This window comes from Pseudophryne corroboree, chromosome 2, assembly GCF_028390025.1.
Source record: "Pseudophryne corroboree isolate aPseCor3 chromosome 2, aPseCor3.hap2, whole genome shotgun sequence".
Lineage (NCBI taxonomy): Eukaryota > Metazoa > Chordata > Amphibia > Anura > Myobatrachidae > Pseudophryne > Pseudophryne corroboree.
In genome coordinates, this window is record NC_086445.1 from 637392762 (window position 1) to 637536940 (window position 144179).

The following is a 144179-nucleotide window of genomic DNA, read 5'->3' on the forward strand; positions in this document are numbered from 1 at the left end:
CCCTCAGTCCCTTGAAGCCCATATTACGGTTATACCTAAGGAGGGCAAAGACCCCAGTCTCTGCTCTAGCTATAGACCAATCTCACTATTAAACATAGACATAAAACGTTTTGCCAAACTGATCGCGAATCGCCTTAAACTATTATTGTCCAGTTTGATTCATGGAGACCAGGCCGGCTTTGTCTTAGGCCGAGAGGCCAGGGATAACACCACTAAAGTGCTTAATATGATTCATTATGCTGGCCAGGTTACGTCCCCCTCAATCATGTTGTCGACCGATGCTGAAAAAGCGTTCGACAGGGTGGACTGGGACTTCTTATCTGGCATCCTGAAACATCTAGGGCTTGGTAATGCCTGTCTCCATAGAATCTTATCTATTTATACTTCTCCATCCGCCAAAATTAGAATTAATGGCTCCCTTTCTGATTCCTTTTTGATATCCAACGGCACAAGACAGGGATGCCCACTATCCCCACTTCTCTTTGTTTTATGTATGGAAGCTTTGGCCCGAGGTATCAGGGTTAATCCTAATATTTCGGGTTTGGTGTTGAAGGGGACCGAATACAAATTGGCTCTCTATGCCGATGACTTACTCGCTTTAATCTCAAACCGGGTCACTTCGCTACCAAATCTGATGGCAGAATTCGATAGGTTCGGAGCCCTCTCTAATTTTAAGATAAATTATTCTAAATCTATTGCAATGAACCTGACTACTTCTCCTGCTGTGGTAGAAGGTTTGAAAAGCTCCTTCCCCTTTGCTTGGCACGACCACAAATTAAAATATTTGGGGATACTACTCTCCAATGATTTATACAAACTATTCTCCTTAAACTTTACCCCCTTATTGACGAGACTCCGCATGGACTTCCAGAGGTGGAAGAAACTACGATTATCGTGGTTTGGCAGAATCAATGTAGTCAAAATGAATGCCCTCCCTAGGATATTATTCTTCCTCCAAACCCTCCCTATACACATCCCTCTACTTTGGTTCCGAGATGTCCAGAATCTTATCCGTGCGTTTGTTTGGGGTTGCAACACGCCTAGATTTAAACATGACATTCTATTTAGGAGAAAACATCAAGGTGGACAACAGCTCCCACATATTTCTAGCTATTACCATGCAGTACATTTGAATAGGATTTTGGAATGGTCACGAGCCAAAGATTGCAAACAGTGGGTTTTGCTGGAGGAGGGTTGTCTCCCACATTATATCGAAATTGTGCCATGGCTACCTATCCTTCCAAGAGTTACTCACCCCATGGTCTCCCCCACGCTTAAATTGTGGTCCAAGCTGAGGGCTAAGAGCCATATATCCTCTAAATGGTCCCCCTTAACTTCCTTTCTTTACAATCCTGAATTTGCTCCAGGTCTTCATGCGACAGCCTTTGCTCAGTGGGCGGAGGCTGGGTTTTTCAGGGTCGGTCAGCTGGTGAGTTCGGGCAGGGTGCGATCATTTTCAGATATTCAGTCTCTCTGGAATATATCCAGCTCAGACTTTTGGAAGTTCCTTCAAGCTCATCATTTCATAATTTCTTCTAGGAACTTCTCTGACATAACTAGAGATCTCACCACTTTCGAAAAACTGTGTCTCTCTCCTAGATCTCCTACACATACGATCTCTCAAATGTATGCGCTTATTATTGAAGACCTGTTTCCGCAACCCCCTGCCTTTATGTCTTCCTGGGAGAGGGATTTGCCAGGGCTAGTAATGCAGGCCAATTGGGAATCCATATTTCGTAACACCCAAGCGAGCTCCTTAGGTCTATCGACAATGGAGACTTTTTACAAACTCATTTATAGGTGGTATAGGACTCCCCTTGTCCTTAATAAGATGTTTCCCTCTCTCTCAAACCTTTGTTGGAGATGTAAAGGAGCCCCAGGGAGCTTTAGGCACATATGGTGGGAATGCCCTCTCATAACCCCATTTTGGATAGAAGTATTCAAATGCTCTGAGTTGATAATGGGGGACGTAGTCCCTAAAGGCCCAGAATTTTGGCTTCTCAACTACACCCCTGCAGGTGCTCATTCCTACAAATGCTCCCTATTACGACATCTTAGCAACGCTGCTAAGGAGGTTATCCCGAGTCTTTGGAGATCCACATCACCGCCCTCGATTAAGCTATGGTTTAAAAAGATCGATTACTTTTTGGATATGGAAGACCTTATCTCCTTCTCAACGGGAAAGACCATTAACTTTACGACCACCTGGTTCCCCTGGTTTGAGTTCAAGGAGTCACCTGTATACCGGTCCTTTATAGCTACTTAGTTTGTCTCCCGTTGTCTATTCTGATATCTCCTTAATATGTTTTGGTCTCTAATTGAAAAAGCCCTCCCCTTTCTCTCCCACAAGACTCATTCTTTCTATGCAGATACTCTCACCTTCCCCTACATCTCACAGCTTCTCCTTCCCTTTTCTTTTCTTCTTTTCCGTTCCTCTTTTTCTCTTCTTTTCTATATTTTCCTCAGCTGTATGTTTATGAGGTTTTCTTTTTATATGTTTTGATGTTGGAAAAATTGGCAGACTACTTTTTACTCACCCCTTAGGTGCTTACAGCGTATTGTACAGTGTATTGTACTGACCTACATGTTATGCGATGATTTTGTCTCCTATTCTTGGGATTATACTGTTCTAATGATTTGTCTGCTGCCCTAATAATAACAGTTTATATAAAAAAAGAAATTGATGGGATGTCTGAACATCCCTGAGCAGTCGATCTTGAGATGGTGCTTTGATCAGTAAATCGTCCAGATAAGGTATAATTGTGACCCCCAACAGTCTCAGTCCTGCAACCATGATTGCCATGATCTTTGTGAAGATTCTTGGGGCTGATGATAGACCGAACGGCAATGCCCGGAATTGGTAGTGATCCGCCAGCAGTGTGAACCTTAAGTAAGCCTGATGAGGAGTCCAGATTGGAATATGCAGATATGCATCCTTTATGTCCATGGATACCATGAACTCGCCCTGTTCTAGGCCTGCAATGACCGATTGGATTGATTCCATCTTGAATTTGTAGACCCTTAAGAACTGGTTGAAAACTTTTAAATTGAGTATTGGTCTGACCGTCCCGTCTGGCTTTGGCACGACAAAAAGATTGGAATAGAACCCCGTTCCTCTCTGAGAAGCGGGAACCGGAATAATGACCTCTGCCTGTAGCAACTTTTGAATTGCTGCCCGTAGTGCCCTTGCTTTGTGAGGGCACTGAGGCAGTCCTGTCGTAAAAAACTGACTGTGAGGCCTCTGTTTAAAATCCAGTTTGTATCCCTGAGAGATTAAGCTGTTCACCCAAAGTTCTGGTGAGGTCTTGGCCCAGATGTCCTGAAAACCTTCCAGTCGGCCGCCCACCAAGGGGGAGGCCGTCATGCCACGGTCTTGTCAGCAGGTTTATCCTGCTTTCTGATTGCTGCCTGTGAGCGGCCTCTACCTCTGCCTCCACGTGCGTGTGTACCGAAACCCCTTCCTCGGGCTCGAAAGGACTGTGATCGAAATGAAGTAAACGCAGGTCCCGAATAGCCTCTCTTAGTCTGTGGAGTGGTTCTCGTATAAGGAGTAGGCAGAAAAGTGGACTTCCCCGCTGTAGCCTGCGAAATCCACTTGTCTAATTCTGGTCCGAACAGCATTTCCCCCCCAAAGGGGATGGATTCTACTGCCTTTTTGGTCTCAGAGTCTCCCTGCCATTCTCTGAGCCATAAAATCCGTCTAGCAGATATGCGCGATGCTATTCTGCTAATATCCTTACAAGCTTGGCATAAGTACGATGCAGATTCCCGAATATGTTCCGCCAGTTGGGTAATCTCTTCTAAGCTATTTTCCTCCTCAATAGCTTGTACAATACGGCTGGACCATGCACCCATGGCCTTGTTGACCCAAGCACAGACGATCGCAGGTCTCTGCGCTGCACCAGCTGCCACAAAAATTGACTTTAACGCAGTGTCAACCTTACGGTCTGACGCATCCTTTAGAGTAGTTACGTTAGGAATTGGTAAAATTGTCTTTTTTGACAACCTTCCCAGTGAAGCATCCACTACCGGCGGAGTCTCCCACTTGTCCATTACACCCTTAGGTAGGGGATAAGTTACCTGAAACCGTTTCGGAAATTGAAACCGTTTGTCAGGCTGTTTCCAAGCTTCCTCTGAGATTGGAGGGATTTGGGAATGGGAAACACTGCTGAATGCGGCTTCTGGGATTCGAACAAATCGAAATCCTCCGGCTCCCGTATTTCCTCGTCTTTAAAGCTTAGGATCTCTTTTACCGCGTCAATTAAGGAGTCTAGACCTGAGATTGCCGAGTCCTCTTCTGGAAAGTCGCCGTCTAGGTTAGGTTCAATTAACTCACCTTCCTCCGTATCAAGAAGAAAACCCTCTTCCTCTTCTGATTCTGGTATCATAGGGAGAGTTCTTTTAACAGCCTTGCGCACACTTGTTTCTGCGTGTGCGGGCGGCGTTAACCTGATGAGGAATTCCTCCATCGTCTTGGAGAATACCGCAGCCCATTCTGATTGTTGCTTGCGCGATTCTGCCATCTCCATGGAGATTCTATTAGCAAGGTTGTCTTCCCATGCCTTAGCCAGAGCACTGCTCCCAGGTGGGGCGTCCTTGTCTAAGCAGGAGTCGCACACCCTGGAGCTGCCAACCCGCGTACTCTTCTTGTTACATTTCGTACAAACATAACAGGTCTTGGAGGTCTTGGTTGCCTTAGACATGTTGTTTTGAAAACCCTGTACCAGGGTAACCCGCCACGCTTTCACCCTTTAAACTAGGAAGAGAAAGGCTGGGAGATGATGGAAGCGAAGGTATTGGATCCGGCTGGAATTACCTGTCCTTTTCGTATATAAAAAGGAGCAGGCCAATATCTTTACTTAATTAAACAAAAACAAAAAAAATTAAATAAAAAAATAAAACACCAGCCGACTCGCAATCCTCACACCCCAACTGTAAAGCTGCGATGTTAGAGTTGGTATTCGCTTGCTTCCGTGAATTTTCTGCAGGATCTTTGAAACAGAAGTCCCTTGAAAATATAAATTGTAAAGTTTGATTACTTTTCAGGAGATCCTCATATACTGTAAATATATTTTACAGCAGCAGAGGGAGCTGTTACCTCACGATCCTACTGCTCCATTATACTATGCACTATGCAGGTAGTGCAGCAGAGGGAGCTAATGCTTTAATAAGTAACCTTCTGCTATTTACTTTACTGGGGGGAGGGGGAGGACCCATCCCATATCACATTCTGGCGCCATACTTATTATATATGGCCCTCACTAAATGTGTAATATTCTATGGTCTGTCCCATATATATTTCTATTACATCTAGTTTGTTTTTAATTTTTCACTTGCTGCTTGTTTGTTTGGTCCCCTCCTGCTGCCCGCTGGCTGGCGCGCACTGAGTTGCTATCGGCGCTTGTGCTTTCCCCTCTATATGGCGCGCTCCGGACCCGCTGGCCGGCGCGCGCCTGGACAGTCCCGTAGCGGCGTCTGTGCTCCGCTTCGGCTGGCGCGCGTCTGTTGTGTAGCGCGCCTCTCTGCCGTCGCTCCCTGCTCACAGGGAGGAAGGGCTGAGTCCCGCGCCGCACTCTGTCCCGCGCCCGCCGCTGTATTCTGCAAGAAGGGAGTTTCATAAGGAGGCAGCAGTGATATGAAATAAGGAATCCAAGAAAAGAAGAAAAAAAAAAAATAAGAATTTACTCACCGGTAATTCTATTTCTCATAGTCCGTAGTGGATGCTGGGGACTCCGTAAGGACCATGGGGATTAGCGGCTCCGCAAGAGACTGGGCACAATTACAAAGAAAGCTTTTAGACTACTGGTGTGCACTGGCTCCTCCCACTAAGACCCTCCTCCAGACCTCAGTTAGGATACTGTGCCCGGAAGAGCTGACACAATTAGGAAGGATTTTGAATCCCGGGTAAGACTCATACCAGCCACACCAATCACACCGTATAACTCGTGATACAATACCCAGTTAACAGCATGATAACAACTGAGCCTCTCAACAGATGGCTCACAACAATAACCCTTTAGTTAAGCAATAACTATATACAAGTATTGCAGACAATTCGCACTTGGGATGGGCGCCCAGCATCCACTACGGACTATGAGAAATAGAATTACCGGTGAGTAAATTCTTATTTTCTCTAACGTCCTAAGTGGATGCTGGGGACTCCGTAAGGACCATGGGGATTATACCAAAGCTCCCAAACGGGCGGGAGAGTGCGGATGACTCTGCAGCACCAAATGAGAGAACTCAAGGTCCTCCTCAGCCAGGGTATCAAATTTGTAGAATTTAGCAAACGTGTTTGCCCCTGACCAAGTAGCAGCTCGGCAAAGTTGAAGAGCCGAGACCCCTCGGGCAGCCGCCCAAGAAGAGCCCACTTTCCTTGTGGAATGGGCTTTTACTGATTTAGGATGCGGCAGTCCAGCCGCAGAATGTGCAAGCTGAATCGTACTACAGATCCAGCGAGCAATAGTCTGCTTAGAAGCAGGTGCACCCAACTTGTTGGGCGCATACAGGATAAAAAGAGAGTCAGTTTTCCTGACTCCAGCTGTCCTGGAAACATAAATTTTTAGGGCCCTGACTACATCCAACAACTTGGAAGCCTCCAAGTCATTCGTAGCCGCAGGCACCACGATAGGTTGGTTCAGATGAAAAGCTGATACCACTATGGGGAGAAACTGGGGACGAGTCCTCAATTCTGCCCTATCCATATGGAAAATCAGATAAGGGCTTTTACATGACAAAGCCGCCAATTCTGAAACCCGCCTGGCCGAAGCCAAGGCCAACAACATGACCACTTTCCACGTAAGATATTTTAAATCCACGGTTTTTCAGTGGCTCAAACCAATGTGACTTTAGGAAATCCAACACCACGTTGAGATCCCAAGGTGCCACTGGAGGCACAAAAGGGGGCTGAATATGCAGCACTCCCTTAACAAAAGTCTGAACTTCAGGTAGTGAAGCCAATTCTCTCTGGAAGAAAATCGATAGAGCCGAAATCTGGACCTTAATGGAACCCAATTTAAGGCCCATAGTCACCCCTGACTGTAGGAAGTGCAGGAACCGGCCCAGCTGAAATTCTTCCGTCGGGGCCTTCCTGGCCTCACACCACGCAACATATTTTCGCCATATGCGGTGATAATGGTTCGCGGTTACTTCTTTCCTAGCTTTTATCAGCGTAGGAATGACTTCCTCCGGAATGCCCTTTTCCTTCAGGATCCGGTGTTCAACCGCCATGCCGTCAAACGCAGCCGCGGTAAGTCTTGGAACAGACAGGGCCCCTGCTGCAGCAGGTCCTGCCTGAGCGGTAGAGGCCATGGGTCCTCTGACATAATTTCTTGAAGTTCCGGATACCACGCCCTTCTTGGCCAATCCGGAACAATGAGTATAGTTCTTACTCCTCTTCTCCTTATTATCCTCAGTACCTTTGGTATGAGAGGAAGAGGAGGGAACACAGAAAACGATCGGTACACCCACGGTGTTACCAGAGCGTCCACAGCTATTGCCTGCGGGTCTCTTGACCTGGCGCAATATTTTTCTAGCTTTTTGTTTAGGCGGGACGCCATCATGTCCACCTGTGGTTTTTCCCACTGGTTTACAATAATTTGAAAGACTTCTGGATAAGTCCCCACTCTCCCGGGTGGAGGTCGTGCCTGCTGAGGAAGTCTGCTTCCCAGTTGTCCACTCCCGGAATGAACACTGCTGACAGTGCTAACACGTGATTTTCCGCCCATCGGAGAATCCTTGTGGCTTCTGCCATTGCCGTCCTGCTTCTCGTGCCGCCCTGTCGATTTACATGGGCGACCGCCGTGATGTTGTCTGACTGGATCAGTACCGGCTGGTTTTGAAGCAGGGGTTTTGCCTGACTTAAGGCATTGTAAATGGCCCTTAGTTCCAGAATATTTATGTGCAGGGAAGTCTCCTGACTTGACCATAGTCCTTGGAAGTTTCTTCCCTGCGTGACTGCTCCCCAGCCTCGAAGGCTGGCATCCGTGGTCACCAGGACCCAGTCCTGTATGCCGAATCTGCGGCCCTCTTGAAGATGAGCACTCTGCAGCCACCACAGCAGCGACACCCTTGTCCTTGGAGACAGGGTTATCAGACGATGCATCTGAAGATGCGATCCGGACCACTTGTCCAACAGGTCCCACTGAAAGGTTCTTGCATGAAACCTGCCGAATGGAATCGCTTCGTAGGAAGCTACCATTTTTCCCAGGATCCGCGTGCAGTGATGCACCGACACCTGTTTTGGTTTTAGGAGGCCTCTGACTAGAGATGACAGCTCCTTGGCCTTCTCCTCCGGGAGAAACACTTTTCTCTGTTCTGTGTCCAGAACCATCCCTAGGAACAGCAGGCGTGTCGTAGGGACCAGCTGTTACTTTGGAATGTTTAGAATCCAGCCGTGCTGTTGTAGCACTTCCCGAGATAGTGCTACCCCTACCAACAACTGCTCTCTGGACCTCGCCTTTATCAGGAGATCGTCCAAGTACGGGATAATTAAAACTCCCTTCCTTCGAAGGAGTATCATCATTTCCGCCATTACCTCGGTAAAGACCCTCGGAGCCGTGGAGAGACCGAACGGCAACGTCTGGAATTGGTAATGACAATCTTGTACCACAAACCTGAGGTACTCCTGGTGAGGATGGTAAATGGGGACATGTAGGTAGGCATCCTTGATGTCCAGCGATACCATGTAATCTCCCTCGTCCAGGCTCGCAATAACCGCCCTGAGCGATTCCATCTTGTACTTGATTTTTTTGATATATGTGTTCAAGGATTTCAAATTTAAAATGGGTCTCACCGAACCGTCCGGTTTCGGTACCACAAACATTGTGGAATAGTAACCCCTTCCTTGTTGAAGTAGGGGCACCTTTACTATCACTTGTTGTGAATACAGCTTTTGAATTGCCTGTAACACTGCCTCCCTGCCTGAGGCAGTGGTTGGCAAGGCAGATTTGAGGAAACGGCGGGGGGGAGACGTCTCGAATTCCAGCTTGTACCCCTGAGATACTATTTGAAGGATCCAGGGATCCACCCGTGAGCGAGCCCACTGCTTGCTGAAATGCTTGAGACGGGCCCCCACCGTACCTGGCTCCGCCTGTGGAGCCCCAGCGTCATGCTGTGGACTTAGAGGAAGCGGGGGAGGACTTTTGCTCCTGGGAACTGGCTGTATGCTGCAGCTTTTTCCCTCTACCTCTGCCTCTGGGCAGAAAGGACGCGCCTTTAACCCGCTTGCCCCTATTGGGCCGAAAGGACTGTACCTGATAATACGGTGCTTTCTTTGGTTGTGAGGGAACATGGGGCAAAAATGTAGACTTCCCAGCTGTTGCTGTGGAAACGAGGTCCGAGAGACCGTCCCCGAACAATTCCTCACCCTTATAAGGCAGAACTTCCATGTGTCGTTTGGAATCTGCATCACCTGTCCACTGCCGAGTCCATAACCCTCTCCTGGCAGAAATGGACATTGCACTAATTTTGGATGCCAGCCGGCAAATATCCCTCTGTGCATCCCTCATGTATAAAAGTGCGTCTTTTATATGCTCTACGTTCAGCAAAATAGTGTCCCTATCTAGGTATCTATATTTTCTGACAGGGAATCTGACCACGCAGCAGCAGCGCTGCACATCCAGGCTGAAGCTATAGCCGGCCTCAGTATCACACCTGTGTGTGTATATATAGATTTCAGGATAGCCTCCTGCTTTCTATCAGCAGATTCCTTCAGGGCGGCCGTATCCGGAGACGGTAGTGCCACCTTCTTCGACAAGCGTGTGAGCGCTTTATCCACCCTAGGGGATGTTTCCCAGCGTGACCTATCCTCTGGCGGGAAAGGGTACGCCATTAGTAACCTCTTAGAAATTACCATCTTTTTATCAGGGGAAGCCCACGCTTCTTCACACACTTCATTTAACTCTTCAGATGGAGGAAAAGCTACTGGTAGTTTTTTCTCTCCAAACATTATACCCTTTTTTGTGGTACCGGGGGTAACATCAGAAATGTGCAACACATTTTTCATTGCCTCAATCATGTAACGTGTGGCCCTACTGGAAGTTACATTAGTCTCTTCGTCGTCGACACTGGAGTCAGTATCCGTGTCGACATCTGTGTCAACCATCTGAGGTAGCGGGCGTTTTAGAGCCCCTGATGGTTTTTGAGACGCCTGGGCAGGCACAGGCTGAGAAGCGGGCTGTCCCACATTAGGTATGTCGTCAAACCTTTTATGTAAGGAGTCGACACTATCACGTAATTCCTTCCACAGCACCATCCACTCAGGTGTCGACCCCGCAGGGGGTGACATCACATTTACAGGCATCTGCTCCGCCTCCACATAAGCCTCCTCATCAAACATGTCGACACAGCCGTACCGACACACCGCAAACACACAGGGAATGCTCTGACAGAGGACAGGACCCCACAAAGCCCTTTGGGGAGACAGAGAGAGAGTATGCCAGCACACACCAGAGCGCTATATAACACTGGGATCCCACTATCAATGAGTGTTTTCACTATAGCTGCTTTTTTTTATATATATTACATAAATATATATCTATACTGCGCCTAAATTTAGTGCCCCCCCTCTCTTTTTTACCCTTCTGTAGTTTCTCAGACTGCAGGGGAGAGCCAGGGAGCTTCCTTCCAGCGGAACTGTGAGGGAAAAATGGCGCCAGTGTGCTGAGGGAGAAGCCCCGCCACCCTTTTCGGCGGACTTTCTCCCGCTTTTTCTGTGATACTGGCAGGGGTAATTTTACATCTATATAGCCTCTGGGACTATATATGATGTATATTGTGCCAGCCAAGGTGTTATCTATTGCCCTCAGGGCGCCCCCCCCCCAGCGCCCTGCACCCATCAGTGACCGAAGTGTAAGGTGTACATGAGGAGCAATGGCGCACAGCTGCAGTGCTGTGCGCTACCTTGGTGAAGACTGAAGTCTTCTGCCGCCGATTTTCCGGACCTTCTTCGTGCTTCTGGCTCTGTAAGGGGGACGGCGGCGCGGCTCCGGGAACGAACACCAAGGTCGGGTCCTGCGGTCGATCCCTCTGGAGCTAATGGTGTCCAGTAGCCTAAGAAGCCCAAACTACCACCTGTTAGGTAGGTTCGCTTCTTCTCCCCTTAGTCCCTCGCTGCAGTGAGTCTGTTGCCAGCAGATCTCACTGAAAATAAAAAACCTAAATATACTTTCTTTCTAGGTGCTCAGGAGAGCCCCTAGTGTGCATCCAGCTCGGCCGGGCACAAGAATCTAACTGAGGTCTGGAGGAGGGTTTTAGTGGGAGGAGCCAGTGCACACCAGTAGTCTAAAAGCTTTCTTTGTAGTTGTGCCCAGTCTCCTGCGGAGCCGCTAATCCCCATGGTCCTTACGGAGTCCCCAGCATCCACTTAGGACGTTAGAGAAACAACATTTACATGAAGTAACCTAGTCTAAGCTATTTCTTCCTTCACCAGTACTCACTGTTAGAAGGACTCTGGAGGATCTCCTGTGGAGAGAGGCAGGTCCCTTCAATAGGGATCTTTGTCTCTCCAATAGATATGTGGCTTTGTCTCCCTTTTATTAGGTGGACGCAGCACACTTCTGTTAGATTTTAGTCAGGAGCTCAGAGCTCCAAGTGCTGTGCCTCCAGCACAATTTTTCAAACGGAGGGACGAGGGATGTGAAGGGGGAGGAGCCGACTGTGCAGACAATGCTAATTTAAGATTGTGCCACACCTCCGGTTCAAGGCTTCACACCCCTACTGTATAGGACTCCAGTGTCCCCTAGTGGATGAAAGAGAAAAGAAGGTAGACTCCATTACTAGAATTGAGACGTTGAAACCAAAAGCCTCTTCACAAGAAAAGGACGTCGTACATTGGGTCCAAAAATTCAACACTGGACAAAGAACTATACAGAATACAACCAAGTCACTTTGTCCAATTATACAAGGAGATAAGGACCTCAAAAGTCTGAGAAAGACCAGAATAATGCTCTTCTACAAGAGAGGTAAAAATATTAGGGACTGAACGGTCCATTCTGACATTACCCAACAGATGAGAGTTTTCAATGGCATTCAAAGCAAGAAGAATGGTTGTTGTCAATGGTGGTCATTCCGAGTTGTTTGCTCGCTAGCTGCTTTTAGCAGCATTGCACACGCTAGGCCGCCACCCTCTGGGAGCATATCTTAGCTTAGCAGTATTGCGAACGAAAGAGTAGCAAAATTGCTACTAAAAAAATTCATGCAGTTTCTGAGTAGCTCCAGACCTACTCCTTGATTGCGATCACCTCAGTCCGTTTAGTTCATGGTTTCACGTCACAAACACGCCCTGCGTTCGGCCAGCCATTCCTGCATTTTTGCCTGGCACGCCTGCGTTTTTTAGCACACTCCCTGAAACGCCAAGTTGCCGCCCAGAAACATCCACTTCCTGTCAATCAAACTACGAACACTTGAGCGACTGAAAAACATCGCTGGAGCTTGGGTAAAACGACAAAGTTTTGTGTGAAAGTACGTTGCGTACCATGCGCATGATTGCTGATTTTTCACTTGATCGCTGCGCTGCGAAAAACGTCAACGAGCGAACAACAGGACTCCCGGGACACAAAGTCCTAACATCATAAAAGATTCATCAGGAGAGCTGTCCTTTGCTGAAATCTTCATATATATGGCTTTAATAAACACCAATATGGCTATGATGAGTAGCGGGATGTATCTCATACAAAATGTTTCCTGGCTATTGACTTTAAATTCAGCTACTCCTTTACTAAGGAATCCTGAATGTTTTTGAATCCAAAAATACCTGGTGTCATAATTCTTATTATTAAATATCGAGTATTATGGGATTCAAAACACACTATGGATTGGGCCAGGGGCAGTTGGAAAATACTTAACTCCTTGGTGTTGACTGCATTATCCAATCCTATCAAGCTGCCCATAGAATGGATGTAGTACCATGATGCAGTTGCTTTCAGTTACAGGCTTGGCGTGCACTGCTCGGAAACATCACTGTGCAGCACGCTCCCAGCCAATCAGTGTCTAAGAGCAGCCGCATTACAGGACTCCAGGTCTTTCGCTGCAGCTGAGCCTTTGAGAGGATCGGACAATGTGCCCGTCAACAAGAGAAGCCCCTTCTGACCACTGCTGTGTGCCTATGGTAAGTGGAGGAGGGAGAGGGATGCCAGAGAGTAAGGAGGGAGAAGAAAAGCAGGGGAAGGGGGAAGAAGGATTTCTTTGTACAATAGAATCCCGAGATTTAGTTATTTTCAATCCTGAATCCCCAGTAACACAAAAATGGGTTGGGATTGGCTTCCCTAGTATATAAACAACTTACTTAATGCAATACCATATACACATTCAAATCACAGTATTATTATGACCACTTCCTACATGTGACATCAGCAGCACATAGCCGATGAAGTACGCCATGTCTGTGTAGTGCTCTGGATTAATGTGTGTGTGTGTATGTGTGTATGTATGTGTGTATGTATGTGTGTATATATATATATATATATATATATATATATATATCTATCAGACGGACCAGGGCACTCAGTGGTTATGTATCAAAAGAAATACTCTGCATACAAAAGAATTTGCAACGTGTACGCCCTATAACACGAACAATAGCAAATCAATGGACAAAGAAGAGGTATGAAGGAGTCAATTCAATTTCTTATACCCATAATAACCAGAATGGGGACTTTGTATTTCTGTGACCTAAGCACACAGAAAGAAAACATGTTCACAAAGAGCAGATCTGTCCTTTACCTTATTCATATTGTTAAATCTAAAAATTATAATTAAATAGTGAATACCCAAACACAAAAAAAGATAAATTCTGCATAAATGTAACCACAAAACATCAAATGACTACAGTGTTACATCGGTTTTCTAATACCCACCAAAAGTTTGTATATACATTTACAGTGGCAACATACGATCAATGGTGATTTTGTTTGTAAAGTTTTTGGTCACCTTATCTGTCAGAGCATTTATCAATTACATATTTGGTAGCCCTATTTTTAGGAAACTAATGATGATCTTTGCTTATACTGCCATGCAAGTAACCATAGATAAGGAAACCTTGGTTATACATGTGATGCAAACTGGACCACATCTCACCTGAAAGCCATACTAGAAGTTGTCTAGTGCAGACAATAAAAATGTATTTAGTACATATACTAACAAAAATCCTATCTGTATTAAAAAAAAATATTCAAACATACTACAGGATAGACCAAAGGTAAGCATTTTATGCAATTAATTACAAATATGTAAACAGGCACTATTCGTTACGGTACAAATCACTAGGAAAAGGAAATGGTGTTAATGTAAAAAAGTTCTATGCCTCCTGCTGCTCAGGTTCTTTTGCCATTTTCCACTAAAAGCAAGGCTCAAATATATTATGTAGCATCATAACATGTCCACTTTCTTTGCAACACGCAAAACATCAGCAGCTCCTACTGTCATCAGGGTAACAAACAATAAACACATACTACAGACATTAAAGCATTCTCAAAAGTATGATTGGATTTACTTTATACATATATATATATTAAACAAAATGTCAAAATACATCAGAAAATTGTATGTGGAGTATCTTTATGAGCTGATAGTACCAGCTAAAAGCTACTGTGACTGTATTATTGTTCTTCTCTAATGGTTGATGTCAAGATCCTCCAGTCCTTGGGGGGTTGCTCCGGAAATCGTGCCACAATTTCACTAAAGGTTCCCTCTTTTTCCATATAAGTTCGTGACCATACAAGGCATACCAACTGCAACACATTCAGTAGAAAACATGCATGTTATAATAGGTGCTGTACTTGTATTTTTAAGCAAAATGAAAATGTTAATAATTATTACTCAGGCTTAAAATCTACCAGGAATAATTATTTATATTTCAACTTAAATGTACAGTTTGTAGAACAAAAGTCACAAGTGCAAAACTACAACCTATTGCTATAGTCCAGTAGTATCATTTTCAGATGGGATATTTGCCTTAGTCAATTTCAAAGTCTAAGAAGTTTCGGAAGTCACGTTTTGGTTATATGAGGTTTCGAGCTTATTAAACAATTAAGCAAATGGTGAAAAGTTTACTTTAAAATGTATGACTGATTCAATGTTAGCTTGCACTCAAGTGCCAAAAGTCATGGGATAGCAGTATGTAAAGGTTATGGTAGGTGGTGCAGCCATACGGTGACATCTTAGAAATGTCCAGACCTGGTCAGTTGTAATCTGATAGCTCATGAGTCAGTTTGAACGTACATTACATAAGTTCGAATAGGGCATGACAGTGGGTGGCCGTCGGATGTGACATTCCATTTTCAAAGTTGTGCGGCCATTCAACACTCCTCGATCTATGGTGTCACTTGTGTTCCCAGAATACCTCATGGAAGGCATTACGACCCACGTGGGCAGCGCAGTGGCTGAATGCAGGTGCTTAATGATCGTGACCAATGGCTCCTGGACAGCAGAATTGCCCGTGGTAATAGACAAGCGACACTGGCCTAAAATCACATCCACAATGAATGCAGGAGGTACTAGACAGATATCCAGGAGGTCAGTGCAACATTCTTTAGCTCCCATGGGATATGGGAGCAGAAGACCCACCCGAGTGTCCCTGTTAACACTAAAACACCGGACACAGCGCCTCACCTGGGCTTGTTAGAATGACAATTGGACCCCGGAGGACTGGCAATATGTGGCATAGTCTGATGAGCCATTGTTCCAGTTGTTTCGGACTGAGGCAGACCCCATTGGGCCATGGACCCCAATTGTCAACAAGCCGCCGTGCAGACTTGTATGGGGTGTGTTCACGTGGCATGGGTTAGTCCAACTGAACACGTCACTGACTGGATATCGCTACGTCCCACTGCTTGACCCCCCCCATTTGCAGTCCTTCATGAACTTCATGTACCCCCACAATGATGGAATATACTTAATACTCAAATTGTCCAGGATTGGTTACGAGAAGCATTCTGGAGAATTCAGATGAATGGTGTGGCCACCACTTTTGCCCGACATGAACCTAATCGACCATTTATGGTATGTGATGGAGACGGGTTGGGTACAGGATCCCGGCGGTCAGAATCCCGACGCTGGAATCCCTATAGTCGGAATGCCGGTAGGGGAGCGAGCAGAACAAAGCCCGTAGCAGGCTCGCTATGCTACGGGCTCGGTGGCTCACACCAAATTCTATTCCCACTCCATGGGTGTTGTGAACACCCAGGAGTGGGAATAGCTGTGGCGGCGCGGTCGGTATTCCGGTGTCTGTATTTTCACAGTCGGAATTCCAACCACCGGGATTCGAACTGCATCCCGATGGAGAAGTCTATTCACACACAAGATTCTGCATCTACAAATATCAGTGAGCTGTGGAAGCTATCCAGATGGCATGGGTAAACATCTCTCCGGAGTTCCTCTGTTAACTTGTGAAATCAATGCCATGTCGAGTTGCAGAAATTCACGGGGGCCCCACTAGGTACATATCCCATGACTTTTGGTACTTCAGTTTATATTGCTTCATTAGTTTTAGCCCTGGAAGCACAACACCGATTTAAATCGATTGTCATAGATTTGAAATTGATGAAAATCGATCTTTTGTAAATATTCCCTATGTTCTATCAACTTCAGTTACAAATTTAAGTTATAAATTAAACTATAGTTTAGCAATTTAAAGTGAACAATATATATATTTTTAAATGTTCACAATGAAAAAAAATCATCAGGCAATCTTCATAATCAAGCTAACACAACACAGAACATTTTAGGTACTTAATCTGTCCATCTGCAGCAAGATGTATAGAAGCTTTCACCTGGACCAAATACATTTCTTGTGTACACTGTATTATTTGTTTGTTCATCTAGCCCTGGTAGGCTATAAAGGTTCCCGACAACCTGAAGGCTGTTTGGTAGCCAAGAGGTAAGGTGTATACTATAATCAAAACTATATTGTAGGAAAATTTTGTCCAGAATTAGATTGAATTTCTAACTTGGTGTCATTACATAGTATTTGGGACATGTGCGCCACTGAGTATGATGCATTATCTTAAAGGTACTACCACAGAATATCAAATGGATTGAGGTCTGCAATTTGACTTGGTTATTACAAAACCCTTTTAACGCATTCAGTTGTATATTTGCAGGTGTGGTTTAAGGATCATTGTCCTGTTGCATAATACAGTGCTTCCCAAACTTAGTCCTCAAGGCACGCTAACAGTCCAAGTTTTAAGAATATCCATGGCTGAGCACAGATGGTTAAATCAAATTGACTGAGGTACTGATGAAGTCAGGGTGCCTTGAGGATCGCGTTTGGGAACCTCTGGTATTATCCAATTTTAGACATGCTCCAGTTGCGGTCAAATCACCACAAATTTCCAACTACAATATATACTGGAACAAATATACGTAATTTTTCATATCTTTATGTCTGATTTTATTATTTTCAAATCAATAGTCAATAATTTCTGTTATGGGTTTTGGTTAAATGAAACTAGATTTATCAACATTTAGGATTTAGATCATAATTAAGAAACCCAATAAAGCTAATTTAGCATTGAGAAAATTGTACAATTCAGGGGGGAAAAAAGAAGATTTCTTACATTCCAAAGAGAGCCCCTCCTAGATGAGCTGCATGGTCAAACAATTTCCATCCCAGGAGCAGACCAGCAGAATCCAAAGCAATAATAACTTTCAGAGCCTATAGGAGACAAAGCAAGATCATTTCAGGCATATGGTAATTTACCTATATCCTGTAAATACCGACAATCCCTTTAGGTGCACTGTTTGAAGTGGTTCTGGTATAATGGGTCAAACGGTCAACACTAAATGGTCAACATGCACAAGGTCGACAGGTTCAAAAGGTCGAAACAAACGGTCAACACATTTAAAGGCCGACCTAAGATTTTTCATGTTTTTTTTGTGTCAAATTTTACATGTGGACCTCAATTAGCAAACTGCGTGCCCTGGCATGACTCGCCATACTTTAGGAAAGGTTACTATTCCAAACTGCGTGGATGGTAAAATAAGAAAAAGTAAAACAATTTTTTAAAAAAACCTAATGTCGACATATGCTGTGTCGAACATTGTCATGTGGACCATTTCAACTTGTCAACCATTTGGTCTCGACACATTGACTGTAGACCTTTTAACTATCAACCTATCATCCAAATACCATTTGAAGTCAACCATAGCTAACAACCTGCTTTACCTTTTGCTAAACAAAGAATACCTAACTGCTGTTTACATAGTAACTAAGGTTGAAAAAAGACAATTGTCCATCTAGTTCAACCTATTTGTGGTCTCCTATGCAGTCTTAATATAGGACTAGTTATTTTTATGTTAGGACTAGTTATATTGACTATAATGCGTGCCTACGCACCATAACCCTGAATATCTATATCCAATAGGAATTTATCTAACCCATTCTTAAAGGTGTTGACGGAGTCCGCTGTTACTACTGTCTCAGGCAGGGAATTCAAAACACGTATTGTCCTTACTGTGAAAAAACCTTTTCGCCTCAATGTGCGGAAACTCCTCTCCTCTAACCTAAGCGAGTGACCATGTGTCCTCTGTGCTGATCTTATAGAAAACAGGTCCCTCCCGAGCTCTCTTTATTGACCCCTTATATATTTGTCCCCTCTTAGTCTCCCTCTTTTCCAATGTAAACATGCCTAGCCTTGCAAGCCTTTCCTCGTATTCCAGCGTCTCCATGCCCTTGATTAGTTTGGTCGCCCGCCTCTGAACCTTTTTTAGCTTCAGGATATCTTTTTTGTAATATGGTGCCCAAAATTGCACACAGTATTCAAGATGTGGCCTCACTATTGATTGGTATCGTCTGCGAAAATTGACACCATGCTCTCTAGACCTACTGTTAGGTCGTTGATGAAAATGTTGAACAAAAGTGGTCCAAGTACAGACCCTTGTGGCACACCACTTAGTACTTTAGTCCAATTTGAAAATGATCCATTGACCACAATGCGCTGCTCCCTATTATGTAACCAATTACTGACCCAGGAGCATATTGTGCTCTCTAGCCCTATTTCTTGTAGCTTGTAAATAAGACGCATGTGTGGTACAGTGTCGAAAGCTTTGGCAAAGTCTAAAAAGATTACATCCACCTCCTTACCCTGATCAAGGTTCGCACTTACCGTTTCATAAAAGCCAAGTAAGTTGGTTTGACATGATCTGTCCTTCACAAATCCATGTTGGTTCCTTTTAATGACCTTATTGCACAGTTTCTCAAACTCGGTCCTCAGGACCCCACACAGTGCATGTTTTGCAGGTCTCCTCACAGAATCGCAAGTGAAATAATTAGCTCCACCTGTGGACCTTTTAAAATGTGTCAGTGAGTAATTAATACACCTGTGCACCTGCTGGGTTACCTGCAAAACATGCACTGTGTGGGGTCCTGAGGACCGAGTTTGAGAACCACTGCCTTATTGGCTTCAAGGAACTCTTGAATACTGTCCCTTAGAATACCTTCCAATACTTTCCCCACTATAGATGTAAGACTAACTGGTCTATAGTTACCCGGTTCAGCTTTACTTCCCTTTTTGAATATCGGCACTACCTCTGCTATACACCAGTCTTTGGGAACCATACCCGATTTAACCGAATCCATGAAGATCAAAAATAGAGGTCTTGCTAGTTCAGCGTGCAACTCGATAAGAACTCTCGGGTGAATTCCATCTGGACCAGGTGACTTATTAATCTTTAACTTTTTTAATCAGTCACAGACTACCTCCTCACATAAATAAGCATTTAGCAGTGGGCCATTATTTTTGAGATTTTGTGTTAGACCCAGCATTTGATCCTCTCTGGTAAATACCGTTGAAAAAAAACTTGTTTAGTTTGTTTGCTATGTCATTATCAATTTTGATTAAGACTCCCCTCTTGTCCTTTAAAGGGCATATACTCTCCTTGTTTATGTGAAGTTAAAATTTTCATCTAGATGCAATGTTCGTAAATGAGTGCTATACATAGGTAACATACATACAGAGTAGAAATATGCGAAAAGCACATACATTTAATCATACTTTAAAAGATTCCCTGGCCACACTACAGCAGTGTGTGCTTGACTGAGGAGATGAGCGGCAAGTGCTGCTGCCAGGCAAGGGTATACTTCCCAACCAGACCCATTTCAGGGAGGGACAAAATGTTCTATTCCTGGACTTCCATCTTACTTTATGATTGCCATCACCTGATCACCTGTGTTGAACTAGTTAATTGATGAGAAAGGTGTTTCAACTCAGGTGATGGCAATCATAAATTAAGAGGGAAGTGCAGGAATAGAGTATTTTGACCCTCCTGGAATGGGCTATATTGGGAGATATATAAGGGGAGGGGGCTTGGGCCCCTCCCAACAGGCCTGGGCCCGGGTAAATAGTCAACTTCCCCCTTCCCTGCTGTAGATGCACAGGGCCTAATTCAGACCTGATGGCTAGGGTGCGTTTTTTGCATCCCTGCGATCAGGTAGTCGCCGCCTACAGGGGAGGGGGAAATCGCTGTGCAGGGGTGCGATCGCATGTGCAGGAGAGCTGCACAAACAGAAGTTTGTGCAGTCTCTGCACAGCCCAGGACTTACTCTTCCAGTACGATAATCTGGACCTGAGCGGACGTCAGAAACCCTCCTTTTAAACGCTTGGACATGCCTGCATTTTTCCGGACAGTCCCTGAAAACGGTCAGTTGCCACCCACAAACGCCCTCTTCCGGTCAATCACCGTGCGATCGCTTTTCTCGTAATCCCATCGCTGCCCGCTGATCCCAGTCGCTGAGAACCGACGCGCCTGCGCATTGCGGTGCATACGCAGTTCAGACCTGATCGCAGGCTGTACGAAAATGCAGCCTAGCGATCAGGTCTGAATTTGCCCCACAGTGTCTATGGATGAGACATATCAAACCTTAAGCTGGGCATGCACTACACAATTATCTGGCAGATCCTCTGCCAGATCTGACTGGTTCACATGAAAATTTGGTAATGGATGGGAGCAAATGACAATCTACTATTTGCTCCCACACACTGGAAAATGGACAAAACCGGTCACTCAGACAACTGGTTAAATCACGGATTTAACTAATTTGTATGAACGACTGTTTGAACACGTGTGTATGCTTCGCTGACTGGACCATTCATCAAATCCCTGTCACCCGTTGGGTCTCCTAATTTTAAATATGCTTAATAACCAGGAGACCCAACCGCCGACCAACCACTACAGGCATGCAGTGTGTTGGTGCTGAATAAGGAGGGATCCCAACACTTTCCACCAATGCTGTGGGACCCAGCAGAGTCAGTCCTGGATCCTGGGGGATCCCGCCCCCGTCAGCCATTACTGAAGAGTTTGGCAGCGGGCATAAGGGCACAATGGTGCCGTTTCCCTGTTCAAAAATGGTGCCCTGGGCCAACAGCTCTGTCTCCTTGTACTGGCTAATATTGGCCAGCAGCTGTCAGTCCAATGGCGGAGGAGCAAGCAAGAGCTCTTAAAGACGTCAGAAGCACAGGGGAGGCCATGCAAAGCTTAAAGGCTGCTGTCCCCCTGGTGAAGATGACAACGCAACCATGCAAAAGAGCTTACAGGCCGCCACTCCCTAGGTAAAGGTGCTGTCTAATAAATGAACTAAATCATTAAGTGTCTCGTCTTTATTTTAATCATTTCTTAACAGATGGACTACAGGTGCCAGAAGGCCCTTTTCCGTGCATGCTGGCACTTGTGTGTCGGCATGCTGAGGCAGGCTTGCTGGGAGCCGAAGGTTGCCTGTAAAGAACAATACTAACCTACCACGAACCTCCCACCCACTTCCACCAGGGGTGTTCCGGGGAAGGGGGGGGGGGGGTTATTGTGATGGGAGGGGGACCCCACACTGAGTATTCTCCTGCTATGGCATTTTCTGCTGGCTTAGCCTGGTGCTGGGTGTTGGTAAATAGGGAAAACCCTGTGGTAGGTTTTTCCCCCTAATATCCATTAACAGATCAGGCTCAGAGGTTGTTTTTTTTGGGTGGCATCCACTTTAATTAGATTATTTATAATATGGGAAACATTAATGCCCCTTTCCCCATACCCCATGATGTTAATACTCAACCCCACCTTCACCATTGTAATTAATTAATTCGACCCTTTCTCCACCACATTATCATTAATAAAACTCCCCCAGCATAATTTATTTTTTCAGCAAATTGATTCGGCAAACGCAGATTGGAGGGCTGCTGAACAATTGGACAAGTGTGTAGTGAGGATTGGATGTAGAATCTGCAACCAGGTCTGCAGTAGGATTGTCTAAACAGACTGATCTGGAGTCTGATCTATCGAGGATTGGACAAGTGGACAAGAGCCTACGAATGATAGATCGGCTATACCAGCAGCCAGTGTGTACTATACACCAGATGGAATCAGTATATGATCCCGGCTGTCAGGATCCCAGCAGTCAGGAGACCGACGCCGGGAACCCACCAGTCAGAATCCAGGCAGTGAGGGCTCATCACGCTTCGGGCCCAGTGGCGAGACAGGGGTTTATTCCCCCTCCAGGGGTGACGTGAACCACCACCCGAGGGGAAATAGGGGGGTTGTGCCGGGATTGTGTGCGCCAGCATTTCACCGGCATATCGAGATTCTGGGATAGTGATTGCATCCCTCCAGATTTATCCGTGAACCCCGTCATTCACACATATCACGTCGGCCATGCAGCATAGTAGATGAAGGTATATCATTACATCTGCGGGTGTTACAGGTGTCCGACTGATCAATTGATATATCTGCCTCAGAATCCATTATATAGGATAAGTGGGTGTGTATATTCAAAATAGGTCTGCTGGCCAGACATATCAGGCGGACGATCGGTAAGTGTGTATGCACAAGACTGTTTGTGCATGAACCTGACGAAACAGTAGGCGGGTCGGTCATCAAGCATAACATTGGGCCTAATTCATATCCGATCACTGCAACGGCAATGATCGCAGTATGAAGCCCTTTGGGGAGTGCACTGCGCGTGCGCACCACGTGAAGCCCAGTGAGATGTGAAAGCATCTCAGGGCTGCGATCGCCTCTGCTTGATTTACAATTGCGGGGCGGGAGGGTGCGTGCCAACAATGTTAGACCGTAGCGGGGCGGGCCACGGCGGCTGTGTGACATCCCCCCACATATCAGAGAAACTGTTCGTAGATGTGCTAAATTAACACATCTACGATCAGGTCTGAATCACCCACATTAGAAGCAGCAAAATAGCTGAACAAATGTTGTAATTGCTAATATACACTGTCCAGCTGGTGCACATCTATATACATCACGTTATTTAACCCCTGCATAGTGCAGTAGTTTTTAATGTTTTAAAATGCATCTTGTACAAAAATTTCTATATACACATTTATCTACTAGGTAAAACAACACAGTAAGAAGAGTATTTAGAATGATACTTACATTTCCTGCAGTAAATGTGAGCATGGGGAGGAAAATAATGGCTAATTTAGCTTCAGGCATCTTGGTACACACCATCGCCAAGATCGTCATGATTGCTCCAGACTGGGAGAAAGAGTTGTGATAAGAATAAGTAGCGATTAATATCCTCCCCATTTATAGTACTTTTATTTATTTTTGGTCTAACCAGTAGCATATAATACACCCTTTGCACAGTGTTAAAACTTCTGTCAACCATTTATACTGGTTATTTTAAGTGTATTGAGCAATAGAAATATACAGGTAAAACTCTGAAAAATAAGAATTTACTCACCGGTAATTCTGTTTCTCGTAGTCCGTAGTGGATGCTGGGAACTCCGTAAGGACCATGGGGAATAGCGGGCTCCGAAGGAGGCTGGGCACTCTAGAAAGATCTTAGACTACCTGGTGTGCACTGGCTCCTCCCACTATGACCCTCCTCCAAGCCTCAGTTAGGTACTGTGCCCGGACGAGCGTACACAATAAGGAAGGATTTTGAATCCCGGGTAAGACTCATACCAGCCACACCAATCACACCGAACAACTCGTGATATGAAACACAGTTAACAGTATGAAACGATAGAGCCTCTCAACAGATGGCTCAACAATAACCCGATTTAGTTAACAATAACTATGTACAAGTATTGCAGATAGACCGCACTTGGGATGGGCGCCCAGCATCCACTACGGACTACGAGAAACAGAATTACCGGTGAGTAAATTCTTATTTTCTCTAACGTCCTAGTGGATGCTGGGAACTCCGTAAGGACCATGGGGATTATACCAAAGCTCCCAAACGGGCGGGAGAGTGCGGATGACTCTGCAGCACCGAATGAGAGAACTCCAGGTCCTCCTCAGCCAGGGTATCAAATTTATAGAATTTTGCAAACGTGTTTGCCCCTGACCAAGTAGCTGCTCGGCAAAGTTGTAAAGCCGAGACCCCTCGGGCAGCCGCCCAAAATGAGCCCACCTTCCTTGTGGAATGGGCATTGACAGATTTAGGCTGTGGCAGGCCTGCCACAGTATGTGCAAGCTGAATTGTACTACAAATCCAACGAGCAATAGTCTGCTTAGAAGCAGGAGCACCCAGCTTGTTGGGTGCATATAGGATAAACAGCGAGTCAGATTTTCTGACTCCAGCCGTCCTGGAAACATATATTTTCAGGGCCCTGACAACGTCTAGCAACTTGGAGTCCTCCAAATCCTTAGTAGCCGCAGGCACCACAATAGGCTGGTTCAGGTGAAACGCTGACACCACCTTAGGGAGAAACTGGGGACGAGTCCTCAATTCTGCCCTATCCATATGAAAAATCAGATAAGGGCTTTTACATGATAAAGCCGCCAATTCTGACACTCGCCTGGCTGATGCCAGGGCCAATAACATGACCACTTTCCACGTGAGATATTTCAGATCCACGGTTTTTAGTGGCTCAAACCAATGTGATTTCAAGAAATTCAACATCACGTTGAGATCCCAAGGTGCCACAGGAGGCACAAATGGGGGCTGAATATGCAGCACTCCTTTCACAAATGTCTGAACTTCAGGTACTGAAGCAAGTTCCTTTTGAAAGAAAATCGACAGAGCCGAGATCTGTACTTTAATGGAGCCTAGTTTTAGGCCCATATTCACTCCTGCTTGCAGGAAATGCAGAAATCGACCCAGTTGAAATTCCTCTGTTGGGGCCTTTTTGGCCTCGCACCATGCAACATATTTCCGCCATATGCGGTGATAATGTTTTGCCGTAACATCTTTCCTGGCTTTAATAAGCGTAGGAATGACTTCCTCCGGAATGCCCTTTTCCTTCAGGATCCGGCGTTCAACCGCCATGCCGTCAAACGCAGCCGCGGTAAGTCTTGGAACAGACAGGGGCCCTGCTGTAGCAGGTCCTGTCTGAGCGGCAGGGACCAAGGGTCCTCTGAGATCATCTCTTGAAGTTCCGGGTACCACGCTCTTCTTGGCCAATCCGGAACCACGAGAATTGTGTTTACTCCTCGCTTATTATTCTCAGTACCTTTGGTATGAGAGGTAGAGGAGGGAACACATACACTGACCGGTACACCCACGGTGTCACTAGGGCGTCCACCGCTATCGCCTGAGGGTCTCTTGACCTGGCGCAATACTTCTCTAGTTTTTTGTTTATGCGGGACGCCATCATGTCCACCTGTGGACGACCCCATTGATTTACAATCATTTGGAAGACTTCTGGATGAAGTCCCCACTCTCCCGGGTGGAGGTCGTGCCTGCTGAGAAAGTCTGCTTCCCAGTTGTCCACTCCCGGGATGAACACTGCTGACAGTGCTAGTACATGATTCTCCGCCCATCGGAGAATTTTTGTGGCTTCTGCCATCGCCGTCCTGCTTCTTGTGCCGCCCTGTCGATTCACATGGGCGACTGCCGTGATGTTGTCTGACTGGATCAGCACCGGCTGGTGTAGGAGCAGGGATTTTGCTTGACTTAGGGCATTGTAAATGGCCCTTAGTTCCAGAATATTTATGTGAAGGGCAGTCTCCTGACTTGACCATAGTCCTTGGAAATTTCTTCCCTTTGTGACTGCCCCCCAGCCTCGTAGGCTGGCATCCGTGGTCACCAGGACCCAGTCCTGTATGCCGAATCTGCGGCCCTCCAGAAGATGAGCACTGTGCAGCCACCACAGAAGAGACACCCTGGTTCGTGGAGACAGGGTTATTAAACGATGCATCTGAAGATGCGATCCGGACCACTTGTCCAACAGGTCCCACTGAAAGATTCTGGCATGGAACCTGCCGAATGGAATTGCTTCGTAAGAAGCTACCATCTTTCCCAGGACCCGCGTGCAGTGATGCACCGATACCTGTTTTGGTTTTAGGAGGTCTCTGACTAGAGAAGACAACTCCCTGGCTTTCTCCTCCGGGAGAAACACTTTTTTCTGGGCCGTGTCCAGAATCATTCCCAGGAACATTAGACGTGTCGTGGGGACCAGCTGTGACTTTGGGATATTCAGAATCCAACCGTGCTGGCTCAGCACTTCCTGAGATAGTGCTACTCCCACTAACAACTGTTCCTTGGATCGTGCCTTTATTAGGAGATCGTCCAAGTATGGGATAATTAAAACTCCCTTTTTTCGAAGGAGTATCATCATTTCCGCCATAACCTTGGTAAATACCCTCGGTGCCGTGGAGAGTCCAAACGGCAGCGTCTGGAATTGGTAATGGCAAACCTGTACCACAAATCTGAGGTACTCCTGGTGAGAATTGTAAATGGGGACATGCAGGTAAGCATCCTTGATGTCCAGGGATACCATGTAATCCCCCTCGTCCAGGCTTGCAATAACCGCCCTGAGCGATTCCATCTTGAACTTGAATTTTTTTATGTATGTGTTCAAGGACTTCAAATTTAAAATGGGTCTCACCGAACCGTCCGGTTTCGGTACCACAAATAGTGTGGAATAGTAACCCCGGCCTTGTTGAAGTAGGGGTACCTTGATTATCACCTGCTGGGAATACAGCTTGTGAATTGCCGCTAGCACTGCCTCCCTGTCTGAGGGAGCAATCGGCAAGGCGGATTTTAGGAAACGGCGGGGTGGAATCGCCTCGAATTCCAGCCTGTATCCCTGAGATACTATTTGAAGGATCCAGGGATCCACCTGTGAGCGAACCCACTGATCGCTGAAATTCCTGAGGCGGGCCCCCACCGTACCTGGCTCCGCTTGTGAAGCCCCACCGTCATGCGGCGGACTTGGAAGAGGAAGCGGGGGAGGACTTTTGTTCCTGGGAACCTGCTGTTTGCTGCAGCCTTTTTCCCCTGCCTCTGCCTCTTGACAGAAAAGACCCTCCTTTTCCCCCGCTTGTTTTTCTGGGATCGAAAGGACTGAACCTGATAAAATGGCGCCTTCTTAGGCTGTGAGGGGACATGGGGTAAAAATGCTGACTTCCCAGACGTTGCTGTGGAAACTAGGTCGGAGAGACCATCCCCAAATAATTCCTCCCCTTTATAAGGCAAAACTTCCATGTGCCTTTTGGAATCTGCATCTCCAGTCCACTGGCGAGTCCATAAGCATCTCCTAGCAGAGATAGATAGTGCACTTACTTTAGATGCCAGCCGGCAGATTTCCCTCTGTGCATCTCTCATGTATAAGACTGAGTCTTTGATATGGTCAATTGTTAACAGGATCGTGTCTCTGTCTAGTGTGTCAATATTTTCTGACAGGTTATCTGACCATGCAGCGGCAGCACTGCACATCCAAGCTGACGCAATTGCTGGTCTGAGTATAATGCCTGAGTGTGTATATACAGACTTCAGGATCGCCTCCTGCCTTCTATCAGCAGGTTCCTTAAGGGCGGCCGTATCCTGGGACGGTAGTGCCACCTTTTTTGACAAACGTGTGAGCGCTTTATCCACCCTCGGGGGTGTTTCCCAACGTAACCTATCCTCTGGCGGGAAAGGGAACGCCATTAATAATTTCTTAGGAATCACCAATTTCTTATCAGGGGAAGCCCACGCTTCTTCACACACTTCATTTAATTCATCTGACGGGGGAAAAACTACAGGTAGTTTTTTCTCCCCAAACATAATACCCTTTTTTGTGGTACCTGGATGTAAATCAGAAATATTTAACACCTCTTTCATTGCCTCAATCATGCAGCGAATGGCCTTAACGGACATTAAATTTGACTCATCGTCGTCGACACTGGCGTCAGTATCCGTGTCGACATCTACTTGTGCCACCTGAGATAATGGGCGTTTTAGAGCCCCTGATGACTTTTGAGACCCTTGGACAGGCACGAGCTGAAGACTCGGCTGTCCCACAGTCGGCATGTCGTCAAATTTTTTATGTAAGGAGTCTATACGTGCACTCATTTCTTGCCATAATACCATCCACTCAGGTGTCTGCCCCGCAGGGGGTGACATCTCTGCTAAAGGCATCTGCTCCCCCTCCACATCATTATCCTCCTCAAACATGTCGACACAGCCGTACCGACACACTCCACACACACAGGGAATGCTCAAATAGAGGACAGGACCCACAAAAGCCCTTTGGGGGGACAGAGTAAGAGTATGCCAGCACACACCAGAGCGCTATATATATACAGGGACTAACTGAGTTATGTCCCTAATAGCTGCTTATACTGTATACAGTGCCAATTTAGTGCCCCCCCTCTCTTTTCCCTCTTACTGTACTGTAGAAATGCAGGGAAGAGCCAGGGAGCTTCCTTCCAGCCGAGCTGTGAGGGAAAAATGGCGCCAGTGTGCTGAGGAGATAGGCTCCGCCCCTTTTTCGCGGCCTATTCTCCCGCTTTTTTGGGGATTCTGGCAGGGGTATTTACCTCATATATAGCCCCAGGGGCTATATATTGAGGTATTTTAGCCAGCCAAGGTGTTTTTATTGCTGCCTCAGGGCGCCCCCCCCCAGCGCCCTGCACCCTCAGTGACCGGAGTGTGAAGTGTGTATGAGGAGCAATGGCGCACAGCTGCAGTGCTCTGCGCTACCTTGGTGAAGACAGGATGTCTTCATGCCGCCGATTTTCCGGACCATCTTCCTGCTTCTGGCTCTGTAAGGGGGACGGCGGCGCGGCTCCGGGACCGAACATCAAGGCTGGGCCTGCGGTCGATCCCTCTGGAGCTAATGGTGTCCAGTAGCCTAAGAAGCCCAATCCGGCTGCAAGCAGGCGAGTTCGCTTCTTCTCCCCTTAGTCCCTCGCTGCAGTGAGCCTGTTGCCAGCAGGTCTCACTGAAAAAAACAAATTCTAAGACTATAACTTTCTAAGAGCTCAGGAGAGCCCCTAGTGTGCATCCAACCTCGGCCGGGCACGAAATCTAACTGAGGCTTGGAGGAGGGTCATAGTGGGAGGAGCCAGTGCACACCAGGTAGTCTAAGATCTTTCTAGAGTGCCCAGCCTCCTTCGGAGCCCGCTATTCCCCATGGTCCTTACGGAGTTCCCAGCATCCACTAGGACGTTAGAGAAATTAGAATATCGAGCAAAAGTTTATTTCTGTAATTATACTTAACTTATAATTTTGATGATTGTGGTTTACAGCTTAAGAAAACCCCAAATCCAAAACCTCAGAAAATTAGAATATTACATAAAATGAATAAAAAAAAGGATTTTAAATACGGAAATGTCGGCCCTCTGAAACGTATAATCATGCATATGTACTCAGTACTTAGTTTGGGCCCCTTTTGCATGAATTACTGCCTCAATGCGGCGTGGCATGGATTCTATCAGCCTGTGGCACTGCTGAGGTGTTATGGAAGACCAGGATGCTTCAATAGCGGCCTTCAGCTCTTCTGCATTGTTCGGTCTCATGTCTCTCATCTTTCTCTTTGCAATGCCTCATAGATTCTCTATGGTTTTCAGTTCAGACAAGGAGAGGATTGTCAGGAAAAAGCCATTCAAAAGTGCGGGGGAGCTTCACAAGGAGTAAACCGAGGCTGAAGTTAGTGCATCAAGAGTCACCACACAAAGATGGATCCTAGAAATGGGCTTCAAATGTTGTATTCCTCTTGTCAAGCCGCTCCTGAACAACAAACATCAGAAGCCTTGTACCTGGGCTAAAAAAAAAAAAAAAGACCTGATCCAAAGTCCTCTTTTCTGATGAGAGCAAATTTTGTATCTCATTTGGAAACCAAGGTCCCAGAGTATAGAGGAAGAATGGAGAGGCACACAATCCAAGATGCTTGAAGTCCAGTGTGAAGTTTCCACAGTCTGTGTTGATTTGGGGAGCTATGTCATCTACTGGTGTTGGTCCACTGCTTAATTAAGTCCAGAGTCAATGCAGCCGTCTACCAGGACATTTTAGAGCACTTCATGCTTCCTTCAGCAGACAAGCTTTATGCGGACTTCATTTTCCAACAGGACTTGGCACCTGCCCACATTGCCAAAAGTATCAAAACCTGGTTCAATGACCGTGGGATTACTGTGCTGGATTGGCCAGCAAACGCGCCTGACCTGAATTCCATAGAGAATCTATGGGGAATTGCCAAGAGAAAGATGAGACAATGAGACCGCACAATGCAGAAGAGCTGAAGGCCACTATTGAGGCATCCTGGTCTTCCATAACACCTCAGAAGTGATATTGAGTGCCTCCCGTATTATACAACAAGTGCGCATTTAATATCTGTTCTACATAAATTACAAAGGAAGTTTCCCATTTTAATGGCATTTATTGAGTATTGAAAGGGAAAACCTTAACATTTTAGGACAAATTCCTACCACCACATTATTATGAAATCAAAGCACAGGAATAACTAAAAATACATACAGCTCCAAGGGATGGGCCAAAGCGTCCTGTGGCTATTTTGCAGACATAGCTTACAAATGTGGACACCACTCCTATAAAAACAAAATGAACAGATAAAAAACAGAATACACATTAAACAATATATATATCTAGTGGTGGGTCCGGCACTCCAATAACTGTAGACCATATGTCCCTGGTGCCTTCACTATCCACAAGGGTAAATACAGTAAAGCGCTGTGCGGCACTCAGCGCTTTACTATATATATATATATATATATATATATATATTTTGAATACAGTGAAAACAAAGCACATCTTTAAATATTTTGTGTGAAATAAAATAAATCATACAGGATTGTGACTTTTCATTTTGCAATTTTTCAAATATTCTAGGAAATTGAAAAACAATGTTTTTATAAACAATATACAGCAAATCAAAACAATTACATATGTAGTTTCCTGCTTGCCATGAAAATTGTACATAACTACAGTATGAAAATGTGATTTTTGTACTTGCATTACATCTTTTTCATGTAGTCCACTGGGCCAACCCTGGAATCACCATGTGGTAAGAAGTGCAGTGACAAGACCCTTGGCACTTTAAGTTCACCAGCAAAAAGCACATCTGAGTAAAACTGAGAGGCTGGGACCTAAAAATTTAGAGTTTAGGTGTAAACTCCCTTTAATACCATCCCGAAGAATAGCAACCAGCCCAAACTAAAAGAAGGGGTAAAAAACCTCTTCACTCAACACCAGCCAATGTAAATCTTCCAAAGTTAGCGGTAATTATTAGTCAATATAGGTTGTTCAGTTACGATAATGATCTAAGCCACATGGTCATAAGAATCATGGCATGCCATTAAAGCCAGCTAAGTAATGCTCTGGTGATAAAAATGGCAATACTGCTGGGAATTCTGCATCTCAAAATTCAACAATGGGGATCAAAACAAAATGTCTGTTTCATCCAATGCATGATCTTGCTGGTTGTTCTAAGTCAGGGAACATTTGATACAAAACTAGGAAATTAATGGATGTCACCGAATCTTATGACCACATCATGAAACACTTTTGGCACATTTATCAATTTAGAATCCTTGGGAGCCCAAAGACCCTATAAAAAGGGATGGTAGTGCGATGGTCCTTCCAGCCTCAAAGGCTTGGTTACGATCATACAGTGCCATGTTTTTCTTTTTTTTAAATGAGCTTGATTTGCAACACCTTTGAATGGGATTAAATATAATCGATTCGAAAAGTGGAAAATTATGTTTTCTAGGGCCAAACAGTAAATTTGAACAGACAATTGTCTATGTGCTCATATGACCACTAAGGGTCCTGTATACAGACTTTTGCTCTATATTAAAAACACTATCTCGGGTGTGCAACAACACCAAAAATATTCCAAGAATGTCATCCAATGAGTCGGATGACTGATTATACAAAAATAACCATTATGGTAGATTTACCATTGAGAACTCAATTTCTCCTAGGTCCACAGGATAACATTGAAATATGAGGTAGCGACAGCAGATTGGCACCAAACGATCAAAGCTTTCGGCCTCCCAGAATGTAACGGGCCCGTCCCTATATCCCCGCCTCCAGGCTCAGGCAAATCAGTTGTTTTCCAAAGCTCAAGGCAGGAGCATCATAGAGAGCCCTAATCAGGTGAGAACACACATGCACACCTTTGTGTACAAGTAGGAAGCCACCTGTAGATCTTTGTTCACTCCTGCCTGAAGGAATGCTAAGACTCTGAAAGACCTAGGGCCAAATGTAATATAGTTAGAGTTTCAAAAAGTGAGAGATTTGGTAAGGTTTGCAGGTTGTTGTTTTTTTTTTTTTTTTAAAGTGGCAATCCTTTACACAGCAAGATCAACCTGGCTTTGCAGTGTAAATGATTGGCACTTTAAAAAAAACGACTGAAAAACCTTACCAAATTTCTCACTTTCTGAAACTCTCACTCTATTACATTTGGCCCCTAGGATCAAATTTCTGGTCAATGCACCATTGAATATAGGCTTGCCATATTCGGTGATAAATATGAGCTGAGGAAGGATTCCTTGCTCTGAGCATTGTTTGAATTGTGAGAATCCTCTTGCTTTCAGGATGGCAGTCCCAAGAGCCACGCCGTCAGTCGATCCAGGTGCTTGTGATAGCAAGGACCCTGAGACCGTAGATCTGGACGTTGAGGGAGTAAGAATGGAGCATCCATCGACAGCTTCTGCAGATCTGTGTACCAATGTCTTCTGGGCCAAGCCGGAGCTATTGGTATCACGGCACTCCTTCCTTGTTACCTTTCGCATCACCCTGGGTAACAGGGCGATTGGTGGAAACACATAGGCCAGACGAAAGTCCCATCTCACTGACAGGGCATCCACAAAGGTCGCTCTGGGATCCTTTGTTCTTGACCCGTATGTGGGAACTTTGTTTTTCTGACGGGATGCCATGAGATCCATCTCCGGTAACCCCCACTTGTCTTCCAGAGTTTGGAAGACCTTGGGGTGTAAAGCCCATTCGTTTGCATGAATAGCGAATTGACTTAGGAAATCCGCTTCCGAGTTTAGGACTCCCGGAATGAACACTGTGGACAAGGCTGGATGATGAAGTTCTGCCCACTTTAATGTGTGACTTACCTCCTTCATTGCGTTTTGGCTGAGAGTTCCACCCTGATGGTTGAGGTACGCTACTGCCATTGCCTTGTCCAAGCGGTTTTAGACTGGCTTCCCCTGAAAGATGTCCTTTGCCTAGATAAGTTCCATATATATGGCACGAAGTTTCAATATATTTATTGGCAGGCAACTTTCTTCGTTGGTCCACTGCCCCTGGAAGCAACTCCTTCCTGACACCGCTCCCCAGCCCTGTAGGCTGGCATCCATTGTCAGAATTTCCCAATCGGATATCCAAAAGGGTCTCCCTTTGTCCAGATGGGATGTTTGTAACCACCAGGCTAACGATCTCCTTACTTCCAGAGTAAGGACCATAGTATGCGTTTTTATTGTCTGATGAAAACCATTCCATTTGGAAAGGATCAAACATTGCTGAGACCTCAAGTGGAACTGAGCATACTCCACCATATCGAATGTTGACACCATCAATCCCATCACACGCATTGCTGCGTGAATGGATACCCCTTGATTATGTAGCATCTTCTGAATCCTTGATTGAATTTTGGATATTTTGTTCAGGAGGTAAAATTACTCTCTGAAGACCCGAATCCAAAACAGCCCCCAAGTGAGTCATCCTTTGTGACGGAACCAGGGACGACTTTGCCCAATTTATAAGCCAACCGTGTCTCTGCAAACAAGCTATTGTCTGTTGCAGATAACACTGAAGCAATTCCTGAGATTGTGCCAGGATTAATAAATTGTCGAGGTATGGAAAAATCCTTATCCCCTGCTGACAGAGATAAGATGCCATTACCACCATAAATTTGGTGAATACTCTGGGAGCTGTGGCCAGTCCAAATGGTGGGGCCTGAAACTAAAAATGTTGCTGGAGGATAGCAAACCTGAGATAGTGCTGATGGGACAGTGCTATAGGAACATTTAGGTAAGCATCCTGGATATCCAGGGATACCATAAAATCCTCCGGCTCCATGGCCAAAATAATGTAATGTAACGTCCCCATATAAAACCGAGGCACCCAAATGTACTTGTTCAGCACTTTGAGATCGAATATTGGCCAGAACGACCCATATGGCTTCTGGACTATAAACAGGTTGGAATAAAAATCTTGTCCTCGTTGTGCAGGAGGAACTGGAATTATCACTCCTGACTGTTTCTTGAAAGCAAACGCATAACAGTGAGATACCGCTTCTTGCACTGAGGCATCTGTGGAAGACTGCTGCCAGATCTGTGCAAACTGAAGAAGTCAGCCTCTACAAGAAAGCCTGCACTGGCGGGATTGCCCATCATGCAAACTGGTTGTATAACGGGTTGAAATCTGAACAAACATCTGCACAAGAGGATTTCTGTATAGCGCTACCAGGAGCAGAATTAGCTTATGGGTGACGTCCTAGTCTAACTGTGGAATAAAAGGGTTAAATCTAAACAACTCCTTGGGGCTGGGAGCGTGTATGGGTACAAAGGAAGAGGATAAAGGGACTAATATTACTAAATGGAACAGTTAACTGCGCTTATTCAGACAATCAGCAGCCGTTCAGCTGATATAAAGAAAACACTTGTCTTTTTTCACTAAAATGTCTTAAAACAACCAGCGCTTAAGTTTAGACCAATTGATTCAAAACATCTTTTAATAAAAATGTATCCAACAAAGGTTCTCCTTGTCTTTTCAACCACTGGACCAACACTTACATTAAAATTCTTACTCAACTGCACATAAAGGTTTCTTTGCTTTTCTAGCACACAAACAGGGATAGCACCAAGAACAGTGATGCTTACATGTGATTCCTTTCACGCATTCACATAAAGGTACCCTTTTATTGTGTCTCTGTTGCTACAAAATTCAGAATTTACAGATACTGAAATAATCCTTTTATGAATATTAGCCAGCATTCATAAAAACATACTATTCATTTATACATAAAAAGTCCAAGAATCCATGAAAATGAACAGAAATCCAGGTTCCAATCATATAGGAACGAGAGGGGACACCAAACAGATATTAGAAGCTGATGGAATGCAGGATAAGCCGCTATGCAGCAGCTCCGCCGAGACAAAGTTTGTTATACCAGACTTGAGGGTACATGTATGATACCCCCCATTCCCAGAAGCAAACAGAGGCCGGTTTCTGTGCACTGAGCATAGTTTGAATAAACGTACTGGAGAAACCTTTATCCCTTAGGATGGATGATTCAAGAGCCACGCTATCAAAGATAGACAAGCTAAGTCCGAGTGACCACAGGAACCTTGTGACAAAAGGTCCGGTCGAAGAGGAAGTGCAAATGGCACGTCTATGAAGAGACACTTGAGATCCATGAACCAATGGCGTATGGGCCATGCTGGAACTACTAGGATGATTATGCCGCCTCCCACTTTGAATTTGTGTAACACTCTGGAAAGGAGAGATACTGGAGGAAGGAGATATGCCAGACAAAAGGATAATGGGTCTGTTAGTGCATCCACGAAGGTTGCGTCTGGATCCCTTCGTTCTGGACCCGTTTACAGGTACTTTATGGTTGTATCTGGAGGCCATGAGATTCACATCCGGAAGACCCCATTTGTCCACCCAAAGCTGAAAGACTTCGGGGTGTAGCGACCACTATCCGGCGTGTTAATCCTGGTGACTGAGGAAGTCTGCTTCTCAGTTGAGGACACCTGGAATGAAGACCGCGGAGATGGCTGGAAGATGGCGTTTTCTGAGCCACTTCTGTCATGGCGAAGGCACTGCCAGAGCCCCCTTGTCAATTGAGATAAGCCACTGCCGTTGCGTTGTCTGACTGCACTTCAACAGGAAATCCGTGAAGAAGGTCCTGAGCCAGAGTGAGAGCTCTGCAAACCGCCCGAAGCTCCGGGACATTGTTAGGAAGGTGACAGCTCCCCTGGAGGATGGCATCCGTGGTGAATAGCACCCAGTTTGGAATCCAGAACGGACAACCCTTGTCCGGGCTGGAGGTTTGTAGCCACCACGAGAGTGACGCCCGAACCTCCTGAGGCAGGGCCACTGTCTGGGATGTGATCTGCTGGGGAAGTCTGTTCCACCTGGCCAGTATCAAGCGTTGGAGAGGCCTGGAGTGGAATTGGGCATATTCCACCATGTTGAAAATGGATACCATCGCTGAGTGAATAGAGATTGACTGTGGAGTAACTTGTGAATGTGCAAATGGAGTGCTGCTATCTTGTCCAGAGGAAGGAAGATGTGTTGTTCCTGAGCATCCAGTAGGGCTCCGAGATGCAGTATCCTCTAAGATGGGTTGAGAGAGCACTTGCTCCAGTTGATCAACCAACCATGACCTTGGAGAAATGTCAGTGTTACCTGGAGATGATGGCGAATGACCTCCGGAGAATGTGCAAGGAGGAGGAGGTCATCCAGGTAAGGGAGTATTCCGATAAGATAATTAAAGGGGTAAAATGATCTGGTTAATAATAGGCAACAGGTTTCTGCTTAGAAATAGTACGGTAACATACCAGCTGTCAGAATTGTCCTATTTGTTTTGTCTGTCTTTTTTTCATGTATGTGTTGTTTTTTTTTCTTCTATGTAAAAACTCAATAAAAATAATGACATTTAAAAAAAATGTAAAAACAAAAGATAGAAAGAAAAGAAGCTGCTGCTTAGAAGCCATACCATAAAACAGTCCCCGCTCCTACAGGCACCAAGCGAAAACTGGCTGCCTGCAGCTGTGGGTGGGGTATTGTCACAACTGAGGGCCTGAGCTGACGGGAGGCAGCCTCAGTTGTAGGGGCTGAGATGTACCGGAACCTGGGAGGTTGTATCAGACCCCTGGACATGTAAGTAACATGGATAATAACTGCCCGAAGGCGTGACCACGACAACTTAGATAAAAGTCAATGATGTTTATTATGACAACTCCGCATCACAGCAGCAATAAAAGAAAACGTAAAAGTCAGCAAAGAATAAATACAGTTCCTGAGTACTACAGCATGGCAGGAGCCACAGGGCACTGGTAGTGTGAGATAGTTCTTATGATCTTCTAGATGGAAAGTCCTTACCAGGCCCGGCTGTAGCAATGGAGATAACCCAGGATTGTACCAGCTGGTGTTCCAGGAAGAGCTGGGTTGCTGAAGGTAAAACAGCTGCTGTGGATACTGGCTGGAACCAGACTGTTGTTAGCACGGAGTGGATACTGGCTGGAACCAGTTAAATAATAAATGAACTTTGGGAGCGATGAAATGTGAACTGAAATGTAGAACTTGAGAGCGGAGAAATAATAATTCCGGTGGAGAGTGGTAAAGTGTAGAAAGGACACCGGCCCTTTAAGGGAAGCTGTATTCTGCTGGAAGCTGAGGCTGGAAGCAGGTAGTGTTGTAGCTGGAAACAGATGAATCCACAATGGATTGGAGAGTCAGGCTACACCGCAGGTGGAATGCTGGTGCGGGTCTCTATGGTGGAAGTCTTGAGACAGGAGCTGGAACCTGGAAGACAATCATAGAAGAGAGACAAACAGGAACTAGGTTTGACAACCAAAGCACTGACGTCTTCCTTGCTCAGGCACAGCTTACTTATACCTGCAGCAAGGAAGGGGTTGGCTAGGCAATTATGCAAATCAACAATACAAACAGCAGATTGGTGGAAATGATCAGATGACAGAATCCAAGATGGCTGCGCCCATGCAGACACTTGGAGGGAAGTTTGGTTTGTAATCCATGTGGTCTGGGAAACAGTAATGGCGGCGCCGGCCACCGGAGACAGGAGACGCCAGGCTGATAGATGCACATTTAACCACGCGGGCACAGCGGAGGCCGCGGCTGATGAAAACACCACTCTGACACTCTGCATGTGGAAACTCAGGAACAGCGGAATCTGGTCCTGGAACGCTGAGCCCGCCTTAGGAGGCATCTGAAGGGTAAGTAATGGCGTCCAGATACCCGGATCGTGACAGCACCCCCCCCTTTAGGAGTGGCCCCAGGACACTTCTTAGGCTTTAAAGGAAACTTTGCGTGGAAATTTCGGACCAAGGCAGGAGCATGGACGTCAGAGGCATTGGTCCAAGAGCGTTCTTCAGGACCATAGCCCTTCCAGTCAATGAGATACTGAAGTTGACCGTAACGGTGACGTGAGTCCAGGATCTTGGCCACTTCATACTCAACGCCTCGTTGAGTTTGGACTTTCGGAGTTGGTGGAAGTGAGGAATGAAACCGATTCAAGATTAGCGGTTTCAACAGGGAAACATGGAATGTCCTGGGTATTTTTAAGAAGGGAGGTAACTGGAGTCTGTAAGCAACAGGATTGATGACTTGATCAATTTTAAAAGGACCGATGTAGCGAGGTGCAAACTTCATACTGGGAACTCTTAACCTCAAATTCTTCGTGGATAACCATACCCGATCACCCACCTTGAGAGCAGGAACTGCTCAACGCTTCTTATCCGCAAACTTCTTGTACCTGAACGATGCCTTGAGCAGAGCTGATCGTACGCTCTTCCAGATATTGGCAAACTGATGCAAGGTGATATCCACTGCGGGAACAGAAGTTGCTGGAAGCGGTTGGAACTCAGGGACTTTAGGGTGGAATCCAAAGTTGGTGAAGAATGGTGTTGAAGAAGATGAAGAATGATACTGGTTGTTATGACAGAACTCGGCCCAGGGAAGTAATTGAACCCAGTCATCTTGAGAGGAGGACACATAGATGCGGAGGAAGGCCTCCAAGTCCTGATTCACCCTCTCAGTTTGACCATTGGTCTGAGGATGGTAAGCCGTGGAAAACTTTAACTTGACTTGGAGGACTTGACATAAACTTCGCCAGAATTTGGCTGTGAATTGAACTCCTCGATCTGAGATAATTTCTTCTGGAAGACCGTGGAGTCGGAAGATCTCTTGTATGAATACTTGAGCCAACTTGGAAGCTGACGGAAGACCGGTGAGAGGAATGAAGTGTGCCATCTTGGTGAACCGGTCAACTACCACCCAGATGGTATTGAACTTGTTGCACATGGGCAAATCTGTAATAAAATCCATCGACAAATGGGTCCATGGTCGACGGGGAACAGATAGTGGAACCAGTTGCCCCGCAGGCGACTGGCGGGATACTTTATGTTGAGCACACTTTGGGCAAGATGCAATAAACTCCAAAACGTCCTTTTTCAGAGTTGGCCACCAATAGGACCTAGAGATAAACTCCAGGGTTTTTTGGATACCTGTATGTCCGGCAAAACGGGAAGCATGGGCCCAATGCATGAGCTTCTTCCTTAGTGTCGGCTTCACAAAACTTTTCCCTGATGGGGGCGTAGAGTCCATCCCTACCGTGGAGAATGCCAACGGATTTATAATAGGATGCTTGTCTGAAGACTCTGACTCATTTTCTTGCTCCCATGAGCGGGAAAGGGCATCGGCCTTGCGATTCTGAGAGCCCGGACAGAACTGGAGTTTAAAGTCGAACCTGGAAAAGAAAAGTGCCCATCTGGCCTGACGAGGGTTGAGACATTGTGCGCCTTTTAGATATAGAAGGTTCTTGTGGTCTGTAAGGATGGTGATTGAATGAGAAGCTCCCTCCAACAGATATCTCCACTCCTCTAGAGCGAGCTTGATGGCTAGCAACTCCTGGTCGCCAATGGCATAGTTGCGCTCCGCTGGGGAGAACTTCCGTGAGAAGAAACTGCAAGGATGTAAATGACCATCTTTAGCCCTCTGAGATAACACCGCTCCTACTCCAACGGAGGAGGCATCCACCTCTAAGATGAAAGGAGAGTCGACGTCAGGCTGTTTCAGGACAGGTGCAGAGATGAACCTCTGTTTTAAAAGATGAAAAGCTTGCATGGCTTCTTCAGACCACTTGGACGGGTTAGCACCCTTCTTGGTGAAAGCAGTAATAGGCGCCACAATGGTGGAAAAGTCTCGTATAAACTTTCGGTAATAATTGGCGAACCCTAAGAACCTCTGGACCCCTTTGAGGGTTAAGGGTACTGGCCAATTCTGGATTGCTTGTAGTTTCTCAGGATCCATCTCTAGTCCGGAACCGGACACAATGTACCCTAGAAACGGAATGGACTTGACTTCAAAGACGCATTTCTCTAATTTGCAGTAAAGATGATTGACACGGAGACGGGACAGAACCTCCTTTACCCAGAAACGATGTTCCTCTAAATTGTTGGCAAAAATGAGGATATCATCTAGATAGACCACGACATGACGGTATAGAATGTCTCTGAAGATCTCATTGACGAAATGCTGGAAGACAGCTGGAGCATTGCTCAATCCGAAGGGCATGACGAGGTACTCATAATGTCCGTCACGGGTGTTAAATGCGGTCTTCCACTCGTCACCCTCACGGATCCGGATGAGATTGTATGCACCTCTCAGGTCCAGCTTTGTAAAGATGGTAGCTCCGCTAACTCTGTCAAAGAGCTCAGTAATCAGGGGTAAAGGATAGCGGTTCTTGATGGTAATGTCGTTCAAACCTCTGTAGTCGATGCACGGCCGCAGACCACCATCTTTCTTCTTTACAAAAAAGAAGCCTGCGCCGGCTGGAGAAGAAGAAGGTCGAATGAACCCCTTTGCTAGGTTCTCTTTTATGTATTCCTCCATAGAATGCGTCTCGGGGAGAGACAACGGATAAGTTCGGCCTCGAGGTGGAACCTTCCCTGGAACGAGATCAATCGGGCAGTCCCATTCTCTATGAGGGGGAAGGATATCAGCAGAAGCTTTACTGAACACATCCGTGAAATCTTGATATGGAGGAGGTGGAACATCAGACGACCTGGGGGAGGAGGAACAGACAGGCAACACTTTAAACAAACATGTCTTAGTACAGGAGGAACCCCATGCCAGGATTTGCGTAGTCGTCCAATCAATTGTAGGATTGTGAAGACGGAGCCATGGAAGGCCCAGGACCACAGGATGTGTGGCTCTTGGAATCACTAAAAGTGAAATAAGTTCGGAATGAAGAACTCCCACTCTCAGACGAACTGGTAGAGTCCTTAGAGAAATAACTGTATCAAAAATTTTACTGCCATCCACAGCAGTTAAGGAAAAGGACGAAGGAAGTCTCTCGGTGGGTAGGGACCACCGTTTAACATAGGCTTCGGTAATAAAGTTCCCAGCTGCTCCGGAATCCAGGAGGGCAATGACGTTCTGATAACGTTGAGCAACTTGAAGCGAGACTGGGAGGTTACAATCTTGAGGAGATGGAGAGGAGATCATTACTCCTAGCCGGCCCTCTCCTTGGCGAGCTAGGATTTGGAGTTTCCCGGACGTTTGGGACAGGCATTAATGGTGTGAGACGGAGCTGCACAGTACAAACAGAGAAACTCGGAGAGACGTCTTCGGCGCTCAGCAGGAGTTAAACGGGAACGGCCAATTTGCATGGGTTCATCTTTAGTTGGTGACAGTTGGCGAGGAGGAGGAGCAGAAGATTTTGGAGCAGATGATCTTCCACGCTCAGTTGCTCTCTCTCTGAAACGTAAGTCAACTTTCGTACAAAGTGAGATTAACTCATCTAACTTGGAGGGTAAGTCTCTGGTAGCTAACTCATCTTTAATACGCTCGGATAAACCATGCCAGAATGCAGCATACAGGGCCGCGTCGTTCCATGCCAGTTCGGATGCCAGGATCTGGAACTGTATAAGATATTGTCCTACAGTACGTGATCCCTGGCGTAAACGGAGAATCTCAGACGAAGCTGAAGTTACCCGGCCTGGCTCGTCGAAGATGCGCCTGAATGTTGACACGAATGCAGTGTAAGAAGATAGCAGGGTGTCGGACCTCTCCCATAACGGTGATGCCCAATCGAGGGCTGAGCCACTGAGAAGAGAAATAATGTAGGCAATTTTTGTACGGTCACTGGGGAAATTGCCAGGTTGTAGCTCAAACTGAATCTCACACTGGTTGAGAAATCCCCTGCAGAATCTTGGAGATCCGTCAAATTTTGCTGGCGTTGGAAGATGAAGACGTGGAGCAGGAATGGGTAAGGTGGGTGGGGTTATAGCTGGAGTCACTGTGGTTGACGTACCAGACGCGCCTGATCCACGGAGAGTGGTCTGAATCCCATCCAGCCGAGTAGAGAGATCCTGGAGACAGCGGATGATGTGGCCCTGTGCAGCCTCCTGATGTTCTAGTCGGGCTGCCAGTTCTTGCATCGGCCTAGCCGCTTGATCCTGGTCTCCGGCTGGATTCATTAGGTCAGTGCTTACTGTCACAACTGAGGGCCTGAGCTGACGGGAGGCAGCCTCAGTTGTAGGGGCTGAGATGTACCGGAACCTGGGAGGTTGTATCAGACCCCTGGACATGTAAGTAACATGGATAATAACTGCCCGAAGGCGTGACCACGACAACTTAGATAAAAGTCAATGATGTTTATTATGACAACTCCGCATCACAGCAGCAATAAAAGAAAACGTAAAAGTCAGCAAAGAATAAATACAGTTCCTGAGTACTACAGCATGGCAGGAGCCACAGGGCACTGGTAGTGTGAGATAGTTCTTATGATCTTCTAGATGGAAAGTCCTTACCAGGCCCGGCTGTAGCAATGGAGATAACCCAGGATTGTACCAGCTGGTGTTCCAGGAAGAGCTGGGTTGCTGAAGGTAAAACAGCTGCTGTGGATACTGGCTGGAACCAGACTGTTGTTAGCACGGAGTGGATACTGGCTGGAACCAGTTAAATAATAAATGAACTTTGGGAGCGATGAAATGTGAACTGAAATGTAGAACTTGAGAGCGGAGAAATAATAATTCCGGTGGAGAGTGGTAAAGTGTAGAAAGGACACCGGCCCTTTAAGGGAAGCTGTATTCTGCTGGAAGCTGAGGCTGGAAGCAGGTAGTGTTGTAGCTGGAAACAGATGAATCCACAATGGATTGGAGAGTCAGGCTACACCGCAGGTGGAATGCTGGTGCGGGTCTCTATGGTGGAAGTCTTGAGACAGGAGCTGGAACCTGGAAGACAATCATAGAAGAGAGACAAACAGGAACTAGGTTTGACAACCAAAGCACTGACGTCTTCCTTGCTCAGGCACAGCTTACTTATACCTGCAGCAAGGAAGGGGTTGGCTAGGCAATTATGCAAATCAACAATACAAACAGCAGATTGGTGGAAATGATCAGATGACAGAATCCAAGATGGCTGCGCCCATGCAGACACTTGGAGGGAAGTTTGGTTTGTAATCCATGTGGTCTGGGAAACAGTAATGGCGGCGCCGGCCACCGGAGACAGGAGACGCCAGGCTGATAGATGCACATTTAACCACGCGGGCACAGCGGAGGCCGCGGCTGATGAAAACACCACTCTGACACTCTGCATGTGGAAACTCAGGAACAGCGGAATCTGGTCCTGGAACGCTGAGCCCGCCTTAGGAGGCATCTGAAGGGTAAGTAATGGCGTCCAGATACCCGGATCGTGACAGGTATAAGGGACAGTGAGCCTGGACTGCTGGGAATAAAAGTTAATCATTTGGTGCCCAGACTCCTACTCACCAGCCTATACCCAGTGTACAGCCTGTGTCCTCTATGTCTGGTAATGTGAAACATGGCCCAAAAGACCAGTGGCTGTGTGGTAGGGAAGTCTCAGCCCCGAGGCTTCAACAGAGGAGGAAAGTTTCCAGCAAAGCATCCAGGAAAAATCTCTGCTGGACACTTCAACAAAGCAAATTCAACCATTTCAATAGAACCCCTCGCCAGAAAGGCTGGACATCAACTGGCACCTGGATCAAGAAAATATAAAACTTCATTCCAGTCCTATGTCTGGGCATACTACATTAGTCTGACCAGAAAGGAATAATGAGAACAGTTCAAAATGACAGCTGCATTGTACAGCAAAACTGACACACAGGGTCTTAAACAGATTTGTACACAAAACAAATGATTTAAATACAAATCTGATGTATGGGGTTCTGTGCATGCTCATGACACGTCCTGCATGATCGCACGTAGTCTTCCTTTGCATTAGAGGGAGTGGTGGCTGGGACCATTGTACAAATCAGGGGGGTATCACCCCCATTTTGTAAAGCCCAGGGTCTGCGTCATTAAGCACAGACTTCGTGGACCCGGCAGGTTATGCAAACTGGCCGAGTGCTGTGGCTGACGGACGCAATAATGGATCCCAGATACATTTAGGAGGCGCCTATCTCCCACAGACGCCTCCTTATGCATTTTTTAGTTGTACATTATTGCACAGCCACTTCCTTGAGGTAGTGTAATAGTGCTCACATCAGAATCAGGCCCACAGTTCAACAACCGCTGCCATAGACAGTGCGTGGTGCATACATACCGCTTTTCCTCATCCAAGTGAATCTATTATGGCCTTCAGAGGCAATGGAATGGTATTACTATGGTCAAAGCTGTACTACAGAAGAGAACGAGCAACAATATTTTGTTGGTATACATGATGTGTAATCTTTGCACTGCTGGTATAGAATGGGTAGTGCAAGTATTATAGTATGGATACTGGTGGATTACTTATTTGTGTTTTAGAAAATGTTTAAGGGAACTACAGTCTAATTGTTAGCAACCATTCATAAAACCTAAATTTTCACCGTCATCCCCCTGAAAGAATTTTCTTCAAAGCTTGTTTGCACTTTGCTTTTAGTCATTAGTGACAACTACTATATGTAATTTTTATGTTATTTAAATGAATTAATAAATTAATTACTGATAAGATACCAAATGCATGCTTACCTGCTGACATGTAGACTGCCAAAAACTGTTCCTGCCCCAAAAAAGAGACAATACTGGAGGAAAATGTCCATAGAACATACATATTTGCCGCCATATGGAAGAGAGAGAAGTGGCTAAATGTGGACAGAATCATGGGTAGGCAGAGGTACTCTGTAAACAAAAGAAACAAAAATAAATCAAGCATACATATAAACAATAAAACGAAAACAGGCTGGAAACACAATAGGCAATATACTGGTAAGTGCATCAGCACTATGGGGTGTATTCAATGCTTGTCGGATCCTTTCCAACAGAAAGGATCCAACAATGCAGTATTCAATTAGCGGCCAAATCCAACAGTATTTGGACGTTCCCGACAATGCCAATCTGACCTTTTTATAAAATCGGATTGACATTGTCGGAAACGGGACTAAAACCTGTCGGATTTGGCCGTGAATCCGACAAAACACGTGGATCTACGGCTAATCCGCCGATCCACATGCTTTCCGACAAGTTGGATTTTTCTGACTTGTCGGATAAACGGGAGTATGAATGAATAGGTTAAATCTGGATTCAACCTTAAACTCCCGTTAATCCGACAAGTCAGGAAATCCGACTTGAATAGAATACACCCCATAGTCTGTATGTACACCAGCTATGTCTGTGAACAACGTCAAGCACAGACATATCACATCTGCGGTGCAGCATGGCAAATACAGATATTTAGCTACATCTGCCTGTGTGTACAGGTGAACAGCTGACTGACCCTTATGCTGGCCACAGGAACCACTGACAATGGTGTCACAACTAATTCCTGTGGTCAGGCATATGGGTCAGTTGGTAAGTGTGTATGCAGTGCAGCATACTTATCATATCTGTCAACAGCCAGCTCATCAGTCATTACAATGTGTACCCGGCCTTAGAATGTATACAGTATATACCTGGTTACCACTACCAATTACTATAAAACAGTGTACTGTTAAATGAGAAGAGTTACGTTTCCTAAAAAAAAAGAAAGGTTATCATTTGTTATATTTCAGCATAAATCCGTGCTGTATTATCTGGGACCCAATGTATTCAGTTTGTCACAGAAGGTTACCCCTAGATGAAGTCTTAAATACGAAATGCATTGAGCTTCCCTTACTAACCTCAGACTAAGATAAGATATACCTCCTACTTGTCTTAAGTCTTGATTTTATTGCATTCTTATATATATCCTAGAAATTATTCTCACTCTTTTTTAAACCCCATTTTTATATGCAGTTATACATAAATTGTTAATTTTATAGTGGGTACCTAATCTTTATTAGTTAGATCCCCAATCTCTTACTGTTCTTACGCCATTGTGTGACACCACTGGTTGATCATACCCCAATCCCCTTTATATATTTACACACATATACGCATCCAACCACTGATGGCGTGCTTATCAAACACATTTGGAGCGTGGCCGTATGATGGTGCAACGCTGTGACGTTACAAACCACGAAATGGGTACCAGTTGCCAGGTTTTTATTTGGCATTTCAAGAAATAACAAAACTCAAATTGTACATTACATACTGAATGTCAAAGACAACCATCATATTTTATATGATATTTCTTACACTTGATATTAAGCTCATATCATAAATTGAGTACAAATACCAAAAAGTATAAGACGTGAAAGTGAAGAGAAAAAAAAGGGAAAAAGAAAGGGGAGGACAGCGGGTGTAGCAGGTTACATTCCATTTAAACCTGTAACGTAGCCTATAAACGTTACAAGGTCAGCTCTATAGCATTGTGAACAGAATCTAACGTTTATATAAGGGGGACAGTAATTCAATAATTTAACGCTACAGGTCGCCTAATAGCATATCTACACCTTCCCCTATGGTTATATATACTTGCCATTTTAACCACTGTGGTGATGTTCCCGACACTGAATATGGAGCCTCTACAGTTTCCATCAGATAACAAAACTGTACTTTGTTTATAACCTTATATATGGAGGGAATAGATGGGTTTTTCCAAAACTGAGCTAAAGTAAATTTTAATTGCAATTAAAATGTGGCCTAATATATAGCTTTCATTTTGTAATTGGACGGGAGTGATTCCAGGGGGCCACTTGATCTAAAGGTGCTAGATAAGTGGGAAAACCGAACAGCTGTGTTTGTGCTCATATTATCTACTATAGTCTTAATCCCTTGCAATCACAACAGTGTTTGTGTTCTTGATAAAGATGGCAACACCGAAACGTTGAACCCAGAACAGAGTCAGTAGTCCTTTATTTGTTCACAGGAAGACCCGTGAGTGCCGCCTGATTTGCATTTCTATACATGGGGCTTAAATGACCCGGGAGGGCACCAGGGCAAGTAATAACATTTAGCACTGGAGTGCCAGCATTTGATCTAATATTGTTGAGGAGCTACACCTCAAAAGTAGGTTATTGAACGTACTGAGCTGAAATTTCACAAACACTTCCCTGCCAACTCCTATACCAGCATCATCAGAGAGGGAGCCGGAGCTACCCTATCCTGTGCAAATACTGGCTGGGACATGGAGCGGCTGGCCCACAGCAGGATGTCATCCCAGCATTCATCTATGTATTCTCCATCTTCTCTGCCCTGCCCAGCTGCTGCTGAAGAAAGACATGAACTAGTCGGAGTTGTAGCAGGTGCTGGTCTCTGAGTCCTGAGGAGTAGACCATGCATCCTCCTGGCCAGCATGCTCTTCATCAATGGGGCAGTGGTAATGGCTGCTGCCCATGAGGAGACCCTGCTGGGCACACACTAGATGATATGTCGCCCAATCCCGCGGATCGAAGCGACATATCAGGTACATTGTCTAGAGTGTACCCATGAATTGCGGGTCACTTGCAAAATCCGTAGTCGGCCCTGCAGCAGGGCTGACGGGGGATGTCACTAGTGATTATATGCTTTAGAATGCCCTGTCGGACCAAGTGGCGATGTTGGCCTGGGTACCCATTGCTAAGTGTGAACCCAGCTTAAGTGTGCAACACATTGTTCCACCGGCAGCTCAGAGTTTACCCATAATCTGCATGTGTGTTCAGAGAGCTTGTGTTCTGTACATATACAGTATGTACGTTTGAAGAACGTGTCCTGAACCTACATGTTTGTTTGGAGAATATGTTTATGTCATGCGCAATTATTCATTTCTATAAGGTCCTGCCCCTGGATGCATGTGTGAGAAACAAGGAAATTTATGGGAAGAACTTACCATTGTTAAATCTCTTTCTGCGAGGTACACTGGGTTCCACAGGGATAACATCGGGGTGTAGAATTGGATCTTGATACGAGGTAACAACAGGCTAAAAGCTTTGACTGCTCCCAGGATGATTAACGCCGCCTCCTCTATAACCCCGCCTCCGTGCACAGGAGCTCAGTTTTGTTAACCAGTCCAATGCAGTAACAGGTAAAAGAGACGACAACCATTAGTAGCCACATACACCACATTCTCACGACAAGAGAAGGTATCAGCGGCTAATGCCGTACAAACCCAAAGAAACTAAGTGCGTCAGGGTGGGCGCCCTGTGGAACCCAGAATACCTCGCAGAAAGATTTAACAATGGTAAGTTCTTACCATAAATCTCCTTTTCTGCAGCGGGGTACACTGGGGTTCCACAGGGATAACATCGGGATGTCCTAAAGCAGTTCCTCATGGGAGGGGGACGTACTGTAGTGGGCACAAGATCCCGGCGTCCAAAGGAGGCATCCTGGGAGGCGGAAGTATCGAAGGCATAGAACCTTATGAAAGTGTTCACGGAGGACCACGTAGCCGCCTTGCACAATTGTTCAAGGGTCGCACAAGAAGGTCCAACAGACCGAGTAGAATGGGCTTTGATGGTAGCAGGAGCTGGAGGGCCAGCATGTGCATAAGTATGTGCAATCACCATTCTAATCCATCTGGCCAGGGTCTGCTTATTAGCAGTACAGCCACATTTATGAAAACCAAAAAGAACAAAGAGAGAATCAGATCTCCTAAGGGAAGCAGTTCTCTTCACATAAATATGGAGAGCCCGTGCCACATCCAAAGACCGCTCTTTGGAGGACAAAACTGGAGAGGTGAAGGCCGGAACTACAATCTCTTGGTTAAGGTGGAACGATGACACCACCTTAGGTAGATAACCAGGGCGAGTTCTAAGAACCGCCTGGTCACGTTGAAGAATCAGAAAAGGTGACCGACAGGACAAGGCACCCAAGTCTGAAACCTGTCCAGCAGAAACAAGACCTTCAGAGTAAGCTACTTAAGGTCCACAGACTCAAGAGGTTTAACGGAACAACCGACAAATCCCAAGGAGCCACAGGCGGGACATAGGAAGGTTGAATCTGTAACACACGCTGAGTGACTGTATGAACATCAGGCAGAGTCGCAATTTTTCTCTGAAACCAAATCGACAAAGCAGAAATATGCACCTTGAGGGAGGCCAGACGAAGACCTAAGTCCAGGCCCTGTTGCAGGAAAGCCAAAAGTTTGGCAGTACTGAACTTGTATATGTCATAATGATTAGTCGCACACCAGGCGAAGTAAGAATTCCAGACCCTACGGTAAATCCGAGCAGACGCCGGTCTGCGGCCATTCAACATGGTTTGAATGATAGTCTCAGAAAACCCTTTGGCCCTCGGGACGGAAGCTTCAAGAGCCACACCGTCAAAGCCAGCCGGGCCAAATCCTGGTAGACACAAGGGCCCTGAACGAGGAGGTCTGGGCGTTGCGGAACCAGAAGAGGACACTATCGAGAGACCCTGCAGGTCTGAGAACCAATGCCATCTGGGCCACGTTGGAGTGATTATAAGTAGTATTCCTCCTTCTTGCTTGAACTTCCTTATCACCCTGGGCAGAAGTGACACCAGAGGGAACACATACAGCAGCCGAAAGTTCCATGGAATTGCCAGTGCATCCACAAATGCTGCTTGAGGATCCCTTGTCCTTGCTCCGAAGACCGGAACCTTGTGATTGTGTCGAGACGCCATCAGGTCTACATCTGGTAGGCCCCACTTGTCCACTAGGAGTTGAAAGACTTCTGGATGAAGACTCCACTCTCTGGCGTGAACGTCCTGACGACTGAGGAAGTCCGCTTCCCAGTTGAGGACTCCCGGAATGAACACTGCCGATATGGCTGGCAGATGGCGTTCCGTCCAATGAAGAATCTTTGGCCCTTCCATCATTGCCATACGGCTTTGAGTGCCGCCCAGATTTATGTACACCACCGTGGTGGCGTTGTCTGACTGTACTTGAACAGGCCTGTTCTGTACCACAGGCAGGGCTAGTGTCAACGCATTGAACACCGCCCGCAATTCCAGAATGTTTATCAGGAGGAGAGTGTTGCTCCAATACCGCGCCCCAACCCCGCAGACTGGCATATCGTTAAACGGACCCAGTTGGAGATCCAGAAGGGACGACACCTGCTCAGTAGCTGGTCCTGTAGCCACCAGGACAGTGACAAGCGGACCTCCGGAGTCAAAGAGATCATTTGAGTTCTGATCCGGTGAGGTAGGCTGTCCCACTTGGAGAGTATTAACCTCTGCAGAGGGCGTGAATGAAATTGAGCGTACTCTACCATGTCGAAAGCAGACACCATGAGGCCTAGTACTTAAATCGCCAAGTGTATTGACACATGTGGGCAAGAGAGGAAGCATCTTATCCTGTCCTGAAGTTTCAGCGCTGGTTGTGGGTGTCCAATAGCGGTCCATGCTCTGAGCAGGGACCAGGGAAGACTTCTTCCAGTGGTTGAGCCACCCGTGGGCTTGCAGGAATTGGACCGTCAGCTCCAGATGACGAAGGAGAACCTCCGGAGAGTTTGCCAGGATCAACAAGTCGTCCATAAATGGCAGGATCCTGATACCCTGACGGCAGAGTAGAGCCGTCATGACCACCATGACCTTGGTCAAGATCCGTGGAGCCATGGTCAGACCAAAAGGTAAGGCCTGGAATTGAAAATGTAGGTTGCCAATAGCAAACCGCAGGTATTGCTGATGCAACGCTGCAATAGGTACAGGCAGGTAAGCATCCAGAATGTCCAGGGATACCACATAGTCCTTGGGCTCCAAAGCCAGAACAATAGAGCGAAGAGTTTCCATACGGAATTTTGAAACTCTCACAAATTTGTTCTAAGACTTTAGGTTGAGAATGGGTCGGGAAGATCCATTCGGCTTCGGAGCTAGGAACAGCGTTAAATAGTACCCCCTGCCTCTCTGAGTTAGAGGCACCGGCACTATCCCCTCCGGTGTCCAGGAGGGATTGTACCACCAGATTTTGCCTTTACCGGGTCCGAAGGGACGTTTGTTGAGCAAAACTGGCGAGGGAGACGTTTCTTGAAAGAGACGGCGTATCCGTGAGCAACGACTTCCCTTACCCAGGCGTCTGAAATGGTCTGTAACCATACCCGAGCAAACCATAGAAGTCGGCCTCCCACCCTGAGATTCCCGCCCCGTCATGCAGCAGGCTTATCTGTTTTGGAAACAGGCTGACGGGCAGCCCAAGCACGTTTAGATTTGGGCTTAGTGGATTTGGAAGGGTGAGCCTGTTTCGGGTACGCCTGACCCTTTGCTTTACCTGGAGGTCGAAATGAACGAAAGAAAATACTCTTAGCCTTCGGAGCTGAAGGAGTAGTACTAGGTAGACATGCAGTCTTACAGATGCTAAGGCAGCAACAATCTTAATGAGGTCTTCCCCAAAAAGAATGTTTCCCTTAAAAGGGATCACCTGCAAGGTCTTTTTAGAGTCCAGATCTACAGACCAGGACCGCAACCAGAGGATCCGGCGAGCCAGAATAGACGTAGTGGACGTTTTGGCCGCCAGTATACCTGCATCAGATGCCGCCTCCTGTATATAATGAGAGGCTGTAATAATGTATGAAAGACACTGTCTAGCATTATCAGGAAAATTAGACAGTAGTTCCACTTCAACTTCCTGAACCCAGGCCTCTATGGCTTTAGCAGCCCAAGAGGCCGCAATAGTAGGCCTATGCACAGCTCCAGCAAGAGTGTAAAAAGATTTCAAGCAACCCTCCACTCGTTTATCCGTCGGTTCCTTCAAAGAGGTGACGGTAGTGACAGAAAGAGCAGATGACACCACCAGACGCGTGACTTGTGAGTCCACCGGAGGCGGTGTTTCCCAATTTTTACTTAACTCTGCAGTGAGAGGATAACGAGCTAGCATCTTCTTGGACAGGGAGAATTTCTTTCCTGGATATTCCCAGGATCCCTGACGTATGTCAACTAAGTGGTCAGAATGAGGTAAAACTAATTTAGTAACCTTCTGACGCTTAAACTTATCTGGTTTCTTAGAGGTAGCTGGGGGTTCTTCTTCTTCTTCATCATCATCATCATCATCAATTTGAAGAATCAGCCTGATTGCCTCCAAAATGTCAGGAACATCCACCTGTGTAGTAGACTCCCCATCAGAAGCATCTGCATCAGTGTCTGAGGGGTCAGTATATGCGCCATCGTCATCAGATGAAGTATCTGAGTGGATTGTGAGGAAGTTACGGCCCGTTTTGACGACCCCTTGGTTTTAGGCGGGCAAGGGTTAGGATTTTGCTTGGCCAAAGACTAATTTATTTGCTGTAACTGAGAGGACAGAGTATCTGCCCACGGCGGATTAACAGCAGGGACAATATGTGGCTGTAATGGCACAGGAGGTCCCATAGGGGGTGCAAGTCTAGTTACAAGCATAGTCAGTAAATTCGAAAATGTATCCCACGGCTGGTCATGATTTTCCCCATTTGCTGTGGATTGACATCTATGGCATTAGCACTGCAGGATTAGCCATATAATTATCACCCTGTGTAGCTGACATGACATGCAAGCGTAACCGTAGGCCGAAATATTACAATATAAGCAGACAAAATAGGATTTTAATTACCTACCGGTAAATACTTTTCTCGTAGTCCATAGAGGATGCTGGGGTCCACATTAGTACCATGCGGTATAGACGGGTCCACTAGGAGCCATTGGCACTTTAAGAGTTTGAGAGTGTAGGTTGGCTCCTCCGTCTATGCACGTCCTACCAGACCCAGTTTAGAAACTGTGCCCGAGGAGACGGACATCTTCGAGAGAAGGATTACACAGATAGTGGCGAGATTCACACCAGCTCACACACAAGGCAACCCAAGCTAACTAGCTTGAAACATCAGCAACAGCTGAACAAGATTACTTACCAAGTAACAAAACAGTACTTACAAAGAACTAAGCAGTACTGAAGTAAATAACCACTGCAGGATAACGAAGCGCTGGTCGGGCGCCCAGCATCCTCTACGGACTAAGAGAAAAGGATTTGCCGGTAGGTAATTAAAATCCTATTTTCTCTTACGTCCTAGATGATGCTGGGGTCCACATTAGTACCATGGGGATGTACCACAGCTCCCAGAACAGGAGGGCTCCTGAACAACCAACTGACCAAACTTAAGTTCCTCAGAGGCCAAAGTACCTACCTCCAGGCCACGTGCTCCACCGTCATGCTGAGGACTTTGGCGTACTGGATGCAGGCTTCTGTTCCTGGGAACCCGCAGCAGCAGGTTTCTTGGATTTTGGTCAAACCTCCACTAAAGAAGGTGTTGGACGGTTTGGCCTGTCTTGTTTTAGCAACCCGAAAGGACTGTGATGCAGCTGAAGAAAAAGGTTTCTTCGTACCAGGTGCAGCTGAGGGAAGAAAAGGCGACTTACCCTACCCGCTGTAGCCATGGAGATCCACGCATCCAACGCTTCCACAAAGACAGCCAGACCTGTGTAGGGTAAGGTCTCCACACCTCTCCTGGTTTCCGCGTTGACAGACCACTGGCGCATCCACAATCCTCGACGAGCTGAGACCGACATGTAAGATATTCCTGCAGCCATTGAGCCCAGGTCTTTCATGGATTCCACCATAAAACCTGCAGAATCCTGAATGTTACGTAAAAACAATTCAACGTCACTTTTATCCATTGTATCCAAATCCTCAAGTAACGTGCCTGACCACTTTACTATAGCTTTGGAAATCCATGCACAGGCAATAGCAGGACAGAGTATCGCCCCTGAAGCCGTGTATATGGATTTGAGCGTAGTACCAATTTTGCAATCAGCCTGATCCATTAAGGCGGTAGATCCTGGGACAGGTAAAACCACCTTTTTCGAGAGTCTGGATACAGACGCGTCCACTATGGGTGGGTTTTCTCATTTTTTCCTATCCTCCTCAGGGAAGGGGAAAGCAACTGGAACCCTTCTAGGGATCTGTAATTTTTTATCCGGGTTTTCCCATGCTTTTTCAAAAATAGCATTTAATTATTTGGATGCAGGGAAGGTTAGCGAGGCTTTCTTACTGTCAGTGAAGTAAGCCTCTTCAACCTGCTCAGGTGTTATATCAGTAATATTCAACACATTCCTGATAGCCTCTATCATCAACTACACCCGTTTAGCAAGAGATGCGGCCCCCCTGAGCACATCCCCATCACCGTCTGCCGTGTCAGAATCGGTATCCGTGTCATCTTGCATAATCTGGGCAAGAGCACGTTTGTGGGAACCTACAGACGGGGGCCCTGAGGTAACAGAACCTGCGCTAAATCAGTGGAATCCTGATTATATGGAATGAGATCATCCTGAGAGGAGATATCCTCTGCAGCATATGACACAGAGTCCCTGGACATAGCTAAATGGAGACCCCAAACACTCCACACACACACACACACACACACACACACGGGAGGCTAGACAGAGTTTCACCCCCAAGAATGCAAAGAGAGACACAGAGATTGGAGCCAACCCACACACAGCACTTTCAAGGTATAGAAATACCCCCATCCAGCGCTGACTGTGCACCTTAATAGGTTACACAGTCTTTACACAGCCTCCCCTCCCCCTTCTACAACCCCCTGGTACCGTAAGAAATAGCTGGAGTTGCTCTGGAGGGACTGAATGCTACTGGGTCCGCCCTGAGAAGCTCCGCCCCCTTAATGGCGCTGTCTTCCCGCTCTTCATGAGATTATACTGGCCTGAGGAATCATGCTGGCAGCGATGCCAAGACCCTGACAGACTTTAGAGGTCAGTGTAGGGTGTAGGCGCTGGCTCAGGGCGCCCCTCACAGCGCTGCACTATGTACCGCTGAGCCCCGGAGCGCAGTTAGTACTGCGCTCCATACGCTGTTGCCGCCATCTTCACACCGGCTTCCCGCTTGCCAGGGGGGCCGGTGACTGACTCACCACAGATCTTCTGGCTCTGTAAGGGGCTGGCGGCATACTGCCGGAGTGAGAGATCCCCTGTGGCGGGAAATGTTCGATCCCCTCTGGAGCTCAGTGTCCTGTCAGCGGAGATAGTGGCTCAGACCCCGCAGGGCGGACACTACTCCCCCCCCCCTAGTCCCACGAAGCAGGGAGGCTGTTGCCAGCAGCCTCCCTGTAAAATAATAAACTCTAAAATAAACTTTTACTAAAGAAGCTCTGTGGAGCTCCTCTAGCTGTGACTGGCTCCTCCGGGCACATTTTCTAAACTGAGTCTGGTAGGAGGGGCATAGAGGGAGGAGCCAGCCCACTCTCTCAAACTCTTAAAGTGCCAATGGCTCCTAGGGAACCCGTCTATACCCCATGGTACTAATGTGGATCCCAGCATCCTCTAGGACGTAAAAGAAAAACGAATTAAGCTTGGTGAAAATAATCCTATATTTAGTGCATAACAAATTCAATCTCTATACACATACTCTCTAAGATTACATGTGGTGTTAAGATTAAATGCAGATGGTCATAAGAGCTATCTTTATGTGTGAAAGAATGGGTTGGATCCCGACAGTCAGAATGCCGGCGGGCACATAACTAACAGTGGCATCCCAACACTGATGATCCCGACACTGGACAGGGTAAGTATTCTACCCTTCCCCGTCCCCTACCCGAACCCCTCTGGGGTGGCAGCTATGGTTTACCAAAACCCTAGTCCCTAACCCTAACCAGTCCCTAACCCTAACTTCCCCCCCTCAAAGTGCCTAACCCTAATCTTTCCCTCCCCAAGGCCCTAACCCCGATATTCACCTTCAGAATGCCGGCTGTAGGTGTTCCGGCACTGGACTCATGAGTGGTGTTGGGATTTCGGAATTGGTCACATAACCGCCAGCATCCTGACCGCCGGGATGCAGAATGCATCCTGAAAGAATTATAAGTACTATTTAATATAGCTCAAATATACGATTATAATCCCTGATAGATCAAGACCTAGATAAGAGTACCCTTATCCACAACCTACTGTATACTAGATATTACACAGATTTACAATTAGAATTAGATCTTGGGTTCTGTTTTCATAATAAACAGTCACAGGCAGCAGAATTGATAGGATTGGTCCTGCTGCTGATTCTCAGAATAATAGGATTTTTATTACCTATCGGTAAATCCTTTTCTCTTAGTCTGTAGAGGATGCTGGGGTCCATATTCGTACCATGGGGTATAGACGGGTCCACCAGGAGCCATTGGCACTTTAAGAATTTAACAGTGTGGGCTGGCTCCTCCCTCTATGCCCTTCCTACCAGACTCAGTCTAGAAACTGTGCCTGAGGAGACGACATACTTCGAGAGAAGGAAATACACAGATAGTGGCGAGATTCATACCAGCTCACACAACAAGGCAAACCGGCCAACAGGCCGGAGAACTCAGCAACAACTGAAACAGTACTGAGACAGGAACGAACCCAGAACTTACCTAGGAACCAGGCAGTACTGAACCAAAGAACCACTGCAGGATAAAGAAGCGCTGGGCAGGCACCCAGCATCCTCTACGGACTACAAGAAAAGGATTTACCGGTAGGTAATTAAAATCCTATTTTCTCTTACGTCCTAGAGGATGCTGGAGTCCATATTAGTACCATCGGGATGTACCAAAGCTCCCAGAACGGGAGGGAGAGCGAGCAGGCTCCTGCAGAACTCCTTGACCAAACTTTAGGTCATCAGAGGCCAAAGTATCGAACTTGTAAAACTTATAGGCCCTACACACTGGCCGATTTTTTGAAAGATATGAACGATCTCGTTCATAAATGAACGAGAACTCGTTCATATCTTTCAGTGTGGAGGCTCCAACGATGAACGATGCGCGGTCCCGCGCTCGTTCATCGCTGGTCCCCCGTCGGCTGTGCATGCAGGCCAATATGGACGATCTCGTCCATATTTGCCTGCAGTTCTATGGAGCCGCGTGACAGGGGGAGTGAAGAAACTTCACTCCCCCCGTCACTGCCCCCCGCCGCCGGGTCGCTCGTCGGCCGTATCCGCCGTCGGGCAGCTCGGCGGTGGAACGGCATGTCTGTAGGGCCCCTTAGCAAACGTGTTCGAACTCGACCAAGTAGCTGCTCGGCAAAGCTGCAAGGCGGAGACACCCCGGGCAGCCGCCCAGGAAGAACCCACCTTACGAGTAGAGTGGGCCTTAACCGATTTTGGACACGGCAATCCTGCCGTAGAATAGGCATGCTGGATGGTGAACCTGATCCAGCGAGAAATCGACTGCTTAGAAGCAGGACACCCAATTTTCATGGGATCATACAGGACAAACAAAGAGTCAGATTTCCTGAGACGAGCAGTCCTCTTTACATAAATCTCCAAAATCCTCACAACATCCAAGGCCTTTGAAGCAATTGAGGTGTCAGTAGCCACTGGCACAAAAATAGGTTGGTTGATATGAAAAGCCGACACAATCTTAGGAAGGAACTGTGGACGAATCCGGAGTTCCGCCCTATCGCCATGGAAGACCAGATAGGGACTTTTACAGGACAAAGCCCCCAATTCCAACACACGCCGAGCAGAAGCCAAGGCCAACAAAGTTACAGTCTTCCATGTGAGAAACTTGATTTCAGCCTCCTGTAGAGGCTCATACCAAACCGATGGCAGGAACTACAACACCACATCAAGATCCCATGGGGACGTTGGCGCCACAAAAGGGGGCTGGATGTGCAGAACCCCTTTCAAAAAGGTCTGAACCTCAGGGAGGACAGCCAATTGTTTCTGGAATAAAATGGAAAAGGCCGAAATCTGGACCTTGATGGAGCCCAATCTCAGGCCTAAATCCACACCTGCTTGCCGGAAAAGGGGAAACCGTCCAAGTTGAAACTCCACCGCAGGAAACTTCTTGGATTCACACCAAGACACATACTTTTTCCAAATTTGATGGTAATGTTTAAACGTCACCCCCTTCCTAGCCTGTATCAGGGTAGGAATAACCTTGCTCAGAATACCCTTCCGAGCTATCTGGCGCTCAACCGCCATTCCGTCAAACAAAGCCATGGTAAGTCTTGATAAGCGAACTGCCCCTGTAGTAGAAGATCCTCCCAAAGAGGCAGAGGCCTTGGATCTTCCAGCAGTAAATCCAGCAGATCCGCGTACCAAACCCTCCTTGGCTAGTCCGGAGCAATGAGGATTGTCAGTTCCCCTGTTCTTTATACAAGTTGTAGAACTCTTGGGATAAGAGGAAGTGGAGGGAACACATACACTGACGTAAACACCCACGGCGTTACTAGTGCGTCCACCGCCACTGCCTCTGGGTCTCTCGACCTGGAACAGTACCTCCTCAGCTTCTTGTTGAGGCGGGCCACCATCATGCTGAGGACTTTGAGGCACAAGAAGAAGGCTTTTGGTCCTGGGAACCTGTGGGAGCAAGCTTCTTGGATTTGGCATGACCACCTCTAAAGAAGGTGTGAGAGGGCTTGTTTTTCTAGTCCTAGTGGGCCGAAAGGACTGTGACGTGTTGGGAGAAAAAGGATTCTTCGTAGCCAGTGCAGCTGCGGGGAGAAAAGGAAACTTACCAGCTGTAACTGTGGCAATGCACGCATCCAGCACCTCCCCAAACAGAGCCTGACCTGTACAGGGTAGGCTCTCCACACTTTTCCTGGATTCTGCGTCCGCAGACCATTGGCGCAGCCAGAGACCCCTGTGAGCCGAGACGGACATGGAGGAGATCCCCACAGCCATGGAACCCAGATCCTTCATGGATTCCACCAGAAACCCTGCAGAATCCTGAATGTTACATAAAAACAAATCAACGTCACCTTTATCCATCGTAGTCAAGTCCTCCTGCAGAGTGATTGACCACTTTGCTATTGCTTTTGAAATCCATGCACAGGCAATAGTAGGCCGCAGTATCGCCCCTGAAGCCATGAATATGGATTTGAGCGTAGCCTCCATCTTGCAATCCGCCGGGTCTTTCAACGCGGTAGATCCAGGGACAGGCAAAACCACTTGTTTTGACAGCCTGTAAACAGAGGCGTCAACTATAAGCGGGGACTCCCATTTTTTCCTATCGTCCTCCGGGAAGGGAAAACAACCAGAACCCTTTTAGGGATCTGGAATTTTTTCTCCGGGTTTTCCCAGGCCTTTCCAAAAATGGCATTTAATTCCTTAGAAGCAGGGAAGGCGAGAGCGGCTTTCTTACTGTCTGTGAAAAAAGCCTCCTCAACCTGCTCAGGAGGTGTGTCAGAAATATTTAACACATCCCGCATGGCCTCAATCATCAACTGCACACCCTTAGCAAGTGATGCCATCCCCCTTGACACATCCCCATCACCGTCTGCTGTGTCAGAATCGGTATCCGTGTCATCCTGCGTAATTTGGGCAAGAGCACGTTTGAGAGAATGTACCGCAGGGGGCCCCGGGGGAGCAGTATCAGACCATACAGCCATAGAGGACTGCAATACCTGAGTCGCATGCTCAGTCCTTGCAACCCTTTCAGAAATCTGAGAAATAGCCCCCCTAAGAGAGGCAAACCACTCCGGTTCCCTAGCCGGGATCTGCGCTACAACAGTGCAATCCTGATTACATGGGATGGGATCTTCCCGAGAAGATATATCCTCTCCAGCATACGAGACAGAGTCTCTAGACATGGTTGCTTGCACACCCCACATACACACAGGGTACAGGGCAGACAGAATTTCCCCCCCCAAGAATGGCAGAGAGACACAGAAATTGGAGCCAATCCACACACACAGCGCTATACAGGTATAGGGAGACCCTTAACCAGCGCCGATTGTGTCCCTTAATAGGTGACACAGTCTATACACAGCCTTCCCTCCCTTCTACAACCCCCTGGTACCGTACAGATAGCTGGAGTTGCTCTGGAGGGACTGCTCTTCACAGGCAGCATGTCTGTAGGCAGGAAAATGGCGCTGACCGCTGCTGGGTCCGCTCTGGGAAGCTCCGCCCCCTTAATGGAGCTGTCTTCCCACTCTTCCAAGATTATACTGGCCTGAGGATTTTCTGCTGGCCGAGATCCGCGGACCCCTACAGGCTTTCTGGTCAGTGTAGGGTTAAGGCACCCTGTAGCTGCCATCTTCACATTGGCTCCCCACTTGCCAGGGAGCTGATGACTCACTCGCCACACTTCAGCTTGCAAGGGGGCGGCGGTATGCTGCCGGGGTGAGCGCTACCCTGTGGCGGGGAGCGATCTATCCCCTCTGGAGCTCAGTGTCCAGTCAGCGGAGACAGTGGCTCAGACCCCGCAGGGCAGATACTGCTCTCCCCCGCCCCCCACCAGTCCCTTGATGCCAGCAGCCTTCCTGTAAAATAAACTCTAAAAAAAACTTTTACTAAAGAAGCTCTGTAGAGCTCCCCTAGCTGTGACCGGCTCCTCCGGGCACATTTTCTAAGCTGAGTCTGGTAGGAGGGGCATAGAGGGAGGAGCCAGCCTACACTGTTAAACTCTTAAAGGGCCAATGGCTCCTGGTGGACCCGTCTATACCCCATGGTACTAATATGGACCCCAGCATCCTCTAGGACATAAGAGAAATAAAGTATCTACGGTATTTGTATCTTTATAAAATATCTGAATGGGTGTTGTATAACAGATCGACAATGTTATGGTTGACAGTCAATAAGTAAACACCAAATTGTCGACATCCATTAGGTTGACAGATAAAAGTCCAAGAGGACAACAGGGTCAAGAAGTCAGCATGACAAATGGTCAACATGTTTTTGTGGAGGTTTTTTTAGGCCAAATCTTGTATATCTCATGTCATGTGAACACTATCAGTACACACAGCTTCGCTCGCCATGCTTTGAGCATGGTGGCTCACTAGCCACAGGCTACTATTCCACGTGGCCATTAAATCTAGAAAATGTTGAGAAAACATGTGGAAATCCCAAAAATCATGTATCGACCATTCAGTGACAGATGTCCAGCATGATTGTGACCCTTGCTCAATCCACCAACATGTTTCGATTTTAAAGTCTTTTTCAATGTGTTATCCTGTGGGCACCAGGGGTATATAAGGATCCATAGGAATAGCTGCATAATATCTGGGACTATCTGGAAGTTTATGGACATATACAGTGACTATAAATCCAGTGTGTTTTGGTCCCCTTGCCTGTGGGATTTTGAAATCACCGTTTGAATAAAACATCTTCCTAATTTGGAGGATTCGGTTGTCTGTCTACTGAGGTACCTCTTGCTCTATAAGAAGAGGTTCCAGGAAGAGACATATCTTAAGTCTTGACTCACCCTCCGAGAAAATAAGAATTTACTCACCGGTAATTCTATTTCTCGTAGTCCGTAGTGGATGCTGGGAACTCCGTAAGGACCATGGGGAATAGACGGCTCCGCAGGAGACTGGGCACATCTAAAGAAAGAATTAGGACTATCTGGTGTGCACTGGCTCCTCCCCCTATGACCCTCCTCCAAGCCTCAGTTAGGACACTGTGCCCGGAAGAGCTGACACAATAAGTAAGGATTTTGAATCCCGGGTAAGACTCATACCAGCCACACCAATCACACCGTATAACTCGTGATAGGAAACCCCGGTTAACAGTATGATAACAAAAGGAGCCTCTGAACAGATGGCTCGCAATAATAACCCGATTTGTATAACAATAACTATTTACAAGTATTGCAGACAATCCGCACTTGGGATGGGCGCCCAGCATCCACTACGGACTACGAGAAATAGAATTACCGGTGAGTAAATTCTTATTTTCTCTAACGTCCTAGTGGATGCTGGGAACTCCGTAAGGACCATGGGGATTATACCAAAGCTCCCAAACGGGCGGGAGAGTGCGGACGACTCTGCAACACCGAATGAAAGAACTCCAGGTCCTCCTCAGCCAGGGTATCAAATTTGTAGAATTTTGCAAACGTGTTTGCCCCTGACCAAGTAGCTGCTCGGCAAAGTTGTAAAGCCGAGACCCCTCGGGCAGCCGCCCAAGAAGAGCCCACCTTCCTTCTGGAATGGGCTTTTACAGATTTAGGCTGCGGCAGTCCTACCGCAGAATGCGCCAGCTGAATAGTGCTACAAATCCAGCGCGCAATAGTCTGCTTAGAAGCAGGAGCACCCAGTTTGTTGGGTGCATACAGGATAAACAGCGAGTCAGTTTTCCTGACTCCAGCCGTCCTGGAAACATAAATTTTCAGGGCCCTGACTACGTCCAGTAACTTGGAATCCTCCAAGTTCCCAGTAGCCGCAGGCACCACATTAGGTTGGTTCAAGTGAAAAGCTGATACCACCTTCGGGAGAAATTGAGGACGAGTCCTCAATTCTGCCCTATCCATATGGAAAATCAGATAAGGGCTTTTATAGGACAAAGCCGCCAATTCTGACACACGCCTGGCTGAAGCCAATGGTTCGCAGTGACATCCTTCCTGGCTTTGATCAGGGTAGGAATGACTTCTTCCGGAATACCCTTTTCCTTCAGGATCCGGTGTTCAACCGCCATGCCGTCAAACGCAGCCGCGTTAAGTCTTGGAACAGCCAGGGCCCCTGCTGCAGCAGGTCCTGTCTGAGCGGCAGAGGCCAAGGGTCCTCTGAAAGCATCTCTTGAAGTTCCGGGTACCAAGCTCTTCTTGGCCAATCCGGAACCACGAGTATAGTTTTCACTCCTCGCCTTCGTATTATTCTCAGTACCTTGGGAATGAGAGGCAGAGGAGGAAACACATAACTGGTACACCCACGGTGTTACTAGAGCGTCCACAGCGATCGCCTGAGGGTCCCTTGACCTGGCGCAATATCTTTTTAGCTTTTTGTTGAGGCAGGACGCCATCATGTCCACCTGTGGTCTTTCCCACCGGTGTACAATCATTTGGAAGACTTCTGGATGAAGTCCCCATTCTCCCGGGTGGAGGTCGTGCCTGCTGAGGAAGTCTGCTTCCCAGTTGTCCACTCCCGGAATGAACACTGCTGTCAGTGCTAACACATGATTTTCCGCCCATCGGAGAATCCTTGTGGCTTCTGCCATTGCCCTCCTGCTTCTTGTGCCGCCCTGTCTGTTTACATGGGCGACCGCCGTGATGTTGTCTGATTGGATCAGTACAGACTGGTTCTGAAGCAGGGGCCTTGCTTGGCTTAGGGCATTGTAGATGGCCCTTAGCTCCAGAATATTTATGTGAAGCGAAATCTCCTGATCTGACCACAGTCCTTGGAAATTTCTTCCCTGTGTGACTGCCCCCCAGCCCCGAAGGCTGGCATCCGTGGTCACCAGGACCCAGTCCTGTATTCCGAATCTGCGGCCCTCTAGTAGATGAGCCCTCTGCAGCCACCACAGCAGCGACACCCTGGTCCTTGCCGACAGGGTTATCCGCTGTTGCTTCTGGAGATGGGACCCGGACCATTTGTCCAACAGGTCCCACTGGAAAGTCCTTGCGTGGAACCTTCCGAATGGAATTGCTTCGTACAAAGCGACCATTTTTCCCAGGACTCGTGTGCATTGATGTACCGACACCTGTCCTGGTTTTAGGAGGTCTCTGACTAGAGATGACAACTCCTCGGCTTTTTCCACTGGAAGAAACACTTTTTTCTGGTCTGTGTCCAGAATCATTCCCAGGAACAGAAGACGTGTCGTCGGGACCAGCTGTGACTTTGGAATATTGAGAATCCAGCCGTGCTATTGTAGCACTTCCCGAGAAAGTGCTACCCCCACTACCAACTGTTCTTTGGACCTCGCCTTTATCAGGAGATCGTCCAAGTACGGGATAATTAAAACTCCCTTCCTGCGAAGGAGTATCATCATTTCGGCCATTACCTTGGTAAAGACCCTCGGTGCCGTGGATAACCCAAACGGCAGCGTCTGGAACTGATAGTGACAGTCCTGTACCACAAATCTGAGGTACTCCTGGTGAGGGGGGTAAATGGGGACATGTAGGTACGCATCCTTGATGTCCAGGGAGACCATGTAATCCCCCTCTTCCAGGCTCGCAATAACCGCCCTGAGCGATTCCATCTTGAACTTGAACCTTTCGATATAAGTGTTCAAGGCTTTTAAATTTAAGATGGGTCTCACCGAACCGTCCGGTTTCGGTACCACAAACATTGTGGAATAGTAACCCTTTCCTTGCTGAAGGAGGGGTACCTTGACAATCACTTGCTGTGAATACAGTTTTTTGGATAGCCACCAACACTGCCTCCCTGGCAGAGGGAGTTGCTGGTAAGGCAGATTTTAGAAAACGGCGGGGGGGGGGGGGGGGGGACGTCTCGAATTCCAGCCTGTACCCCTGAGATACTACTTGAAGGGTCCAGGGATCCACCTGTGAGAGAGCCCACTGTGTGCTGAAATTTCTGAGACGAGCCCCCACCGTACCCGGGTCCGCCTGTGAAGCCCCAGCGTCATGCTGTGGACTTACCGGACGCGGGGGAGGGCTTTTGCTCCTGGGAACTGGCTGTATGCTGCAACTTTTTCCCTCTACCTTTGCCTCTCGGCAGAAAGGACGCGCCTCGAGCCCTCTTGTGTTTTTGGGGCCGAAAGGACTGTACTTGATAATACGGTGCTTTCTTTTGCTGTGGGGTAGCTTGTGGCAAAAATGTCGATTTCCCAGCCGTAGCTGTGGAAACGAGGTCTGAGAGACCATCCCCAAACAGTTCTACCCCCTTATAAGGCAAAACTTCCATGTGCCTTTTTGAATCGGCATCACCGGACCACTGCCGAGTCCATAACCCCCTTCTGGCGGCAATGGACATTGCACTTATTTTTGATGCCAGCCGGCAAATATCCCTCTGTGCATCACGCATGTATAAGACAGCGTCTTTTATATGCTCTACTGTCAGCAAAATATTGTCCCTATCTAGGGTATCAATATTATCCAACAGGGAATCTGACCACGCAGCAGCAGCACTGCACATCCATGCTGATGCAATCGCTGGTCGCAATATAATGCCCGTGTGTGTATATATAGCTTTTAGGGTAGCTTCCTGCTTTCTATCGGCAGGATCCTTTAGGGCGGCCGTATCCGGAGACGGTAGTGCCACCTGTTTTGATAAACGTGTAAGCGCTTTATCTACCCTAGGGGATGTTTCCCAACGTGACCTATCCTCTGGCGGGAAAGGGTACGCTGCCAATAACCGTTTAGAAATTATCAATTTCTTATCGGGGGAAGTCCAGGCTTCCGCACACACCTCATTTAATTCCTCAGATGCAGGAAAAACTACTGGGAGTTTTTTCTCACCGAACATAATACCCTTTTTTGTGGTACCTGGGGTACTATCAGAAATGTGTAATACATTTTTCATTGCCTCAATCATGTAACGGGTGGACCTATTGGAGGGTACATTTGTCTCATCGTCGTCGACACTGGAGTCGGTATCCGTGTCGACATCTGTGTCTGCCATCTGAGGTAGCGGGCGTTTTAAAGCCCCTGATGACATTTGAGACGCTGGAACAGTCACAAGCTGAGTAGCCGGCTGTCCTATGTCGTCAAACCCTTTATGTAAGGAGCTGACACGGTCACGTAATTCCTTCCATAAGTCCATCCACACCGGTGTCGACCCTTCAGGGGGTGACAACACACTTACAGGCATTTGCTCTGCCTCCACATCATTTTCCTCATCATACATGTCGACACAGCGGTTCCGACACACAGCACACACACAGGGAATGCTCTGACAGAGGACAGGACCCCACAAAGCCCTTTGGGGAGACAGAGGGAGATTATGCCAGCACACACCAGAGCGCTATATACCACAGGGATATCACCTATAAAGTGTGTTTTCCCCTTATAGCTGCATATATATTATACTGCGCCTAAATTTGTGCCCCCCCCTCTCTATTTTACCCTTTCTGTAGTGCAGGACTGCAGGGGAGAGCCAGGGAGCGATCCTTCCAGCGGAGCTGTGAGGGAAAATGGCGCCAGTGTGCTGAGGGAGATGGCTCCGCCCCTTTTTCGGCGGGCTTTCTCCCGCAATTTTAAGATTTCTGGCAGGGGTTAATATACACCTATATAGCCTCTGGGGCTATATATGGTGTCAGTTTGCCAGCCAAGGTGTTATTTATTGCTGCTCAGGGCGCCCCCCCCCCCAGCGCCCTGCACCCATCGGTGACCGCAGTGTGTGGTGTGCATGAGGAGCAATGGCGCACAGCTGCAGTGCTGTGCGCTACCTTGGAGAAGACAGAAGTCTTCAGCCGCCGATTTTCCGGACCTTCTTGCTTCTGGCTCTGTAAGGGGGACGGCGGCGCGGCTCCGGGAACGGACGACGAGGTCGGGTCCTGTGTGCGATCCCTCTGGAGCTAATGGTGTCCAGTAGCCTAAGAAGCCCAAGCTACCACCACTTAGGTAGGTTCGCTTCTTCTCCCCTTAGTCCCTCGGTGCAGTGAGCCTGTTGCCAGCAGGTCTCACTGTAAAATAAAAAACCTAAAATATACTTTCTTTCTAGGAGCTCAGGAGAGCCCCTAGTGTGCATGCAGCTCAGCCGGGCACAGAAATCTAACTGAGGCTTGGAGGAGGGTCATAGGGTGAGGAGCCAGTGCACACCAGATAGTCCTAATTCTTTCTTTAGATGTGCCCAGTCTCCTGCGGAGCCGTCTATTCCCCATGGTCCTTACGGAGTTCCCAGCATCCACTAGGACGTCAGAGAAAGGGTGAATGCAACTATTATTGAAAGAAAAGAACCTACCTTAGGGGGTCATTCCAAGTTAAATTTAGCACAGCTACGATCATTTTCCCAGACATGCGGGGGAACGCCCAGCACAGGGCTAGTCCGCCCCGCATATCAGTCCAGCTCCCCCCGCACAAGTACAAAAGCATCGCACGGTGGCGATGCTTTTGTACTTGAAGAGTAACTCTCGGTCAGCGCAGCTCCCCGGGAGTTACTCGTTGCTGCCCCGGGTCGCAGCGGCTGCGTATGACGTCACGCAGCCACTGCGGCCCACCCCCGCGCGGTCCGGTCATGCCTGCGTTGGCTGGACCATGCCCCAAAATGGCGGTCAAACACCGCCGTGCCGCCCCCTCCCGCCCAGCGACTGCCTCTGCCTGTTAATCAGGCAGAGGCGATCGCTAGGTAACGACGGACTTCAGCACCGGTAACGACTGTGGCGCCGGCACATGCCAGTTCTGACCCAAGCGCTGCGCTGCGAACTGCAGCGTGCGATCGATTCGGAATGACCCCCTTAGAGTGTTATGCTGTATTTTGTCTTTTGCTTTTCCAAATGTTTAAATTAACACAGACTATGTAAGTGCCTTCCTCTGCTTTTTGAAGAACTGCTCACAGTGGTGTTCAGCATAGGCTATTGGGGAGAACAGAGTATGCTATAAGGCTATACATACTGAAATGTGTTTGCTTGATAATTATTCTGTGCATGAATAAATTGTTTTTCCCTTTTGCTCCTCCCCCATTCGCTGTACATTAGTTTTTCATGTACAAGAGGATACAAAGCAATAGTGAGTGCAATTATTGCTTGTTCTCATATTTCCAAAACCGAATGCATTATATTTCCACTGACCAATAGTAGTTACCAACTTGTTATCTCTATCACTGTTGAGAACTCGACAATCAATCCTACCCGACAAGCTCACTGCCTTGGTGTCATCCTCAACTCTGAACTGTCCTTTGTTCCCTACATTCAATACGTCTCAAAATCATACATCTCCAACATATCCAAAATACGACTATACCATACACAGGTCCTAATTCACATCTGAACGCTGCAGCAAATTTGTTAGCCAATGGGCAAAACCATGTGCAGTGCAAGGAGGGGGGGGGGGGGGGGGGGGTTCTGGGGCAGATATAACATATTCAGAGAGAGTTAGATTTGGGTGGGTTATATTGTTTCTGTGCAGGGTAAATACTGACTGCTTTATTTTTGCACTGCAATTTAGAATTTGGTTTCAACACATCCCACCCAAAGCTATGTTATATCTGCCCCCCCCCCACCCCCCCGCCCCCCCCCCCCCCCCCCGCCTGCAGTGCACATGGTTTTGTCCATTAGCTAACAATTTTGCTGCTGCGATCAGATCTGATTTAGGCCCACAGGCCATTGCAAAAACTCCATGCTCTCATTATCTCCCATGCTCTCGCATGTCTGCGCGGGCTGGATCTGGCATGCAGGGCGGACCTTGCCCTGTGCTGGCCGTTACTCCGCATGTCAAAGAAAATTATCCTAGATGTGTGTTTTCACGCACAGCTACGATCAAGTCTGAATTAGGCCCCATATACATATACTGACATGAATTTCTGGTCAATTATAATGTAAAGTTTTCTTGAATTTGAGTATTTTGTAGCAATAAGGATTTCAAAATAAATCCATGTTGAAACCAAGAAAAAAAATATATATTCAGAAGAATGCCTAAGGAGTAAATAATGTTCATTGCCACTGTGATACACTAAACATAAATATAAATCCTTCATTCATTCATTTTTTTTAATAGAGTAATTTTTATTTCAAAGGATAGAAAATAAGAATTTACTTACCGATAATTCTATTTCTCGTAGTCCGTAGTGGATGCTGGGAACTCCGTAAGGACCATGGGGAATAGCGGCTCCGCAGGAGACAGGGCACATCTAAAGAAAGCTTTAGGATCACCTGGTGTGCACTGGCTCCTCCCCCTATGACCCTCCTCCAAGCCTCAGTTAGGATACTGTGCCCGGACGAGCGTACACAATAAGGAAGGATTTTGAATCCCGGGTAAGACTCATACCAGCCACACCAATCACACTGTACAACTTGTGATCTGAACCCAGTTAACAGCATGATAATAGAGAAGCCTCTATAAAAGATGGCTCACTACAACAATAACCCGAATTTTTTGGTAACAATAATTATGTACCAGTATTGCAGACAATCCGCACTTGGGATGGGCGCCCAGCATCCACTATGGACTACGAGAAATAGAATTATCGGTAAGTAAATTCTTATTTTCTCTGACGTCCTAGTGGATGCTGGGAACTCCGTAAGGACCATGGGGATTATACCAAAGCTCCCAAACGGGCGGGAGAGTGCGGATGACTCTGCAGCACCGAATGAGAGAACTCCAGGTCCTCCTCAGCCAGGGTATCAAATTTGTAGAATTTTACAAACGTATTTGCTCCTGACCAAGTAACTGCTCGGCAAAGTTGTAAAGCCGAGACCCCTCGGGCAGCTGCCCAAGATGAGCCCACCTTCCTTGTGGAGTGGGCATTTTAAGATTTTTGGCTGTGGCAGGCCTGCCACAGAATGTGCAAGCTGAATTGTACTACAAATCCAACGAGCAATCGTCTGCTTAGAAGCAGGAGCACCCAGTTTGTTGGGTGCATACAGGATAAACAGCGAGTCAGATTTTCTGACTCCCGCCGTCCTGGAAACACATATTTACAGGGCCCTGACCACGTCAAGCAACTTGGAATCCTCCAAGTCCTTAGTAGCCGCAGGTACCACAATAGGTTGCTTCATGTGAAATGCAGAAAACACCTTAGGTAGAAATTGAGGACAAGTCCTCAATTCTGCCCTGTCAGAATGAAATATTAAATAAGGGCTTTTATATGATAAAGCCGCCAATTCTGACACACGCCTGGCTGAAGCCAGGGCTAACAGCATCGTCACCTTCCATGTGAGATATTTTAAGTCCACAGTGGTGAGTGGTTCAAACCAATGTGACTTTAGGAAACTCAACACAACATTGAGATCCCAAGGTGCCACTGGAGGCACAAAAGGAGGCTGTATATGCAGTACCCCTTTTACAAATGTCTGAACTTCAGGCACTGAAGCCAGTTCCTTTTGGAAGAAAATCGACAGGGCCGAAAATTGAACCTTAATGGACCCTAATTTTAGGCCCATAGACAGTCCTGTTTGCAGGAAATGGAGGAAACGACCCAGTTGAAATTTCTCTGTAGGGGCCTTCTTGGCCTCCCACCACGCAACATATTTTCGCCAAATGTGGTGATAATGTTTTGCGGTTACGTCCTTCCTGGCCTTGACCAGGGTAGGGATGACTTCATCTGGAATGCCTTTTTCCTTCAGGCTCCGGCGTTCAACCACCAAGCCGTCAAACGCAGCCGCGGTAAGTCTTGGAACAAACAAGGCCCCGGCTGGAGCAGGTCCTTTCTTAGAGGTAGAGGCCACGGTTCGTCCGTGAGCATCTCTTGAAGTTCCGGATACCAAGTTCTTCTTGGCCAATCCGGAGCCCCGAGTATCGTTCTTACTCCCCTTTGCCGTATAATTCTCAGTACTTTTGGTATGAGAGGCAGAGGAGGGAACACATACACTGACTGGAACACCCACGGTGTTACCAGAGCGTCCACAGCTATTGCCTGAGGGTCTCTTGACCTGGCGCAATACCTGTCCAGTTTTATGTTGAGGCGGGACGCCATCATATCCACCTTTGGTTTTTCCCAACGGTTCACAATCATGTGGAAGACTTCTGGATGAAGTCCCCACTCTCCCGGGTGTAGATCGTGTCTGCTGAGGAAGTCTGCTTCCCAGTTGTCCACTCCCGGAATGAACACTGCTGACAGTGCTATCACATGATCTTCCGCCCAGCGAAGAATCCTTGCAGCTTCTGCCATTGCCCCCTTGCTTCCCGTGCCGCCCTGTCTGTTTACGTGGGCGACTGACGTGATGTTGTCCGATTGGATCAATACCGCCTGACCCTGAAGCAGGGGTTTCGCTTGACTTAGGGCATTGTAAATGGCCCTTAGTTCCAGAATGTTTATATGAAGAGATGTCTCCAGGCTTGACCATAAGCCCTGGAAATTCCTTCCCTGTGTGACTGCTCCCCAGCCTCGCAGGCTGGCATCCGTGGCCACCAGGACCCAGTCCCGAATGCCGAATCTGCGGCCCTCTAGAAGATGAGCACTCTGCAACCACCACAGGAGGGATACCCTTGTCCCCGGTGACAGGGTTATCCGCTGAAGCATCTGAAGATGCGACCCGGACCATTTGTCCAGTAGGTTCCACTGGAAAGTCTTGCGTGGAATCTGCCGAATGGGATTGCTTCGTAGGAAGCCACCATTTTTACCCAGAACCCTTGTGCATTGATGCACTGAGACTTGGTTCGGTTTTAGGAGGTTCCTGACTAGCTCGGATAACTCCCTGGCTTTCTCCTCCGGGAGAAACACCTTCTTTCTGGACTGTGTCCAGGATCATCCCTAGGAACAGAAGACAAGTCGTCGGAACCAGCTGCGATTTTGGAATATTGAGAATCCAATCGTGCTGCCGCAACACTACCTGAGATAGTGCTACACCGACTTCCAAGTGTTCCCTGGATCTTACCCTTATCAGGGAATCGTCCAAGTAAGGGATAACTAAAATTTCCTTCCTTCGAAGGGATATCATTTCGGCCATTACCTTGGTAAAGACCCGGGGTGCCGTGGACCATCCCTACGGCAGCGTCCGAACTGATAGTGACAGTTCTGTACCATAACCTGAAATACCCTTGGTGAGAAGGGTAAATTTTGACATGAAGGTAAGCATCCTTGATGTCCCGAGACATCATGTAGTCCCCTTCTTCCAGGTTTGCAATCACTGCTCTGAGTGACTCAATTTTGAATTTGAACCTCTGTATGCAAGTGTTCAAAGATTTTAGATTTTAGATTTTAAAATCGGTCTCACCGAGCCGTCTGGCTTCGGTACCACAATAGTGTGGAATAATACCCCGTTCCCTGTTGCAGGAGGGGTATCTTGATTATCACCTGCTGGGAATACAGCTTGTGAATGGTTTCCAAAACTGCCTCCCTGTCAGCGGGAGACGTCGGTAAAACAGACCTTTGGAAACGGCGAGGGGGATACGTCTCGAATTCCAATTTGTACCCCTGAAATATTACCTGAAGGATCCAGGGGTCTACTTGCGAGTGAGCCCACTGCGCACTGAAATTCATTGAGAACGGGACCCCACCGTGCCTGAACTTGTAAAGCCCTAGCGTCATACTGAGGGCTTGGCAGAGGCGGAAAAGAGTTTCTGTTCCTTGGAACTGGCTGATCTCTGCAGCCATTTTCCTCTCCCTCTGTCACGAGCAGAAAAGAGGAACCCTTTTGTCCGCTTGCCAACCAGGACTGCGCCTGATAATACGGCGTCTTATTTTGAGAGGCGACCTGGGGTACATCCCCTTTTTTGTTAAGGCAATACTTCCAAATGCCGTTTGGAATCCGCATCACCTGACCACTTTACTGGTATAATTGGACAACGCACTTATACTTGATGCCAGTCGGCAAATATTCCGCTGTGCATCATGCATATATAGAAATGCATCTTTTAATTGCTCTATAGGCAATAATATACTGTCCTTATCTAGGATATCAAATTTCCAGTCAGGGAATCCGACCACGCCAACCCAGCACTGCACATCCAGGCTGAGGCGATTGCTGGTCGCAGTATAACACCAGTATGTGTGTAAATACATTTTAGGATACCCTCCTGCTTTCTATCAGCAGGATCCCTAAGGGCGGCCATCTCCAGAGAGGGTAGAGCCCTTGTTCTTACAAGCGTGTGAGCGCCTTATCCCCCCTAGGGGGTGTTTCCCAACGCACCCTAACCTCTGGCGGGAAAAGGTATACTGCCAATAACTTTTTAGAAATTATCAATTGTTATCGGGGGGAAACCCACGCATCATCACACACCTCATTTTATTTCTCAGATTCAGGAAAACTACAGGAAGTTTTTCCTCACCAAACATAATACCCCTTTTTTTGGTGGTATTTATATTATCAGAAGAGTGTAAACTTTTTCCATTGCCTCAATCATGCAATGTGTGGCCCTATTGGAAATCACGGTTGTCTCTTCACCGTCGACACAGGAGTCAGTATCCGTGTCGGCGTCTGTATCTGAGGTAACGGGCGCTTTAGAGCCCCTGTATGAGACGTCTGGACATGCACAAGCCGAGTAGCCGGCTGTCTCATGTCAACCACTGTCTTTTATACAAAGCTGACACTGTCACGCAATTTCAACAGTACATCCACTCAGGTGTCGACCCCCCAGGGGGTGACAACACTATTACAGACACTCTACTCCGTCTCCTCATCATTTTTCTCCTCATACATGTCGACACAAACGTACCGACACACAGCACACACACAGGGAATGCTCTGATAGAGGACAGGACCCCACTAGCCCTTTGGGGAGACAGAGGGAGAGTTTGCCAGCACACACCAGAGCGCTATATATATACAGGGATAACCTTATATAAGTGTTTTTCCCTTTATAGCTGCTGTATTGTTTATACTGCGCCTAATTTGTGCCCCCCTCTCTTTTTTAACCCCTTTCTGTAGTGTAGTGACTGCAGGGGAGAGCCAGGGAGCTTCCCTCCAACTGAGCTGTGAGGGAAAATGGCGCCAGTGTGCTGAGGAGATAGGCTCCGCCCCTTTCTCGGCGTCCTTATCATCCGTTTTCTTGTATGTTTTGGCAGGGGTTAAATGCATCCATATAGCCCAGGAGTTATATGTGATGCATTTATTTTAGCCATAAAAGGTTTTCTATCGATTTATTGCGTCTCAGGGCGCTGCCCCCCCAGCGCCCTGCACCCTCAGTGACCGGAGTGTGAAGTGTGCTGAGAGCAATGGCGCACAGCTGCGGTGCTGTGCGCCTACCTTTATCTGAAGACAGGAAAGTCTTCGCTCTTCTGGCTCTGTAAGGGGGCCGGCGGCGCGGCTCCGGTGACCCATCCAGGCTGAACCTGTGATCGTCCCTCTGGAGCTAATGTCCAGTAGCCTAAGAAGCCCAATCCACTCTGCACGCAGGTGAGTTCGCTTCTTCTCCCCTTAGTCCCTCGATGCAGTGAGCCTGTTGCCAGCAGGTCTCACTGAAAATAATAAACCTAAACTAAAACTGTCACAAAGAGCTCAGGAGAGCCCCTAGTGTGCACCCTTCTCGTCGGGCACAGAAAATCTAACTGAGGCTTGGAGGAGGGTCATAGGGGGAGGAGCCAGTGCACACCAGGTGATCCTAAAGCTTTCTTTAGATGTGCCCTGTCTCCTGCGGAGCCGCTATTCCCCATGGTCCTTACGGAGTTCCCAGCATCCACTAGGACGTCAGAGAAATAATAATTACAGATAATGCATAACAGTGGTGTAACGTACAATAAATCAAGATACTGCTAGTGAGACAATATTCACTATCATCATAACAACAAGCCGTATACTTAAAGGAATATGTATGTACATACAGTCATTTTTACCGAATAAACTTGCAAAATCTGTAAGTAGAGTATAAAAAACCTCATTAAACTTTTTATCGTTTTATCAAACCTTAAAAGAAACATGAAGAAAAAAAAAAAAAAGGAAAAGATAAGAGAAGATACAAGAGAAATACTACCTAACTCGTTCCCAATCCAATAGTGCACGGACCAAGGCTTCCATGCAGGGTGCATCGGACAAAAACAAAGCATATAGCACCCAACAGCAATTCAGGGGCCTAGTAGTATCCTAATAACCATTACAGCAGAGGGTCAGGATAGGAATATGGGGATTTTAGCCATGGAGACCATATTCTTACAAATTTAGCAGATGCGTTATGTTTCATATAGATATAGCGTTTCTTAAAAATAGTATTGTTTACTAGGACCTTGAGAGCAGCAATGGAAGGGCCGCTAGGGGCCGTCCACAGCCTTGCGATGCACACCTTCGCCAAGGCACATATATTGCGAGCATATAGGCCCTCCGAACTGTACACAAAAACAGAACATCCCATCCCCAAAATACAAAACCGTGGGGTGAGCATGGCACCAGCTATTCCTGTCTTCTACAGAATCGGCCTGACTCCCGACCAGAACGCCCATAGCGTCGGGCAGTCCCAAATAAGATGCCAAAAGTCGCCCATAGCCACCCCGCATTTAGGGCAGATACCCGATCGACCAGTTCCAAAGCTGGCCAGTCTAACCAAAGTCATATGCGTTCTATGCAAAAAGAAGAATTGTATTTGTTGATACCGTAGGGACTTGGTGACCGTACCAGGATTCTCCAGAGCAAGGATCCAATCCTCCTCAGCAATTGGGCCCAGATCCTCCCTTCATTCATTTATTTAAAAAAAAACTATACTTACGAGATGCAGGGTTTGATGTGAAATATCGGATCATTGTGCGTTGCATGGCAGGGACTCTCCAGAGACAGAACACCAATACGTTAGCTGCAATTAGGCCTACGGAAATAAAAAGAAGATACATTAAACACAAAAAGAAAGCCCTAACAATTAGTCACATGTGTTTGGTCAAGATTAACAATTACCTGACACAGTTCTCTGGCCATCACTAAGCCCGTTCCACCACTCGTTCACCTACAGAGACATATGCACACGCCATGTTAACTGGTTCTCTGTTAGAAGAATCCTGCAACACAATGCCAGCCATTTTTTACTTAATGGGCAATGTAACCACCACAGACTAGCGGACTTTCATTTTTAGAAGGAATTCTATCACATAAAGGAGTTTCTCTCTTCTTGAATGCATTCTTGTGCCAAATTATCATACATGCACAAGCAATATAACAAAAAAAAAAAAAAACAACAAAGCTATTAGTGAATGTACAAGGTGTAAATGCATGCTACAAAAAGGTAATTTAGCAACTACTGTACCCGCTTCCTGAGGTCTCCATGTTTCGGTGGGCGTAACTTCTCCATCCAATCTGCTTGAATGTCATCTAGATAACTCTTCATCCGATTTTTTAATGTCTCGTACTGCCAAATAGCAGCAATTCCAAAAGAGCAACCTGAAAACTGATCATTCATACTCTGTATAAAAACAGTATACATACAACCTACTCAAAATGTGTTTTGTATACTAAATAAACAGAAGCGTAACCTTGATAAATATGCATGTGTTAGCCAGCTAAATTATGGTATTACTATCCTATTGTTTTAAGTGTATTAGATGTACATTTAGATCATTTTAATCACATTTTTTTCATTTTGTGTCATAAATAACTTTTTTTTGTCAGGTTACCAATTGCACAAGTGTAAATACTCATCATATATCCCTTAAAGTACCATAATAGTCACCATGCCCTCATAAACCAGGGCTGCCAATTACTGAATCTCCAGCGGTTACCTCTCTGAAATAGACATACCCTATAACACAATGGAATATGCACTGCTTTGTGTTTTGTAAGTGAAAGTGTGCAAATCCTTAAGACAATGCTGTAGGCAGATTAGAATAGAAGGGTATAAAATACAACTAATGGTGCCCATACACTTGTGCGATGCCCGGCGACATCGCGGGGCATCGCAACGGCAGTTCAGGTGTGAAGAAATCGCACCTGAACTGCCAAAGTGATTACCATGCGATCATGCGATAGAGCGCATGGTAATCACGTGATGGGCACGTCACCACCGAGTGGGAGCGGCCTCCGTCCGCTCCCGGCGGGTGCCCAATGCACATCGCAGTGCGATATATAGCATGTGTTTTTAAAAACACATGCGATCGCACTGCGATTCAATAAATATTAAGTGCAGCACATACTATCTTGAGACGCATCGCGTCGAAAAAGGTACCTAAAATGTGCATACAATCCTTCGACTTCTCTCACAGATGCGGTCGAAATCGAAGGTTAGCACCGATTATCTCACAAGTGTATGGGCACCATAAGAAATAACATTGGGGCAGGTGTATTAACCTGGAGAAGGCATAAGGAAGTGATAAACCAGTGATAAGTGCAAGGTGATAACGCACCAGCCAATCAGCTCCTAACTGTTAATTTACCCGTATATACTAGAGTATAAGTCGACCCGAATATAAGCCGAGGCACCTAATTTTACCACAAAAACCTGGGAAAACTTATTGACTCGAGTATAAGCCTAGGGTGGGAAATGCAGCTCTAGCTGTACACAGCCCTCGTAGTGCCAGACATGCCCCCACAGTGCTAGACATGCCCCCACAGTGCCAGACATGCCCCCACAGTGCCAGACATGCCCCCCACAGTGCCAGACATGTCCCCACAGTGCCAGATATGCCCTCACAGTGCCAGATATGCCCTCACAGTGCCAGATATGCCCTCATACTGCCAGATATGCCCCCTCAGTGCCACATATGCCCCCCCCCCCCCCCCAAGTGCCAAATATGCTTCCCCAGTGCCAGTTACAACTTACCCTCCACCGCTCCCGCGCTGTTTTGTGAAGGAGGGACATGGAGGGCACAGCACGCGCCTCTCCTGTGCCCCTCCTGCGTCTCCGGCGGCAGCGGCATGTGTGTGTTAAATTAAGTGCCGGTTCGTGAGCCAATCAGAGCTCACAAGCGGGTACTTCATTTAATAGATCCGCCGCTGCCGCCAGAGACGCAGGAGGGACACAGGAGAGACGCGCGCTGTGTCCTCCATGTCCCTCCTTCCCACTGACTCGAGTATAAGCCGAGGGGGCTTTTTCAGCACAAAAAAAAAAGTGCTGAAAAAGTCGGCGTATACTCGAGTATATACGGTACATATTGTAGCTGATTGGCTGGTGCATTTATCACCTTGCACTTATCACGGCTTTATCACTTCCTTATGCCTTCTCCAGGTTAATACATCTGCCCCATTGTTCTTCGTTTTGCTAGAATGTACAAAAAGCGCTAGTATCCTCCAGCACACAGGATGACATCAGCAACAGCATTTGATAACTACATGGTGGTAGAAATTTCAGAGATCACAGTTGCATACATTTGCAAAGGTATGGGGGAAGCCCCCAGGCCAACTCCAAGGAGACTCTGAATACTGGGGGTTCCTAACATTAAGTCTAAGGGCCTAATTCAGACCTGATTGCAGCAGCAAATTTGTTATATAATGAGCAAAACCATGTGCACTGCAGGATGGGAGGGGTTTGGCAGATATAACATTTGCAGAGAGAGTTAGATTTCGGTTGGTAATATTGTTTCTGTGCAGGGTAAATACTGGCTGCTTTATTTGTACACTGAATTAGGCCCTAAATCCGGGGTCCAACACCCCACAAACCAGCAAGGGCCAGACACCCCACGGCAGCACACCAGTGTGAAGTTAAAGTGTAAGTGAATATTAGGAAGCAGAGGCTATACATAAAAGATGTCATCCAGTGTGCTGAGGGATACTAGTGCTTCTTGTTCAGAATAAACCCCTCCCTTTCATGCACCTAGATGACATTACTAATTGGATAAGAGCAGTTACCAAACGTTTTGTTTGCTAGAATGTACTAAGCAATAGGTTTATAATGTAAGCGGTCACAAATTTGTCACATTTTTGCTTCAAGTACTACAGCCATCTACTTAAGGGGCCTATTTATTAAGCATTTTTTTTATAAAAGTTAAACTGCAGTTTCTGCATAATTTTTTTTTTAATTGTTGGGCCAGTTAGTTTACAACATTTTCAGACGATGTGTACTGCTTTAATACTATGGAAGCAGAGTAGCAGGAGAGAGATCTACTGATCCCTCTCCCGCAGCCTCCAATTCCAGAAGCTAACGATGTGCGCATGTGCAGTGTCAGATTCCCTGGAGGAGTCTTTCACAAAAACTCCAAAATGCCCGCAAAGTAACTTGCAGGGAAACATAGTGAGAATATTGTCATTAACAATGAAACTATCCGCCACAATACGGCTTGTTAATAATAAACAGCTTTTGGAAAGAAAAACATAACAATTCTTCAAAATATTCTCAATGGCCTAAATTAATATCAATCAAAACAGGCTGTTGCATCTATTAAATCTACGTCCTCACTTCTCACATAACACACTGTCACACCAATAAAGCTTTCAGCGGTTTCAGCTGAACACATATAATGACCTAGATCACCAGAGCTTGAAGATTTCAAAAACAAAGATCTAGAAAAAATGAAAACACCTTAGCAACATAAGAATAAAGAACCCACCACAGATCAACCAAGACAATTTAGAATCATATCTGCAGAATCAAATTGTAACTACGGCACACCCACCAAGGTCACAATACTTTGTGCCGCAAACCAAGAAAAAAACCACAGTTTTGCTATTAGGGAATGCTAAAACTGTGGCAGGCCATGCTGGGATGTGTAGTTTTACAACATCTGGGAGAGCCACAGGTTGGCCAGGCCTGCTCTAGCTCATGCAAATGCAGACTATGCAAACCTGGACATAAGCAAACATTTAAATGATAAGGTCTCCCTTGCTTCATGTCTCTTGCCCTCTTCCCCAACGAGTCCATATGTAGAATACCCACTTCTGGAGGACAACTCTCCAAAACAACACACATAGGAGATTATACCTAACGTCAAATTCTATATTTCTCCTTCAAGTCCGGTACTGACCAGCGTTGGACAGGAAAGTAAAGTTATCTTGAGTGTTCATCTTAATGTTAGTCAAAGTTAGTGTCACAGTCTGTGTATAGGCTTATAGGAATAATACAGCCTTCTGCGAAATGTAAGAACATGAGGCGTCAGAGTTTAGCAATCTGTGTATATAACACAAGGAATTGTGCTTTTATAAATATACAGTACTCCTTGGTGACTTCTAGTATTAATATTCCAAAATAAAGGGTAGAAGTATCCACTTAAAATATTATGTTATATACTCTTACTTTCAGAATAGATTCAGATTTCTAATTTTTATATTTTGTGAGCAAGTACATGAATGGCATTTTATTATGTACTGTAGTATTAAATTGATATTATTAATGTTGTAATACACATTAACGTTTATAAATAACTAAATAGTTTTATCATGCTACAGTATGCTGCACTCCTCTGAGGCAGGTTGCTACGTTACTAAGGAGGATCTTCACTAACGAACCAAGCAGTCATTGGCAGATAAGCCAGCTTCCTTTGCAGAAATTCACAGCAGGAATGGCCAATTCATGGTCTTGGTTTTAAGACTATCAAATCCCATAGCACTTTTATGAACTCTTAATGTAAAAGCACTTTATTAAAGCAGTAATAAAGTTTACATACCCCAACAGTGAAAAGAAAAGGCTTGTAAAGTTGTTTAAGCATGTTGGTACGTGTTGGGTAGATAGGTTCTGCCACAGATGGTGTAAAGCTACTTTTAAGCGTCTCATTGCCATTCCGAACCTCAGATTCAATTCTCTCTGGCTTCTTTGGAACCCTTCTGAATCCACTTCTCTGTTCAATCAGAAGCCTTAATAATGTAAAAAAGTATTGGTTGCAGGAAACCTTCAATGCTTGAAAGTAGCAGAAACGGGTGGTCTTCTGTTTGCCGGCGATCGGGCTCCCGGCGCTCAGTATACCGGCGCCGGGAGCCCGACAGCCGGCATACCGACACTTATTTTCCCTCGTGGGGGTCCACGACCCCCATAGAGGGAGAATAAAATAGTGTGGCGCGCGTAGCGCGCCACCGTGCCCGTAGCGTGGCGAGCGCAGCGAGCCCGCAAGGGGCTCATTTGCGCTCGCCAAGCTGTCGGTAAGCCGGCGGTCGGGCTCCCGGCGCCGGGATGCTGGTCGCCGGGAGCCCGACCGCCGGCCAGCCGTAGTGAACCCGCAGAAACATGTCATACACTCACATTTTTTTCAAAGACGCTGTCCCAGTAAGTATACATTGGGACAAATGTATTAAGCCTGGAGAAGTGATAAAGCAGTGATAAGTGGAAGGTAATAACGCAGCAGCCAATCATTATGGTATTAAAAGAAGACAGGAGCTGATTGGCTGGTGTATTATCACCTTCCACTTATCACTGCTTTATCACTTCTCCAGGCTTAATACAGCTGCCATTACAATTTGCTATCCTCCCATAGAATGCTAAAAACAAAACAAAACAAAACTAAAGATCGGGATTGTAGAATGGCCTTTGGCTCTGTTAAACAGCTGTGGAAAAATAGTAATACATTGTTTTCCCTTCAGGCTATATGTGAAGGAAAAGTTTATTCAAGGAGCAAATGTCCCAAAGTGGACAACCCCTTTAAATATTTCTAAATAAAACAGATGTTCTTAAATTTAGCTTGATATGCGTACACCTCAGTTTACAATCAGGTCTCTGTAAGAAGACCAGGAACAAGAGAAAAAAAAATAAGAATTTACTTACCGATAATTCTATTTCTCGGAGTCCGTAGTGGATGCTGGGGTTCCTGAAAGGACCATGGGGAATAGCGGCTCCGCAGGAGACAGGGCACAAAAAGTAAAGCTTTCCGATCAGGTGGTGTGCACTGGCTCCTCCCCCTATGACCCTCCTCCAAGCCTCAGTTAGGTACTGTGCCCGGACGAGCGTACACAATAAGGGAGGAATTTTGAATCCCGGGTAAGACTCATACCAGCCACACCAATCACACCGTACAACTTGTGATCAAACCCAGTTAACAGTATGATAACAGAGGAGCCTCTGAAAGATGGCTTCCTAAACAATAACCCGAATTAGTTAACAATAACTATGTACAATTATTGCAGATAATCCGCACTTGGGATGGGCGCCCAGCATCCACTACGGACTCCGAGAAATAGAATTATCGGTAAGTAAATTCTTATTTTCTCTATCGTCCTAGTGGATGCTGGGGTTCCTGAAAGGACCATGGGGATTATACCAAAGCTCCCAAACGGGCGGGAGAGTGCGGATGACTCTGCAGCACCGAATGAGAGAACTCCAGGTCCTCCTTAGCCAGAGTATCAAATTTGTAAAATTTTACAAACGTGTTCTCCCCTGACCACGTAGCTGCTCGGCAAAGTTGTAATGCCGAGACCCCTCGGGCAGCCGCCCAAGATGAGCCCACCTTCCTTGTGGAGTGGGCCTTTACAGATTTAGGCTGTGGCAGGCCTGCCACAGAATGTGCAAGTTGGATTGTGCTACAGATCCAACGAGCAATCGTCTGCTTAGACGCAGGAGCACCCATCTTGTTGGGTGCATACAATATAAACAACGAGTCAGATTTTCTGACTCCAGCTGTCCTTGCAATATATATTTTTAATGCTCTGACAACGTCCAGTAACTTGGAGTCCTCCAAGTCACTTGTAGCCGCAGGCACTACAATAGGCTGGTTCAGATGAAATGCTGACACCACCTTAGGGAGAAAATGCGGACGAGTCCGCAGTTCTGCCCTGTCCGAATGGAAAATCAGATATGGGCTTTTGTAAGATAAAGCTGCCAGTTCTGACACTCTCCTGGCCGAAGCCAGGGCTAGTAACATGGTCACTTTCCATGTGAGATATTTTAAATCCACCTTTTTTAGTGGTTCAAACCAATGAGATTTTAGAAATTCCAAAACCACATTGAGATCCCACGGTGCCACTGGAGGCACCACAGGAGGCTGTATATGCAGCACTCCCTTAACAAAAGTCTGGACTTCAGGAACTGAAGCCAATTCTTTTTGAAAGAAAATCGACAGGGCCGAAATTTGAACCTTAATAGATCCCAATTTGAGACCCATAGACAATCCTGATTGCAGGAAATGTAGGAATCGACCCAGTTGAAATTCCTCCGTTGGAGCACTCCGATCCTCGCACCACGCAACATATCTTCGCCAAATGCGGTGATAGTGTTGCACGGTTACTTCCTTCCTTGCTTTAATCAAAGTAGGAATGACTTCTTCCGGCATGCCTTTTTCCTTTAGGATCCGGCGTTCAACCGCCATGCCGTCAAACGCAGCCGCGGTAAGTCTTGAAACAGACAGGGACCCTGCTGAAGCAAGTCCCTCCTTAGAGGTAGAGGCCACGGATCTTCCGTGATCATCTCTTGAAGTTCCGGGTACCAAGTCCTTCTTGGCCAATCCGGAACCACTAGTATCGTTCTTACGCCTCTTTGCCGTATAATTCTCAATACTTTTGGTATGAGAGGCAGAGGAGGAAACACATACACCGACTGGTACACCCAAGGCGTTACCAGCGCGTCCACAGCTATTGCCTGCGGATCTCTTGACCTGGCGCAATACCTGTCCAGTTTTTTGTTGAGGCGAGACGCCATCATGTCCACCATTGGTCTTTCCCAACGGGTTACCAGCATGTGGAAGACTTCCGGATGAAGTCCCCACTCTCCCGGGTGAAGGTCGTGTCTGCTGAGGAAGTCTGCTTCCCAGTTGTCCACTCCCGGGATGAACACTGCTGACAGTGCTATCACATGATTCTCTGCCCAGCGAAGAATCCTTGCAGCTTCTGCCATTGCACTCCTGCTTCTTGTGCCGCCCTGTCTGTTTACATGGGCGACTGCCGTGATGTTGTCCGACTGGATCAACACCGGTTTTCCTTGAAGCAGAGGTTCTGCCTGGCTTAGAGCATTGTAGATTGCTCTTAGTTCCAGAATGTTTATGTGAAGAGACGTTTCCAGGCTCGTCCACACTCCCTGGAAGTTTCTTCCTTGTGTGACTGCTCCCCAGCCTCTCAGGCTGGCGTCCGTGGTCACCAGGATCCAATCCTGTATGCCGAATCTGCGGCCCTCCAATAGATGAGCACTCTGCAACCACCACAGAAGAGATACCCTTGTCCTTGGAGACAGGGTTATCCGCTGGTGCATCTGAAGATGCGACCCTGACCATTTGTCCAACAGATCCCTCTGGAAAATTCGTGCATGGAATCTGCCGAATGGAATTGCTTCGTAAGAAGCCACCATTTTTCCCAGGACTCTTGTGCATTGATGTACAGACACCTTTCCTGGTTTTAGGAGGTTCCTGACAAGCTCGGATAACTCCTTGGCTTTTTCCTCCGGGAGAAAAACCTTTTTCTGAACCGTGTCCAGAATCATCCCTAGGAACAGCAGACGAGTTGTCGGCATTAACTGGGATTTTGGAATATTCAGAATCCAGCCGTGCTGTTTTAGCACTTCTTGAGACAGTGCTAATCCCCTCTCTAGCTGTTCTCTGGACCTTGCCCTTATTAGGAGATCGTCCAAGTATGGGATAATTAATACGCCTTTTCTTCGAAGAAGAATCATCATCTCGGCCATTACCTTTGTAAAGACCCGAGGTGCCGTGGACAATCCGAACGGCAGCGTCTGAAACTGATAGTGACAGTTTTGTACAACGAACCTGAGGTACCCCTGGTGTGAGGGGTAAATTGGAACGTGGAGGTACGCATCCTTGATGTCCAAGGACACCATAAAGTCCCCTTCTTCCAGGTTCGCCATCACTGCTCTGAGTGACTCCATTTTGAACTTGAACTTCTTTATGTACAGGTTCAAGGACTTCAGATTTAGAATAGGTCTTACCGAGCCGTCCGGCTTCGGTACCACAAATAGAGTGGAATAATACCCCTTTCCCTGTTGTAGAAGAGGTACCTTGACTATCACCTGCTGAGAGTACAGCTTGTGAATGGCTTCCAAAACCGTCTCCCTTTCGGAGGGGGACGTTGGTAAAGCAGACTTCAGGAAACGGCGAGGCGGATCTGTCTCTAGTTCCAACCTGTACCCCTGAGATATTATCTGCAGGATCCAGGGATCTACCTGCGAGTGAGCCCACTGCGCGCTGAAATTCTTGAGACGACCGCCCACCGCCCCCGAGTCCGCTTGAGAAGCCCCAGCGTCATGCTGAGGCTTTTGTAGAAGCGGGGGAGGGCTTCTGTTCCTGGGAAGGAGCTGCCTGTTGGTGTCTCTTCCCCCTTCCTCTGCCTCGTGGCAGATATGAATATCCCTTTGCTCTCTTGTTTTTAAAGGAACGAAAGGGCTGCGGTTGAAAAGTCGGTGTCTTTTTCTGTTGGGGAGTAGCTTGAGGTAAAAAGGTGGATTTCCCGGCTGTAGCCGTGGCCACCAAATCTGATAGACCGACTCCAAATAACTCCTCCCCTTTATACGGCAAAACTTCCATATGCCGTTTTGAGTCCGCATCGCCTGACCACTGTCGCGTCCATAAACTTCTTCTGGCCGAAATGGACATAGCACTTACCCGTGATGCCAGTGTGCAGATATCCCTCTGTGCATCACGCATATAAAGAAATGCATCCTTTATTTGCTCTAAAGACAGTAAAACATTGTCCCTATCCAGGGTATCAATATTTTCAATCAGGGACTCTGACCAAGCTACTCCAGCACTGCACATCCAGGCTGTCGCTATAGCTGGTCGTAGTATAACACCTGTATGTGTGTATATACTTTTTTGGATATTTTCCATCCTCCTATCTGCTGGATCTTTAAGTGCGGCCGTCTCAGGAGAGGGTAACGCCACTTGTTTAGATAAGCGTGTGAGCGCCTTGTCCACCCTAGGAGGTGTTTCCCAGCGCGCCCTAACCTCTGACGGGAAAGGGTATAAAGCTAATAACTTCTTTGAAATTAGCATCTTTTTATCGGGGGCAACCCACGCTTCATCACATACATCATTTAGTTCTTCTGATTCAGGAAAAACTATAGGTAGTTTTTTCACACCCCACATAATACCCTGTTTAGTGGTACCTGTAGTATCAGCTAAATGTAACGCCTCCTTCATTGCCAAAATCATATAACGTGTGGCCCTACTGGAAAATACGGTTGATTCGTCACCGTCGCCACTGGAATCAGTGCCTGTGTCTGGGTCTGTGTCGACCGACTGAGGCAAAGGGCGTTTTACAGCCCCTGACGGTGTTTGAGGCGCCTGGACAGGCACTAACTGATTGTCCGGCCGTCTCATGTCGTCAAACGACTGCTTTAGCGTGTTGACACTATCCCGTAATTCCATAAATAAAGGCATCCATTCTGGTGTCGACCCCCTAGGAGGTGACATCCCCATATTTGGCAATTGCTCCGCCTCCACACCAATATCGTCCTCATACATGTCGACACACACGTACCGACACACAGCAGACACACAGGGAATGCTCTTAACGAAGACAGGACCCCACTAGCCCTTTGGGGAGACAGAGGGAGAGTTTGCCAGCACACACCAAAAGCGCTATATATGACAGGGATAGCCTTATAATAAGTGCTCCCTGTATAGCTGCTTTTATAATATAATTTTTGCCACTATTTTGCCCCCCCTCTCTTGTTTTACCCTGTTTCTGTAGTGCAGTGCAGGGGAGAGACCTGGGAGCCGTCCTGACCAGCGGAGCTGTGTAAGGAAAATGGCGCTGTGTGCTGAGGAGATAGGCCCCGCCCCTTTTTCGGCGGGCTCGTCTCCCGCTCTTTAGTGTATTCTGGCAGGGGTTAAATATCTCCATATAGCCCCCGGAGGCTATATGTGAGGTATTTTTTAGCCAAATAGGTTTTCATTTGCCTCCCAGGGCGCTCCCCTCCCAGCGCCCTGCACCCTCAGTGACTGCCGTGTGAAGTGTGCTGAGAGGAAAATGGCGCACAGCTGCAGTGCTGTGCGCTACCTTTAGAAGACTGAGGAGTCTTCTGCCGCCGATTCTGGACCTCTTCATGTTTCAGCATCTGCAAGGGGGCCGGCGGCGAGGCTCCGGTGACCATCCAGGCTGTACCTGTGATCGTCCCTCTGGAGCTGATGTCCAGTAGCCAAGAAGCCAATCCATCCTGCACGCAGGTGAGTTCACTTCTTCTCCCCTAAGTCCCTCGTTGCAGTGATCCTGTTGCCAGCAGGACTCACTGTAAAATAAAAAACCTAAGCTAAACTTTCTCTAAGCAGCTCTTTAGGAGAGCCACCTAGATTGCACCCTTCTCGGCCGGGCACAAAAATCTAACTGAGGCTTGGAGGAGGGTCATATGGGGAGGAGCCAGTGCACACCACCTGATCGGAAAGCTTTACTTTTTGTGCCCTGTCTCCTGCGGAGCCGCTATTCCCCATGGTCCTTTCAGGAACCCCAGCATCCACTAGGACGATAGAGAAAAAAAAAAAAAAACATCCACAGATTGCACAAACTAGCTTCTTACAGTCCTCACACACTACTACACTAGTTTTAAAAGATCTAATGTACATAGCTTTGCATGGCTTCTGTTTCAGCCACCGTTATTATAAATTCATTTGAACTACCCAAGGTAATTTTACAGAAGATCATTTTGGTCATATATGGGACTATATTTGTAACATGTTGAAATAAAGGGTGGTAATTCCGAGTTGATCGCAGCAAGAAATTTGTTAGCAGTTGGGCAAAACCATGTGCACTGCAGGTTTGCAGATATAACATTTGCAGAGAGAGTTAGAGTTGGGTGGGTTATCTCGTTTCTGTGCAGGGTAAATACTGTCTGCTTTATTTTTACACTGCAATTTAGATTTCAGTTTGAACACACCCCACCCAAATCTAACTCTCTATGCAAATGTTATATCTGCCCCCCCCCCCCCTGCAGTGCACATGGGCCCTCATTCCGAGTTGTTCGCTCGCTAGCTGCTTTTAGCAGCATTGCACACGCTAAGCCGCCGCCCTCTGGGAGTGTATCTTAGCTTAGCAGAATTGCGAACGAAAGATTAGCAGAATTGCGAATAGAAATTTCTTAGCAGTTTCTGAGTAGCTCCAGACTTACTCCTACATTGCAATCAGTTCAGTCAGTTTCGTTCCTGGTTTGACGTCACAGACACTCCCCCGTTTCTTCAGACACTCCCGCGTTTTTCCCAGAAACACCGTTTTTTCGCACACTCCCAGAAAACGCCCAGTTTCCGCCCAGAAACACCCACTTCCTGTCAATCACACTACGATCACCAGAACGATGAAAAATCCTCGTTAGGCCGTGAGTAAAATACCTAACTTTTGAGTAAAATAACTAAGCGCATGCGCTCTGCGAACCTTGCGCATGCGCAGTAAGCGACTAATCGCAGTACAGCAAAAATCGTCAACGAGCGAACAACTCGGAGTGACCCCCATGGTTTTGCCCAACTGCAAACAAATTTGCTGCTGCGATCAACTCGGAATTACCCCCAAAATACCTATTTAATTTGTCAATTAACTAAAGAAAAGAAATCACATTCAGAAATACCCAATATGAGGCTATTTGTACAATACTAAAAATGAAATAAAATAAATTGAATCAAAAAAAGTTTGGGTTGACTTCCCCCTTTTACATACATCTACGGCCAAAATCCCTGTTCTGTAGATGACAATCTGATCCATCAGAAAACACTGATCATTGTCGGCAAAAAAAAATTAAAAATCAGCACGTTAAAATTGTGCGACTTGCCGATCCTGACAATTTTTGGCTGCAATTGTCGAATCGAGGATTTCCAGCATGTTGGATTTCCCCAATCCCCCAACCCAGGCATCAGCAGAACAGGGAATTGCCCTTACAGCTGATTAATGTACAGTATGAGCCCTTTAAGATATTGCTCTCGGACTTGGAAGGGTGGAGGGACATGTACAGTCCATTATACTTGACACCTAAAAAGCTATTACCATACTTATGAGAAAAATGTTTAGATACTATAGGACAGATGTATTAAGCCTGGAGAAGTGATAAAGCAGTGATAAGTGGAAGGTGATAACGCACAAGCCAATCGGCTCCTAACTGTAATTTTTCAAACCCATAGTGATTGGCTGGTGCGTTATCATCTTCCACTTATCACTGCTTTATCACTTCTCCAGGCTTAATACATCTGCCCCAAAGTTAGCATAAATGGAATATGTTCTTAAGGTGTCCCAGAAGGCGGAGATCGGACTTCTGATACATAGTCCTAAAACTATGTATACAATCTAAATGAAACAGTTGATAATGATACATATCCACAGAAGTCCAAACTGTGGAACCTGAAAGTTGTGTCGAGAGGCCATTGGAAACACCCACTTCCTAATTAACAGTTGGAGGACCACCGAATTGAGAAACCCCTCCCCCATGAGAAACGTGTTAAGGAACACTATGAATCAGCAGTTTACGCACAGATTCAAAGGGCCTTAGAATCATAGTCTTGTACAGCCGCACACAGTCAACTGCACTGCAATTACTATGAAGTCCAGCAACAGTTACATCGGCCGGAGTCTTCACAGCGCCAGCCACCTGTTACAGCTAGTAAAATCGAATCACAACCCCCAAATCTATTAAAATATACTTGAGACAACTGTCCAAGTTGGAACTAGCGATTACCTAAAGACACTGAACAAAAAAAGTCCCATGTTGAACTAAACGTGCAAAAGCAGTGACAACCGTGGAACATACTTCCACAGTTGGATATCAAATTTGTGAGGAACGGAGAACCTTACTATGCAGTACCTTTGAGGCCTCCCTGATGAGAATGGAGAGATCCAAAGAAGGGAAAGTAAAGACGTTCCTGCACAGACGTCGAACGGACCCAAAGCCTAAGCTAGGGCATCCATATCTAAATAGTCTAGAGAGTGCACACTGCAGAAATTACGTTCTCCCATGCCGTAAGACGAAGACTTTAGGTTCTCACTCTTCGGGATGACACTAGTCTCCGCAAGTCCACCCTTTAACTAAGGGCCTAATTCAGACCTGATCGCTCCTCTGCGAATTTGCAGAGGTTTGCGATCAGATAGTCGCTGCCCAGACAGAGTGAATACCCGCGCAAGTCTGCGTACGCCGTGCAAAAATCTCTGTGAACAGCGGTCAGCTGCAAATCCGTTCGCAACTCACACACCATCAAATGATTTTTCCAGTCTGTGCGTAGCCCAGGACTTACTCCTGCAGTGCGATAGAAACAGGCTGATCAGGGCAGGAGTTGACGTCATACTCCCTCCCTGAAAACGCTTGGGCACGCCTGCGTTTTTACTGACACTCCCAGAAAACAGCCAGTTACCACCTCCAAACGCCAGGCTTCCTGTTAATCAACTTATGTACGCCTAGTGATCAAAGAAGACACTGGATTTTTTCGCAGTTTAGCCTTGCACGTGTGCACTTTAATCCGTACGCATGCAAGTTAATTGGCTGCCTTTCCGAATTTACCCAACAGCGATCAGGTCTGAATCTGGCCCTAAGTCCATGAAGGAGAGAGACGTTTTCTTATGTGGTTTAGAGGAAACCCATAATACACATTGTGGTATAGCAGACCCCCTAATCCAAAAGCAGGGTGTGGGAGTGCATTAATGTTAGGATACATAACACTGGTGATGATTCTACACAGACGACCTAAATCCACCCTTGACAAAGCAGGCATTGGATATTAGATAGAGGACCTCGGTAAGTTAACTGGCATCAATTGCCAATGTCACTGATGGCTTAGCGGTATTAGCACCTGGGGATCCTGTAGTCTTTGGAAATGTATGACTGCAAGCCGAGGTTTAACAGTGGGTTACAGCCGGGTACGGGTCATAGGGTCGACGACCATTATTGGTCGACAGAGTCATTAGGTCGACATGGAAAAAGATCGTCATGAGGGTTTTGTTTTTTTTTACTTTTTTTTGGTGTCGTATTCATCGTAAAGTGATGGGGAACACAATTAGTGCACTGTGTCCGCTCGCCATGCTTCGGGTAAGGTGCCTCGAGACAAGTTGCTATTCCCAATCGTAGTCCACGTGAATCGTAAAGTATGAAGAAGTTAAAAAAATTGAAAAAAAATGTGTCAAACCCATGTTGACCTTTTTCCATGTCAACCTAATGCATGTCGACCAATAGTGGTCGAGCTAATGACCGTATCCCATTACAGCCAATGGGAAAGACAGACACAGCAGTCTATAACCCTGTAAGAAGCCAGGTGGGAGGGACATGTCGTGGACTTTACCTGCCGAGAGCCTAAGCTCCCGCCGGTTCCGCCATGGTTAAAGCAGCCATGCACATCACCGCACAAGTACCTCAACTGCGCACAAGGCAATTCTTAATTCTGTAAAATTCACTGCTGTTTCACAGTGAATAGTACTTAATTAATATACAGGAAATACATTGTCTGGTGCAGCAATGTAAATATACACTTGTTGGTTTACTTCACCAACATAATAAAGGCAGCTTTACATAATACAAGAATAAGGGAACTTATCTGGTAGTAGCTCACACAGCAGCTGCAGGGGAGAGCAGATGTCCATTCCTGGGAAGTGCAGGAGAATTAACAGGCCCTCCACCATATGTCATCTCACACACATTCTGCATTGAGGACTGTGGGCCTAATTCAGACCTGATCACAGCAGCAAATTTGTTAACTACTGGGCAAAACCATGTGCACTGCAGGTGGGGCAGATGTAACGTGCACAGAGAGTAAGATTTGGTGGGGTGTGATCAAACTGAAATCTAAATTGCAGTGTAAAAATAAAGCAGCCAGTATTTACCCTGCACAGAAACAATATAACCCACCCAAAGCTAACAAATAGTGCAGCGTCTGAAGCTCCACCCCCTTTAGTCTCCACTCTCCCTGGATCCAGAGTACTTCACCGTGACGGGGTGTAAACACCAGTACCAGTCCAACTCACCAAGCAGCCTGTAGCACACATGCTCCCAATCCCTGCACGGGAGTTAAGCCGCCGCAGAGACCCGGAAAAATGTCTGCCGCCATCCAGGACCACACTAACAGCCTGACCCTCTAAAAGAGAAACAGCTTGCTGAGAGAGGTCCCCGCTGACCGCTTACCCCACTGATGCAGCAGTACACAATGAGCTGAACACAGTTACCACCGCCACTGCTATACTCGCCATGTGTACTACCTACATGCAACACACAGAACCTAACTACAAATAAACATAACATTACAAAGAAATCAGGTGGGTGAGCTTACTTTTAGAGCTACAGTTTAATTTTAAGTGCCAGTCCCTTTAGCCAACCTGCAATCCCATGGTTCAGTGTCTCCCAGCCTTGCTGCCAGAGAAAACATTGATGGTGTTACCATCAAGCATAGATGACCATACTTAAAATGCAGTAACGATCACTAACTTACTAATAGGAAGGGTACTCAAATAAATGCATATACACAGACCTTCGTCCTTGACACCAGTTTCTTCCTGTAGATGCTCTCCATATGCAGAAAGCCATTGTCATTTTGATGCTCTGTAAACAGGAGACTTAGCCTTTTCTTCCGATATGCATACCATATATATCTGAAATACAAAGCAACGGGTATTACTTACCAAGTGGACATCATGTTTGTCATTGTCAGCACAGTAACAAATTGATGTTGCCTTACGAAGCAAAATCTGAAAATGTATTGCAGCTAAACTAAATGAAAAACTGTTAAAAAATACATTTTTCAACTTAGAAACCTGTTCTGCAGAAAACATGGCCATTCTCTGCTTATATACCAGGTCTCCTCTTACTGACTGCCGCTGCGCTCTCACTCTGCTCCTAACGCTGCCACTGCTTTAGTAAAGTAAACTCATACCTCCTCCTTACTGATCCCGCTAAAGTAAAGTGCCATATGCATATGCCTGATCACACCTCTGCCGACTGCCCCTTGACCCATCATTCTGCCCCCACTAAGCTCTGAATGCATGCTGCCGGCTCGCTGACACCCAAACCTGCTGCCTCTTTGACTTGTGCCCTGCAGCCGCAGCTCTTTGCTGTCAGGTGTACACAGTAGATGTGCGTTGGAAGACAGTACACACCATCAGCACCACAGGTTCTACTTCTACCAAACAGCAGCATAGGACACAAGACACTTTTACATTCCTCATATCTTGTTGGCACCTCACTCGGGACCAGGTTTTCATTTAGATCCAAATTAGGGGCGGAAATTCCATTTGATAGTTACTGCAACGCATCACACACTCTTTATGAATAGACCCCAAGGAACAAAACATGAAGAATACAATAACTCTACCCTACATATCATTGTATGGAAAACAAATCATTACTGGAACCACTGTTATCATTGCATAAGAGACAAATACGAGATGTAATGGAAGATATTTCAGACTGAAGGTCACACCTCCATATCCATGCTGTCACCTTTTATCCCTCCTTACTTCTTCTACAAGTATCCCTTTACCGATCACTTATCTGACCAGCCCGGAGCAAAAACCAAAACGACCAATCACACGTGACGTTACGCCTCTCCCGTCAGTGGAAGTCAAGAGAAGTGACGTCATATCCCTTTCCCCAGAATGCATGCCGTCGTGCACACCTATACTGCGCTGCAACCCCTCCTATAGACTCAACGCTGTTATTCGCACTGCAATACTGTACATAGAAGATGGCAGCGACAGATACAAACATGTACTCACCCAGTGCAGACGATGGGACTCGGGAAGATTTTCCATAAACTACGGAATACGCGTCTTGTACAGATAGATATGCACTGCAGGGAAGAATGAAACTAACCAATAAGACCACTGCACGCCTTGTACATTTTGAGCGCATGTAGGGGTTAATCGTATTAGGTTCCGGGGAGTTGAGTTTATGTTGCAATAGGGTAGAAATGCTGAAAGGACCCAGGCACTCGGGTCTGGGTTCAAGTTCAGAACATGAGTCCCCCTGGGTTAGCATACCTAAACTGCTACAGAATATTATTGAACTTTTAACATACTTGCCTACCTGACCCTCTCCATGAGGGAGAAAATGCTCTGTTCCTGGACTTTCCTGGTAATGTATGATTGCCATCACCTGTGGTGAGCTAGTTAATTGATAAGAAAGGTGTTTCACCACAGGTGATGGCAATCATACATTACCAGGAAAGTCCAGGAACAGAGCATTTTCTCCCTCATGGAGAGGGTCAGGTAGGCAAGTATGCTTTAAAATGCATACCCTCACAGGCCATCTTCACAGATGCCTTTTCCGCTGTCGCTAGAACCTAGTTTTTCTCTATCGTCCTAGTGGATGCTGGGGTTCCTGAAAGGACCATGGGGAATAGCGGCTCCGCAGGAGACAGGGCACAAAAAGTAAAGCTTTTCCAGATCAGGTGGTGTGCACTGGCTCCTCCCCCTATGACCCTCCTCCAGACTCCAGTTAGATTTTTGTGCCCGGCCGAGAAGGGTGCAATCTAGGTGGCTCTCCTAAAGAGCTGCTTAGAAAAAGTTTAGCTTAGGTTTTTTATTTTACAGTGAGTCCTGCTGGCAACAGGATCACTGCAACGAGGGACTGAGGGGAGAAGAAGTGAACTCACCTGCGTGCAGGATGGATTGGCTTCTTGGCTACTGGACATCAGCTCCAGAGGGACGATCACAGGTACAGCCTGGATGGTCACCGGAGCCGCGCCGCCGGCCCCCTTGCAGATGCTGAAGTCAGAAGAGGTCCAGAATCGGCGGCTGAAGACTCCTGCAGTCTTCTAAAGGTAGCGCACAGCACTGCAGCTGTGCGCCATTTTCCTCTCAGCACACTTCACACGCAGTCACTGAGGGTGCAGGGCGCTGGGGGGGGGCGCCCTGGGAGGCAAATGTAACCTATATAAAGGCTAAAAATACCTCACATATAGCCCCCAGAGGCTATATGGAGATATTTAACCCCTGCCTGGATTCACTAAATAGCGGGAGACGAGCCCGCCGGAAAAGGGGCGGGGCCTATCTCCTCAGCACACGGCGCCATTTCCTCTCACAGCTCCGCTGGTCAGGACGGCTCCCAGGTCTCTCCCCTGCACTGCACTACAGAAACAGGGTAAAACAGAGAGGGGGGGCAAATTTATGGCGATATTTTGATATATATAAAGCAGCTATAAGGGAGCACTTATTATAAGGCTATCCCTGTTATATATAGCGCTTTTGGTGTGTGCTGGCAAACTCTCCCTCTGTCTCCCCAAAGGGCTAGTGGGTCCTGTCTTCGTTAGGAGCATTCCCTGTGTGTCTGCTGTGTGTCGGTACGTGTGTGTCGACATGTATGAGGACGATATTGGTGTGGAGGCGGAGCAATTGCCAAATATGAGGATGTCACCCCCTAGGGAGTCGACACCAGAATGGATGCCTTTATTTATGGAACTACGGGATAGTGTCAACACGCTAAAGCAGTCGTTTGACGACATGAGACGGCCGGACAATCAATTAGTGCCTGTCCAGGCGACTCAAACACCGTCAGGGGCTGTGAAACGCCCTTTGCCTCAGTCGGTCGACACAGACCCAGACACAGGCACTGACTCCAGTGGTGACGGTGACGAATCAACCGTATTTTCCAGTAGGGCCACACGTTATATGATTTTGGCAATGAAGGAGGCGTTACATTTAGCTGATACTACAGGTACCACTAAACAGGGTATTATGTGGGGTGTGAAAAAACTACCTATAGTTTTTCCTGAATCAGAAGAATTAAATGACGTGTGTAATGAAGCGTGGGTTGCCCCTGATAAAAAGCTGATAATTTCAAAGAAATTATTGGCATTATACCCTTTCCCGCCAGAGGTTAGGGAGCGCTGGGAAACACCTCCTAGGGTGGACAAGGCGCTAACACGCTTATCTAAACAAGTGGCGTTACCCTCTCCTGAGACGGCCGCACTTAAAGATCCATCAGATAGGAGGATGGAAAATATCCAAAAAAGTATATACACACATGCAGGTGTTATACTACGACCAGCTATAGCGACTGCCTGGATGTGCAGTGCTGGGGTAGTTTGGTCAGAGTCCCTGATTGAAAATATTGATACCCTGGACAGGGACAATATTTTACTGTCGTTAGAACAAATAAAGGATGCATTTCTTTATATGCGTGATGCACAGAGGGATATCTGCACACTGGCATCACGGGTAAGTGCTATGTCCATTTCGGCCAGAAGAGCTTTATGGACGCGACAGTGGACAGGCGATGCGGATTCAAAACGACATATGGAAGTTTTGCCGTATAAAGGGGAGGAGTTATTTGGAGTCGGTCTATCAGATTTGGTGGCCACGGCTACAGCCGGGAAATCCACCTTTCTACCTCAAGTCACTCCCCAACAGAAAAAGGCACCGACTTTTCAACCGCAGCCCTTTCGTTCCTTTAAAAATAAGAGAGCAAAGGGCTATTCATATCTGCCACGAGGCAGAGGTCGAGGGAAGAGACAGCAACAGGCAGCTCCTTCCCAGGAACAGAAGCCTTCCCCGGCTTCTACAAAAGCCTCAGCATGACGCTGGGGCTTCTCAAGCGGACTCGGGGACGGTGGGTGGTCGTCTCAAAAATTACAGCGCGCAGTGGGCTCACTCGCAGGTAGATCCCTGGATCCTGCAGATAATATCTCAGGGGTACAGGTTGGAATTGGAGACAGATCCACCTCGCCGTTTCCTGAAGTCTGCTTTACCAACGTCCCCCTCCGAAAGGGAGACGGTTTTGGAAGCCATTCACAAGCTGTACTCTCAGCAGGTGATAGTCAAGGTACCTCTTCTACAACAAGGGAAGGGGTATTATTCCACTCTTTTTGTGGTACCGAAGCCGGATGGCTCGGTAAGGCCTATTCTAAATCTGAAGTCCTTGAACCTGTACATAAAGAAGTTCAAGTTCAAGATGGAGTCACTCAGAGCAGTGATAGCGAACCTGGAAGAGGGGGACTTTATGGTATCCTTGGACATCAAGGATGCGTATCTCCACGTTCCAATTTACCCCTCACACCAGGGGTACCTCAGGTTCGTTGTACAAAACTGTCACTATCAGTTTCAGACGCTGCCGTTCGGATTGTCCACGGCACCTCGGGTCTTTACAAAGGTAATGGCCGAGATGATGATTCTTCTTCGAAGAAAAGGCATATTAATTATCCCATACTTGGACGATCTCCTAATAAGGGCAAGGTCCAGAGAACAGCTAGAGATGGGATTAGCACTGTCGCAAGAAGTGCTAAAACAGCACGGGTGGATTCTGAATATTCCAAAATCCCAGTTAATGCCGACAACTCGTCTGCTGTTCCTAGGGATGATTCTGGACACGGTTCAGAAAAAGGTTTTTCTCCCGGAGGAAAAAGCCAAGGAGTTATCCGAGCTTGTCAGGAACCTCCTAAAACCAGGAAAGGTGTCTGTACATCAATGCACAAGAGTCCTGGGAAAAATGGTGGCTTCTTACGAAGCAATTCCATTCGGCAGATTCCACGCAAGAATTTTCCAAAGGGATCTGTTGGACAAATGGTCAGGGTCGCATCTTCAGATGCACCTGCGGATAACCCTGTCTCCAAGGACAAGGGTGTCTCTTCTGTGGTGGTTGCAGAGTGCTCATCTATTGGAGGGCCGCAGATTCGGCATACAGGATTGGATCCTGGTGACCACGGACGCCAGCCTGAGAGGCTGGGGAGCAGTCACACAAGGAAGAAACTTCCAGGGAGTATGGACGAGCCTGGAAACGTCTCTTCACATAAACATTCTGGAACTAAGAGCAATATACAATGCTCTAAGCCAGGCAGAACCTCTGCTTCAGGGAAAACCGGTGTTGATCCAGTCGGACAACATCACGGCAGTCGCCCATGTGAACAGACAGGGCGGCACAAGAAGCAGGAGTGCAATGGCAGAAGCTGCAAGGATTCTTCGCTGGGCAGAGAATCATGTGATAGCACTGTCAGCAGTGTTCATCCCGGGAGTGGACAACTGGGAAGCAGACTTCCTCAGCAGACACGATCTTCACCCGGGAGAGTGGGGACTTCATCCAGAAGTCTTCCACTTGCTGGTAACCCGTTGGGAAAGACCAATGGTGGACATGATGGCGTCTCGCCTCAACAAAAAACTGGACAGGTATTGCGCCAGGTCAAGAGATCCGCAGGCAATAGCTGTGGACGCGCTGGTAACGCCTTGGGTGTACCAGTCGGTGTATGTGTTTCCTCCTCTGCCTCTCATACCAAAAGTATTGAGAATTATACGGCAAAGAGGCGTAAGGACGATACTAGTGGTTCCGGATTGGCCAAGAAGGACTTGGTACCCGGAACTTCAAGAGATGATCACGGAAGATCCGTGGCCTCTACCTCTAAGGAGGGACTTGCTTCAGCAGGGTCCCTGTCTGTTTCAAGACTTACCGCGGCTGCGTTTGACGGCATGGCGGTTGAACGCCGGATCCTAAAGGAAAAAGGCATGCCGGAAGAAGTCATTCCTACTTTGATTAAAGCAAGGAAGGAAGTAACCGTGCAACATTATCACCGAATTTGGCGAAAATATGTTGCGTGGTGCGAAGATCGGAGTGCTCCGACGGAGGAATTTCAACTGGGTCGATTCCTACATTTCCTGCAATCAGGATTGTCTATGGGTCTCAAATTGGGATCTATTAAGGTTCAAATTTCGGCCCTGTCGATTTTCTTTCAAAAAGAATTGGCTTCAGTCCCTGAAGTCCAGACCTTTGTTAAGGGAGTGCTACATATACAGCCTCCTGTGGTGCCTCCAGTGGCACCGTGGGATCTCAATGTGGTTTTGGACTTTCTAAAATCTCATTGGTTTGAACCACTAAAGAAGGTGGATTTGAAATATCTCACATGGAAAGTGACCATGCTTCTAGCCCTGGCTTCGGCCAGGAGAGTGTCAGAACTGGCAGCTTTATCTTACAAAAGCCCATATCTGATTTTCCATTCGGACAGGGCAGAACTGCGGACTCGTCCGCATTTTCTCCCTAAGGTGGTGTCAGCATTTCATCTGAACCAGCCTATTGTAGTGCCTGCGGCTACAAGTGACTTGGAGGACTCCAAGTTACTGGACGTTGTCAGAGCATTAAAAATATATATTGCAAGGACAGCTGGAGTCAGAAAATCTGACTCGTTGTTTATATTGTATGCACCCAACAAGATGGGTGCTCCTGCGTCTAAGCAGACGATTGCTCGTTGGATCTGTAGCACAATCCAACTTGCACATTCTGTGGCAGGCCTGCCACAGCCTAAATCTGTAAAGGCCCACTCCACAAGGAAGGTGGGCTCATCTTGGGCGGCTGCCCGAGGGGTCTCGGCATTACAACTTTGCCGAGCAGCTACGTGGTCAGGGGAGAACACGTTTGTAAAATTTTACAAATTTGATACTCTGGCTAAGGAGGACCTGGAGTTCTCTCATTCGGTGCTGCAGAGTCATCCGCACTCTCCCGCCCGTTTGGGAGCTTTGGTATAATCCCCATGGTCCTTTCAGGAACCCCAGCATCCACTAGGACGATAGAGAAAATAAGATTTTACTTACCGATAAATCTATTTCTCGGAGTCCGTAGTGGATGCTGGGCGCCCATCCCAAGTGCGGATTATCTGCAATAATTGTACATAGTTATTGTTAACTAATTCGGGTTATTGTTGAAGGAAGCCATCTTTCAGAGGCTCCGCTGTTATCATACTGTTAACTGGGTTTAGATCACAAGTTGTACGGTGTGATTGGTGTGGCTGGTATGAGTCTTACCCGGGATTCAAAATCCTCCCTTATTGTGTACGCTCGTCCGGGCACAGTACCTAACTGGAGTCTGGAGGAGGGTCATAGGGGGAGGAGCCAGTGCACACCACCTGATCTGGAAAAGCTTTACTTTTTGTGCCCTGTCTCCTGCGGAGCCGCTATTCCCCATGGTCCTTTCAGGAACCCCAGCATCCACTACGGACTCCGAGAAATAGATTTATCGGTAAGTAAAATCTTATTATTGCCGTAATAACCCAGGTCTTGGCTTATTGGAAAAGGGTTATTCCAGGCCTGGTGACCCGGGAATCCAACCTGACTTATACCCCTTTTACACTGACAATTTTATCCCGGGATTTTTGTCTGTGTGAATGGGTACAGGGACAATTTCCCGGGACGAATATCCTGTGATTTCAACCCAGGTTCTCTGCATAGGGGGAGGCGGTGCTTGGAGAAGATTATCTCCAAGCACCGCCTCCGCTAGAGTCAGTGGTGACGTCACCGACTCGGCAATATGCCGGGTCAGGCAGCGAATGTGTCCCGGCAAATATACCGGGACACATTCCCGGGAATGACTGAAGCTGCGAGTGTAAAAGGGGTATAATTTGTAAAGTCCTCCCGGAAAGAACCCAGATTAAGGGGCAGTGTAAACGGGTAAACCGGGTCATTTAACCCGGATCCATTTACACCATAGGGAGATTCACGGTGAGGACGCTGCTTCCTGCAGCGCTGACACATCCGGGGGCAGGGCCGGAGTCTGCTGCTGGTGAGAGACTCTGGCCGCTACTGCCCCTGTGTGCAGTGTAAACTACTCCAATCCGGGTCGGAGTCACAGGGGAAAGGGTCTATCCTGGGTCTGGCTTGTTTTAGAACTGTGCTCCAAATCTCAGGTCAGACCTGGGACTTGGGTGGTAAAGTGTTATTAAAGCTAGCCCAGGAAGTCCTATGTCCTGAACTTGAGTACGCAGTCTGATATTGCACCTACTTATAATTTACTGTAGCTTATACCTCTTTTCCACCAACAACCCAGGTCTGACCTGGGTTTCCTGACATAGTTCCAACCTGGGTCAGGCTCTGTTTACACTGCACCTTGGACTCAGGTTATTCACAGGTATGACCCATTTAGAACCATTTCTCTGACGTCCTAGTGGATGCTGGGAACTCCGTAAGGACCATGGGGAATAGCGGCTCCGCAGGAGACTGGGCACAACTAAAGAAAGCTTTAGGTCACCTGGTGTGCACTGGCTCCTCCCACTATGACCCTCCTCCAAGCCTCAGTTAGATTTTGTGCCCGGCCGAGGTTGGATGCACACTAGGGGCTCTCCTGAGCTTCTAGAAAGAAAGTATAGAATTAGGTTTTTTATTTTCAGTGAGACCTGCTGGCAACAGGCTCACTGCAGCGAGGGACTAAGGGGAGAAGAAGCGAACCTGCCTGCTTGCAGCCAGCTTGGGCTTCTTAGGCTACTGGACACCATTAGCTCCAGAGGGATCGACCGCAGGCCCAGCCTTGGTGTTCGGTCCCGGAGCCGCGCCGCCGTCCCCCTTACAGAGCCAGAAGCAAGAAGAGGTCCGGAAAATCGGCGGCAGAAGACATCAGTCTTCACCAAGGTAGCGCACAGCACTGCAGCTGTGCGCCATTGCTCCTCATACACACTTCACACTCCGGTCACTGAGGGTGCAGGGCGCTTGGGGGGGGCGCCCTGAGCAGCAATAAAAACACCTTGGCTGGCAAAAATACCACAATATATAGCCCCAGAGGCTATATATGTGGTAAATACCCCTGCCAGAATCCAGAAAAAAGCGGGAGAAAAGTCCGCGAAAAAGGGGAGGAGCTATCTCCCTCAGACACACTGGTGCCATTTTCTCTTCACAGTGCAACTGGAAGAAAGCTCCCCAGGCTCTCCCCTGTAGTTTTCCGGCTCAAAGGGTTAAAAAGAGAGGGGGGGCACTAAATTTAGGCGCAATATTATATATACAAGCAGCTATTGGGGAAATTTCACTCGGTTATAGTGTTAATCCCCACATTATATAGCGCTCTGGTGTGTGCTGGCATACTCTCTCTCTGTCTCCCCAAAGGGCTTTGTGGGGTCCTGTCCTCAGTCAGAGCATTCCCTGTGTGTGTGTGCGGTGTGTCGGTACGGCTGTGTCGACATGTTTAATGAGGAGGCTTATATGGTGACGGAGCAGATGCCGATAAATGTGATGTCGCCCCCTGTGGGGCCGACACCAGAGTGGATGGTTAGGTGAAAGGTATTAACCGACAGTGTCAACTCCTTACATAAAAGGGTGGATGACGTAACAGCTGTGGGACAGCCGGCTTCTCAGTCCGCGCCTGCCCAGGCGTCTCAAAGGCCATCAGGGGCTCAAAAACGCCCGCTCACTCAGATGGCAGACACAGATGTCGACACGGAATCTGACTCCAGTGTCGACAAGGTTGAGACATATACACAATCCACTAGGAACATCCGTGACTTGATCCCGGCAATAAAAAAAAATGTGTTACACATTTCTGACATTAACCCTCTAAAAATGGGTTTTTATGTTGGGGAGAAAAAGCAGGCAGTGTTTTGTTCCCCCATCAGATGAATGAATGAAGTGTGTGAAAAGCGTGGGTTCCCCCCGATAAGAAACTGGTAATTTCTAAAAAGTTTCTGATGGCGTACCCTTTCCCGCCAGAGGATGAGTTACGCTGGGAGATATCCCCTAGGGTGGATAAGGCGCTCACACGGTTGTCAAAAAAGGTGGCACTGCCGTTTTACGAACGGCCACTTTGAAGGTACCTGTTGATAAAAAGCAGGAGGCTATCCTGAAGTCTGTATTTACACACTCAGGTACTAGACTGAGACCTGCAGATCGTGCTGCTGCAGCGTGGTCGGTGACCCTGTCAAACATGAGAACATATTAAAGACGTCGTCTTATATATGAGGGATGCACAGAGGGATATTTTGCCGGCTGGCATCCAAAATGAATGTAATGTCCATTCTGTCAGGAGGGTATTAGAGACCTGTCACTGGACAGGTGATGCTGACTTTATAAGGCGCATAGAGATTCTGCCTTATAAGGGTGAGGAATTATTTGGGGATGGTCTCTGGGACCTCGTATCCACAGCAACAGCTGGGAAGAAATATTTTTACCTCAGGTTTCCTCACAGACTAAGAAAGCACTGTATTATCAGGTACAGTCCTTTCGGCTTCAGAAAAGCAAGCGGGTCAAAGGCGCTTCCTTTCTGTACAGAGACATGGGAAGAGGGAAAAAGCTGCACCAGTCAGCCTGTTCCCAGAATCAAAATTCTTCTCTCGCTTCCTCTGAGTCCACAGCATGACGCGGGGGCTCCACAGGTGTAGCCAGGTACGGTGGGGGGCCGTCTCAAAAATTTCAGCGATCAGTGGGCTCGCTCACAGGTGGATCCCTGTTTCATTCAAGTAGTATTTCAGGGGTACAAGCTGGAATTCGAGATGTCTCCCCCCCCGCCGTTTCCTCAAATATGCCTTGCCGACAACTCCCTCAGGCAGGGAGGCTGCGCTAGAGGCAATTAATAAGCTGTATTCCCAGCAGGTAATACTCAAGGTGCCCCTACTTCAACAAGGACGGGGTTACTATTCCACACGGTTTGGGGTACCGAAACCGCATGGTTCGGTGTGACCCATTTTATATTTAAAATCCTTGAACACATACATAAAAAAATTCAAGTTCAAGATGGAATCGCTCAGGGCGGTTATTGCAAGCCTGGACGAGGGGGATTACATGGGATCCCGGGACATCAAGGATGCTTACCTGCATGTCCCCATTTACCATCCTCGCCAGGAGTACCTCAGATTTGTGGTACAGGATTACCATTACCAAGTCCAGACACTGCCGTTTGGACTGTACATGGCACCGAGGGTGTTTACCAAGGTAATGGCCGAAATGATGATACTCCTTCGAAAAAAGGGAGTTTTAATTATCCCGTACTTGGACAATCTCCTTATAAGGGCAAGGTCCAAGGAGCAGTTGCTAGTCGGGGTAGCACTATTTTGGAAAGTGCTACAACAGCACGGTTGGATTCTAAACAGTCCAAAGTCACAGCTGGTTCCTACGACACGTCTATTGTTCCTGGGGATGGTTCTGGACACAGAACAGAAATAAGTGTTTCTCCCGGAGGAGAAAGCCAAGGAGCTGTCATCTCTAGTCAGAGACCTCCTGAAGCCAAAACAGGTATCGGTGCATCATTGCACGCGAGTCCTGGGAAAAATGGTAGCTTCCTACGAAGCAATCCCATTCGGTAGGTTCCATGCAAGAACTTTTCAGTGGGACCTGTTGGACAAGTTGTCCGGATCACATCTTCAGATGCATCGGCTGATAACCCTGTCTTCAAGGACCAGGGTATCTCTACTGTGGTGGCTGCAGAGTGCCCATCTTCAAGAGGGCCGCAGGTTCGGCATACAGGACTAGGTCCTAGTGACCATGGATGCCAGCCTTTGAGGCTGGGGGGCAGTCACACAGGGAAGAAACTTCCAGGGACTTTGGTCAAGTCAGGTGACTTCCCTACACATAAATATTCTGGAACTGAGGGCCATTTACAATGCCCTGAGTCAGGCAAGGCCTCTGCTTCAAAACCAGCCGGTACTGATCCAATCAGACAACATCACGGCAGTCGCCCATGTAAACCAACGGGGCAGCACAAGAAGCAGGATGGCGATGGCAGAAGCCACAAGGATTCTCCGATGGGCGGAAAATCATGTGTTAACACTGTCAGCAGTGTTCATTCCCGGAGTGGACGACTGGGAAGCAGATCTTCTCAGCAGACACGACCTCCACCCGGGAGAGTGGGGATTTCATCCAGAAGTCTTCCAAAGGATTGTACACCATTGGGAAAGGCCACAGGTGGACATGATGGCGTCCCGCCTCAACAAAAAGCTATAAAAGATATTGCGCCAGGTCAAGGGACCCTCAGGCGATAGCTGTGGACGCTCTGGTAACACCGTGGGTGTACCAGTCGGTTTATGTGTTCCCCCCTCTGCCTCTCATACAAAAGGTACTGAGAATAATAGGAAGGCGAGGAGTAAGAACGATACTCGTGGTTCCGGATTGGCCAAAAAGAGCTTGGTACCCAGAACTTCAAGAAATTATATCAGAGGACCCATGGCCTCTGCCGCTCAGACAGGACCTGCGGCAGCAGGGGCCCTGTCTGTTCCAAGACTTACCGCGGCTACGTTTTGACGGCATGGCGGTTGAACGCCGGATCCTAAAGGAAAAGGGCATTCCGGAGGAAGTCATTCCTACGCTGATTCAAGCCAGGAAAGATGTAACTGCAAAACATTATCACCGCATATGGCGAAAATATGTTGCTTGGTGTGAGGCCAAAAAAGGCCCCAACAGAGGAATTTCAACTAGGTCGATTTCTGCATTTCCTACAAGCAGGAGTGTCTATGGGCCTAAAATTAGGCTCCATTAAGGTACAGATCTCGGCTCTGTCGATTTTCTTCCAGAAAGAACTAGCTTCAGTACCTGAAGTTCAGACATTGTAAAAGGAGTGCTGCATATTCAGCCCCCGGTTGTGCCTCCAGTGGCACCTTGGGTTCTCAACGTGGTGTTGAGTTTCTTAAAATCACATTGGTGTGAGCCACTAAAAACCGTGGATCTAAAATATCTCACGCGGAAAGTGGTCATGTTATTGGCCTTGGCTTCGGCCAGGCGTGTATCAGAATTGGCGGCTTTGTCATATAAAAGTCCTTATCTGATTTTCCATATGGATAGGGCAGAATTGAGGACTCGTCCCCAGTTTCTCCCTAAGGTGGTATCAGCTTTTCACTTGAACCAACCTATTGTAGTGCCTGCGGCTACTAGGGACTTGGAGGATTCCAGGTTACTGGACGTAGTCAGGGCCTTGAAAAATTATGTTTCCAGGACGGCTAGAGTCAGGAGAACTGACTCGCTGTTTATCCTGTATGCACCCAGCAAACTGGGTGCTCCTGCTTCTAAGCAGACTATTGCTCGCTGGATTTGAAGCACAATTCAGCTGGCGCATTCTGCGGCTGGACTACCGCAGCCAAAATCTGTAAAAGCCCATTCCACAAGGAAGGTGGGCTCATCTTGGGCAGCTGCCTGAGGGGTCTCGGCTTTCCAACTTTGCCGAGCTGCAACTTGGTCAGGGGCAAACACGTTTGCTAAATTCTACAAAATTGATACCCTGGCTGAGGAGGACCTGGAGTTCTCTCATTCGGTGCTGCAGAGTCATCCGCACTCTCCCGCCCGTTTGGGAGCTTTGGTATAATCCCCATGGTCCTTACGGAGTTCCCAGCATCCACTAGGACATCAGAGAAAATAAGATTTTACTCACCGGTAAATCTATTTCTCGTAGTCCGTAGTGGATGCTGGGCGCCCATCCCAAGTGCGGATTGTCTGCAATACTTGTATATAGTTATTGCCTAACTAAAGGGTTATTGTTGAGCCATCTGTTGAGAGGCTCAGTTATATTCATACTGTTAACTGGGTATAGTATCACGAGTTATACGGTGTGATTGGTGTGGCTGGTATGAGTCTTACCCGGGATTCAAAATCCTTCCTTATTATGTCAGCTCGTCCGGGCACAGTGTCCTAACTGAGGCTTGGAGGAGGGTCATAGTGGGAGGAGCCAGTGCACACCAGGTGACCTAAAGCTTTCTTTAGTTGTGCCCAGTCTCCTGCGGAGCCGCTATTCCCCATGGTCCTTACGGAGTTCCCAGCATCCACTACGGACTACGAGAAATAGATTTACCGGTGAGTAAAATCTTATTTTTACACTAAATGCCGAGTCGCACCTGTATGCGACCTGGCTGAGACCCCTTTCAGAGTGGCAGCTGGACCCGGCTTTTTAGTGTAAATGGCTTAAACGAGTGCCAGGTCGCACCATGCCGGCTTACCCGTTTACTCTGCACCACAACCAGAGTCCTTCCCGGGACCAACCCTGGAAGGTAGCGAGGTTGGATTACAGGGTCATTGGATACGGGTTTAATCCTTTTCTACGGAGCTGCTCCCAGGTTATCGCTGCAATAACCTGGGTTTTTATCAGCAGTGGAAAAGGGGTTTAACCAACTCCCTTGAGGCAGACCTCTGCATACACACCCAATCAGCAGCTTTTAAGCATAACCCAGGTTACGCTATTTACATTGCACCCATACCTGGATCCGACACTGGTAGCTACCAATATGGATTCCTAGGTCACGCCACCCGGGTTATTTTTCATGTACCCTTTTACACTGAACCATAGCCTAGGTTATTACTGCAGTGAAAAAGGGGTATTGAAGAGGTCACTCTGATACCAATATATATATATATATATATATATATATATATATATATATATATATACACACACACACACGCACACACTCTATTGGGCGCAAATTGTGGTAAACATTCTGATCAGTCTCACCAATACATAATTACAATAGATATTGATGCTGCTCCAAGATGGTAATCTGGATTACACGTATAGAGTTGCACAATTATAGAAATAGTTGAGAGTGCAATAGTAATCATAAATTTCACCGTCTGAATCCAAGCATACACAGTTCTTAGGTGAATAATAGTCCTTGATCACAGTTCTGACCAATGTTGTAAAATCCACTTATGGATAATGAAGAGTAGAAAATATATAATATCGGGACCTCACGCAATGATATCCACAATGTACTATGCACCACCTCCTCCTTCTGTTTTATAGTCTAGCTCACCGCAGTAGAATCAGTTACTATTCCCCGCTGCTGATAATGTGCCCGGAGGAGCCGGTCACAGCTAGGGGAGCTCTCCAGAGTTTCCTTAGTAAAAGTTATTTTTTAGAGTATTGTTTTACAGGGAGGCAGCTGGCAACAGCCTCCCTGCAGCGAGGGACTTAGTTAGGGGGGGAGCAGTGTCTGCCCTGCGGGGTCTGAGCCACTGTCTCCGCTGACTGGACACTGAGCTCCAGAGGGGATAGATCGTTCCCCGCCACAGGGGATCGCACACTCCAGCAGCATGCAGCCACCCCCTTACAGAGCCAGAAGATCGGTGGCGAGTGAGGCACCGACCCCCCTAGCAAGCGGGGGGCCGGTGTGAAGATGGTGGCATCAGGGTAGTAGCGCAGTATTAACTGCGTTCTGGGAGGCTCATCGGTACATTGTGCGGCGCTGTGAGGGGCGCCCTGAGCCAGCGCCTGCACCCTATGGAGTCTCTAAGAGTGGTGATATCCAGTCTGGAAGAGGGAGAATTCCTGGTATCCCTGTATATCAAGGATGCGTACCTCCACATTCCGATCTGGCTGCCGCATCAGGCGTATCTCCGCTTTGCCTTGTTGGACTGTCATTGCCAGTTCCAGGCCCTGCCATTCGCCAAGGTGATGGCAGAGATGATGGTTCTCCTTCGCAGACAGGGGGTGAACATCATTCCATATCTGGACGATCTGCTGATAAAGGCATCGTCCAGGGAGAAACTATTGCGGTCCATTGCGCTCACGCCTGATCTTAGTGTCCATGGTTGGATTCTGAACCTTCCAAAGTCACACTTGGAACCAACCAGGAGGTTGTCCTTTCTGGGGATGGTCATCGACACGGAAGTACAGAGGGTATTTCTTCCAGAGGAAAAAGCGTTGGTGATACAAACAATGGTCCGGGATGTCCTGAAGCCAGCCCGGGTGTCGGTTCATCAATGCATTCGCCTTCTGGGAAAGATGGTGGCCTCTTACGAGGCTCTAGAGTACGGAAGGTTTCATGCTCGGTCCTTCCAACTGGATCTCCTGGACAAGTGGTCAGGATCTCATCTGCACATGCACCTGAGAATTCGTCTGTCGCCAAAGGCCAGGATTTCGCTCCTCTGGTGGCTCCAACTACCTCACCTTCTGGAGGGACGCAGGTTCAGGATTCAGGACTGGATCCTTCTAACCACGGATGCAAGCCTCCGGGGTTGGAGCGCAGTCACTCAAGGGGAGACCTTCCAAGCAAGGTGGTCAATTCTGAAAGTCGGCCTTCCGATCAACATTCTGGAATTAAGAGCCGTATACAATGGTCTTCTTCAGGCGGCCCATCTTCTAAGGAATCGGGCCATTCAAGTGCAGTTGGACAACGTAACAACAGTAGCTTACATAAACCGACAGGGCGGAATGAAGAGCAGAGCTGCCATGGCGGAGGTAACAAGAATCCTCCTTTGGGCAGAAAAGCACGCGTTGGCGCTGTCAGCAATCTTCATTCCGGGAGTAGACAACTGGGAAGCAGACTTCCTCAGCAAACACGATCTCCATCCGGGGGAGTGGGGTCTCCATCCGGAGGTGTTCAAAGACATAACAGACCTTTGGGGATTACCCCAAATAGACATGATGGCCTCTCGTCTCAACAAGAAGCTTCGGCGTTATTGTTCCAGATCGAGGGACCCACAGGCAGTAGCAGTGGACACCCTGGTGTCTCCGTGGGTGTTCCAGTCGGTGTACGTGTGTTTCCACCACTCCCACTCATCCCAAGAATCCTAAAGCTCATAAGGAGAACAAGGGTTCAAGCGATCCTCATTGCTCCAGACTTGCCGAGAAGGGCTTGGTACGCGGACCTTCTGGATATACTACAAGAAGAGCCGAGGCCCCTTCCTCTTCGAGAGGACCTGCTGCACCAGGGGCCGTTCGCCTATCAGGACTTACCACAGCTAGGTTTGACGGCATGGAGGTTGAACGCCTGATACTAGCTCGGAAGGGCATTCTGAACAAAATTATTCCTACCCTGATACAGGCTAGGAAAGGAATAACATCTAAACATTACCATCGTATTTGGAAAAAATGTGTGTCTTGGTGTGAGTCCAAGAGGTTTCCTACGGTGGAGTTTCAACTGGGATGGTTTCTCCTCTACCTGCAGGCAGGAGTGGATATGGGCCTGAGGTTGGGATCTGTGAAGGTCCAGATTTCGGCCCTATCCATTTTCTTCCAGAAACAATTGGCTGCCCTCCCTGAGGTTCAGACCTTTTTGAAGGGAGTTCTGCACATCCAGCCTCCCTTTGTACCGCCTATGGCGCCATGGGATCTTAACGTGGTCTTGCAGTTTCCCCAGTCTGACTGGTTTGAGCCTCTGCAAGAGGTAGAGGTCAAGTTTCTTACGTGGAAGGCTGTCACTTTGTTGGCCTTAGCTTCTGCTAGACGTGTGTCAGAGTTGGGGGCTTTGTCTTGTAAGAGCCCCTACTTGATCTTCCATGAAGATAGAGCTGAGCTCCGGACATGTCAGCAGTTTCTTTCAAAGGTTGTGTCGGCATTTCATATCAACCAACCTATTGTGGTGCCAGTTGCTACTGACTCCTCAATTTCATCTAAGTCCTTAGATGTGGTAATGGCTCTGAAGATCTATGTGAAGAGGACTGCTCATCACAGAAAATCTGACTCTCTTTCTCTGACGTCCTAGTGGATGCTGGGAACTCCGTAAGGACCATGGGGAATAGCGGCTCCGCAGGAGTCTGGGCACAACTAAAAGAAAGCTTTTAGACTACCTGGTGTGCACTGGCTCCTCCCACTATGACCCTCCTCCAAGCCTCAGTTAGATTTTTGTGCCCGGCCGAGCTGGATGCACACTAGGGGCTCTCCTGAGCTCTTAGAAAGAAAGTATATTTTAGGTTTTTTATTTTACAGTGAGACCTGCTGGCAACAGGCTCACTGCAACGAGGGACTAAGGGGAGAAGAAGCGAACCTACCTGCTTGCAGCTAGCTTGGGCTTCTTAGGCTACTGGACACCATTAGCTCCAGAGGGATCGACCGCATGGAACTGGCCTTGGTGTTCGTTCCCGGAGCCGCGCCGCCGTCCCCCTTACAGAGCCAGAAGCAAGAAGAAGTCCGGAAAATCGGCGGCATGAAGACTTCTGTCTTCACCAAGGTAGCGCACAGCACTGCAGCTGTGCGCCATTGCTCCTCATACACACTTCACACTCCGGTCACTGAGGGTGCAGGGCGCTGGGGGGGGGGGGGCGCCCTGAGCAGCATAAAAACACCTTGGCTGGCAAAACAATCACAATATATAGCCCCAGAGGCTATATATGTGATAATTACCCCTGCCAGAATCCTTAAAAAAGCGGGAGAAAAGTCTGCGAAAAAGGGGCGGAGCTATCTCCCTCAGCACACTGGCGCCATTTCTCCCTCACAGCTCCGCTGGAAGGAAGCTCCCTGGCTCTCCCCTGCAGTCTACACTACAGAAAAGGGTAAAAAAGAGAGGGGGGGCACTCAATTTAGGCGCAGTAAATATTATAGCAGCTATAGGGGACATAATTCAGTTAGTCCCTGCATTATATAGCGCTCTGGTGTGTGCTGGCATACTCTCTCTCTGTCTCCCCAAAGGGCTTCTGTGGGGTCCTGTCCTCTGTTAGAGCATTCCCGGTGTGTGTGCGGTGTGTCGCTACGGCTGTGTCGACATGTTTGATGAGGAAAATTATGTGGAGGCGGGGCAGATGCCTATAGAAGTGATGTCACCCCCTGCGGGGCAGACACCTGAGTGGATGGTTTTATGGAAGGAATTGCGTGCAAGTGTCGACTCCTTACACAAAAAATTTGACGACATGCCAAATGCGGGACAGCCGGCTTCTCAGCTCGTGCCTGCCCAGGTGTCTCAAAGGCCATCAGGGGCTCTAAAACGCCCGCTACCTCAGATGGCAGACGCAGATGTCGACACGGATACTGATACCAGTGTCGACGACGATGAGTCTAATCTAATGTCCACTAGGGCCATTCGTTGCATGATTGAGGCAATGAAAGAGGTGTTACACATTTCGGATATAAACCCAGGTACCACTAAAAAGGGTATTATGTTTGGGGAGAAAAAACTACCCGTAGTTTTTCCCCCATCTGAAGAATTAAATGAAGTGTGTGAAGAAGCGTGGGCTTTCCCCGATAAAAGATTGGTAATCTCTAAAAAATTACTAATGGCGTTCCCTTTCCCGCCAGAGGATAGGGCACGTTGGGAAACACCTCCTAGGGTGGATAAAGCGCTCACACGTTTGTCTAAAAAGGTGGCACTTCCGTCTCCGGATACGGCCGCCCTGAAGGAGCCTGCGGATAGAAAGCAGGAGGCGATCCTGAAGTCTGTATATACACACTCAGGCATTATACTTAGACCAGCTATTGCGTCAGCATGGATGTGCAGTGCTGCCGCTGCATGGTCAGATTCCCTGTCAGAAAATATTGACACCCTAGACAGGGACACTATTCTGCTAACCATAGAGCATATAAAAGACTCAGTCTTATACATGAGAGATGCACAGAGGGAGATCTGCCGGCTGGCATCTAAAATAAGTGCATTGTCCATTTCTGCTAGGAGAGGCTTATGGACTCGGCAGTGGACAGGGGATGCAGATTCCAAAAGGCACATGGAAGTTTTGCCTTATAAGGGTGAGGAGTTATTCGGGGATGGTCTCTCGGACCTAGTTTCCACAGCAACAGCTGGGAAGTCAGCATTTTTACCCCATGTTCCCTCACAGCCTAAAAAAGCGCCGTTTTATCAGGTACAGTCCTTTCGGACCCAGAAAAACAGGCGAGGAAAAGGCGGGTCTTTTCTGTGCAGAGGTAGGGGAAAAAGGCTGCAACAAACAGCAGGTTCCCAGGAGCAAAAGTCCTCCCCCGCTTCTTCCAAGTCCGCCGCATGACGGTGGGGCTCCACAGGCGGAGCCAGGTACGGTGGGGGGCCGCCTCAAAAATTTCAGCGATCAGTGGGCTCGCTCACAGGTGGATCCCTGGATCTTTCAAGTAGTATCTCAGGGGTACAAGCTGGAATTCGAGGCGTCTCCCCCCCGCCGTTTCCTCAAATCTGCCTTGCTAACAACTCCCTCGGGCAGGGAGGCTGTGCTAGAGGCAATTCACAAGCTGTATTCCCAGCAGGTGATAGTCAAGGTGCCCCTACTTCAACAAGGATGGGGTTACTATTCCACACTGTTTGTGGTACCGAAACCGGACGGTTCGGTGAGACCCATTTTAAATTTGAAATCCTTGAACACATACATAAAAAAATTCAAGTTCAAGATGGAATCGCTCAGGGCGGTTATTGCAAGCCTGGACGAGGGGGATTACATGGTATCCCTGGACATCAAGGATGCTTACCTGCATGTCCCCATTTATCATCCTCACCAGGAGTACCTCAGATTTGCGGTACAGAATTGCCATTACCAATTCCAGACGCTGCCGTTTGGACTGTCCACGGCACCGAGGGTGTTTACCAAGGTAATGGCGGAAATGATGATACTCCTTCGAAAAAAGGGAGTTTTAATTATCCCGTACTTGGACGATCTCCTAATAAAGGCGAGATCCAGGGAGCAGTTGTTGGTAGGAGTAGCACTATCTCAGGAGGTGCTACACCAGCATGGTTGGATTCTGAATATTCCAAAGTCACAGCTGGTTCCGACGACACGTCTACTGTTCCTGGGAATGATTCTGGACACAGTCCAGAAAAAAGTGTTTCTCCCGGAGGAGAAAGCCAAGGAGCTGTCATCTCTAGTCAGAGACCTCCTGAAACCAAAACAGGTGTCGGTGCATCACTGCACGCGAGTCCTGGGAAAGATGGTGGCTTCTTACGAAGCAATTCCTTTCGGCAGGTTCCATGCCAGAATCTTTCAGTGGGACCTGTTGGACCAATGGTCCGGATCGCATCTTCAGATGCATCGGCTAATAACCCTGTCTCCAAGAACCACGGTGTCTCTGCTGTGGTGGCTGCAGAGTGCTCATCTTCTAGAGGGCCGCAGATTCGGCATACAGGACTGGGTCCTGGTGACCACGGATGCCAGCCTTCGAGGCTGGGGGGCAGTCACACAGGGAAGAAACTTCCAAGGACTATGGTCGAGTCAGGAGACTTCCCTACACATAAATATTCTAGAACTAAGGGCCATTTACAATGCCCTAAGTCAGGCAAAACCCCTGCTTCTACACCAGCCGGTACTGATCCAGTCAGACAACATCACGGCGGTCGCCCATGTAAACCGACAGGGCGGCACAAGAAGCAGTACGGCAATGGCAGAAGCCACAAGGATTCTCCGATGGGCGGAAAATCACGTGCTAGCACTGTCAGCAGTGTTCATTCCGGGAGTGGACAACTGGGAAGCAGACTTCTTCAGCAGGCACGACCTCCACCCGGGAGAGTGGGGACTTCATCCAGAAGTCTTCACACTGATTGTAAATCGTTGGGAACGGCCACAGGTGGACATGATGGCGTCCCGCCTAAACAAAAAACTAGAGAGATATTGGGCCGGGTCAAGGGACCCTCAGGCGATAGCGGTGGACGCTCTAGTGACACCGTGGGTGTACCAGTCAGTTTATGTGTTCTCTCCTCTGCCTCTCATACCAAAGGTACTGAGAATAATAAGAAAACGAGGAGTAAGGACAATACTTGTGGTTCCGGATTGGCCAAGAAGAGCGTGGTACCCGGAACTTCAAAAGATGATCTCAGAGGACCCATGGCCTCTGCCGCTCAGACAGGACCTGCTGCAGCAGGGGCCCTGTCTGTTCCAAGACTAACCGCGGCTGCGTTTGACGGCATGGCGGTTGAACGCCGGATCCTAAAGGAAAAGGGCATTCCGGAGGATGTAATTCCTACGCTGATTAAAGCCAGGAAAGATGTAACTGTAAAACATTATCACCGCATATGGCGGAAATATGTTGCTTGGTGTGAGGCCAATAAGGCCCCAACAGAGGAATTTCAGCTGGGTCGATTTCTGCACTTCCTACAGGCAGGAGTGACTATGGGCCTAAAATTAGGCTCCATTAAGGTACAGATATCGGCTCTGTCGATTTTCTTCCAAAAAGAACTAGCTTCACTACCTGAAGTTCAGACATTTGTAAAAGGAGTGCTGCATATTCAGCCCCCTTTTGTGCCTCCAGTGGCACCCTGGAATCTCAACGAGGTGTTGAATTTCCTAAAATCACATTGGTTTGAGCCACTAAAGACCGTGGATCTAAAATATCTCACGTGGAAAGTGGTCATGTTATTGGCCTTGGCTTCGGCCAGGCGTGTATCAGAATTGGCGGCTTTGTCATTTAAAAGCCCTTATCTGATTTTCCATATGGATAGGGCAGAATTGAGGACTCGTCCCCAGTTTCTCCCTAAGGTGGTATCTGCTTTTCACTTGAACCAACCTATTGTAGTGCCTGTGGCTACTAGCGACTTGGAGGATTCCAAGTTACTGGACGTAGTCAGGGCCTTGAAAATTTATGTTTCCAGGACGGCTGGAGTCAGGAAAACTGACTCGCTATTTATCCTGTATGCACCCAACAAACTGGGTGCTCCTGCTTCTAAGCAGACTATTGCTCGCTGGATTTGTAGCACAATTCAGCTGGCGCATTCTGCGGCTGGACTGCCGCATCCTAAATCAGTTAAAGCCCATTCTACAAGGAAGGTGGGCTCATCTTGGGCGGCTGCCCGAGGGGTCTCGGCTTTACAACTTTGCCGAGCTGCTACTTGGTCATGGGCAAACACGTTTGCAAAATTCTACAAATTTGATACCCTGGCTGAGGAGGACCTTGAGTTCTCTCATTCGGTGCTGCAGAGTCATCCGCACTCTCCCGCCAGTTTGGGAGCTTTGGTATAATCCCCATGGTCCTTACGGAGTTCCCAGCATCCACTAGGACGTCAGAGAAAATAAGAATTTACTCACCGGTAATTCTATTTCTCGTAGTTCTTAGTGGATGCTGGGCGCCCATCCCAAGTGCGGATTGTCTGCAATACTTGTACATAGTTATTGTTTACTAAAGGGTTATTGTTATGAGCCATCTGTTGAGAGGCTCAGTTATGTTTCATACTGTTAACTGGATATGGTATCACGATTTATACGGTGTGATTGGTGTGGCTGGTATGAGTCTTACCCGGGATTCAAAATCCTTCCTTATTGTGTCAGCTCTTCCGGGCACAGTATCCTAACTGAGGCTTGGAGGAGGGTCATAGTGGGAGGAGCCAGTGCACACCAGGTAGTCTAAAAGCTTTCTTTTAGTTGTGCCCAGACTCCTGCGGAGCCGCTATTCCCCATGGTCCTTACGGAGTTCCCAGCATCCACTACGGACTACGAGAAATAGAATTACCGGTGAGTAAAATCTTATTTTTTGTCCTATGTGATCCCAAGAAAATTGTGTGTCTTGCTTCTAAGAAGATTATCTCTCGCTGGGTCAGGTTCACTATCCAGCATGTGTATTCTACGGTGGGATTGCCGTGTCCTAAGTCTGTTAAGGCCCACTCTAATCGTAAGGTGGGGTCTTCCTGGGTAGCTGCCCGGGGTGTCTCGGCATTACAACTTTGCCGAGCAGCAACTTGGTCAGGGTCGAACACGTTTGCAAAGTTCTACAAGTTCGATACTTTGGCCTCTGATGATCTGAAGTTCAGTCAATCAGTTTTGCAGGAGCCTCCGCGTTCTCCCTCCTGTTCTGTGAACTTTGGTACATCCCCATGGTACTAATGTAGACCCCAGCATCCTCTAGGACGTAAGAGAAAATAGGATTTTAATTACATACCGGTAAATCCTTTTCTCGTAGTCCGTAGAGGATACTGGGCGCCCGCCCGCCCAGCGCTTCGTTTTCCTGCAGTTGTTATCTGGTTCAGTACAACTTTGTTGTTAGTTATGTACTGCATCATTACTAGGTAAGTAACGTTTCAGCTGTTGCTGAAGTTTTTCAAGCTCGTTAGCTTGATGTGCCTTCTATGTGTGAGCTGGTATGAATCTCGCCACTATCTGTGTATAATCCATCTCTCAAAGATGTCCGTCTCCTTGGGCACAGTTTCTAGACTTGAGTCTGGTAGGAGGGGCATAGAAGGAGGAGCCAGCTCACACTCTCAAACTCTTAAAGTGCCAATGGCTCCTGGTGGACCTGTCTATACCCCATGGTACTAATGTGGACCCCAGCATCCTCTACGTCAGCGTTTTTCAACCGCTGTGCCGCGGCACACTAGTGTGCCGCGAGCGGTTGCCAGGTATGCCGCTGCCCGCCGCTGACATCACCCACCGGAAATGCCCGCCGCCTGTCAGAGGTGGCTGCCGCTGCCATCACTTGCTGCCTCGGGCAGCGCTGTCCTCTTCCGCAGACAGACCTATGGTGACGTGCGTGACTCATAGGTCACGCACGTCACGTAGCCCTGCCGCCCGCCTGCTGCTGCCGGAGTCTCCGTCCCTCCTCGGCGTTATTCACTGCTCTTGCCACAGACTGAGAGGGAGAACTCTTTTTTTTATGTACAGCAGCAGGTAAATTAAATTAATGATGTTTTTATTTGTGTGTGGAATTACTGTGGGGGGGGGGGGAGTAGGGAAGAGAGGGAGGCAGGCTATGTGTGCTATTACTGGGTGTGGGGGCTGTGTGTGGTATTACTGGGGGGGGGAGAGGCAAGCTGTGTGTGGCATTACGTGGGGGGGCAGGCTACAGAGTGTGTGGAATTACTGGGGGGGGGTGGCAGGCTGTGTGTGGAATTGCTGGGGGGGGGGGGGGGGGAGACTGTGGAATAATATGGGGGGACAGTTTGTAGGTTTACTGGGAGGGGGGGGGGGGAGGCCAATGAGTGGAATTACTATGAGGAGCAGTGTGTGGCATTACTGTGGGGGCCAAGATGTTTTATTACTGCAGGGACTGATGTGCTTTATTACTTCTGGTGGCCAAAGTTCTTTATTAATGTAGGGACCAATGTGTTTTATTACTGTGGGGGCCAATGTGCTTTATTACAGTGAGGGTGAAAGCATTAGTTTTATTACAGTGTGGGCCAATATATGTTGAGATTTGTAATTATATATTATATTTGATTTAAAAAAAAAAACTGATGGTGTGCCTTGCCAATTTTAAAATCTTTTTCAGTGTGCCACGGGTTTAAAAAGGTTGAAAATCACTGCTCTACGTACTACGAGAAAAGTATTTACCGGTAGGTAATTAGAATCCTATTATTCTATACCCTGAGGGGGGCTATGTGCGTCAGGGTCCTATAGATATAGTGTATAGCGTTTCACAGGATATACTTATTTGGTATCTTTCTCTGTGAAGTTACAGTCACTGTATACCTCTTAAAAAATTCCCTACTTTGTGCTCTGCTTGCAGTCACACTGTACAGGGTTTTTTTTGCCCAGTATTCTGTCTGCTTAAATTGTACTTTTTGTCACCCTAGGGGTACGGTTACAAATAATGTCTGCTATCCAGGGTGAGGATTTGAGGGCTGATCCTGCACCGGGCAGTGCTGATGCCATGGATGGTCCTGAGGAAAATGTAGCAGCTGAGGGTTCCGGTTCTGGGGTCTTTGCACCCCAAGGTCAGTCGGCAGCACCAGGGGCAGATAAGTCCTGCCATGGGCTTCCTCCACTAATTTACTTACTACGCTGGTAACTAGACTTACGTACCCTATGGGACCAACTGTGCCATTACAGCCACATATTGTCCCTACAGTTAATCCCCCATGGGCAGATACTCTATCTTCTCAGTTACAGCAATTGAATCAGTCTTTGGTTAAACAACAGGCTAACCCTCGCCAGCCTAAAACCAAGGAGTCCTCTAAACGGGCCATTACTTCCTCACAATCCACACATGTACCGGATACTTCTTCCGATGAAGATGGCGCTTACACTGACCCCTCTGACACTGATCCAGATACTTCAGATGGGGAAACTCTTGACACAAGTGGATGTTCCTGATCTCTTGGAGGCCATCAGGCTCATTCTTCAAATTAAGGATGACGAGGAGCCTCCTAGAACCTCTAAGAAACCAGATAAGTTTAAATGTCTGAATGTGACTAAATTTCTTCTACCCCATTCTGACCACCTGGTTGACATACATCAGGAATCCTGGGAATCTCCAAGAACTAAATTTTCTCTATCGTCCTAGTGGATGCTGGGGTTCCTGAAAGGACCATGGGGAATAGCGGCTCCGCAGGAGACAGGGCACAAAAAGTAAAGCTTTTCCAGATCAGGTGGTGTGCACTGGCTCCTCCCCCTATGACCCTCCTCCAGACTCCAGTTAGATTTTTGTGCCCGGCCGAGAAGGGTGCAATCTAGGTGGCTCTCCTAAAGAGCTGCTTAGAAAAAGTTTAGCTTAGGTTTTTTATTTTACAGTGAGTCCTGCTGGCAACAGGATCACTGCAACGAGGGACTGAGGGGAGAAGAAGTGAACTCACCTGCGTGCAGGATGGATTGGCTTCTTGGCTACTGGACATCAGCTCCAGAGGGACGATCACAGGTACAGCCTGGATGGTCACCGGAGCCGCGCCGCCGGCCCCCTTGCAGATGCTGAAGTCAGAAGAGGTCCAGAATCGGCGGCTGAAGACTGCAGTCTTCTAAAGGTAGCGCACAGCACTGCAGCTGTGCGCCATTTTCCTCTCAGCACACTTCACACGCAGTCACTGAGGGTGCAGGGCGCTGGGGGGGGGCGCCCTGGGAGGCAAATGTAACCTATATAAAGGCTAAAAATACCTCACATATAGCCCCCAGAGGCTATATGGAGATATTTAACCCCTGCCTGGATTCACTAAATAGCGGGAGACGAGCCCGCCGGAAAAGGGGCGGGGCCTATCTCCTCAGCACACGGCGCCATTTCCTCTCACAGCTCCGCTGGTCAGGACGGCTCCCAGGTCTCTCCCCTGCACTGCACTACAGAAACAGGGTAAAACAGAGAGGGGGGGCAAATTTATGGTGATATTTTGATATATATAAAGCAGCTATAAGGGAGCACTTATTATAAGGCTATCCCTGTTATATATAGCGCTTTTGGTGTGTGCTGGCAAACTCTCCCTCTGTCTCCCCAAAGGGCTAGTGGGTCCTGTCTTCGTTAGGAGCATTCCCTGTGTGTCTGCTGTGTGTCGGTACGTGTGTGTCGACATGTATGAGGACGATATTGGTGTGGAGGCGGAGCAATTGCCAAATATGAGGATGTCACCCCCTAGGGAGTCGACACCAGAATGGATGCCTTTATTTATGGAACTACGGGATAGTGTCAACACGCTAAAGCAGTCGTTTGACGACATGAGACGGCCGGACAATCAATTAGTGCCTGTCCAGGCGACTCAAACACCGTCAGGGGCTGTGAAACGCCCTTTGCCTCAGTCGGTCGACACAGACCCAGACACAGGCACTGACTCCAGTGGTGACGGTGACGAATCAACCGTATTTTCCAGTAGGGCCACACGTTATATGATTTTGGCAATGAAGGAAGCGTTACATTTAGCTGATACTACAGGTACCACTAAACAGGGTATTATGTGGGGTGTGAAAAAACTACCTATAGTTTTTCCTGAATCAGAAGAATTAAATGACGTGTGTAATGAAGCGTGGGTTGCCCCTGATAAAAAGCTGATAATTTCAAAGAAATTATTGGCATTATACCCTTTCCCGCCAGAGGTTAGGGAGCGCTGGGAAACACCTCCTAGGGTGGACAAGGCGCTAACACGCTTATCTAAACAAGTGGCGTTACCCTCTCCTGAGACGGCCGCACTTAAAGATCCATCAGATAGGAGGATGGGAAATATCCAAAAAAGTATATACACACATGCAGGTGTTATACTACGACCAGCTATAGCGACTGCCTGGATGTGCAGTGCTGGGGTAGTTTGGTCAGAGTCCCTGATTGAAAATATTGATACCCTGGACAGGGACAATATTTTACTGTCGTTAGAACAAATAAAGGATGCATTTCTTTATATGCGTGATGCACAGAGGGATATCTGCACACTGGCATCACGGGTAAGTGCTATGTCCATTTCGGCCAGAAGAGCTTTATGGACGCGACAGTGGACAGGCGATGCGGATTCAAAACGACAGCACCGACTTTTCAACCGCAGCCCTTTCGTTCCTTTAAAAATAAGAGAGCAAAGGGCTATTCATATCTGCCACGAGGCAGAGGTCGAGGGAAGAGACAGCAACAGGCAGCTCCTTCCCAGGAACAGAAGCCTTCCCCGGCTTCTACAAAAGCCTCAGCATGACGCTGGGGCTTCTCAAGCGGACTCGGGGACGGTGGGTGGTCGTCTCAAAAATTACAGCGCGCAGTGGGCTCACTCGCAGGTAGATCCCTGGATCCTGCAGATAATATCTCAGGGGTACAGGTTGGAATTAGAGACAGATCCACCTCGCCGTTTTCCTGAAGTCTGCTTTACCAACGTCCCCCTCCGAAAGGGAGACGGTTTTGGAAGCCATTCACAAGCTGTACTCTCAGCAGGTGATAGTCAAGGTACCTCTTCTACAACAAGGGAAGGGGTATTATTCCACTCTTTTTGTGGTACCGAAGCCGGATGGCTCGGTAAGGCCTATTCTAAATCTGAAGTCCTTGAACCTGTACATAAAGAAGTTCAAGTTCAAGATGGAGTCACTCAGAGCAGTGATAGCGAACCTGGAAGAGGGGGACTTTATGGTATCCTTGGACATCAAGGATGCGTATCTCCACGTTCCAAATTTACCCCTCACACCAGGGGTACCTCAGGTTCGTTGTACAAAACTGTCACTATCCGTTTCAGACGCTGCCGTTCGGATTGTCCACGGCACCTCGGGTCTTTACAAAGGTAATGGCCGAGATGATGATTCTTCTTCGAAGAAAAGGCATATTAATTATCCCATACTTGGACGATCTCCTAATAAGGGCAAGGTCCAGAGAACAGCTAGAGATGGGATTAGCACTGTCTCAAGAAGTGCTAAAACAGCACGGGTGGATTCTGAATATTCCAAAATCCCAGTTAATGCCGACAACTCGTCTGCTGTTCCTAGGAATGATTCTGGACACGGTTCAGAAAAAGGTTTTTCTCCCGGAGGAAAAAGCCAAGGAGTTATCCGAGCTTGTCAGGAACCTCCTAAAACCAGGAAAGGTGTCTGTACATCAATGCACAAGAGTCCTGGGAAAAATGGTGGCTTCTTACGAAGCAATTCCATTCGGCAGATTCCACGCAAGAATTTTCCAAAGGGATCTGTTGGACAAATGGTCAGGGTCGCATCTTCAGATGCACCTGCGGATAACCCTGTCTCCAAGGACAAGGGTGTCTCTTCTGTGGTGGTTGCAGAGTGCTCATCTATTGGAGGGCCGCAGATTCGGCATACAGGATTGGATCCTGGTGACCACGGACGCCAGCCTGAGAGGCTGGGGAGCAGTCACACAAGGAAGAAACTTCCAGGGAGTATGGACGAGCCTGGAAACGTCTCTTCACATAAACATTCTGGAACTAAGAGCAATATACAATGCTCTAAGCCAGGCAGAACCTCTGCTTCAGGGAAAACCGGTGTTGATCCAGTCGGACAACATCACGGCAGTCGCCCATGTGAACAGACAGGGCGGCACAAGAAGCAGGAGTGCAATGGCAGAAGCTGCAAGGATTCTTCGCTGGGCAGAGAATCATGTGATAGCACTGTCAGCAGTGTTCATCCCGGGAGTGGACAACTGGGAAGCAGACTTCCTCAGCAGACACGATCTTCACCCGGGAGAGTGGGGACTTCATCCAGAAGTCTTCCACTTGCTGGTAACCCGTTGGGAAAGACCAATGGTGGACATGATGGCGTCTCGCCTCAACAAAAAACTGGACAGGTATTGCGCCAGGTCAAGAGATCCGCAGGCAATAGCTGTGGACGCGCTGGTAACGCCTTGGGTGTACCAGTCGGTGTATGTGTTTCCTCCTCTGCCTCTCATACCAAAAGTATTGAGAATTATACGGCATTGAGGCGTAAGAACGATACTAGTGGTTCCGGATTGGCCAAGAAGGACTTGGTACCCGGAACTTCAAGAGATGATCACGGAAGATCCGTGGCCTCTACCTCTAAGGAGGGACTTGCTTCAGCAGGGTCCCTGTCTGTTTCAAGACTTACCGCGGCTGCGTTTGACGGCATGGCGGTTGAACGCCGGATCCTAAAGGAAAAAGGCATGCCGGAAGAAGTCATTCCTACTTTGATTAAAGCAAGGAAGGAAGTAACCGTGCAACATTATCACCGAATTTGGCGAAAATATGTTGCGTGGTGCGAAGATCGGAGTGCTCCGACGGAGGAATTTCAACTGGGTCGATTCCTACATTTCCTGCAATCAGGATTGTCTATGGGTCTCAAATTGGGATCTATTAAGGTTCAAATTTCGGCCCTGTCGATTTTCTTTCAAAAAGAATTGGCTTCAGTCCCTGAAGTCCAGACCTTTGTTAAGGGAGTGCTACATATACAGCCTCCTGTGGTGCCTCCAGTGGCACCGTGGGATCTCAATGTGGTTTTGGACTTTCTAAAATCTCATTGGTTTGAACCACTAAAGAAGGTGGATTTGAAATATCTCACATGGAAAGTGACCATGCTTCTAGCCCTGGCTTCGGCCAGGAGAGTGTCAGAACTGGCAGCTTTATCTTACAAAAGCCCATATCTGATTTTCCATTCGGACAGGGCAGAACTGCGGACTCGTCCGCATTTTCTCCCTAAGGTGGTGTCAGCATTTCATCTGAACCAGCCTATTGTAGTGCCTGCGGCTACAAGTGACTTGGAGGACTCCAAGTTACTGGACGTTGTCAGAGCATTAAAAATATATATTGCAAGGACAGCTGGAGTCAGAAAATCTGACTCGTTGTTTATATTGTATGCACCCAACAAGATGGGTGCTCCTGCGTCTAAGCAGACGATTGCTCGTTGGATCTGTAGCACAATCCAACTTGCACATTCTGTGGCAGGCCTGCCACAGCCTAAATCTGTAAAGGCCCACTCCACAAGGAAGGTGGGCTCATCTTGGGCGGCTGCCCGAGGGGTCTCGGCATTACAACTTTGCCGAGCAGCTACGTGGTCAGGGGAGAACACGTTTGTAAAATTTTACAAATTTGATACTCTGGCTAAGGAGGACCTGGAGTTCTCTCATTCGGTGCTGCAGAGTCATCCGCACTCTCCCGCCCGTTTGGGAGCTTTGGTATAATCCCCATGGTCCTTTCAGGAACCCCAGCATCCACTAGGACGATAGAGAAAATAAGATTTTACTTACCGATAAATCTATTTCTCGGAGTCCGTAGTGGATGCTGGGCGCCCATCCCAAGTGCGGATTATCTGCAATAATTGTACATAGTTATTGTTAACTAATTCGGGTTATTGTTGAAGGAAGCCATCTTTCAGAGGCTCCGCTGTTATCATACTGTTAACTGGGTTTAGATCACAAGTTGTACGGTGTGATTGGTGTGGCTGGTATGAGTCTTACCCGGGATTCAAAATCCTCCCTTATTGTGTACGCTCGTCCGGGCACAGTACCTAACTGGAGTCTGGAGGAGGGTCATAGGGGGAGGAGCCAGTGCACACCACCTGATCTGGAAAAGCTTTACTTTTTGTGCCCTGTCTCCTGCGGAGCCGCTATTCCCCATGGTCCTTTCAGGAACCCCAGCATCCACTACGGACTCCGAGAAATAGATTTATCGGTAAGTAAAATCTTATTTTCACTGTCAAAAAAGATGCTAGCCTGTTATCCCCTCGCGGCAGAGCTAAGTAAAAATTGGGAAACACCACCTCCGGTGGTTTCTCAGGTCGCACGCCTGGTGGTGTCCTCGGCTCTGCCTGTCACTACCGTCACCTCCCTTAAGGAACTGATGGATAAGCGTGTGGAGGGTTGCTTGAAGTCCATTTACACTCTTGCAGGGGCTGTGCATAGACCCACTATAGCAGCTGCCTGGGCGGCAAAAGCTATTGAAGCCTGGGTTCAGGAAGATGAAGCGGAACTACCTTCTAATTTTTCTGATAATGCTAGACAGTGTCTTTCTTATATTGTTACAGCCTCTCATTACATTCAAGAGGCGGCATCTGATGCCGGTGTCCTGGCGGGCAAGGCGTCTACTACGTCCATTCTGGCTCGCAGGATTCTCTGGTTGCGATCCTGGTCTGTTGACCTGGACTCTAAAAAGACCTTGGAGGTGATACCGTTTAAGGGGAATATACTGTTTGGGGAAGACCTCAACAAGATTGTTGCTGATTTAGCATCAGCGAAGACTGCTTGTCTGCCTAGTACTACTCCTTCGGCTCCGAAGGCTAAGAGTACTTCCTTTCGGCCTCCAAGTAAAGCAAAGGGTCAGGCGTACCCAAACAAGACACGCTCTTCCAAACACACCAAGCCCAGACCAAAATGTGCCTGGGCTGCCCGTCAGCCTGCTTCCAAAACGGACAAGCCTGCCGCATGACGGGCAGGACTCCCCCTGGGGGATCCTGGGGTAGAAGGCCGACTTCTACGGTTTGCTCAGGTGTGGTTAAAGACCACTTTGAACGCCTGGGTAAGGGAAGTCGTCACTCACGGTTACGCCATCTCTTTCAAGAAACATCCCCCTCATCGGTTTTGCTCAACAAACATCCCTTCGGATCAGGTAAAAGCAAAGACGCTCCATCTCGTGGTGCAATCTCTCCTGGATACAGGAGTGATAGTGCCGGTGCCTCTGGCTCAGAGGGACAGGGGGTACTATTCCACGCAGTTCCTAGTCCCGAAACCGAATGGGTTTCAAGTCTTTGAACAAATTTGTGAAGGTTTCCAAGTTCCGTATGGAAACTCTTTGTTCTATTGTTCTGGCCTTGGAGCCCATGGACTATATGGTATCCCTGGACATACAGGATGCTTACCTCCATATCCCTATTGCTATGTCACATCAGCAATACCTGCGGTTTGCTATTGGCAACCTACATTACCAATTTCAGGCCTTACCTTTTGGTCTGACCACGGCTCCATGAATTTTCACCAAGGTCATAGCGGTTATGATGGCTCTCCGCCGTCGGGGCATCAGGATCCTACCGTATCTGGACGATCTGTTGATCCTGGCAACCTCACCAGAGGTTCTCCTTTGTCATCTGGAACCGACGGTCCAATTCCTTCAAGCTCACGGGTGGCTCATCAACTGGAAGAAATCCTCCCCGGTCCCTGCTCAGAGCATGGTGCACCTGGGAGCGTTGTTGGACACACACAAACACCGGTTGTTTTTGTCTCCGGACAAGGTCCTGAAAATTCAGGACAAAATAAGAGGCTTACTATCTCGCCCATGTGTGTCGATACACTCGGTGATGGGCGTACTGGGCCTCATGGTGTCTGCTTTCTACATGGTAGAGTACGCTCAATTTCACTCCCGCCCTCTCCAGAAGTTAATTCTCTCCGAATGGGACGGCCTACTCCATCGGATCAGGACTCACATGATCTCCCTAACTCCGGAGGTTCGCCTGTCTCTGTCCTGGTGGCTCCAGGATCGGCGATTGAGCGGGGGTCGTCCCTTCTGACGACGGATGCCAGTCTGAGGGGTTGTTGGGGCGCGATATTGGAGCAACACTCTCTTCAGGGTCAGTGGACCAGAGAGGAATCTCTCCTCTCAATAAACATTCTGGAACTGCGTGCAGTGTTCAATGCACTGACACTAGCCCTGCCTTGGATACAGAACAGGCCTGTTCATGTACAGTCAGACAACACCACCACGGTGGCGTACATAAATTATCAAGGCGGCACTGGAAGCCGCATGGCAATGAGGGAAGTATCAAGGATACTTCAGTGGGCAGAACGCCATCTGCCAGCCATATCGGCAGTGTTTATTCCGGGAGTCCTCAACTGGGAAGCGGACTTCCTCAGTCGTCAGGACGTACACGCCGGAGAGTGTAGCCTTCATCCAGAAGTATTTCAACTCCTAGTGGACAAGTTGGGCCTACCAGATATAGACCTGATTGCGTCTCGACACAATCACAAGGTTCCAGTCTTTGGAGCAAGAACAAGGGATCCTCAAGAGGCGTTTGTGGACGCACTGGCGATTCCATGGAACTTTCGGCTTCCGTACGTGTTCCCTCCGGTGCCATTCCTGCCCAGGGTGTTCAAGCAAGAAGGAGGAATACTACTTCTACTCGCTCCAGCGTGGCCCAGACGGCATTGGTTCTCAGACCTACAGGGTCTCTCGATAGAGCGTCCTCTTCTACTTCCACAACGTTCAGACCTCCTCGTTCAGGGCCCCTGTGTCTACCAGGATTTAGCCCGTCTGGCTTTGACGGCGTGGCTCTTGAAGCTTCCGTCCCAAGGGCCAAGGGTTTTTCTGAGGCGGTCATTGAAAATAAGAATTTACTCACCGGTAATTCTATTTCTCGTAGTCCGTAGTGGATGCTGGGAACTCCGTAAGGACCATGGGGAATAGACGGGCTCCGCAGGAGACTGGGCACTCTAAGAAAGAATTAGGACTACTGGTGTGCACTGGCTCCTCCCTCTATGCCCCTCCTCCAGACCTCAGTTAGGGAAACTGTGCCCGGAAGAGCTGACACAACAAGGAAAGGATTTGGAATCCCGGGTAAGACTCATACCAGCCACACCAATCACACCGTACAACTCGTGATACTATACCCAGTTAACAGTATGAATAACAACTGAGCCTCACTAACAGATGGCTCATAACAATAACCCTTAGGCAATAACTATATACAAGTATTGCAGACAATCCGCACTTGGGATGAACGCCCAGCATCCACTACGGACTACGAGAAATAGAATTACCGGTGAGTAAATTCTTATTTTCTCTGACGTCCTAGTGGATGCTGGGAACTCCGTAAGGACCATGCGGATTATACCAAAGCTCCCAAACGGGCGGGAGAGTGCGGATGACTCTGCAGCACCGAATGAGCAAACTCAAGGTCCTCCTCAGCCAGGGTATCAAACTTGTAGAATTTTGCAAACGTGTTTGATCCCGACCAGGTAGCAGCTCGGCAAAGTTGTAAAGCCGAGACCCCTCGGGCAGCCCCCCAAGAAGAGCCCACCTTCCTCGTGGAATGGGCTTTTACTGATTTAGGATGCGGCAGTCCAGCCGCAGAATGTGCAAGTTGAATCGTGTAGCAGATCCAGCGAGCAATAGTCTGCTTAGAAGCAGGAGCACCCAGCTTGTTGGGTGCATGCAGGATAAACAGCGAGTCAGTCTTTCTGACTCTAGCCGTCCTGGAAACATAGATTTTCAGGGCCCGGACTACGTCCAGCAACTTGGAGGCCTCCAAGTCCCGAGTAGCCGCAGGCACCACAATAGGTTGGTTCAAATGAAACGCTGATACCACCTTAGGGAGGAATTGGGGACGCGTCCTCAATTCTGCTCTGTCCATATGGAAGATCAGATAGGGGCTTTTACAGGACAAAGTCGCCAATTCTGACACCCGCCTAGCCGAAGCCAAGGCCAAAAGCATGACCACTTTCCACGTGAGATATTTTAATTCCACGGTCTGAAGTGGCTCAAACCAATGTGATTTTAGGAAATCCAACACAACGTTGAGATCCCAAGGTGCCACTGGGGGCACAAAAGGGGGCTGAATATGCAGCACTCCCTTGACAAACGTCTGAACTTCAGGCAGTGAAGCCAGTTCTTTTAGACAGGGCCGAAATCTGGACTTTAATGGAACCCAATTTTAGGCCCATAGTCACTCCTGACTGTAGGAAGTGCAGAAATCGACCCAGCTGAAATTCTTCTGTGGGGGCCTTCATAGCCTCACACCAAGCAACATATTTTCGCCATATGCGGTGATAATGCTTTGCTGTCACATCTTTCCTAGCTTTTATCAGCGTAGGAATGACTTCAACCGGAATGCCCTTTTCCATCAGGATCCGGCGTTCAACCGCCATGCCGTCAAACGCAGCCGCGGTAAGTCTTGGAACAGACAGGGCCCCTGCTGTAGCAGGTCCTGTCTGAGAGGCAGAGGCCAAGGGTCCTCTGAGATCATTTCTTGCAGTTCCGGGTACCAAGTCCTTCTTGGCCAATCCGGAACGATGAGTATAGTTCTTACTCCTCTCTTTCTTATTATCCTCAGCACCTTTGGTATGAGAGGAAGAGGAGGGAACACATAAACCGACTGGTACACCCACGGTGTCACTAGAGCGTCCACAGCTATCGCCTGAGGGTCCCTTGACCTGGCGCAATATCTTTTTAGCTTTTTGTTTAGGCGGGACGCCATCATGTCCACCTGTGGCCTTTCCCAACGGTTTTACAATCAGTTGGAAGACTTCTGGATGAAGTCCCCACTCTCCCGGGTGGAGGTCGTGCCTGCTGAGGAAGTCTGCTTCCCAGTTGTCCACCCCCCGGCATGAACACTGCTGACAGTGCTATCGAGTGATTTTCCGCCCATCGGAGAATCCTTGTGGCTTCTGCCATCGCCATCCTGCTTCTTGTGCCGCCCTGTCGGTTTACATGGGCGACCGCCGTGATGTTGTCTGACTGAATCAGCACCGGTTGGTTTTGAAGCAGGGGTCTTGCCTGACTTAGGGCATTGTAAATGGCCCTTAGTTCCAGAATATTTATGTGTAGGGAAGCCTCCTGACTCGACCATTGTCCTTGGAAGTTTCTTCCCTGCGTGACTGCCCCCCAACCTCGGAGGCTTGCATCCGTGGTCACCAGGACCCAGTCCTGTATGCCGAATCTGCGGCCCTCTAGAAGATGAGCACTCTGCAGCCACCACAGCAGAGACACCCTGGTCCTCGGGGACAGGGTGATCAGCCGATGCATCTGAAGATGCGATCCGGACCACTTGTCTAACAGATCCCACTGAAAGATCCTTGCATGGAACCTGCCGAATGGAATTGCTTCGTAAGAAGCTACCATCTTTCCCAGGACTCGCGTGCAGTGATGCACCGACACCTGTTTTGGTTTTAGGAGGTCTCTGACCAGAGATGACAACTCCTTGGCCTTCTCCTCCGGGAGAAACACCTTCTTCTGTTCTGTGTCCAGAATCATACCCAGGAACAGCAGACGCGTCGTAGGAACCAGCTGCGACTTTGGAATATTCAGAATCCAGCCGTGCTGTTGTAGCACTTCCTGAGATAGTGCTACTCCGACCAACAACTGCTCCCTGGACCTCGCCTTTATAAGGAGATCGTCCAAGTATGGGATAATTATAACTCCCTTCTTTCGAAGGAGTTTCATCATTTCGGCCATTACCTTGGTAAATACCCTCGGTGCCGTGGACAGACCAAACGGCAACGTCTGGAATTGGTAATGGCAGTCTTGTACCACAAAACGGAGGTACACCTGGTGAGGTGGGTAAATGGGGACATGCAGGTACGCATCCTAGATGTCCAGTGATACCATGTAATCCCCTTCTTCCAGGCTTGCAATAACCGCCCTGAGCGATTCCATTTTGAACTTGAACCTTCTTATATAAGGATTTTAAATTTAGAATGGGTCTCACCGAACCGTCTGGTTTCGGTACCACAAACATTGTGGAATAGTAACCCCGTCCCTGTTGAAGGAGGGGAACTTTTATTATCACCTGCTGGAGGAACAGCTTGTGAATTGCCGCCAGCACTACCTCCCTGTCCGGGGGAGTAGCTGGCAAGGCTGATTTGAGGTAACGGCGAGGGGGAGACGTCTCGAATTCCAGTTTGTATCCCTGAGATACCACTTGTAGAACCCAGGGATCCACCTGTGAGCGAACCCACCAGTCGCTGAAGTTCCGGAGACGGGCCCCCACCGCACCTGGCTCCACCAGTGGAGCCCCAGCGTCATGCGGTGGATTTAGTGGAAGCAGGGGAGGATTTCTGTTCTTGGGAACTGGCTGTATGGTGCAGCTTTTTCCCTCTACCCCTGCCTCTGGGCAGAAAGGACGCGCCTTTAACCCGCTTGCCTTTCTGGGGCCGAAAGGACTGTACCTGATAATACGGTGCTTTCTTTGGCTGTGAGGGAACCTGGGGTAAAAATGTCGACTTCCCAGCTGTCGCTGTGGAAACGAGGTCCGAGAGACCATCCCCAAACAATTCCTCACCCTTGTAAGGCAAAACCTCCATGTGCCTTTTAGAATCCGCATCACCTGTCCACTGCCGAGTCCATAATACTCTCCTGGCAGAAATGGACATTGCATTTATTCTAGATGCCAGCCGGCAAATATCCCTCTGTGCATCTCTCATGTATAAGACTACGTCTTTAATATGCTCTATGGTTAGCAATATAGTGTCCCTGTCAAGGGAATCAATATTATCAGATAGGGAATCAGACCACGCTGCTGCAGCACTGCACATCCATGCTGAAGCAATAGCAGGTCTCAGTATAGTACCTGAGTGTGTATATACAGACTTCAGGATAGCCTCCTGCTTTCTATCCGCAGGCTCCTTTAAGGCGGCCGTATCCTGAGACGGTAGTGCCACCTTTTTTGACAAGCGTGTGAGCGCTTTATCCACCCTCGGGGATGTCTCCCAACGTACCCTGTCCTCTGGCGGGAAAGGGTACGCCATTAGTAACTTTTTAGAAATCACTAGTTTTTTTATCAGGGGAAGCCCACGCTTCTTCACACACTTCATTTAACTCATCTGAAGGGGGAAAAACCACTGGTTGCTTTTTCTCCCCAAACATAATACCCTTTTTAGTGGTACTTGGGTTAATGTCAGAAATGTGCAACACATTTTTCATTGCCGTAATCATGCAACGGATAGCCCTAGTGGAATGTACATTAGTCTCGTTGTCGTCGACACTGGAGTCAGACTCCGTGTCGACATCTGTGTCTGCCATCTGAGGTAGCGGGCGTTTTTGAGCCCCTGATGGCCTTTGAGACGCCTGGGCAGGCACGGGCTGAGAAGCCGGCTGTCCCACGGCTGTTACGTCATCCAGCCTTTTATGTAAGGAGTTGACACTGTCGGTTAATACCTTCCACATATCCATCCACTCTGGTGTCGACCCCGCAGGGGGTGACATCACATTTATCGGCACCTGCTCCGCCTCCACATAAGCCTCCTCATCAAACATGTCGACACAGCCGTACCGACACACCGCACACACACAGGGAATGCTCTGACTGAGGACAGGACCCCACAAAGTCCTTTGGGGAGACAGAGAGAGTGTATTCCAGCACACACCACAGCGCTATATAAACAGGGATTTACACTACACAAAGTGATTTTCTCTATAGCAGCTATAATACACAGTATTGCGCCTAAATTTAGTGCCCCTCTCTTTTTTACCCTATTGAGCCTGGAAACTGCTGGGGAGAGCCTGGGGAGCGTCCTTCCAGCGGAGCTGTGAAGAGGAAATGGCGCCAGTGTGCTGAGGGAGATAGCCCCGCCCCTTTTTCGGCAGGCTTCTCCCGCTCTTAAAATTAATATTATGGCAGGGGATTTTTACACATATATAGTTTATTAGACTATATTATGTGTTTTTTGCCATTTTAAGGTAATCTAATTGCAGCCCAGGGCGCCCCCCCCCCCCCCCCCCCCCCAGCGCCCTGCACCCATCAGTGACCGGAGTATGTGGTGTGCATGGGGAGCAATGGCGCACAGCTGCAGTCCTGTGCGCTACCTTAATGAAGACCGGAGTCTTCAGCCGCCGATTTCCAGGACGTTCTTCTGGCTCTGCAAGGCGGACGGCGGCGCGGCTGCGGGACCGAACGACCGAGGCTGGGCCTGTGTTCGATCCCTCTGGAGCTAATGGTGTCCAGTAGCCTAGAAGCCCAAGCTAGCTGCAAGCAGGTAGGTTCGCTTCTCTCCCCTAAGTCCCTCGTAGCAGTGAGTCTGTTGCCAGCAGATCTCACTGAAAATAAAAAACCTAATAAATACTTCCTTTACTAAGAGCTCAGGAGAGCCCCTAGTGTGCAACCAGCTTGAGCCGGGCACAGATTCTAACTGGGGTCTGGAGGAGGGGCATAGAGGGAGGAGCCAGTGCACACCAGTAGTCCTAATTCTTTCTTAGAGTGCCCAGTCTCCTGCGGAGCCCGTCTATTCCCCATGGTCCTTACGGAGTTCCCAGCATCCACTAGGACGTCAGAGAAACTATGTTGAAGGCCCGTAAACCGGCTTTGGCTCGGATTTATTACAGGGTCTGGAATTCTTATTTCACATGGTGTGCTGCTAAGAATGTTGACGTATTCAAATTCAGTACTGACAATCTGTTGGCCTTTCTACAACAGGGCCTGGACTTAGGCTTGCGTCTGGCCTCGCTCAAGGTTCATATTTCAGCCTTGTCTATTTGGTTTCTGAGAAAGATTTGCCTGATGTTCATACCTTCACTCAGGGTGTTCTACGAATTCAACCTCCCTACGTTCCTCCTGTGGCTCCTTGGGATTTGTCGGTTGTTCTGGACGCCTTGCAAGAGGCTCCTTTTGAGCCCCTAGTGTCGGTGGACCTTAAATGGCTTACTCTTAAGGTCTTGTTTTTGCTGGCTATTGCCTCTGCTAGACGGGTTTCAGATTTATGTGCCTTATCCTGTCGGTCACCTTACCTGATTTTTCACCGTGACCGGGCGGTTCTTCGGACTTGCCCTGGTTATCTGCCTAAGGTGGTATCTTCTTTCCACCTTAACCAAGAAATTGTGGTTCCAGCATTTGCCTCTCAGGGTTTGTCAGTTCCAAAGAGAAGTGTTTGGATTTGGTACGGGCTCTCAGTATTTATGTAAAAAGAACGGAGTCAGTTCAGAAATCTGACTCTCTGTTCTTTTTGTTTTTCACAAACGTGGCTGGCCTGCTAATAAGCAGACCTTGGCCAGATGGATTAGAATGGTGATTGCACATGCTTATGTACAGGCTGGCCTTCCAGCTCCTGATACCAATTGTAGTAGTAAAGGGTAGGGGAAGAGAAGGGGAGTCTGTTGCACAGGAAAAAGAATGTCTATATCTATATCGTATAGACTTAAAAATGCCCCTGGTATTAATCAAGTATCCATTGATCAGTCAAATATAGGGGGTGCTACCACAGATCATATAGTTGTACACAAAGAGAAGGGAGGAAAGGGATCTGTTTTCGTGGTGCATGAAAATAAATTTTTGTATATATAAAAAATAACCTTTAATTCATACATTAAAAATCAATGACATGTTTTATTATCTCACGTCTGTCAAAAAGACTTATGCGAATTATTACAAAACATGTATGACAATTGTGTGAGAATATAACAACACTGTGAATTACAAAAGAAAAGAAGGGGAAGAAAAGAAATAAACACAAATATTTAAAAAACTGAGCGACTTTTTGTCTGTCCTCTGTAATGAATATCTATGTATAAATCCATAGTATCATGTATCCACTTTTTGAATTAATATCAGTGGCTACACTGGGATGTGACAAAATTGTTACTATTATGCTCTCATTAGAGTCTTGGCATATTGCCCAGAGAAATGTTTATGTTTCAATAAGACTATGTAACACAATAATCGCTAGCATAACTATCATATGTATTATGGAATATGCTGTAGCTGGCTTTGTTGCAGTATATCGGGGGACAACAATTGATCTATTAATGAGAATCACATTCAAAATCTCAAATGGAATATCATTTAACAGGTAGTCATTGTTATGGCTCCTATTTCCATGGTCTCATTCGCAATGACAGGTGTAGCATTCAGCATATTATGCAGTACATGATGATGGTACCATGTAAGGTGCCATATCTTATCAAGGGAGAGTTTAATTAATATTTTTGAGAGTACCTCTCACATATAGTGTCAGGTATGCTGGTGGGATACCCCTCATATATAGTTTCAGGTATGCTGGTAAATTGCCTCTCACATATAGTGTGAGGTATGTAAGTCGAACACCTCTCACGGATATATTGATGTGATGCCTCTTACATATGATGTCAGATATATAAATAGAACACCTCTCACATATAGTGTCAGGTATATAAGCAAAACGCCTCACATATAGTGTCAGGTGTATGATCATATACAGTTTCAGATATGCTGGTAAGATGCCTCTCACGTATAGTGTCAGGTATGTAGGTAGAACATCTCTCACGGATATATTGATACAATACCTCTTACGTATGATGTCAGATATATGAATAGAACACCTTTCACTTATAGCGTCGGGTATATAGGCAAAACGCCTCTCATATATAGTGTCAGAAGTATGATCAATCCACCTCTCACATACAGTGTCAGGTGTGTTGTAGGTTCACCTCTCACTTATAATTGTCAGGTATGTATGCTATTCGGATGTACCATTCAAGAGTGGGTATAATATCTGTATCATCTCAAGATCTCTCACATAATAGTGTCAGACCTAGGTGGTAATCCACAAAGTTGAGTGACACCCATTTACCTAGTTCAGTATCCAGTGATCTCTCACCTATAGGTGTCAGACCCTGACGAATAATTATTGTTCTGGGTAAATTCTCTTCCTCCCCTATTATTAAAAGTGGCAGCACTATAATTGCTATGACGATGTGTGGACCATATACTGTTCTGGGAAATGATAAATATTCCCGGATCAGAGATGTTACTGCGTAACTACCTAAAGTGCAGTGTATATCACAACATACCTGCTGTGCAGGAAAGCTTACTGTATGTGTACCGAGTGCTTGATGTTTATTAAATAGCTGTAGCGTACAGAGACTATATATATATATATATATATATATATATATATATATATAATAAGAATTTACTTACCGATAATTCTATTTCTCGTAGTCCGTAGTGGATGCTGGGGACTCCGTAAGGACCATGGGGAATAGCGGCTCCGCAGGAGACTGGGCACAAAAATAAAGCTTTAGAACTACCTGGTGTGCACTGGCTCCTCCCCCTATGACCCTCCTCCAAGCCTCAGTTAGGATACTGTGCCCGGACGAGCGTACACAATAAGGAAGGATTTTGAATCCCGGGTAAGACTCATACCAGCCACACCAATCACACCATATAACTTGTGATCTAAACCCAGTTAACAGCATGATAACAGAGGAGCCTCTAGAAAAGATGGCTCACTACAGCAATAACCCGATTTTTTTTGGTAACAATAACTATGTACCAGTATTGCAGACAATCCGCACTTGGGATGGGCGCCCAGCATCCACTACGGACTACGAGAAATAGAATTATCGGTAAGTAAATTCTTATTTTCTCTAACGTCCTAAGTGGATGCTGGGGACTCCGTAAGGACCATGGGGATTATACCAAAGCTCCCAAACGGGCGGGAGAGTGCGGATGACTCTGCAGCACCAAATGAGAGAACTCCAGGTCCTCCTCAGCCAGGGTATCAAATTTGTAGAATTTTACAAACGTATTTGCTCCTGACCAAGTAGCTGCTCGGCAAAGTTGTAAAGCCGAGACCCCTCGGGCAGCCGCCCAAGATGAGCCCACCTTCCTTGTGGAATGGGCTTTTACAGATTTTGGCTGTGGCAGGCCTGCCACAGAATGTGCAAGCTGAATTGTACTACAAATCCAACGAGCAATAGTCTGCTTATAAGCAGGAGCACCCAGCTTGTTGGGTGCATACAGAATAAACAACGAGTCAGATTTTCTGACTCCAGCCGTCCTGGAAACCTATATTTCCAGGGCTCTGACAACGTCTAGCAACTTGAAGTCCTCCAAGTCCCTAGTAGCCGCAGGCACCACAATAGGTTGATTCAGGTGAAACGCTGAAAACCACCTTAGGGAGAAACTGAGGACAAGTCCTCAATTCCGCCCTGTCCGAATGGAAAATCAGATGAGGGCTTTTACAGGATAAAGCCGCCAATTCTGACACGCACCTGGCCCAGGCCAGGGCCAACAGCATGACCACTTTCCATGTGAGATATTTTAACTCCACATATTTAAGTGGTTCAAACCAATGTGACTTTTGGAACCCAAAAACTACATTTAGATCCCAAGGTGCCACTGGAGGCACAAAAGGAGGCTGTATATACAGTACCCCTTTCACAAACGTCTGAACTTCAGGGACTGAAGCTAGTTCTTTTTGGAAGAAAATTGACAGGGCCGAAATTTGAACCTTAATGGACCCCCATTTCAGGCCCATAGACACTCCTGTTTGCAGGAAATGTAGGAATCGACCTAGTTGAAAATTCCTCCGTCGGGGCCTTACTGGCCTCGCACCACGCAACATATTTTCGCCAAATGCGGTGATAATGTTTTGCGGTTATATCTTTCCTGGCTTTGATCAGGATAGGAATGACTTCATTCGGAATGCCTTTCTCCTTCAGGATCCGGCGTTCAACCGCCATGCCGTCAAACGCAGCCGCGGTAAGTCTTGGAACAGACAGGGTCCTTGCTGGAGCAGGTCCCTTCTTAGAGGTAGAGGCCCCGGATCCTCCGTGAGCATCTCTTGAAGTTCCGGTTACCAAGTCCTTCTTGGCCAATCCGGAGCCACGAATATAGTGCTTACTCCTCTCCATCTTATAATTCTCAGTACCTTGGGTATGAGAGGCAGAGGAGGGAACACATACACTGACTGGTACACCCACTGTGTTACCAGAGCGTCTACAGCTATTGCCTGAGGGTCCCTTGACCTGGCGCAATACTTGTCGAGTTTTATAAACATGTGGAAGACTTCTGGGTGAAGTCCCCACTCTCCCGGGTGGAGGTCGTGTCTGCTGAGGAAGTCTGCTTCCCAGTTGTCCACTCCCGGAATGAATACTGCTGACAGTGCTATCACATGATTTTCCGCCCAGCGAAGAATCCTTGCAGCTTCTGCCATTGCCCTCCTGCTTCTTGTGTCACCCTGTCTGTTTACGTGGGTGACTGCCGTGATGTTGTCCGAATGGATCAACTCCGGGTGACCTTGAAGCAGAGGTCTTGCTGAGCTTAGAGCATTGTAAATGGCCCTTAGCTTCAGGATATTTATGTGAAGTGATGTCTCCAGGCTTGACCATAAGCTCTGGAAATTCCTTCCCTGTGTGACTGCTCCCCAGCCTCGCAGGCTGGCATCCGTGGTCACCAGGACCCAGTCCTGAATGTGCGGCCCTCTAGAAGATGAGCACTCTGCAACCACCACAGGAGAGACACCCTTGTGCTTGGTGACAGGGTTATCCGCTGATGCATCTGAAGATGCGACCCGGACCATTTGTTCAGCAGGTCCCACTGGAAAGTTCTTGCGTGGAATCTGCCGAATGGGATTGCTTCGTAGGAAGCCACCATTTTTCCCAGAACCATTTCATTGATGTACTGAGACTTGGCTCGGTTATAGGAGGTTCCCGACTAGCTCGGATAACTCCCTGACTTTCTCCTCCGGGAGAAACACCTTTTTCTGGACTGAGTCCAGGATCATCCCTAAGAACAGAAGACGAGTCGTCGGAATCAGCTGCGATTTTGGAATATTGAGAATCCAAACGTGCTGCCGCAACACTACCTGAGATAGTGCTACACCGACCTCCAACTGTTCCCTGGATCTTACCCTTATCAGGGAATCGTCCAAGTAAGGGATAACTAAAATTCCCTTCCTTCGAAGGAGTATCATCATTTCGGCCATTACCTTGGTAAAGACCCGGGGTGCCGTGGACCATCCATACGGCAGCGTCTGAAACTGATAGTGACAGTTCTGTACCATAAACCTGAGGTACCCTTGGTGAGAAGGGTAAATTGGGACATGAAGGTAAGCATCCTTGATGTCCCGAGACATCATGTAGTCCCCTTCTTCCAGGTTCGCAATCACTGCTCTGAGTGACTCAATCTTGAATTTGAACTTCCGTATGTAAGTGTTCAAGATTTTAGATTTAGAATCGGTCTCACCGAGCCGTCCGGCTTCGGTACCACAACAGTGTTGAATAATACCCCGTTCCCTGTTGCAGGAGGGGTACCTTGATTATCACCTGCTGGGAATACAGCTTGTGAATGGCTTCCAAAACTGCCCCCCTGTCAGAAGGAGACATCGTTAAAGCCGACTTTAGGAAACGGCGAGGGGGAGACGTCTCGAATTCCAATTTGTACCCCTGAGATATCACCTGAAGGATCCAGGGGTCTACTTGCGAGTGAGCCCACTGCGCGCTGAAATTCATTGAGACGGGCCCCCACCGTGCCTGATTCTGCTTGTAAAGCCCCAGCGTCATACTGAGGGCTTGGCAGATGCGGGAGAGGGTTTCTGTTCCTGGGAACTGGCTGATTTCTGCAGCCTTTTTCCTCTCCCTCTGTCACGGGGCAGAAATGAGGAACCTTTTGCCCGCTTGCCTACGAAAAGACTGCGCCTGATAATACGGCGTCTTCTTATGTTGAGAGGCGACCTGGGGTACAAACGTGGATTTCCCAGCTGTTGCCGTGGCCACCAGGTCTGAAAGACCGACCCCAAATAACTCCTCCCCTTAATAAGGCAATACTTCCAAATGCCGTTTGGAATCCGCATCACCTGACCACTGTCGTGTCCATAACCCTCTACTGGCAGAAATGGACAACGCACTTAGACTTGATGCCAGTCGGCAAATATTCCGCTGTGCATCACGCATATATAGAAATGCATCTTTTAAATGCTCTATAGGCAATAATATACTGTCCCTATCTAGGGTATCAATATTTTCAGTCAGGGAATCCGACCACGCCAACCCAGCACTGCACATCCAGGCTGAGGCGATTGCTGGTCGCAGTATAACACCAGTATGTGTGTAAATACATTTTAGGATACCCTCCTGCTTTCTATCAGCAGGATCCTTAAGGGCGGCCATCTCAGGAGAGGGTAGAGCCCTTGTTCTTACAAGCGTGTGAGCGCTTTATCCACCCTAGGGGGTGTTTCCCAACGCACCCTAACCTCTGGCGGGAAAGGATATAATGCCAATAACATTTTAGAAATTATCAGTTGTTATCGGGGGAAACCCACGCATCATCACACACCTCATTTAATTTCTCAGATTCAGGAAAACTACAGGTAGTTTTTCCTCACCGAACATAATACCCCTTTTTGGTGGTACTCGTATTATCAGAAATGTGTAAAACATTTTTCATTGCCTCAATCATGTAACGTGTGGCCCTACTGGAAGTCACAATTTGTCTCTTCACCGTCGACACTGGAGTCAGTATCCGTGTCGGCGTCTATATCTGCCATGTGAGGTAACGGGCGCTTTAGAGCCCCTGACGGCCTATGAGACGTCTGGACAGGCACAAGCTGAGTAGCCGGCTGTCTCATGTCAACCACTGTCTTTTATACAGATCTGACACTGTTACGTAATTCCTTCCAACAGTTCATCCACTCAGGTGTCGACCCCCTAGGGCAGGCATTCCCAACCACGGTCCTCAAGGCACACCAACAGTGCAGGTTTTACTGATGTCCAGGCTGCAGCACAGATGGTTAAATCAAAATAACTGAGCTACTAATTAAGTCACCTGTGCTGCAGCCTGGATATCACTAAAACCTGCACTGTTGGTGTGCCTTGAGGACCGTGGTTGGGAATGCCTGCCCTAGGGGGTGACATCACTATTACAGGCAATCTGCTCCGTCTCCACATCATTTTTCTCCTCATACATGTCGACACAAACGTACCGACACACAGCACACACACAGGGAATGCTCTGATAGAGGACAGGACCCCACTAGCCCTTTGGGGAGACAGAGGGAGAGTTTGCCAGCACACACCAGAGCGCTATATATATACAGGGATAACCTTATATAAGTGTTTTTCCCCTTATAGCTGCTGTATTTTTAATACTGCGCGTAATTAGTGCCCCCCTCTCTTTTTTAACCCTTTCTGTAGTGTAGTGACTGCAGGGGAGAGCCAGGGAGCTTCCCTCCAACGGAGCTGTGAGGGAAAATGGCGCCAGTGTGCTGAGGAGATAGGCTCCGCCCCCTTCTCGGCGGCCTTATCTCCCGTTTTTCTGTGTATTCTGGCAGGGGTTAAATTCATCCATATAGCCCAGGAGCTATATGTGATGCATTTTTTTTGCCATCCAAGGTGTTTTTATTGCGTCTCAGGGCGCCCCCCCCCCAGCGCCCTGCACCCTCAGTGACCGGAGTGTGAAGTGTGCTGAGAGCAATGGCGCACAGCTGCAGTGCTGTGCGCTACCTTGTTGAAGACAGGACGTCTTCTGCCGCCGATTTTCCGGACCTCTTCTGTCTTCTGGCTCTGTAAGGGGGCCGGCGGCGCGGCTCTGGGACCTATCCATGGCTGGGCCTGTGATCGGTCCCTCTGGAGCTAATGTCCAGTAGCCTAAGAAGCCCAATCCACTCTGCACGCAGGTGAGTTCGCTTCTTCTCCCCTTAGTCCCTCGATGCAGTGAGCCTGTTGCCAGCAGGTCTCACTGAACATAAAAAACCTAAAACTAAACTTTTCACTAAGCAGCTCAGGAGAGCACCCTTCTCGTTCGGGCACAAAAATCTAACTGAGGCTTGGAGGAGGGTCATAGGGGGAGGAGCCAGTGCACACCAGGTAGTTCTAAAGCTTTACTTTTGTGCCCAGTCTCCTGCGGAGTCGCTATTCCCCATGGTCCTTACGGAGTCCCCAGCATCCACTTAGGACGTTAGAGAAATATATATATATATATATATATATATATATATATACAATCCACTATTCACATGCCATTGCAAATCTTCTGTTCGTTACTTCTTATAAAGATGGCAGCACTTGTAATGATATCGTAAAAATGGTCTAATATATATCCTAATCCGTTATACACCTTTCATATAGGGAGGGTGCACAAAATGTCAATTTTATTAGTTAGTGCTTATTATTTCACCCTTCCTTGCATGTTACGTTGTACACCTATCCAGGGGTATCAGAACGTTTTTAGGTTGGGGGGGGGCAAGATATAATCTCATTTTGGCGCCCCTAAATTGCTGAATCGCTAAAGGCCAGATCCACCTGAAATACATTGAGAAGGCCAGATCCACACTAAGGGGGTCATTCAGATCTGATCGCTGCTGTATGTTTTCGCACAGCGGGCAATCAGGTATTAACTGCGCATTGGACAGCAACAAAGGGCATCTCTGGTCAGGGAGGGGATGATGCGAAAAATCCATTGGCACAGGTGTTCGCAAGGTGATTGACAGAAAGAGGCCGTTTGTGGATGGTAACTGATCGTTTACTGGGAGTGTCCGGAAAATCGCAGGTGTCCCCAAGCGTTTTTAGGGAGGGTGTCTGACGTTAGCTCCGGCCCCGATCAGCCTGATGTGATCGCACTGTAGGAGTAAGTCCTGGGCTGCTCACAGTGGATTTTAGCAGCAAATATACACTCCCCTTGGAGGTGGCGACTATTTGAACACAGAACAGCAAAATTAGCACTTCAGCTCTCCCATGTCACTCTAGTTTTCCACCATGTGCCCCATGTAGCAGGGAGAGTAGGTCAAGCACTAGCAGTGCTGGCGTCAAGGTGACTTTTAGTAGTGGCCATGGGAGTTACAGGGAGGGTGAGGGCAGGGATGCTGAGAGGGAGTTACAGGGGGGGGGTGAGGGCAGGTATGCTGAGGGGGAGTTACAGGGAGGGTGAGGGAAGGGATGCTGACAGGGAGTTACAGGGAGGGTGAGGGCAGGTATGCTGAGGGGGAGTTGCAGGGAGGGTGAGGGCAGGTATGCTGAGAGGGAGTTACAGGGAGGGTGAGGGAAGGGATGCTGACAGGGAGTTAACGGAGGGTGAGGGCAGGTATGCTGAGAGGGAGTTACAGGGAGGGTGAGGGCAGGAATGCTGAGGGGGAGTTACAGGTAGGGTGAGGGCAGGGATGCTGAGAGGGAGTTACAGGGAGGGTGAGGGCAGGTATGCTGACAGGGAGTTACAGGTAGGGTGAGGGAAGGGATGCTGACGGAGTTACAGGGAGGGTGAGGGAATGGATGCTGACGGAGTTACAGGTAGGGTGAGGGAAGGGATGCTGACAGGGAGTTACAGGGAGGGTGAGGGAAGGGATGCTGACAGGGAGTTACAGGGAGGGTGAGGGCAGGTATGCTGAGGGGGAGTTACAGGGAGGGTGAGGGCAGGTATGCTGAGAGGGAGGGTGAGGGAAGGGATGCTGACAGGGAGGGTGAGGGCAGGTATGCTGAGAGGGAGTTACAGGGAGGGTGAGGGAAGGGATGCTGAGGGGGGAGTTACAGGGAGGCTGAGGGCAGGGATGCTGACAGGGAGTTAGAAGGAGTGTGAGGAGCACTGAGGGTGGAGTTAGAGGGAGGATGAGGGCTGGGACACTGAGGGGGGAGTTACCGGGAGGCAGAGGGTAGGGACACTGACGGGGAGTTACAGGGAGGGTGAAGGCAGGGGCACTGAGGGGGGAGTTACAGGGAGGGTGAGAGTAGGAATGCTGAGGGTGGAGTTACAGGGAGGGTGAGGGCAGGGGCGCCGAGGGTGGACTTACAAGGAGAGTGAGGGAAGGGGCCTATAAAAATTGCTTTATTAGAGGAGAGCCATCCCCCCCCCCCCCCCCCCCCCCCCCCCAACTGTCGATTTCCATATATTTGGAGTGTAAGTGCCTCCTCACTTCTTTAGGAAAAAGCAGCAGCCTGTCACACGTGGGTTTCTGTCTGTGTGCTGCGGAAATCCCTTTGATTTAGAGCAGCCCACTGGGGAGGCGGAGCTCGGGACTCGGAGAGTACTCAGAGCTGCCTGAGATAGTGTGGTCTTCCTGGGCGGGACATCTCTTCATGCCGCCGGCGCCACTGCTGCGCTGCCTGTGGTAAGTGAGACAGGCTCTGGCAGCAACAGGCAGGACAGTGCGGCTCCCTCAGTAAGGAGGCAGAGAGGGGGGAGCTGCTTTTCATGCTGCCGGAGCAGCTGCTGACTGTCTCAGTGACAAGTGCTGGCAGCCGGCAGCAACAGCAGCACTTCTCAGCAAGGAGGTGTGACAGGGAGACAGAAAGTGTCAGGGAAATAGTGGGTGACAGAAAGACATTGGGTGATATAAAAATAGTGGGTGACATGGTGAGGGAGACGGAGGTACTAGGTGATGGAGATAGTGGGTGACAGGGAGATAGAGGGTGATATGGTGAGGGTGACAGGTGGATAGTGGGTGACATGGTGAGGGTGACGGATGGATAGAGGGTGACATGGTGAGGGTGACAGGTGGATAGCGGGTGACATGGTGAGGGTGACAGGGGGATAGTGGGTGACATGGTGAGGGTGACAGGTGGATAGTGGGTGATATGGTGAAGGTGACAGAGGGATAGCGGGTGACATGGTGAGGGTGACAGGTGGATAGCGGGTGACATGGTGAGGGTGACGGGGGGATAGCGGGTGACATGGTGAGGGTGACGGGGGGATAGCGGGTGACATGGTGAGGGTGACGGGTGGATAGCGGGTGACATGGTGAGGGTGACGGGGGGATAGCGGGTGACATGGTGAGGGTGACGGGTGGATAGCGGGTGACATGGTGAGGGTGACAGGGGGATAGCGGGTGACATGGTGAGGGTGACGGGTGGATAGCGGGTGACATGGTGAGGGTGACGGGGGGATAGCGGGTGACATGGTGAGGGTGACGGGGGGATAGCGGGTGACATGGTGAGGGTGACGGGTGGATAGCGGGTGACATGGTGAGGGTGACAGGGGGATAGTGGGTGACATGGTGAGGGTGACGGGGGGATAGCGGGTGACATGGTGAGGGTGACGGGGGGATAGCGGGTGACATGGTGAGGGTGACGGGTGGATAGCGGGTGACATGGTGAGGGTGACAGGGGGATAGCGGGTGACATGGTGAGGGTGACGGGTGGATAGCGGGTGACATGGTGAGGGTGACGGGGGGATAGCGGGTGACATGGTGAGGGTGACAGGTGGATAGCGGGTGACATGGTGAGGGTGACGGGGGGATAGCGGGTGACATGGTGAGGGTGACGGGTGGATAGCGGGTGACATGGTGAGGGTGACAGGGGGATAGTGGGTGACATGGTGAGGGTGACAGGTGGATAGCGGGTGACATGGTGAGGGTGACGGGGGGATAGCGGGTGACATGGTGAGGGTGACGGATGGGTAGTGTGTGACATGGTGAGGGTGACGGGGATAGCGGGTGACAGGGGGATAGCGGGTGACATGGTGAGGGTGACAGGGGGATAGCTGGTGACATGGTGAGGGTGACAGGGGGATAGCTGGTGACATGGTGAGGGTGACGGGGGGATAGTGGGTGACATGGTAAGGGTGATGGGTGGATAGTGGGTGCCATGGTGAGGGTGATGGGGGGATTGTGGGTGACATGGTGAGGGTGACAGGGGGATAGCGGGTGACAGGTTGAGGGTGACGGGGGGGATAGCGGGTGACAGGGTGAGGGTGACGGGGGGATAGCGGGTGACAGGGTGAGGGTGACGGGGGGATAGCGGGTGACATAGTGAGGGTGACGGGTGGATAGCGGGTGACATGGTGAGGGTGACGAGGGGATAGCGGGTGACATGGTGAGGGTGACGGGGGGATAGCGGGTGACATGGTGAGGATGACAGGTGGATAGTGGGTGACATGGTGAGGGTGACGGGTGGATAGCGGGTGACATGGTGAGGGTGACAGGGGGATAGTGGGTGACACGGTGAGGGTGACAGGTGGATAGTGTGTGACATGGTGAGGGTGACGGGGGGATAGCGGGTGACATGGTGAGGGTGACGGATGGATAGTGTGTGACATGGTGAGGGTGACGGGGATAGCGGGTGACATGGTGAGGGTGACGGGGATAGCTGGTGACATGGTGAGGGTGACGGGGGGATAGCGGGTGACATGGTAAGGGTGACGGGTGGATAGTGGGTGACATGGTGAGGGTGACGGGGGGATTGTGGGTGACATGGTGAGGGTGACGGGGGGATAGCGGGTGACAAGGTGATGGTGACGGGGGGATAGCGGGTGACAGGGTGAGGGTGACGGGGGGGGTAGCGGGTGACAGGTTGAGGGTGACGGGGGATAGCGGGTGACAGGGTGAGGGTAACGGGGGGATAGCGGGTGACAGGGTGAGGGTGACGGGGGGATAGCGGGTGACAGGTTGAGGGTGACGGGGGGATAGCGGGTGACAGGTTGAGGGTGACGGGGGGATAGCGGGTGACATGGTGAGGGTGACGGGTGGATAGCGGGTGACATGGTGAGGGTGACGGGGGGATAGCGGGTGACA

At 47.9% G+C, this 144179-nt stretch overlaps 1 protein-coding gene across 6 annotated transcripts; it reads right to left on the bottom strand.

The window, feature by feature from the left end:
• Positions 1–14187: 14187 nt before the first annotated feature.
• Positions 14188–92774, bottom strand: PARL (presenilin associated rhomboid like). 6 transcript variants are annotated; one of them, XM_063954939.1, is made up of 11 exons: positions 92684–92768; positions 91441–91561; positions 79759–79945; positions 75474–75614; positions 75128–75176; positions 74946–75041; positions 44839–44988; positions 30620–30690; positions 23365–23466; positions 17556–17653; positions 14188–14729 (listed from the first exon to the last, which is right to left on the bottom strand). In XM_063954939.1, the coding sequence occupies exons 2-11, from the start codon at positions 91500–91502 to the stop codon at positions 14624–14626; spliced, it is 1062 nt and encodes a 353-aa protein (XP_063811009.1). In that variant the 5' UTR covers positions 91503–91561; positions 92684–92768; the 3' UTR covers positions 14188–14623. The 6 variants fall into 6 exon arrangements, with proteins under 6 accessions (XP_063811009.1, XP_063811008.1, XP_063811006.1 ...); XM_063954938.1 differs by lacking the exon at positions 92684–92768 and adding an exon at positions 92426–92568; XM_063954936.1 differs by lacking the exon at positions 92684–92768 and adding an exon at positions 92409–92568.
• Positions 92775–144179: the final 51405 nt, after the last annotated feature.

Bases quoted from the DNA above. Each gene is read 5' to 3' on its own strand.
- PARL (XM_063954939.1), bottom strand. From the start codon at position 91,502: ATGACAATGGCTTTCTGCATATGGAGAGCATCTACAGGAAGAAACTGG. The intron at 75,615-79,758 runs GTATGTAAACTT...ATGAATGATCAG, and splicing joins CTTTTCTTTTCACTGTTGGG to TTTTCAGGTTGCTCTTTTGG. The intron at 14,730-17,555 runs GTAAGAAATCTT...AATGTGTTGCAG, and splicing joins GGAGGGGCTCTCTTTGGAAT to TTGGTATGCCTTGTATGGTC.